The sequence below is a fragment of the Argopecten irradians genome, chromosome 10 (genome assembly GCF_041381155.1).
Source record: "Argopecten irradians isolate NY chromosome 10, Ai_NY, whole genome shotgun sequence".
NCBI classification, from domain to species: Eukaryota; Metazoa; Mollusca; class Bivalvia; order Pectinida; family Pectinidae; genus Argopecten; species Argopecten irradians.
The window spans coordinates 27742729-27883903 of NC_091143.1; the positions used below are offsets into that span (position 1 = coordinate 27742729).

Genomic DNA, 141175 nt, shown 5'->3' on the forward strand with positions numbered 1-141175 from the left:
TAAAACCCATCATACCACTACCCACTACCTTGCGTACCCTGTTAGAGAAATGGGACATCCCACTTCAGGTATTGCACAGGTGTTCACTCACCTGTGACAAATAATGGACTAACAATGTTGAGATGCATGCACAATCATTTAGTTTTACACCTTTGGAAGTACAACAGTGTTTTTCAACATGTCGGATAGTGATATATTCTTTACCCAGTCATTATTTAGGGATGTACCCAGTTGTGACAGATGATATAACGTTCTAACTGGAGTAATTGTTTGCCTGTTTGTTCGCACAAGGACAGGTGCATTGTCTAACTTTACATCAAATACATACAAGCAAGGTGAGTTTTCCCTACAATTTAAAATTTACTGTTTTTTTACTGTTTTTTAAACCGATCATGCGCATGTTATATATATGATAAAATAGCTATATTTGATTGATATGGTAGCATTGCACTGGTATACGGTTAAACCTGTCTAATCCAACACCACGTGGGAACAACTTGTTTGGTCAGATTATTCAGGGTGTAGGAAAGTCAGATATTGTTGTATACTATTGTTGCTAACGGAACAGTTACAGATAGGATGCAGGGAAACCAGGTGTCAGATTAGACAGGTTTCGCTCTAATATGATTATTATGTTATGTTTGGCCATAATTATCAGATTATATGTTATAAAGGTTGTGAGATATCTGAGCGAAAAGACTGCATATTATCCCACCTCGGTCAAGAATCTAGAATTCCTATTCCTCGTCAATTACAAGTTTTAAAAATATGTAACAAATAATAATGCAAGACTCTAATTATGTTTTTTTTTCAGAACAGTAACAGCTAGGAAGGGAAATAATAATTTCGATGGAGCAGTGAACATAATTGTAAAATTTTGGTTGGTCCAATAAACTTGTTTGGTTTTCCTTACAGCAGCGTTTTTTTCCTGTGTTCAAAATAGACTGTCCATTATTCTCCCGACTGTCCATTATTTTGGGGAATAATGGACAGTGACCCAAAAAAATGCAAGTTACATAATGGACTCCTAGGTGTCCATTATTTAATATAATGGTCATATACAACAAAGGAAACTTTGCAAGCTGGGTTTTAACGACGAATAACAGCCGATATACAGCTCATATAATAAGCATGTATTGAGTATATATTGCGTACGAATAGCGTATCTAACAATTTTCACAATCAAAATTTTGTTCAGTTCACAAATAATGGGAACGAAAAAACTTACTGCGGACGTGTGCAGATGTTGGTCGACCGATGCAAGTACGATTTACAAATATTGCGAACATTCGCAAATCTTCCTTAACGCCGGTGGTACCGGGTCTTAAAACTGATATTCATTTTGTGTTTAAAATTCAGATGGGTGTTTATCTTTTTTAATGTCATCTTTGATTGGCTAAGTCTTAACTTGTAAGACAGTCAGTCTTAATTAAGACCGCTTCATGATCTCAGAAGCGCACTAGTGTTTCATGTTGAATTTGCCTCTTTTCACTTGTCATTCATATCCTGGTATAGACCACTTAAAATGGGATCATATGATAGACCAGTAATAGTGTTGCTGCCATACTAGGATCAAATTGCAGCAAACTTTGCTCCAAGCATGCTGATTTTTTTTTTGCAGTGCCGTCACAGTATGATAGAATGATCCCATCATACTTTGCACAGTTGAAATCTCCTTAAATCATGATGCACAGTTAAAGAAATTACACATAGATGCGAGACCTGTTGAGGACCTTGCGGTAGATAAGCCTTTGGCTTAGCATGTTATCCTTTTCAAAAAAGACTCCACGCTATACAAATTTAGTAATAAATCAGTAGGGAACATTGCAGAACCCTATATAATGTACTCAATTCCCCTTGATGTCAAGGCTCTGTGTATCAACTTTTATCTTAATCTGTCAAATAGTTTAGGAGTTCGCGGAAGACAGACGGACACAGGAACGATTCCAATATACCCCCACATTAACTTCGTTGTGGGGGATATAATCTAGTTTTTCTCTCATACCTACACGTTACACGTGTAATACTGGCTGATCTAGAGCAATACACTCATGTCGCCTGAAGCAAAGTCTCGTGACGTCACAGCGTCAACAAGATACATTATTTTTCACAATCCAGGCTGAATTTGCTTTAAAAGATACAAACAAAGGATTATGCGTTGAAAATATCACGCAATTTTCATGAATGGAAAATTGACTTTCAGTCACGTTTTTTTTTTCTTTCTCGAACTTGATTTCAAAATGGCGGAAAATCCTAGTAGTAAAATTGCAATAAAACGTCGATGTAGGAGAGAAAAATACTCTTTTATACGTGGATATGAAGGATAGAGATATACTAACTTCTGGATCACAAAATCAAAATGTTGTATAACCACCGACAAAGCTTTGGGTTTTACAACATTTTGTAACCCTCGGTAGAATATCTCTATCCTCCATTTCCACATATGAAAAAGTCTTATATAACTATAATTAGAATTTTTGATACTTGTATGCCTAAGAAAGAATCAATGTATGTTGATATAAAAGAGAAGACAAAAATTTGAGAGCAGAAGGTTTATTGAAAGAAGGGTATAGGACAAGGTTAGAAGCAAAGTGATACAGGAAAGCAGTCTATGCACACAGTGTGCCACACTCTTAGGAACTACTAAAACACGAGTGTAAATAAAATCTGTTGTACGTGTTGGTAAAATTCCATTGATAGCCATGCTAATCACCCAAATAGACTTCTGGTTAAAAACCAGGCGTTGTTTCAAACCAAAAATAATCTACAAATCTTTTAACTTGAAAATTATCAAAATGTCACACATTTCATGGTGTATAATATTCAAAATACAATCTGAACTAATGAAAATCATAAACATGAAAGAATTTCTGGTACAAAATGTACATTTACTTCAACACAGCGGTGAATCTAGCATTGTAAATCATATCTTAATTCATATTAAAACGTCTAGCAGAAACTGCACAAATAGAATCATAGTTAAAGTGAGATAACTGACACGATTATCAAAAGGATGGAGTGAATATTGAACACATTCCTAAGTAAGTTCGCTCTTAGTTCTCTCTGCTGAGGTTCACTACCGGTTGCCTTTCTTTTTTGTACAGATTTGTACTTTATTGCTACATGAATTGTTCAAAAGTATAACTCAAAGATGTATTTTTAAGTATATCAATCGTTATTATTTCATGTTTACCATCTTTCTGGGATTTGATACAATAAGATTCATAATATATTCAATTCTTCTCAAAATATTGTAAACTCTTTGCTTTGGTAAAATAATGGTCTTGCATCCCTTTGTTTAAATTCCTCTAAAAAGCTAAACTAATAGAGCTAAAACAGCTTGTACATATAACCATGCCATGTTTTCTAAAAGCTTCATATATAGTTTTTTCAAAATAATTTAACAAAAATCCTTCTTTTTTTAGAAAGGAACAAAATGTAAACTGTTTTTTCACATTCCTGAAAGATGTTTTGTGAAGTGGAACTTAATGTTTAGATCGAAGATTTTGACATTTATTGGTTTATATGATAAAAAAAATACATTATGGAGAAGTGGACCAGCTGTTTATCATAAAAAATATTGGATTGTGTTCTTAATATCAAGACTGTTATGAAGGGCTACAATGACTTCATTTATTTATATTTTACTTCTTAGAACTAAAAGTTTACCAGGTAAAAAAAATTGTCATTTCGTTGCTCATATATCATAACAATTACAGACTGTATGGTTTGGTTTTTTCGAGGAAAACACAGGCATTGGTTAACAGTTAATTGGAGCCTTGTTTTTTAGGGTTAACTCGGAGAAATACAGACAATGCTTGTTAGATGGTTACTGAAATGATTTGGTAACATGATAATTACCATAATCTGTATAATTATTCACACATAATGAATCTGGCCAAGTAACAAAGCACTGAGTAAACAATGTTTAACTTTCACCCCTGATTCCTAGGGTGTCAATGACCCTTCACTTAACCCAAGCCCTTACCATTGAGGTACATCTAGTGTCCTCAACAGCTCATCTACATATCAAGAACATTCCATCAAAACGCCCCTTTAACACTGGCTATATATCAAAGATGGAAACAAAATTAATATAAAAAAAAATCACCATACAATGTAAACTGAAAGAAAAAGACTATACTTCAACACAAAGATAAAGATATAAGCTTGCTTTCTAATACTCGGATGGTACCAAACTCTTTTCCCCAACACAATATTTTTGTTTAAGTGTAGTTTTTTAATTCTACTCTTACATGAAACCAGGGCTACATTGGATCTCTGATTTATATCTTGTAGTGCTACCACACATCGGGTTCACTGAACCCCCCTAGTATGGCATCAAAACCACAGGCCCAGCAGTGTCTGTCGTCTGCTAGTATTGACCAAGCAGGTGGCATAAATCTGCCCATTCTTATCACCACCAACATGCCACGTTACCGCTGTAGATCCACATGATCGGTCATGTGAGCGGATGGCTGTGTCGGACCCCGTTGGCTGTCTCACTCAGCCCAGTGGGAGGGGACGTTTCCCTCAGGTGTGGCCGTGGGAAGCCGACGCCCGTGGTTGGTGGTAGTTCTACCTGGCAGGCCACTTTAGCAGACACTGCTCATTGTGTGCACATCGTACTGTCAGAGACATCGTGGTAGCTAAGATCTTGTGTGATCGATCACTTAGTTTTCATTTCATCTTTCTGCCGTAGGCTGATATTGTGAGTGGCGGTCCTAGTTGAAGGGACCTTGTGACAGCTGTGAGGCATAGAACATGCGGTCGCCCTGGTAGGTTGAGTCCTGGGACAACATACCATCAGCCTGCGACTTGAAATCGTCGGCAAGGAAACTGTCCTGCGAACAGAAACATTCAAGATTGTTTTTAAAAGACACCAATGCATGAGAGATATTTATTTTTAAAATTGAATTTCGTTAAAGTGAAAAGCAGAAAAAAAATTTTTTTAATGATACTGCGATGTATATTGATATAAGAGCTTATAGACAACACACTTCATCACAAACTCAAAGAACAGGAACTGCAAAACAATTTCTGCTAAGTTACAAAGGTTAAACAAGAGAGGTTAAACAAGAGGACAAAAACAAAAAACTTCAAATTAAACAGACTGATAAAAGGTTAAACAAGAGGACAAAAACAAAAAAACTTCAAATTAAACAGACTGATAAAAGGTTAAACAAGAAGAAAAAAACTACCAATTAAACAGACTCTGATAAAACCATCAACAAGGTAAGTACAAACCTGTGACAGCTCTGGTTGTGATAGGCCTGAAAGGCCAGGCTGACTCATCTGGAACGACTGACTCATGGACATCGGCCCTTGGGTCAAAGGACCCTGCGAAAATGGCTGGGAAATACCATCCTAAAAATATACATGGTGAATATTTCATGAAGGGCAAGAAAAGCTTTCTAAACAAGCTTTTATTGTAATCTAGTTTTTCAGAAATCAATTTCATCATTATTACTAGTTTGAGCAATCTGGCCAAATTTTTTAACAGAATTTATCAAACTCTCATGCATTAATGATGGTTTTTACAAACCTTCTGCATTCGTCTTGGAAGTATAGAGATATAATTTAGGTAGTAAGTAACATTATTTTGTTACGCGTGTTTGTGAGAGAAATAATTTTCTCACTTTACTAAACTGCTTTAATGTATCAATCAAAAGTTAAATAGGATTATTCCCTAGCCTGGCTATCCTTAAAGATGCTCCACCTCCAACAGAGCATAAATGATATTAAACACTTGAACAATAATTGGTGTTTAATCGTGTACATATATATGTCTAATTAACACAAAAATAATATAAAATAATTTATTTTGCCTTTGGTGCATGCGCAATCAGTACTTAATTCCATATAGGATATAGTGCCACAGATTTTTTTCGGGATGCAATTAATTATTTTTTGTAACTTTAACTTGAAGTGAAATTAAAAGCTCAAACTTTTCAATGGTGGTAATGGTGTAAAGTAAGTTACTTTTGTAACTGAAGAAAAATACTAAATCATCTGCTCATGTTTTTGATAGTAAAAAAAAAGGCCTTTGTCAGCGGTGGAGCATCGTCAATAACAGTACATTAATTTGGTGTGGTCTCACAGAAGTAAATCAAGAGTTACCTGACTAGCCTGACTCTGACTACCGTTCTGACTCATCTGTGAGCCCTGGGTAGTCTGAGTGTTACTGTATCGTGGAGGCTTCTGGCGGTAGTTGTAACCACGCTGGTTCTGTCGCGGATTATTCTTATTGTCTGAAATGCACAAAAGTGAAAATTACAAACTAGAAAAGTTTGATATTAAACAAAATTGATAGGGAAGAACAGATATATGGGTAACACTTTATTTTATTGAGGGGCATAAACAGTCTGAAATAATCATCGATCAAAATGAAATAGTAAAATTCTTCTCGAGACGGTAGACTTGTATGGACTTACTCATATGAACTGGCTGTTGAGCGTTGAAGGGCTGTGGTATTGGGGGTATGAACATGTTGACGGGCACTGGTAGGTTGAGGGCAGGGCCTGTGTAGGCACGCTCTGGGCCGATATAGCTCAGCTGGTCATGATGGCGGACCACGGCTGGCTCACGATATCCCTGGGCTGCAATAGAAATATTACTGTCAGTAATGATGATGATAAAAGATTTTTTTCTTCATAACAGACCCTTACAATTCTACCCTGAGTCACTACCTAATGTGAATTATTTCAGTCTGCGACTTTAAGCACTAGTCCAAAGCTTATGACTAGTAATTTTACGGCCGGACTAGTGCTTAATTGTAATGAACTAGTATGATTGGACTTTAAGTGGCTTCCTGCCCAATTAAAATCGTTAATTGTATCTACAATAGTAAATTGCATTTTCAACACATTTTGAGAGTATGCGATTATTTTAGTTCGGAAGCATCATTTTGTTAGAATTTGCGTTCACGAATGCATCCAGACTGTACTTTGGGTCAAAAATTGTAAACTGACGATGACCAAAGTGCTGAAGCAAAACGGCTGTATGTTTATTTTGGACTAGTGCTTAAATAGGCCAACTAGTAACATTTTGCAGTTTACTAGTCCAGAGGACTAGCAGTGAAAAAAAGTTAAGGTCACAGACTGTTAATTCATATGATACTTGATAAAGATTGTGCAAGACTTTTTTTCTATGCTAAAGGATGATATCCCACACTAACATCATTTCAGCAGGAAGACTACAAAGAGTTACGTTCCATCACCACAGGAGATAATAATACAGCACTAAAGTTATGGGGGTATAACATGGTACATGAATGAGTCCTATTGAAAACTTGATTTTGTAAGCATTTTCCTTTGAATAAGATATCTCAACCCAGTAAATTGATTCTAAGAGCATATTATATACTGTAAAGCAACTTTCTTCAACAGCTTTTAAATTTTGCGATTTCCATTTCAAAACAAATAACCGAACACACGTATTTAAAAAATTTCCGGAAATACCCATCAGAAAGAATGATGTAAATGTTAATTCGCAGAGATGGAATTTAACAAATTTACATGGGTCGCCATATTCAGGAAAGTAATTGGAATGCGAAAGAAAGTTCGATAACAGTATATTTATTGATAAATTTTGAAAAAGAGCAGGCAATATTGATAAAATTACAATCGCCATTTGAAAGTGAACTTACTTCTGTCATACACACTGCCAGGGATGAGCACTTCTCTCGCATCAAACATAATGTTACTCATGAATCTGCCGCCCTGTAAAAGGAAGCAGTCAAATAAGTCAGACTGGCAGACTAAGGTGAATTCTCATCACATTCAACATACCAATTCCAGAGTATTTTAATTTGTAAATAACAAAATCAAGCAACTTTTACAAAGTTTTCAATAATCACAAAAAAAAAACTAAAATAAAACAGTATATATTAATAAGAAAACTCAACTATCATCAGCTTTGATTGAATGGTAGATACCGAATATTGAGACTGTGGGTTAAGGAATAGTATGTTTTAGACATAAATATTTTAGTCTTATTATCTGTAAAACATTGCATTTCCATCTAGCTTAATAACCTATATGACATGGAAATTGAAAGTTTTGAAAACAGATACAGTTTCAATAAGACATTGGAGAAGTGTACTGTGCCATACCGGGTTGGCCGAGTTAACAAGTTTGCGTGGTTTGCTGAATTGTATGAGGCTCTCCTTTAGATTGTTCAGAGGTCCCTCCACAAGACATTTCTGCTCTTTGTAATATGTCAGTAAGTGGTTCCACAGGGGTTGCTAGTCAACACAAAAACAAAAAATCAAAATAGAGCACAACGAGCTAAAATAAACAAGAGCATCTAGGTCAAATGAGTATGTTTTTTGAATTAACAATTTAAAACTTTAAATTGTAGAAAGTCTACAAATTTGAAAAAGAGAAGTTTTGTACAATTAATTAATAGCAAGCCTCAAGAAGTTAAGCAAAAGCACAGTAATATTTGCATTCTGCCTTAATCATATTATGTCAATTTATCAGTAACAGTACACAATTATTTCAATATATATTGGCTCAAAATACTCCCAATGTACCTATGGATACTATTACAATCAAGTCTTTAATTTTTTTGCTAATTCACTTCAAATGTGGTTGCATTAATTGTTTGGATACTAACCTTCGATAGAACTTTTGGGTTACCAACAATGATGATGCCATACCTACAAAAAGCAAAACCATATTATCTACAATTTGTTTTGAAAATTATTCATTTACTCCTTTAATCATGTTGTTTCTCAAATTTATGACATTACTCTCATAATCAAACAACTTTACAAGCGATATCTATAAAGCAGAATACTCTGTCAAAAACAGAATCAATAAATGCATTTTGCCACAAAGTATTTAATTCACAAACTTACAGTATTTTTATACTTGTTTCTAGAATCTTTCAATACCTAGCAGTGGTACTTACTTGGCCCGAGTCAACGCTACATTCAGACGGCGTGGATCATTCAGAAATCCAATTCCCTGGTGTTCATTAGATCGGACACACGACAAGATGATAAAATCTTTCTCTCTCCCTTGAAAAGCATCTACACTTGCAACTTCAATTTCCTGTAAGTCATACAATATTTACATCATAAGTTCAAGATATTTATACAGCTACTTCATTAGCAAATACTAACACAAGGTATCGTGCTTTAATAATCGAGTATAAACGTATGTTTTACTTTATCATACACTAAATTTCATCGCTCTCTTTACAAATATTTATCAGTTGTGTTTTAATCAATAAATTTAAATGTATGTGAAGGTAAACTTACTACTTGATACGTCAGTCTTTTTTTGGCAAAGAGCATTCTTCATATTTGTGTAAGTGTTCACAGAGTAACACCAGTTACATCTAACAGACAAAAGGATATCATTTTCTCTGAGTAAAATCACTTCATGGTCCTAAGATAACATTCTTGTGCAAACCAGTGGAAATATTGTTTTTGCTCTTTTTTTTTTTGTTGTTGTTGACATTTTGGGCAGTGTGCGATACAGAAAATAATGCCATACCTGGTAGAGTTTCTTGTTCAGAGATCCACTGTACTGCATGTACTGAACAATGTATGCTCTTTGTCCCTCATATGGAGTGATGATTCCAATTTGTTCAGGCTTAATGCTAGATCGTAGGAAACGAGTTGCAATCTTCTCCACATTGACTGCCTCAGTTCTGGAAATCAAAATTTAACCAATATCAGTTTGATACACTTTATATTTATGTTATGTACATGAATCTAACATTTCCATTTGTATAGAAGGTTTGCTGGAAGTATGGCGAAAGTTTCATCACTATAAATTTTATCCATATATCATGTTTTCATTGCACAACGACTTTAGGTGATGTATGGTCCGACCAGAAATCTGAATATCATACAGCGTTAATGATTTTATTTATCACATCCGGACACTTTACCTGTTCAGATAGGAGGTACCAGAGCTAGAGATTTCCTCTTGACCAGATGTTGTATAGAAGAACATAGGCTTGTCGGCCTGAGGCCAAGGAATATCTAGGTTCTTCCTTGTACGGTCAGCTGTTAAAAGTATAAAATTAAAGCATTAGAAATTATATACATTATACAAGAGAAATCATTTCTCATAAAATCTGTCTGATTTAATAACAGAAGCTAGAATGAAAACAGGGTCAAAACAACCCTTAAAGCTTTTTGATTTTTCTTGATCCTTTTTCTAACAAAAGGACATGTTATAATTACTACATGTAAATCTAAAATGCAAAGAAAAGTATTGTCATATACCTGGGGCCACACCATTCTGCAGAGAACCTTCATAGAAGATGTTTGAAGGGAAAGCACTGAGTGCAGGATGCATTCTATACTGGACCTGGAGCCTAATAGGGCGAATACCCAGGACAACCAGACGCTCAAACAGGGACTGAGACAGACCAGCACGGGCGGCCTTCTTACACATCACCACAGGGCCAAGCTGACAGTGGTCTCCTACCAGGATTAGCTGAAGAGGATATAATTATCTGGTTAATATCGATCTTAAAACAGCATACAAAACAATTGCCAATTAACTTGCTTTCAAATGAAAATGAATTGAAAATAATCAGATTTAATTGAAAGAAAAAAGATAAATAGTAACATCTTTTGAAAACTTCAATCTATACTTTATCTCATTTTATGATGTTTTTTTATTAAGAATGACTGGAGTTAATCATGCAATAAAATCTATATTTTAAAATTTGCTATTATAATTGAATGATCTAGTGCATAGTCAAGAAATCTTTACAAAGATGCCATCCTCACACCAGTTTACCTGTCTGCATCCAAGAATTACAGGGATCATACACTCAGGTTCTGTGGCCTGGGTACTCTCATCAATGAGGACAGAGCGGAACTGCATCTTTCCAAGCCTTGGGTCTCCAGCTCCAACACATGTACAGCAGATCACATCTGCATGCTGTAAACAAATATCATCAACATGTTAAACATTATGACCCTCAGTTTATCACCAAACAACTTTTAGGTGAAATTTAGAAATATTGTACAATTCAGCTTATAACACAACACCATAAGATAAGTGGAAGGAAACCATGAGATCAATAAACTGTATACTTTTGAATAAACCCTATACGTGGAAATATACGTAAGGGGGAAATTTCACTCGATCACGAAAAATTCCCCCAAGCATAAGATTTTGTAAAGTTCACGATAAAATTTAATCATGAAGGCATATTAGTTACACCTTTCAATTTTAAAATATTTTGTTTCTTTATCAAGCACTTAATAATGACAGGAAGGAGCAAATTTTAATTTTCAAAGATTGATTTGTCGATTTGGCGTGTAAATGTTTTGATTTGTGAAATAATTTAATTGCTTTTGGACAATATTTACAGATCGTAGGAAAACATTCTGCATTAGAAAACAAACAACAGATATATATACGGATAATACCTTGAACCTTTCCAAACAATAGATAATTATACCTTTCCCGTCAAACCTAAACCTATACATGTAGTTAGAAAACAAAAGATTGCAGCACGGGTCAAATTGGACTGAAGGGACAATTAATGTTATGAACGGTGTGATGATATGTATTCAGATTTTATACACAAACAGTGCAGCGATAATAAGAATCTAAGGAAAAACAGGAATCAAGGGAGGCAACTAATGATATTTTCTTATTTGAGTGAATGTCATGTGATCGAAAAAATAACCCCCATGCATATAGTTTACTAAAGGAAATCAAGAAATTAACCACCTGCGAAAAATTTCCATGTTTACAGTATTTTTTCTTTTGTGTGTTGTGACATCCTCAATCAGTACTGCTATGATCTTAAGGTTTGGTACATACCTGCAGGAGTTCTTTTTCACACTGTTTCTTGAGGGAGCGGTATCTCTTCTCGTCAGCAGATGATAATTCACCAGTCTCATCTTTTAGCTGCTGTAGCTTTTGTAACTCTGGCACACTATAATTGAATAGTTTACTTAATATATGTGACAAAAGTAGGTGTCTGAGTTGATTGTCCAGTTATTTCTCGTGAATGTATTTTCTTTAATTAGACTTCACTTCAGAATAGTGAATTCAACAATTCTATTATCCAGTGTTGAGACCAAATCTTGATATTGTTGTATAGCCTCATTTTTTTTCTTCAAAAGTTTAGACTTTTGTAATCTTAACCAAATGAGAATAATTTGTTTTATAGATGCAGAAACAAGAGAAATGATATAACACATGTACTCACCTCTCAATGTTCCTGATCTGGTTGTGTAGGGACAGGAAGGACACTGGTGACTCAATGGCTTCACGACTCTTAGCACAGAGGCGCACCACCTAACAGACAGAAATGTTTTGATGAAATTCTTATGCAAATAATGAAATACTGACCAATGGCATTTTTCATTTTTAACTGAATCTCCATGTAAAAAGCTGAATATACAATTCACTTCAAAAGAATTTAATTTCTAGGACTATTTGTAAACTAAATTATTTACAATGGAAGTACTGACCTTGAGCCCAGTCCTGTGGATCTTCTCGGTGAGCTGGTCAACAGCAATGTTGGAGGGTGCACACACCAGTACCTGTCCTGAATTCTGTTTAGCCAGATGGTACACCACTGTGGCCGAGGTTACAGTTTTACCTGTTCCTGGTGGACCCTAAGAAGAACACAAACAATGATTACACTGATAACTTTTCTTGACTCATTTGTAGAAGTTATCTCCCCTGAACTAAAACGTTGAAGTAATTTTATTTAAGTCAATGTCATTTAATTTACCTTTATTTATCAAGATTCAGTTGAGTTGCTTAATGAGATGTTAGGTTTAGTTTTACCTGGATGAGACTGAGAGGGCGCTGCAGTACAGTCTTGACGGCGTACACCTGGGAGTGATTAAGCTCTGGCAAGTTGAGAGCACTGAAACGTTTTGGTAGTTGACACTTAATGACAACATCTTCAACCTCGTGTCCTAAAAGCTTGTGATAAATATAGCCCCAGACTGAAGTCTCATCAACAGCAAATGTCTTCAGTGCAGCCTGCATCCTGTAAATGGTAAAAAAAATGATCTCTGTACAAGTTGAATATAATGATTAACTAAAATAACTTGAAACCGATAGAGAAGCTTTCATTGCCAAAAAAACAGCTTTAGGTACCAGGTCCAGAGGTATATCCATGATGTTTTTCCTAATAGATAGGAATCATAAATTTATCTGTTACATTACGTTAGTGTATATACATATTACATAGTGCTATGGCTAATTTTATAACAAGATTTTGGAAAATGTAATATTTAGCATAAAGCTTACCTATCAAATGATGTTGATTTCCAGACAAAGTCTACCACAAAGTTGTGTGTACAGTCAGTCGGTACACCTGCGTTACTCTTCAGTTCTATGGCCACTTCATCACTATGATCTGTGAACTGTTAAAGAAAACATCCCCAAACATGAACTTCCTACCACCATATTTATCTTACCGACTTCCTTTTTACTGCTGGAGTATATATTGTATATTTCTTTGATATTTAGAAAATCCCTGATGTTCACTGTACAGGACTTCTCCCCTAAACTATGAATCTGTTTTAATACAGGGGTTTCGAGATCCCAAAATGACGTGAGTAAAGTACTATTTACCGTCGATTAGTCCCACCTTCCGGTGATTATGACGTCGTCATTTGACGTGAGTTTCGCAACGTCATAATCACTGGAAGGTGGGACTAATTGACGGTAAATTGTACTTTACCCACGTCGTTTTGGGATCTCAAAACCCCTGTATTGATGTTCCTCCAGCTGAGAATTTTCTTGATCTGGACTTATTTCAGATTTGTTGCTGTTGTCTTGAGAATCAAGTGTTAAAGGATACTATCTGGTATTTTGATGACATGTCCAACACCAGACCAGGGCTTGTGGAGCTCTCCCATGTAACGAATCCTCAACTCATCTCCGTGCATAAGCTTCATTTCTGAAATTAACCGTATGAAACCAGTGATATCTTTTGGGTGCATTTGGGAAATTATGAAACTGAATTTTTCAAAGAGCATAAAGTCGTTATTATTAATATTCATAATCGCTTAAATATTGTCGTTCAATATTAACAATTGAAATTAAACTAAATAAAAGCTGGAAATCAATGCTTAGCTACAGCCTTTGCATTCGATTGCAAAGTTTAAATACAAACCTTCATTGGCCTTGGGAAGGTGAAAATATGTGATACGTTTCTTGTTCAGACCAACATCCCAGCGGACCACTATATTGTCTTGGGTCTGTGACTCCTTCAGCTTCTTGTCATAGTCTGCCTCCAGCTTGACCAGGGGACCAAAGATGTTCTGGTACTGGTAAGCATCATCATATCTACAAACAAACATTCAATTTTTCACCCACACTAGATCATAAAATTTTATTAAAAATTCCCTGTTTATTAGATACCTATTCACAGCTATTGCCCAATTCAACAAATATCCCAGACAGAATTTTTTTAGTTATCTCTTAGTGATTATCATGATCTTTTGCGTCGTTTGTATTTAAATAATGCTCTAAATTTCTTATACTAGTTAATCAAGTAATACTTCATGATACTTGGCAATAGATGCTCTGTCACACGTTCTACTCAATAGTTCCTCAAGGATATTATTAATGAAATATTTTGTCCTCCTACCAAACATAAGGTTACCTGAGGAGAACTTGTTGTGGCTCTTCGTCTACACCAGGTTTTTCCAAGTCCTCTAGTGTGGCATCAGGATTGTCTTTCCACAACTCCTCCAGTTTGTTGATCTGCTGGGCGGAGATCTGTCGTCCTCTCATCTGTTCCTGGTCCGATGGCACCTTTACAAGCCAGGCTAAAAACTGTCGGTCCTGGATCAGTGGCTGCCACTGACTCGGATCCCTGTAAGTGTAACACACATTATAAAAGAACTTACTGCTATGTATAGATTTTTATTTGTATTCTGTTACTTTTCTCAATATAGCAAAACATGAAATCTCAAATGCATTTTTTGGCCTTAAGTTCTGTTTACAACAATATTTAAAGTATAAGAGACAATAGGTTATTGATTTTAAGTAAAACATATGTTGCAGTTTTTAATATATTTTAGTAACAATTCTATTTAGTATTTCATGACAAAACATATTATTGTAATAAAATATGCTGAGTTAAATATGTACCAATTCATATCCTTGAGGTTGGTGAGTGTGGCACATGGCTGTCTACAGAGTAGTACCACCACAGAGTCGGCCTTAGCTGGGATAAAGCCCAGCAGGAACACATTACGACAGCCACAGTTGTAACACTCGAGGACAGTTTCTCCTAATGGTCCGTCCTTGTGGAGGGTGACCTCTTTAGCCTTGGCTCTCACCAAATGGTTGATGATGTGGCTGAAAAAAGAATCAATGCATGCAAAAGTCAAATTACATCTAGTCCATCTGAAGATTTCAGGCATAAAATAAATCAGGACAATTTCTTATTAAGTTATATTTTTATTATTGCACAAGTTCTAGATTTGACATGCAAAAAAACAGCAATATAAGGATACCTTTGATGCAAAGAACAAATGAATTGTACTATATGCAGTGCAATCCTACCGTGTTGGTGGCAGCAATCAAATTACAGAAAGCTTAATGAAGAAAACAAAATTAAGTGGAATACTTTGTTTGTATGATTCAATTAACGTCCTATTAACAGTGGAGTACTACATCCTGCCATGCAAAGTTAAAATATTGATATCTTAGTTACCATATAGTTGTCTTACCTGCCCGAGGTGTTACCACGGCCATTACAGAACCACTTCTTGGTAGAGTTACACAGCACCACACATGCTGGATCATGAATTCCACAGTACCTGTTGGTGTTTAATAAAACCATTAATTCTGCATCATGTATACCAATTGTAACAATTAAGGATGCTCCATCGCTGTCAGAGCATACATATTTATCATCATTTGAACAATAGTTGGTGTTTAATTGTGTATATATGCCTAAGTAACACAAAAAATAATATAAAATAATCTATTTCGCCGTTGGTGCATGTGCAATCAATACTGCATTCCATATAGGATATAGTGCCAAGGATTTTTTTCAGGATGCAATTAATTATTTTTCATTTTTTGCAACTTGGAGTAAAATTAGAAGCTCAAACTTTTCAATGGTGGTAATGGTGTACAGTTAGGTACTTTTGCAACTGAAGAAAAATACTTAATAGTCTGCTCCTGTTTTTCATAGTGAAAAAATACCAGTGTCAGCAGTGAAGCATCTTTAAGCTGTCACCTTGAAATTAAATCTGAAATCTTTAACGGGGCTTTATTTGAATTAGTAGGATTTTTCAATTATATGTTTTCTCCAGAGTTTGTGTACATGAGCACAATATTGTTGAATAAAACAAGAAATGTTCAGGATTCAATTAATATTCCTAATAATGGCCTAGAGGAGATTGAACTGCTATAATATTTGTGATTATTACTTCATCTTAAAATATGTCCTCAAGACTTTTCATAAATCATGCATTGAATTACTGTACCTACAAAATAAATAAAACATGTAATCAATGAATTATAGCAACAGAAAATTTAAAGAAATATACAAGGGTTTCATATTATTTTTCAGGAGAGGCAGTACAATTGCAATTTCAGTGGGTACTTTTCTATACCATCTGTATGCTATCTACATGTAAGGCCAAAAAAAAAAAAAATGTCTGTTTAGGGTTACCCGACCAACCCAAATTTTTTACCCCCGACCCTAATTTTCCCCCCACTTTTTCTACCTCAAATTTTCAATTTCGATCTGACTCCGGTTCTGGCCATCATTTTAGAGTGAAAGACACTTATTTTTTTTTTTTTTAATCCTCCCAACCGACCGATTTTTTGCCAATGTAACCCTAAACAGACATATTGTTTTGTTGTCCTAATGTAAATTAACCCAAATCAGGTTCAACCGGCAAAAAGTACAAGGTACCGCCTGATGCTGAAACCCCTGAATATCTATATTTTTATCACATATTCTGCCAAGCTAATTCAGTGACTTTGCCTATACTTACGAGCAGGCATGCTTGGGGAGGTCCTTCATATAAAACTGTTCCTCTTCCTCCTCCTCAAAGTTGAGCTCTCCCACACCCTGTGTGATGACCCCAATGCCCTTGTCCAGTCCATTTTGTATTGGTATATCAACTCCATTCGGTTGCTGCATATAAAAATATATACAATCTAATGTAAATTGTGTTTCCCCTTTATGTTACTTCCTTTTGTCAGTGTCGATATGGCGGCGAAACAGGGATGCATCAAAGCTGAGTCCTATCAAACAATTGGTTAGCAATTAAGGAAAGTCCACCATATGACCATTTATATTATTATATGAATGAGTCCGGATACTTCTCACAAATTCAATGATCTGTGGCAAAAATAGATAGAGAAATCTCCCCGATGTGAAGTCATAATCACTTAAAATTTTGACATTGAGTTGTACCCAAATATAGCATAAAGGGACTTAAATTTCCAAAGTCCATGATGTTGGAGTATAATCTACTACTATTGGAAAAGAATCGGCTTCGCAACCAGTTATTTAATATAATCTGGGTCAATTTTAGTGATCTATCTTTGAAGTAGTTAGCATAATGTAAATGTCATATATAATGTTATTAACTTGTTTTCAGGTGGATACCATTAGTTATCAACCTTCCAAGTAATAAAACCCTCAGCCTCCGGTCTCGGGTTATATCACTTCCTCAGGTTGATAATTGTATCAATCTGAAAAAAGGTCAATAATTTTATAATATTGACCTATATGTATACATGTGCTTGAGTATCATCATGTAGAAACATGTATACATATGCGCTGAAAGGGACAATTCAATGAGGATAATTCTATTACATAACCAAGATGTAAAATATGACATAAATGTATTGTTCTACATTTCTTATGAAACATATAACAAGAAATTTTGACAAATTACGCAACATTGTTGAGTATTTTTATTGATACCGTTGAAATTCCAAATCGTTGATCAATATGATTAAGCAGGTATAACATGTACGCTGTACTCATAACTGAGCCAAAGTCACGCATGTTAAACAAATGCAATACATAACCACTGAGGAGTTGATGAAATTATTTTTAGACAAGAAGATGCATCTAATAAGGTAAGCACACTACTGTAAAAGCGATTTGAGTAGTTCTAGACAAAAAAATCTTTACTACACTGGCAAGGTTAGGGCCAGGGTTCGGCATACAAGATATCCGACAGCTATGTGTAATGGCGGACAGTAAGCGAATCTGAATATTTCACGTACATTTCACTACAGTGGGCTTTTCTGGTATATCGCAGTAAAACCAACTAATCTAATTTCTTTTAGAACTGGTTTGTTTCCAAAATATGTGCAAATTTTAATGTACTCTTAGACTGAATTGTCCCTTTAATTTTTTTAAGAATGTTTTTTTTCCTTGTATTTTCTTTTAATTTTGTCACAATCTTTTCTTTTTTTCTTTTCTTTGTTATTAAAATATATCTGTCGAAAGCTCTAGAACTTATCTAATACTGGCCTAAAATTCTAAGTACCTACCCAATTAATCTAGAATTTATTTTAGTGTGTCCACTATCAAATTTTACTATACCAACTGGTGTCAATAGATGTTTGGGGAAAGCCCCGCCACTATTACCACCAATTTCTATATCAATGCCAAATACTATATTTTAAAATATTAATTATGACATTATACCTCATGAGAAATCAAATTCTATATCCTTCGGCTCCACTTAGTATGCTATTCTAGCATTTTTAACTTGTATTATACGAACTGTAAATACTACGTTTTAATTGCACGCGCAGCCGGAACTCAATTTCTAGTCGGTGTAGGGAGGGGTTAAAAAAAAACCTATCAGCCACCGCAATCACGGAGCCCATCAATGCCTCTCCATAAGTCTCCTGACTTCCAATGAGGCCGAAAACCTGTGAATTACCTGCGAATAGTCTGGTTGGGTTCATATCTATTGGTTCAATGATATTAAAATCCTCACTCATGAATTAGAATATACTAAATTTTATGAAACTGCATGTCAATACATTTATATTCTTACAATGTCATGATGTTTGTACGTTAATCAGATCAATTAACACAGCAGTGAATTTCATTTTTCACTTCTTTTTCTACCAACAAAAGAATTCTTGTGACACAGTTGAAGTATGTTCATTTGAAATTGTCACTTACAAACTGTTACTTTATATCATTATAGGGCGTTCAGGCTGACGTCACATGTACACTGGTCAGAACAATATAGATTTGGCCATTGCCCATCGGTGGTCTATTGGCTTGGGTTTAGTAGAGACACATACCGTATTTTCTCTAATGAGGGCGCCGGGCGCGGGTAAATGGCCTAGGGGGGCGCCGTTATTTGACACCATTTTTAGATGTTTTTTTCTGAAACAGACTATAGTCATCTTGCTTTTAGTTTCGTATTTTTCTGAAACTTACTATAGCCAAATTACGTTTTGAAGTAAAGTAAGTATTGAAATTACATAATTATGAAGAAATGTTTGCACCAGAAGTATTAAACATTGGTTAAATATGTATGTTTCACGGAATTTTGGCATTTTATGCTAGCCTGTTTGTTTACCATGCGTACACAAAATGGCGGACGGTGCTTTCGATCGCTACTTTCGTTTTGTGGCAGATGGGAAATACCGACAAGAGCACACAATTAAATGCTTAAAAATGATAACATGCCTGTTATTTAGTAACCTTTATCATAGACATACAGTAAGTATTCATAAAACCTGTATAGACATCGCTAAAATGTTGTTGCCAGTTAGTCTTCATCCATACACGTGTGTGGGGCATTAAGTGACACGTTTTGTTTTGAACATGGCGTTCTCGCTGTTTCTATGTGTAAACACTTGGCAAAGATGTCCTAAGTTACCCAGTGCAATACATTTATAGCTGATCGGATATCTGTTAAGCATCAGATTGATGTGAAACAGTATTTTATTAGCGTCTGCAAAGACAAATCGTCACAATCTGGCACAAAAATTGTATGAAATTAGCTGATTTTTTTCAGCAAAAAACGTGGGGGCGCCCTTATTAGAGGAGGCGCTCTTAATAGGGAAAATACGGTATATATATAGTGAGAAAAATGCAGGTAAATTGATAACTAGTATTGACACAGAAACAATGCCAGTAAAAATGGGCCGACATCATTGGATAGGGAATAATCCCATCTCCACTTTGGTGAATGATATTTAAGAATCAATCGGAAAATAAGCGAGAAATCGTTTATTAAAAGAATTACACTTCAGAACATGTGCAGTAATACAAAGCCAAACCACCAAAGTTAGACCACCAGTAGGCGGAGCTTAACTGGCTATTGTGAAGTCACTAATTACTCTATGAATGGGCTTATAAATAGAAACATGCATGATGAAAAGTGCTTAATTACGATAAAATGATTTAAAAATGTAATTAACTTGAGCAAAACATAGTAAAATAACTAAAATTCTTAAATCATTTGAGATAATTTTAGTAAAAATTGAAGTACAGTATTGAGATCCAACCATTTGTCGTAATTCTACTGTGCATCTGATTTACGAATGTCTGGAGCTGCTGACGAATATTTCATGATGGGAATGTGGAAATAATGTGTTTTATGAGACTCAAACAATTAGAGGGTCCCAGTATATTACGCAAGTTGTGTTTTTTCCAAATCACAGGTTTTGTGAAGAAATTAACAATAAAATCAATTAAGTCATAAGTTGCACGAAATATATACATGACATTATGCTGGTATTGAACAACAGGTCTCAATATTAATAATAATATTACCATTTACATCGATGTTTTTACAATATTCAATTCAAATTTTCAAATGATATCAACTTATGCTGACATTGCTATAACTTGACATTCCACGTTTTGCCTTGTGTTGTTGTGTAACAATTATGAGATAAATCTTAATTTATCCAGATTACATGTAGCTTACATGGTAATAGCATGCATTCAAAATTATATTCTGGTAAGTATAACACGACGGTTTGACCTCCGTAAAAGATAAGATCGTGATCTCAACCACTCGAGTAAATATCAAGATGGCAGTTTATCATGTGGCCACATGTCCCATATCGCACATGGCATAGGTAGACAATCATCAAATAATAAAAGATATACATGTTATACCTGGCTTTGGCTCTGTCCAGGTTCTAGCTGAGAGGCTTGGGTCTGCGACTGTGTTTGTGATGGCAATGTAAAATCTGTGAAGTCGAAGTCTGTGCCTTGTGTGTCCGCTCCGAGGAGATCTTCCTCGGTGTCCAGGAACGTGAGTGTTTGAGAATTTGGGGCATACGCGTCAACACTCATCATGTCATGGCCGTTTCCTTAGAACTATGTAAAAGTAAGGCGAACTAAAACTGGTAGCACAAGAATAACTGTTCGAAACACGTTAAATTTTGAACTGAAAGTAGAAATGTTTTCCCGAATGTTTCACGCCATTTCGTTCTCTGGTAGTTGACGTCACGACTACACACAAATCGATGACGTATACAACAATGTGCACTTTTTACCTTGACGTTCTTCTCATTCACAGGCAGAAATTACTCAGTGAGAGCAGTGAGTTAGTGATGATATAAGATATTTTGTACATTTTCATAATATTATAAATATTGTGGTTATGTAAATATTATCTACAACATAACATGTAATTGTGATATTTATCCTCTTGCATGACAGAAAGGGGATCCGGATAATGACTGAAATTAATCGATGATGTCCCACCTACCTATGACATGTAGTATGTAACTGGACCATACTCCAACAATATTATAGGTATAGCACGACGAGACACTTTTGGAACATTACGTCGACAGTCAGCAAAGTAACGTCCGATAAAAAAACGGCTGACCAGTCGACTCTCATGTTATGGGAGTAACTGTACCAGTACATATAACGTGTTACTTCGTATCATCAAAGATTTATATGAGATAAATTCGAAATCCTTGGTATCACACATAGAAATATGTCAATGTATATATTGTATTGTTGGACCCAGATGTACATGTTTTGTTTTTTTTTACATACAGCTGTACATGCATGATTGTCTTATCAACTCTCATATACAAATGTATGACTGTCTGTTATCAACTCTCATATACAACAAGGACGTATATGAAAACGGGTCTCAATATTAATAATAATACTTATAAATCCTTGTATACAATATTAGCTTAGAATTTTGCATTTCATTTGTAAACATGTAAATTGCATTAATTTATTGCACAACTACATGTAGCATTGCTTAGCATTTACTGTACAGTACTAGTACTGTACAAATGTATATGTATTCTACGTTATCTATGCATTTGTATGTTATGTACATGTTTGTGCAGTAAAAGATGTTTATAATATAACTACAATAAATAATATACACACACATCAGACCTTCATCAATATAAATGTGAATGGTTGTATGTACATGCATACTAGCTGTAGCTGTAACATTAATTCAATTCCCTGCCAATTAATGTTCCTATTTATGTATGATAATAAAATGATATATTTTGTAATATGTGTAAGTTTTTATAATTGTTGCATTACATACCTGATAAAATAATAACTTTACGTAATGCTAACCATTTGATAAAAGAAAAGGAAAATTTATTTGCATTTTAATATGAAAAGGTTTCAAAATGAAATGAAATAAATCTAGAATCTCATCCGCAAAACAGTATTATGATTTTGTTACCACATGCAACCAGAACATGAATAATTCACTGTACATGTACCTGTAATTCATGTATCTCGATCAGCTACAATGCATTTTCGAATTTCATATTTGAATTTAAAGTTACTCCTTTCATTTTTCCAGATGAAGTATGCATGGACTGAAGAATGGAAGAAGGAGAATTTTCTAATATTGAAGATGAACTTGAAAATGTCAAGAAGGGAGACACCATTCTGCATCTTAATTACAAAGGACTGAAAAGTCTTCCACCATGTTTGCTGACAGATATTTGCTACAGAAATCTGAAGATTATTTATGCTAAGAGGAACCGTCTTATGTGTTTGGTAAAAAAATAAATAAATAAATGTGGTACATGTGCATGCATACAGTATATATGCCATATGTGCAATATATTTTGTTGTGAAAAGAAATGAAAATGTTATCATGACTTTATAGTGATAGAGATCGACTCTTTGGTCACAACGATAAATTGTACATGAAAGTTTTCCCCAACCAGGATCGGATCTATATATATCCCTTTATTCTCTTCACTAACTTAGGTATACATTTACATGCACAAAAAAATATCTTTAATTAAAGGAATTGCCTAAACAGAAACAGCTTTTAATTCTTAAATGGAAATGCAAAACATGCATGATTGATGTATAATATTGTAAAAGTTAATACTATACACTTAATTATCATCACCTTTTGAACAATCTGAATGAATCTTTATTATTACTAATAGTACATGTAACATACTAGATTACACAGTGAATCTTGCATTTGTTTGGTGTACGTTGTTTCCTCACTTTTATTGAGGAAATGTAGTGGTTCTTTCATAAATTAATGAATTAATTAAAACTTTATTTTAATTTACATGTTCTGATTATTCTTGAATCAGTCATGCTATTAACTGCCTGATTTTGTTAAAAAGATAGTCGCTATATGTACTGTATGTGTCATTATTCAATTATCTCCCCTTCGAATACCAATAATGTTTTATTTATTTAGAACTTTTAATAAAAGTTTGGTAAATAAAGTTCTCAGTCAATGCTTTAAAATGTTTTTGAATAAAATGTATTAATTTTTGTTGTCATACATATGTATCTATAAAAATATTTCAGATTAGGGTAGAAATGTGTATAAAACATTTTTGACATTCTACCCAATATTTACTTTCAGCCAGAATACTTGAATCAGCTTTTTAATTTGGTTGAGTTGTAAGTATATGCTTATATTTGAAAACATAACTATTAGTAAGCTTATATTGTGATATTTTTAAGGATATCTTTATTTTGATAACTACCAATGATATGCTTGAATATCAATTTGAAGAATAAAATTGAAAAAGCATCAGGTTATAATCTAACAAGGGCCATTTTTAACAAATAATTAATCTGAAATAACATTGTAAAATTAAAAAAGTCATTGTCTTTAAATAGGTTCAAATCTTTTTCTTATACATGTAACTTTGTTGTTTCAGATATTTGCCAAGCAACAATATCAAGACTATACCAGATGGTAAGAGTTATTCCATTTTGTTTAGATACAGTATAAGCATGGTATATTTATTAATTCTGTATGCTCAATGTACTACCACATTGTGGTACCGTATTCGACCCATTAAGTACCCCTGTCGATATATAAGCAACCTCTACTCCTTTTTGAGGTCTGAATTTCACTTAAAATACAAACTAAAACTATGAAAACTGTCTTTCTTTCTCTATTTGATTTCTTTTGTAAATTCATTAATTGGCTTACACTGTGCAGTATTGTTGTGAAAGATTAGCCCAAATCTAGTCTTATTTTATGCCCCCTCATTTTTCATTTTTAACTGCCTTGGATAATTATTGGATTAAATACATAATTCAAAATGAGTTTAAGAAATTTAAAGCACTTATAAATATTGAATTAAAAACTGAAAAGGGTACATACAATGTAGTAGTCACTGTTTTGCATCACTCTTGGAATTGATTTTGCAGGCAGTACATTTCAGATATATGTAACTTAAATTTTATCAGGAATGCTAATTGGTAAATGTATGTTTATATTAATACAAAAGAGTATTCGGTCTTTGTATATAACAAAGTTACCCCACTTGCAGGTATAGGTACCATTGTGACGTCATTGTTTTGTGAGCAAAAATTATGTCATTGAAAAGTGTGTTGTTAAGCTCACAAACACACGTCATCACTTGTAATCAGTACCTACATGTACCCACAAGGGATATGCAAAGACGGAATATCTAATTGATAATCTGCAAAAAAGAATGGTACACCTGTGGTCCAGTAGATACATATACTCCTTAACTATAATGATTCTCATATTCTTTTTTCTAGGGATCTGTGATTTAAGGAACCTAGAATCCTTAAACCTGTGTGATAATGAGTTGAATCATTTACCTGCTGTTATTGGCAAGTTAAAAAAACTACAGAAACTACAAGTCTCCGTAAATAAGCTTAAATGTCTACTGTCATGTAAGTAAATGAATTAAAAAATAGAAAGTCATGCTAGTTAATGGTCATTTCTCCTCAGTCTGCTAGTGTAACCATGTTTTTGGGCCTAATAATTTTTTATTTAAAATTATTGTACTTTTGTCTTTTTAAAAACAAGTAAACTGATTGAAAGTGTTGTTAGACTTTAAAGCAGTATCCTTATCTATTATATATATAGAGATGTATTAAATATTTAAATGTTTGTCTTCACAACGTCAAAATGTTAATAAAATTGATGTCATATAATTATAAAAGCAGGATTCATGAATATTTTTAAATCATTTCAAAGTTTATATTGAGAGATAGATGAAAATAAATTTGAATTATAAGTATTCTTTAGCTAATACAAAAATGTCTTTCAATATTTTCTTTCTTTAAACAAGGTATTGGAGATCTGTGTAATCTGAAGACATTAGAGCTGATGAGGAATGACCTGTCCACTTTACCGGTCAGTTTGTGTCAATGTGAGAGGCTAGAGACTCTAAACTTAGACTACAACAGATTGACCACTCTTCCTCGTCATTTCTGGAGATTGACAAGCTTGTCGGAACTCTCAGTCTGCGGAAACAACTTGATCAATTTACCACAAAGTAATATTCTAAAGCCAAGTCTGTACTAGGTATTGGGGGATAAGCTTTAGGGTGTCAATTTAAAAAAAAAACATTTTGAAAATGAAAATATAAGTTTGTAATGTATTTTCCCTGAACAATGAAAAGTAACAATTCAAATAATCTTTACCAAAACAATTGTTTGATTTAAGCCAATTGAGTATTAAAAAAGACTATTATGTAAAAACTATATTTAATAAGTTCTCAATCCCTGTCATCATTATAATTAATTACTGATCATGTAATTTATATTATAATCTAATACATGGACAGTATTTTGCATGAAATACTTTTAGGTGCCAGATTTACACTAAAACAGATATATTATATGCATGTAGTTTTTTTTTTCTGAAAAGTGAAAATATCATCTTTACATCTTATAAATAATTATTAGATAATCTCCTGACCATTAAAACACAATGACATGTGAATTGAAAGTTCTAAAAGTATTTGGTAAGTCCTCAGAATTCCTTATTGCAACCCATAGAATCACGTAATTAACACTAAAGATAGAAGAAAAATATTGAATTCTACTTATCTTGCAATATTCCAACACGATTCTATTGCTGTCAGACATTATAACATTATAATATACAGTGTATATAATCAATGACATGTTTCTTGTATAAATTTTATGTTATGAATTTCAACACTTTCCTGATGTCCAGGACTTTCACTAAAGTGCATATTTGCTAAACTTTGATGGTTTGTTGTACGTAGCTCTGTTGGTTTGTTACAGCCTGTTTTTTTTGTACAAGCTCTGTTAGTTTGTTACAGCCTGTTTGCTGTATAAGCTCTGTTGGTTTGTTACAGCCTGTTTGCTGTATAAGCTCCGTTGGTTTGTTACAGCCTGTTTGCTGTATAAGCTCTGTTGGTTTGTTACAGCCTGTTTGCTGTATAAGCTCTGTTGGTTTGTTACAGCCTGTTTGCTGCATAAGCTCTGTTGGTTTGTTACAACCTGTTTGCTGAATAAGCTCTGTTGGTTTGTTACAGCCTGTTTGCTGTATAAGCTCTGTTGGTTTGTTACAGCCTGTTTGCTGTATAAGCTCTGTTGGTTTGTTACAGCCTGTTTGCTGTATAAGCTCTGTTGGTTTGTTACAGCCTGTTTGCTGTATAAGCTCTGTTGGTTTGTTACAGCCTGTTTGCTGTATAAGCTCTGTTGGTTTGTTACAGCCTGTTTGCTGTATAAGCTCTGTTGGTTTGTTACAGCCTGTTTGCTGCATAAGCTCCGTTGATTTGTTACAGCCTGTTTGCTGCATAAGATCCGTTGGTTTGTTACAGCCTGTTTGCTTATAAGCTTTGTTGGTTTGTTACAGCATGTTTGCTGTATAAGCTCTGTTGGTTTGTTACAGCCTGTTTGCTGTATAAGCTCTGTATGTTTGTTACAGCCTGTTTGCTTATAAGCTCTGTGGGTTTGTTACAGCATGTTTGCTGTATAAGCTCTGTTATTTTGTTAAAGCCTGTTTGCTGTATAAGCTCTGTTGGTTTGTTATAGCTTGTTTGCTGTATAAGCTCTGTTGGTTTGTTACAGCCTGTTTGCTGTATAAGCTCTGTTAGTTTGTTACAGCCTGTTTACTGTATAAGCTCTCTTAATTTGTTACAGCCTGTTTCTGTAAAAGCTCTCTTAGTTTGTTACAGCCTGTTTGCTGAATAAGCTCTGTTGGTTTGTTACTGCCTGTTTGCTGTATAAGCTCTGTTGGTTTGTTACAGCCTGTTTGCTGCATAAGCTCCGTTGATTTGTTACAGCCTGTTTGCTGCATAAGATCCGTTGGTTTGTTACAGCCTGTTTGCTTATAAGCTTTGTTGGTTTGTTACAGCATGTTTGCTGTATAAGCTCTGTTGGTTTGTTACAGCCTGTTTGCTTATAAGCTTTGTTGGTTTGTTACAGCATGTTTGCTGTATAAGCTCTGTTGGTTTGTTACAGCCTGTTTGCTGTATAAGCTCTGTTGGTTTGTTACAGCCTGTTTGCTGTATAAGCTCTGTTGGTTTGTTACAGCCTGTTTGCTGCATAAGCTCCGTTTATTTGTTACAGCCTGTTTGCTTATAAGCTCTGTTGGTTTGTTACAGCATGTTTGCTGTATAAGCTCTGTTATTTTGTTAAAGCCTGTTTGCTTATAAGCTTTGTTGGTTTGTTACAGTATGTTTGCTGTATAAGCTCTGTTGGTTTGTTAAAGCCTGTTTGCTGTATAAGCTCTGTTGGTTTGTTACAGCCTGTTTGCTTATAAGCTCTGTGGGTTTGTTACAGCATGTTTGCTGTATAAGCTCTGTTGGTTTGTTACAGCCTGTTTGCTGTATAAGCTCTGTTGGTTTGTTACAGCCTGTTTGCTGTATAAGTAAGCTCTGTTGGTTTGTTACAGCCTGTTTGCTGCATAAGCTCCGTTGGCTTGTTACAGCATGTTTAATGCATAATCTCTGTTGGTTTGTTACAACCTGTTTGCTGAATAAGCTCTGTTGGTTTGTTACAGCTTGTTTGCTGTATAAGCTCTGTTGGTTTGTTACAGCATGTTTGCTGTATAATTTCTGTTGGTTTGTTTCAGCCTGTTTGCTATATAAGCTCTGTTAGTTTGTTATAGCTTGTTTGCTGTATAAGCTCTGTTGGTTTGTTACAGCCTGTTTGCTGTATAAGCTCTGTTGGTTTGTTACAGCCTGTTTGCTGTATAAGCTCTGTTGGTTTGTTACAGCCTGTTTGCTGTATAAGCTCTGTTGGTTTGTTACAGCCTGTTTGCTGCATAAGCTCCGTTGATTTGTTACAGCCTGTTTGCTGCATAAGATCCGTTGGTTTGTTACAGCCTGTTTGCTTATAAGCTTTGTTGGTTTGTTACATCATGTTTGCTGTATAAGCTCTGTTGGTTTGTTAAAGCCTGTTTGCTGTATAAGCTCTGTTGGTTTGTTACAGCCTGTTTGCTTATAAGCTCTGTGGGTTTGTTACAGCATGTTTGCTGTATAAGCTCTGTTATTTTGTTAAAGCCTGTTTGCTGTATAAGCTCTGTTGTTGTTTGTTATAGCTTGTTTGCTGTATAAGCTCTGTTGGTTTGTTACAGCCTGTTTGCTGTATAAGCTCTCTTAATTTGTTACAGCCTGTTTCTGTATAAGCTCTCTTAGTTTTGTTACAGCCTGTTTGCTGTATAAGCTCTGTTGGTTTGTTACAGCCTGTTTGCTGTATAAGCTCTGTTGGTTTGTTACAGCCTGTTTGCTGTATAAGCTCTCTTAGTTTGTTACAGCCTGTTTGCTGTATAAGCTCTGTTGGTGTGTAACAGCCTGTTTGCTGTATAAACTCTGTTTGTGTGTTACAGCCTTTGCCAGTAAAGGATCCTCCAGTAATCTGCGATGTCTGTTCGTGGACAAGAACCCAGCTCTTCATGTTCTTCCTTTGTCGCTGATACATGTAGATATTGGAAATTTTCAGAGGTAGGAGTTAAATGAAACCAGGGTCTGAATGATTTCTACTACAGTCAAATATATAAAGACCAATCAAAGAGACAAGACAAAGGGTTTTCATAACAAAATGGTCATTATTTATACATATGTATAGTAAATTGTGTTGAAATTAACTGTTTGGAGCCCTAAGAAAATTGTCTTAGTAGGCAGCTACTCTTTGAGGAAGCGGTTAATTGTTACTAAGGCAGGTTTCACTGTTAAAAACATATGCTGAAAATATAATATTATAATATTTTGTTACACTGCAAGAGTAAGGTTAATTGCTACAATAATATATTTGTTTGTTTGTTTGTTTGATTAATTAACGTCCTATCAACAGCTATGGTCATGTAAGGACAGCCTTCCATGCATGCAGTGTGTTGCGTGTTACTGTTGTACGAGGTGCGTGTTTTTTTGGAGATATTCATGTATATTCATGTTGTGTCTTCTTGTATAGTGGAACTGTTGCCCTTGTTATCTAACAATTAAAGGATTGTTATATTGCATTTATTGGAGATATAAATGCAATCTGGGTGGCAGATTAATAGAATAGCGCCCGTTAGGGCAAAATGGCAAAATGTAAATATAGTGCTATATCACTGAAGCATGCCGCCGAAGACACCAAGCAACACACCCACCTGGTCACATTATACTGACAACGGGCGAACCAGTCATCACACTCCCTGTATTCTGAGCGCTAAGCAAGAGCAGAAACTACCACTTTTATTGACTATTGTGTCTCGGCCAGGGGACAGAACCCAAAGCCTTCCTCACAGGGGCGAACACTCAACTCAAGGCCAAAAGTGAGGCATGCTAAGGGAGGCATAAGGAAAGATAAAGTCAGTTAGGAAGAAGAGAAAAGATAAGATCCTAAATTTAGTCGCCTTTTACGATCATGCAATAGGGGCAGCAGGTACAATTCAAACGCCCTACCTACAGGGCCAACAATAGTATACTTTTTGAATTGTGCTAATTATTGCCATAAATACAATGGTATACTTTTTGAATTTATGGCAATAATTAGCACCCTGATAACTCATATCTGTATCAGATTCTGTAATAATACAAAAATGATAAAATAAAAACTATCACCAAACTTTTAGTTTGTAAATTACATTATTGAATAATATATTATTTTACATGGAAGTATGTACATAATCATGTAATAGCACAAGAATGATAGAATTGAAAGTGCCGGTGTAGCATGGTATTTTGAATCATGGTAAATACCATACTACACCGGTAATAGTTGGAGTCATGTAATCACTGACTCACTACTAAAATCAAATGAAGTAGATAAGTTATATGATAGAGTTCATGTGATAACAAAAGTCTCAGCCAACAATTACTAGATTATCTCCCCCTTGCTTGAAACTTGCATGCACATTCAGAAAGTGTGTAGAAACTAAAACCATACACCAAGTCATATGTTTTTAATTTTACTATAGTTCTATCAATATAAATTAATTTCATATGTTACATTCATTCCTATTGGTTAAAGCTTTTAGGTTATTTTTCCATAGAATGAAAGAATTGCACAGTCATTGGACAAACTGAACTAATAGATAACAAATCAAAGCGCCACGATCAGGTTTGTAATATCGTAAATGTAAGGAAAAGAACAGGAATTTATGCCTTTTGGTACCTCATTGAATCATTCAAATTTAATTATAAGCATTGTTCTCTCTAATGGACATCCTTGGGTCTATGAAGAATGTCCTTCCCTTTTTTTGTCTATGACTTCATAAACCCAAAACATATTGAGAATAATGCTTAAATAGATTGCAGATAGCAAGTTTGTTCCGATTCTTTTAAGTGGCGTTTCTATTTTCAGTTGTCGTAGGAATGACCCTCTTGGAGTGTTGCCAGGTGCAGTTGAGCTTGTGGTGCCTTATAAGGAGATATTGGTTCCCATAGTAATGCCTCCAGAAGTCAGGAATATCACTACCCCATGGAAAAGTGTCCCATCCTTACAGGAGCTTGGTCTTAGAGCAACTGGGGCATTAAGGTCAAAGTTCATGGGTAAGTTCATTTCTGTGACATGTGATGATAAGGTGTTGAATATATATCATTGATGATGTTTTCAAAATATATACAGAGGAATATCTTTATTTCCGAAAAAGTTACACCAACCCTGTCTTTGAATGTTTTAATCTAATTAAAAAAGATAATACTTTTATGGTATAAATATAAAAAAAATCTGTATTTTATTCTTTATAATAAGTCTTCTTATGCTTTAAATATGTATTTGCAGCAACTATTCGTCTAAAATCTCTTTTGTAACTGAAATTGGGACTTTCAGATAAAAAATTTCACTTATCCACTTAACAATTTAACAATAACAAAATATCATACATTAATATTTGAAGTGTATTTATTTCCACTTTTTAAAAAGTAAGTATGATTTTTTTTCTCTTTTTTGTATTGACTTGTTATTTTTGTTATGCGTATAATTATTATTATTCATTTTGAATACTTTTACAATTGCTATTCATAATGCAAAAATTCTTGTTTATAGTTGCAAATGCAGAGCATGTACTAAGGTGAATTTTAAAATTTGCTGTTTCAGATTTTAAAGATTTTGATGAAATGCTGGATTCTCTACCATGTAACCTGAAATCCCTTTTACTTGATCCGACGGCTTTTTGTCAGTCATGTCTCCAAGAAGTGTATGTGTCAGCCCTGCCAGAAGTAGTTCTGGACCAATCCATATTTTATTTAGGGTTTTGCTGTTCTGTTAAGTGTGCTGTACAGATTAGCTTGATGTACTCCACAAACTTTGGAATTAACATTGTGTATCCTTTATGCATGCCTGTCATCTAGTCCAATCAAAATAAGGGGAAAAGAATCAACAAATGCTTCATATTTGGAAGAATATAGAGATTAGTCATTATGAAATCAAAAAGGCCAAATATATAGGATATATATTATTGGCATATAGGGCCTTTTTTGTAATACGAATAATATATACCCTAGCTCAGGAGACACGAGTGTATTGCATTAGACCAGCCAGTATCACACATGTAGATATGAAAGAAATAGTGTTATACAGTCGTTTTCCATCCTGTCCGATACCGTCCAGTTATAATAGGATGGAGACAATCTGTGTAAGAATTGTATCCAGCAGGGTTGCCACCCTCCAGACATTATTTCCAGGTATACAGATCTAGTTTTTAGATAGTTATTGCTACAGTATTTATATTTCTTTATTATTATAAATACTAACATCTCCATTGTGGTTCTTTTCTTTAATGTACATATGTGTATTAATATTTTCACTGAGTATTTTAAAATAAACTTTTTTGTCTGATCTAGACTTTACAATGTATCTATTCATTCATTGTAGAAAAGTTATCGTGTCAGAGTGTACATACAGTACTATGATTTATCACGGGCATTTGCAGACTTAAACATTAATTTGACAGAATATCTCGGTTATATACATGTACATGCACATTACTATGGACTTCAGAGGATACTACGAAGACATCTTTTATAATACAATATTTATTAATACAAAAATGTGTGCCTGTGTTCTTTACATATATTGCATATTAAATTAAATGATTTAGTAACAAGATATTTTACAATAAAGATTAGAATATATTATTATATTTATTTGATATGTATCATGCACTTTAAATCTGATTATATTGCCCAACTATAATTCCCATGTATTTTTATTTCGTTATTTATAACTTGTTATAATTTTCATGACATATGAGAATATATATTGTTCATGGTGCTTTCAATTCTCAATTATTTCACAATGCTGCAAATATATTATTTTTGTAATCTATTGTGAAATGTAACGGTTTTCTAATTTATTATAATAAAATGTACATGCATTGAACAATGTTGAACTGTATTTCTTTAGTCTTTGATTGGTTTCATTATGCCCACAACACCCCACACACCCATCGATTTTAAACAGATAATTCATTGTTTGGTTCTGTTTATTATAATTACGTCCTATTAGGGTCATTTAAGTACGACCTCCTTTGTGTGTGGCATCGTGTTTGTAGAAGTGCGAGATCCGTGTTCTGGGAAACTGGTACATGTATATTCGTTTTTGTGTCTTCATGTACGGTGGGACTTTTCATAGTGCATGATGTTGTCTATTTATTTAACAATTAAAGGATTGTTAGATTGCATTTATTGGAGATAAAAATGCAATCTGGGTGGCAGATAAATATTCATAGCGCCCTAACTGGCGCTATTATATTTATCTGCCACCCAGATTGCATTTTTATCTCCAATAAATGCAATCTAACAATCCTTTAATTCTTATATTTACATTTTACTTTCTAGTTCAAAGTAAAAACATAATTTAGATGCGGCGAACATTTGAATTTCCCGCTTCAGCTATTTAACCTCAACAGCCAAGTTCAATATAATAAAAAATAGTCCCTATGAAAAATTGAAAAGATAACAAAATTTCAATGTTTTCAATATTTTTTCACTTTACTTTCAATTATCCAGACATTTAAAAATATTTTTTTATAAGTTTCATAACCAAAATGGTTCATTCAACTATAATGTCAATTATCCCGCACGGACTAACCACATGTGTTCGTTTCTAATATAAATATAAGTATAATACTGGGTCAGTATTATACTTATATTAGAAACGAACACCTGTGGACTAACTTGGTGTCAGTAAACAAGACTCGCATTCATTTATGTAAATATTAGTACACCAAGTCTCGGCTGCAATTATTGGCTCATAATGCAGATCACGATTAACATTAGAGTAATTGGAGTTGCAGTGGCAAAATATAAATATAAATGAATAATAGATACGCTTTGAATTTCCATTATTCCAACTGTCTAATTCACGGTCTTATGAGGTTTAGACTTCTATATATCCATTTGAAGAAACCCGAGTCAAAAATCCTTGAGTAAGTTACAATGCAACATGGCCCATAATGAACAAAAATTGTTAGTTTAGTCTAAACATATGTACAATAGGATTGGGCACACGTTTTCCAACTTATATTAAGCCATTTCCATACAATAAAAAATTGTTATTGCCTAAATTTTGAGTTCTTCAGGGTGCCTTCCTATGGCTATTAGTCTTCTTGTAATTGACATGCACATAAGATAAGTATTTTGACAATTGTCAAAGAAACAGATCTAATATGAAAATTGACGGCATACATACATGAGATTTATACCTAACATGTACTATAGATACTCGTGTAATTTGCGCACTTTTTTATGGTTACGCAAATTACGTTGGTAGAGGTTTCAAAAAAATTACGGGAGAAACGTTTATGTCGAGGTACCGCTCTGTTTAAATGGTAGCCTTTTATATAGTGAACGCACTGGAAATAACTTATTCCTATTGCAATTGAGTATCCCTATATATATAGCACCAAAGATCCACGAAAAACAGCCACTTAAGCTGGATACAACTTCCTTTCCCAGGGGTTCCGATCACTTACGATCTCTACACACCCCTGGACTATCTCATAGTAAAACTGGAGGCAACAGAATAGAACAGGTAATTTAGTCATTTGATGTACATCAAAAGAGCCGTATAACGGTACACTGTGGTTGACTGTGTGGCTTAGATGTTAGGCGTCGCTCTCTCTGTAGTCTTCAAAGGAAATCTTTGCTAGCCTGTGATTGGTCAAATGTTTTCCGCTGAGCTGCCTTCAATTTCACTATGAGATAGTCCAGGGGTGTAGAGATCGTAAAGTGATCGGAAGCCCTGGAAAAACAGCCACTTAAGCTGGATACAACTTCCTTTCCATTCAGTTATGATTCGTAAGACATATTTCACGTACATATACAGTAACAAATAACAATATGTCATGTGTAATCGTTTCTTTTTATCCATAAGATATTTTAAGACGGGTTTAACGTTTTGATTACTTTCCTGATTTATAAACGAAAGTCCAAAAAGGCGATTTAGTGAAAAACAAATGTACATGTACATATACATGTAATATTTCGAAAAAGGCGAAAAAATGTCATGTAAATATCCAAGCAGAAAATTGATTGGATAAAACAGTTCAGAATCGCAATGCAAAATGCACCAATGCGAAAATACGAGACCTGACAGAGCTATTTTGATATTGTGTTGGAGTGTTTGAAGAAACGGGGAGATTTATAACACAAATAACACTTGCTACAGTTACATGGAAATGTCCAGGGTACGGTGCATTCATTGTCTTATTGAGATTGTCGTTATTGGTGATACAGCATACCATTTTCTACATTGAAGCGAACAATTTTTCTCCATTTAAATTGCAACGGCAACCATGTATGTGACGTAGTTTCTCCCCCGTGTAATGACCATAATGTAAAAGCCACTGAATTTCAAAGCTTATTTATATAAAATCGATTAATTTCTTTCCCGGCGGGCAACACACACATAGACCACTTTTAGACACGATTGGACACTCTGTCTTGACGGGAAGGTTTCGTCCCTTGGTCAAGGCACACACTAGTCTATCAAAGTGGTTGTTTCAGCTCCTAATTCAATAGCGTTCAACATGAACGGAAAGGAGACGACTGGTTTGTCAATAGCCAGTTAGCTGCGATGACGTAGCTCTGAACGAAAGACGGAAGATTTCTGACAGATGGTCGTTGCCGGGAACAGCGTGGGAACATAGTGGAGGCAGGGTATGATTATTCGTTCTAGTAGCCATGTATATATGTGACCGGATGGGGCATATTGTTAAGTGTATTTGGGAGTACACTTCTGATAACACTATACAATCGACCATATTTATAACCTTTAAAAGACGACAAAACTAACTAACATAAGACTTCCAAAACACAGACTTGACACACACAATGGCAACCTATCGTATACGCCGGAGACCGTGTGTAAATAATGATATTAGCTGTTATTAATAAGTTTTAGGTTTTTTGATCGCTAAGCATGATCAACCAACCAATCAGAGAACCAGTCGAACATTTGAATAATCTAAAGAAACCATATTAAATACAACGTGGACAAATTTTTCGATATCAGGGTGACATGTGGGATATCATAACTCTCAAAAGTACAAACCACATCGTTCTTTTCTCATTTAATTACCTTTGGTGTTCTTAATCACATTAAAAACCAATTTCCAAGTGATTTCAAAGTATGTAGTGCACCGTGGTGACGTGTATGTATGTCTAGCTATAATGACATGTATGTGGCCTTGACCTCAAAGCAGACGTCCAAACATTTACACAATACTACCTTTTATGGTTCCAGTTAAACTGTTTAATGTATCGGCGACTGCCTATTGAGTTATAAATGGGTAGACATATCGGTGTAATATTTGTTTTATGCCACACAGATACTCCAACAGAGTCTGAACAGGGCTGAGGAGGAGGGGGGTTGTTTACAAAATATTGAGGGCACCTTTCTCCCCCCTACCCCATCGCGTTTTATCTTCCTACGCCACTAATGAAGATAATAAGATGAAAATAAATTTGGAGCATTACGTTGTGTAACGTATATATATCCGAGAGATAGAATGATACCTCTTCAATTTAAGCCCAGGAGTTTTCAGACTTCTGTTCCTATTCTATCAGAGTTTTAGAGTGTAGATAGTATACATGTAGTATTGATTATTAGGGAATTATCATAAGATGATGGACTATTCAAAGCCTATGGTCCGTGATGAAAGTCTTACTCCATTTAATGTATACAACAAACACATATTTATAATTAGTTAGATTATTGCTCTTATTTCGGCCATTTATTATCTGTTAAATGGCATCATTCACTTCAAGAATTTTTTGAGTTTCCCCTTTACACAAACAGATCGCATCCATGTTTTTTATGAAGCAAAGCTAACATATTATACATAGTCTTGGTAAATAAAATGTGTTCCCGAAGCCCTTCAGTTTTTCTATATATTTTTCAATATTGTTCAATAACACATTGAAACTTTGAATCTATTCAAGTGTAGTAAATCATACTACTTACTTTTAATGTAAAGTTGCTTAGAGGACTTTCTAAAAACATCAGAGGTCAAAGTTTAACAGCGAATAATATTCATATTTAAAAGCAATGTCGCTGATAATATAAGGTGTAATTTATTTCAACAGATCTTTGCCTAAGTATGTGGACTTAAATATCGCTGGCTTGGCTTCATTTGTTTGTTTGTTTGACAAATTAACGTACTATTAATAGCCAGGGTCATGTAAAAACGGCCTCTCATGTATGCGATGTGTATTGTGTATGTAGTGCAAGTTGGATGTTTTGGGAGACTGCGGTATATTCGTGTTGTGTCTTCTTGTTTAGTGGAACTGTTGCCAATTTTATAATGCTATATCACTGAAGCATGCTGCTGAAGACACCAAGCAACACACCTCACCCGGTCATATTAGACTGACAAGGGGCGAACTAATCGTTTTCCTGGCTCTTGGGTCTCACATGACCCTGGCTGTTAAATGACGTTAATTTAAAAAAAAAACAAAGTAATATGTTGTGATGCGTTCTCGGTCTTTTTATAAAAGTGGTAGATATCCTCCTTTTGTTCATAAAATCATCAAAATGTGATGTTTAATTAAATATTCCTTCTTTCTATGATTACTTAATGCTATTCAAATCGATTTTCGTCCGTGGTCCGTCCTACCGTTCGCCCATTAAAAATTCAAGTAATCACCATATCTCTGAAAGTACTTAAGGGATTATTCTCAAATTTCATATGTAGGTTCCCCTTGGGTCTTTGTTGTGCATATTGCGTTTTGGGATCGATCGGTCAACAAGATGGCCGCCAAGCAGCCTTCTTGGAAACTGATAGTTAAAGTTTGTTATCGCTATTTCTCAGAAAGTACTGAAGAGATCACCCTCCAATTTCATATGTAGGTTCCCCTAGGGCCTTAGTTGTGCATATTGCGTTGCGGGATCGATCGGTCAACAAGATGGCCGCCAGGCAGCCATTTTGGATTTTGATAGTTAAAAATTGTTATCGCTATTGCACAGAAAGTATTGAAGGGGTCGTTCTTAAATTTAATATGTATGTCCCCTATAGGGCCCTAGTTGTGGATATTGTGTTTTGAGACCGATCAGTCAACAAGATTGCCCCCATGCCGACATCTTGGATTTTGATATTTAAAGAATGATATCGCTATTTCTCAGAAAGTATTGATGGGATCATTCTCAAATTTCATACATATGTTTCCCTAAGGCCTTAGTTGTGCATAATGCATTTTCGGACCAATCGGTCAACACGATGGCCGCCAGGCCGCCATCTTGGATTTTAGTAGTTGAAGTTTGAAAAGTAGAAAGGGATCGATCTGTCGATCTGTCACTATTTGGTTGGCGCCAAGATTCCTCTGTGATCTCTTGTTATAGTTATAAAATATCCTATGGGATCGTTTTTTACGATTTCACTTAAAAAACACAATTATCATGAATAAACATTGTACTTAAACAGTAAACCACTCCTGTTTCCATGATTTATTGTAGTAATAGCACGGTGAAATGACTAGATTGCACCATGGATGTAACGGGATATATTTTCGACATAAAAGAAAAACTCTTCATCAATACACTTGATATGGTTATGACTTTATTTATTACATTCAGTAGTGTCAGTAGATTGCGTTCCAGTTGCCGAAAATACATATAGTCGACTTTTATTGATTGATTAAGACTTTTATTGATTGATTATGATTAAAGTGTCGGCATTGCTAAGAGGTGGGTAAATGTTTACACAGATTTAAACAAAACCAACGCAAAAGTGTAGAGAACTACTTTCTTCCAAAAGTCATGACCTAAAGTCTGAATTCGAACACGTGTACTATATAAAACCATTGCTATTTTGGCGTGATCATATCTTTAAAATTGATTTTTAATAAATTACGCAATGATGAATTAGCAAACATTTATAATAACTCATAATAACGAAATTATACTAGAAGGATATTAATTTTGAACAAAACATCCTTGCAAATTAGGGGACTTAATGTAACATCTGATCTTAACTACATTGTACCTGCCACATTTGACATGGGAGGTTCTGGGTTCTACATGATAAAAACTATTTTCTGTTCCTGCTTAGTGTTCAGAGTAATAAGGCGAGTATTGTTAGTATTATGTAATCGAATGGTGTGTGTTGTTTAGTGTCATTTGGAAATATGCTTCAGTAAAATAGCACGATTGGTAGGCTCTGGGTTATGTCTTCTGGTCGAGACGCACCTAATTCAATAAAAGTTCTCAGCATACCGGGAGTGGGACGACTGGTTTGCCCTTTGTCAGTATACTGTGACCAGTTGGGATGTGTTTCTTGGTGTCTTCGGCGGCATACTTCAGTGATAGTGTGCAATAGTTCCACTATAGAAGAAGACACCACAATCTCCCAGGACACACATCACGCAATGTATACACACTACACACCGCATACATGACCCTGGCGGTTAATAGGACGTTAATTAAGAGAAAAAATATTAAATGAACAACGCTTTTCATTATAACAAATGATACAGAACAGATATTGCAGTCTTCCAAAGGACACAAGCACGCACTATTAGTAATATCAGGTCGTGTTATTGGCACTGTTACATATTTTTCTGATTTTGAAATCGCAGGGATTGCCGCATATATACGTTAAAAGTGCATATACATATAGGTGGTTTAGGTATGCTTCAGTTGGATTTATTTATTCCAAGAAAACACAACAAGAACATACCGCAGTCTCCCAAAATACGAACTTCACCAACCGTAACACACCGCATACATGGGAGGCCGTCCTTAAATGGCCCTAGCTATTAATGTAATGTTAATTCGATGATAATAATTAACTTACATTATATATAATAATAATAATAAAAATACTGTAAGAGGTATCTTCATAATTCCAATTGTTCTGAAATCAGAACGATTTTTTAAGTGTTCCAGCAAAATTAATGTAGTGTAACTTACTTACTTTTGGAGAAAATCGACTTTTTGTGTCCCTATTTCCCTGATGCAAATAGTCACTGTTGCCATACTTGGAAGGTCTTTATCACTACGGTGTTTATTCCCGTTGAAAACAAGCGTTCTGACGCCCTTCGCGGGTTAAGTTAATTTTACGAATTTAAAGACAACAAAAGAAGCGGAAAAATATCAAGAAACAATGCATTTTCAGCGTTAATATCGACATTAGTCGGGCACAAAACTCGATACCGGACAATAAGAATTTCCTGTAATAGTTGCAAGAGGAAAATATTCCGATGTCAGTAAATAAATATTTAATTTCTTTCGTTTGATTAAATTTCTAAATTTGATGACTTGATCCCGAACATTCCAGTGACGTCACTTTTAGTAGGAGTGAATGAAACGGCAGTCAGACCCGCCAAACAGTGACGTCACAATCACCGGAATGACGTCGCTTACATATTTCCCACGGTAGTCAAAAGGAGTACACACTCATTCTGTTTAGGGAATGCATTCTTTTCTTGATCATCAAAGAAGAGTTTCGCTTTGAGCGAAATCTTGTGAATAACAGGCAATTTGCTTACAATACAAGGTCTATTTTGGTGTCGACAGGGAAAACCAAGATGACTCGGCAAAACCTCTGTCCAATGTTGGAAATATTACAAGCACATTCATTATTTACATACACCAGTAATTAGAATAATCATTTATTTCATCTAGACTAAACAATTTGCAAATCCCATACATCGCTTGCAAGGCGACGTCCTTGGCCTTTCGCTACCCACGATGCTCTCGACCGTGGACTAATATCATGTAACTTTTCATGGGATATTAAATCTAGATATATCTGTTTGCTACAGTTAAATTTCTATGAACATGTGTAAAACAAGCAGTATCATCTGCTATTCCGAGACCGTTAAATGCAATCTTGTTCACCTCAGCCAAAACACAGGGGCACGCAAATAATGACAGAAACGTTTACTAGTAAATTGATACGTATGTCATTTAAAAGTATTGGAGACCTTTTGATATGCACGTGTATACTATATCATGACGTTTCAAGTGGCTGATCGTATCATTTTTTGTGAAAAATGAATTATGTATATGTTTTAAAATTCGGTTAGCTTTTTTATTGTCATTATTGTTATATTCACTGTATGTGATATTTAAACGAAAACACATATTTTACCTAAGAAGCCAATGATATATATAATGTAATGATAATTAATAATAATAATAATAAACACATTTTATACATGCATACTGCTTTGTACATTCTATAAAACATTTTTAACCTATATTCCTTCGTGGATGTTTTAAAAACATGAGAGAGACTTTGCATTAGAAAATTATTATATAATATCATGTTTCGCCCTTTCTAAAACAGTTAGCTCGCCATCTTGGTGCCCATATATTCAGTTTTATAGATAAAGTCTTGGTCAAAGTAAACATGGTCCATTGAAGACCCTAGCTTTGATGAATACGATTTACGAGTTCATTGACCATTTCACCTTTAGTTAATTTGCCGTAGTTCATGGCTGCTATTAAGTGCTAAAATCGGTTCGCGGTTTTGTGAGAACTTAGGGATATAATAACGAGGTTGGATATCAGTATGTTCTGGAAATACCAGAATAGAAAACAGGACTTAAACTTTAAGTTGTTAATCGTCTCGGATATAGGTACGAAAGTATCGCAGACCAAGTAGTATGTATAGGGATTACAAAGATTAGCGGTCACGTCCCCCGAATGTCTGCAATATTTCCATTTCATAAGAGAAATTCAATTATGAAACTACATATATTCAATTGATTTTGATTAAATAACTGCATTTTTACGCTGAAATTTGTGAATACCTTTATTGGGCCAGGTTAAAAAAACAACAGAAAAAATAAAAATAAAAACGCGAACAATGAAAACAGCAACCAAAAACGAAAGTCAGCATGCTTCAATGATATAGCACTCCATAGAGAGTGCAACCAACAGTTCCATAATACAAGAAGACACAACTAGTAAAAGTTATACTTAATTGGTTAAAAGTGAAGTTAACCATAGTCATAGACTAATTAATACAACACATAAAATAAAGAATAGTGAAAATAACACTGATTCATGTTATAACCTTATATGCCATCCAAGCCTTGCTATAAAACAAAAAAATAAATAAATAAATAAAACCGTTAAATAAATCAAAATGTTAAATAGAAGTAGAGTATATACTTATAATATGAAACATATTTGAAAACTAATTTGAACGCTTGCATCTGTGAGGAATGCTACGCGCTTTATCCCCTTGGCGAGGCGTAGTCTTAAAAGTGGTAGTGTATGACTTTTGGGACGACTAGTTCTCCAGTTGTCAGTATAATGTGACCGAGTAAGGTGTGTTACTTTGTGTCTTCTGCATACTTCAGTGTGATAGTACTATAAAAAGGGCAAAAGATTCACTATTGCAAATAAGACAACACGAAAATATCGCAGCTATGTAATACATGTAGACATCCAAACACGGCACATCACATTAATGATCTTAGCTACGTTGTCAGTATAATGTGACCGGGTGGGGTGTGTGGCTTGGTGTTTTTGGCGGCATGCTTCAGTGTTATAGCACTATAAAAAGGACAACAGTTTATTATACAAGAAGACACAACATGAATATACCACAGTCTCACACAACACGCACCTCGCACAACATACACGCAACACACCGCATACATGGGAAGCCGTCCTTACATGACCATAGCTGTTAATAGGACGTTAATTAATCAAACAAACAAACAAAGGACGTTTTGTCAAAAAGCCTACCAGCCATATAATAAGTTTGTTTCTAGATATCGGGGCAAGATCTTCTCTTTTCTCCTATCACGATAAGCATGTAGAAATACATATCATTAATTATTTATTGAGCTTTAGATGTATTTTTAAAAAAATTATTTTTATTTTATTTCACTTGGAATTGTGGGTCTGAAAACGGACGTACCTGGTAGTGCTTACCAATATAACTGGCTAGGTAAACACTTATATACCACAGGGTTGTCGGTTCGGAGTCCTCAAATAACTTCTGTCGGAAACTTCAAACGTTTTTCTTAGTAATAAAAACAATCTCAAATGGCCACAAAGAACTTCATTACTTTATATGCTTCATTGCAATTCACAGCCACGCGTAATTTTTGGTTTTAATGCTTTTTGAAACCCTCGACAAACTTACCCACTCAGTTGGCATAGACATTTTACAATAAATCATGGCTAGATGTAAATTGGTTCACCTCAAACTGTATAAAAGTAGGGAGTCTCCATCTGCCTATTTATCATCCACCTTAACTGTCCGAGTCGAGACGAGAAATCATGGCTTGGCTGACACCGTTCCTGCTGCTTTGTTGCTTAAGTCTATCGGGTAAGATACTTTTCCATAAAGTTTATACACATATAAGTACATAATATAATATATTGAAATACTGAACAGCATTTGTCTTAATCAATGATAAAATGTTATGGTTTGTATAGCTTGCATTTTTTTTACATTTTCTGTTTCAATCTCGAATTGATACTTTGAATATAAAAAAAAAACAAAAAAAAACCAAATGACATAAAACCAAAAAGTGATACAAGCTACGGCGAAATTAAATTCATGTGTTATATGGATATCTGCTGATCGTAAGTTTTTACATTCAATTTATCGCTCTTTAATCCAGATTTTTAGAAATGACGTATTACGGAGATTACGCATGTGCCTACCGATGTTGCTGAATTAGTCAGGATTTAAACAGTAGCAATTAAAATAAATAAGTAAACATGAAGTGTTAATTTGATGACATTTTTTATAGATAAGATGCAGATGAATATCTATGTTGATAATTTTATTTCAGAATTATTCAAATGTTCATGAAATAATGTAGAATTGATTTATGTCTAATATTGTTCTGTTCTTTTATTAGTGTATGGTAGACCGACACGTAACTGTAGAAATGATTTCCGAGTGGTGTGTGGCACTGACGGGAAGACATATAGGAACAAGTGCTTCGCACAAAACGCGTGAGTAAAACGGTATACCACAGTCTCCCAAAACACGTTGAGGGAATTTCCTTTTATCTCAGTCGGTAGAGCGGCAGACCAGTAAGTCCGCCGTCGCGGGATCGATCCCGGCTGACGACACTCTATTCTCGCCCTGTTTCGTGACCATGACTGTTAATAGGACGTAAATTTAATCAAACAAGCAAACAAACCTTGGGTCTTAAGATACTTTATAGTTGCTAATATCTTTTAATTTCGCGATTCTTTTTACCACGGAGACATAGTTTTGCATACTATTATTATATTTATCACACTCTGTTACGTAATTAACGGGAGAAGACGGATTATAAGTTTACAACTTGATTCTAATCACATTTGTATAGAATGTGCAAATAAGATACGTTTAAATCAAATTAACGATTAAGGAGTTACATTGTGCAAATTTATGGTGTGTACATGAGTTTATGATTTGATTCTCCTTTATGCCAGGACAGATAAAACATGTATATTACACCCATACCCGAGCCAAAGTCACCTACGTTAATCAAATGCAATACATAACCACTGAAGTGCAGTATTTAGACAAGAGCATGCGCCTATTAACGTAAACACACTACAATAGCGCTTTGAGTATAGTTCTAGACAAAAACAAATCTTCACTACAACGGCAACGTTTGTCTGTCTGTAGTCATAACTTTGTCCGGAGACCTCTTCCTGAATTACTGGACAGAGTTTGATTAAATTTGGTACACAGAATCCTGACATAAAGGGGAGCTGCGTGAACTATATAGGGTTCTACAAGGCCCCCTATTAACGGAGTTATTACCAGATTTATGCAGCGGGGGTATTAGGTAATGCGAAAATTACAACATGCTTTATACAAAGATCAGAAAGACATGCATTCAGGTTTAGAAGATTTTCTAAAAGAATAATGGGCTCCGGTGAGATGGCGTGACCGTGTGTTAATCTTTTCCTTTGATCAAATTTCCCTGGTGAATAAATTGAAGCGGAAGGACGCATCTCGCCCTTGATAATAATAAGTCCTTTGTAATAAGTTATTCTATATTCTTTTTTCACATTTAGCCTTAGTTATTAATTTTCATAAATGTTTAACAAAATATGTCAAATAAAACAACTGAGTAATATTAGAGTGGACATAATATCATACATATTACAAATCATATTGGTCGAGTTTTATTTGCACAAACAGTATGTTTATAACTGTAGTATATACTGAGTGTAACTGTATAACAACCTGTGTATGTTTTGGGGTTTACGTCAACACATATATATCATAAAGGTAAAATGAGATAGGGTAGCCGTTCACCTAGATAACAGCCTTGATGAAGACTAAACAAATCTGACTTGTCCATTGTTAAGAAACTATTTCCTGAATTATTTTATTACAAATTATTAAGGATTCCCCAAAATTCATTTGGCAGACTGGTTTAATTTATGTATAATGATTAAAGATACTCCACCGCCGACAGAGCATAAATGATATTAATCACTTGAACAATAAATGGTGTTTAATCGTATATATATATATATGTCTAATTAACACAAAAATGTTATAAAATAATTTATTTTGCCTTTGGTAAATGCGCAATCAGTACTTCATTCCATATAGGATATAGTGCCATTGTATTTTTTCGGGATGCAATTAATTATTTTTTTCATTTTTCTAACTTGAAGTAAAATTAGAAGCTTAAACTTTTCAATGGTGGTAATGGTGTAAAGTAAGTAACTTTTGCAACTGAAGAAAAATACTAAATCGTCTGCTCCTGTTTTTGATAGTGAAAAAATTATCATTTGTCAGCGGTGGAGCATCTTTAATATTTAATTTGAAATCCTTTAAATCTTTAATTTCTTATTTCTTCGGATAAATAACTTAACGGGAGTGGTTTCCGAAATAGATTTTGAAATTTCGAATTCATTTATACATTATGATTATAACCTCGATCGTCTTTGAAATAGTTAAAGGGACAATACGCCGATTCCGGGATACAAGAAACTCTTCTGGATAGGAGGTAGAAAACGTTGATTTGGTCGGTGACGTTTATAGGCAGAGAATACCAATGTCCGAGTAAAGGTCATTATCGGTAATACTTGTTCGATAACGGAACTAAGATAAATTGTTATGATTTGTGTTTATTATTTGTTATTGATTTTTGGAAAGAAAATAACGAGGTACATATGTAAGCTTGAAATATTTGTAAATGAGACGTCAGATACCGTTGATTTCCAACTGCTATGCGAAAGCTCCATTTGATGCTGTAATTTACATGTCATTTCCTTGTAAAGTGTCTAAATTCAACTTCCGGGCATATCTAGATTATATTTGATACAATGTGTTTTGATAATTAATTCTAAGTGTTCTGTCATAATATGTAATTTTCCACCCGTGTTCAATCATTACATATGCCGCCATTTTGTTTCAAATGTACCCTAAATAAAGTCACGTGGTGATAAAAGTCACATGACTTTGTTTGTTTGTTTGATTTATTAACGTCCTATTAACAGCTATGGTCACATGACTAAACTGACTGAATGTTGTATTCCGGAAATGGCGTATTCAATGAGGCTAATTCTATTACATAACCACGAACCAAAATATGACATAAATGTGTTGTTCTATATTCGTTATAAAACATATAAAAAGAAATATTGTAAATTCCACGACATTGTCAAGTATTTTGATTGATACTGTTGAAATTCCAAATCGCTGATCTATACGATTAAACATGTATAACATGTATGTTGTACCCGAGCCAAAGTCACCTACGTTAATCAGATGCAATTAATAACCACTGATGAGTAGTATTTAGACAAGAACATGCGCCTATTAACGTAAACACACTAGCTCTAGACAAAAAATCTTCACTACAAGGGCAAGGGTTCGGCATACAAGACGTCCAACCATAATGTGTAATGGCAGACAGCAAGCATTTCACATAATTTCAATACAGGGGTCGTTTCTGACATACCACCGTAAAATCATCTAATCTTATTTCCATTAGAACTGGTTTGTTTCCGATATATATGCAAATTTTAATGTACTATTAGACCGAATTGTCCCTTTAATTTTTATTGTGAAAATGAAACTTCAGATTTCAGAAATAAGTTTATTGTTTTTATGCTTTCTTTATGAACATACTATCTATTTTGTTTTTAGTGATGTTGAAATAAAACACACCGGTTCCTGCAAACTTCCTACAAAACCGGCATGTTACAACAGACTTCGCCCTGTTTGTGGAACAAATGGCAAGACGTACAGAAATGCATGTCTAATGAAGATTGCGTGAGTTAAGCATTATTAATCTAATTTACCTGAAAGGGTCAATTGGTTAAGGTATTGATATAAGCCCTCAATTTCGAAACACAAGTCTGGCAGTTGGTAAGAAGTGACTGCAGGACGGGGATTTTTCTCCGATTAATCCAACTGTATTTTACCTTCTAATTCTGGGATGCCTTCAATGATTCTGTCTGTTAATATGATGTTAAACTAATCAAACCAGACAAAACTATAAAGCTTCTGAAATTGCTGCTTTGTTAAGAAACTGTCATTATGATACACCTCTCTTAACCGAATTTGTTTTCTTGATCGTCTCTCTTTTTTCTAATATTAATTTTCTTCCAATTGCAACGATTATGGAAATCTTGATTCAACGACAGTGTATCATCTTTGACCCATGTTTAACCAACAGCTGTTGCAACCTAACGTTAATTTGATTTTTCATAAAGTAGCCAGAAAATGTTTTGCTTCGTTTGAAATATCAGTGGTGTAGAGAAAGCATCCGACGGAAAGTGTCCTCAACAGCCGTGCATCTGTACCATGGAGTATCAACCAGTATGTGGCAAGGACGGCAAAACGTATGGCAACATTTGCATGATGAGATGTTCGTAAGTATGCTAATTATCTGCGATGGTATCAAAATGAATAATTTACTTTGAAAATAATAAATGTGGGTTTTATATTTCATGATGTTTTACAAACAATAGGGTCGTCTTTAGCCCATAACGCATCTTCTCTTCAATAAGTTTTTTTTTCGAAATGTCTGCATCATATGAAAGAGACTATGCCACATTTTAATATTTCAAATTTAGAACGTATGTCATTATTATTATCCTCAGTATTAATTAATTAAGATACAAACTAGTATGATAATATCACAGAAAATCAATAAAGGTATCGACTTGACTATATGCAATTTACAGCCTCCCAAAATATACATTCACTTGATCCCCAAAACATACAGACAACTATATAGCTACCCAACACATTACACACATAGGAGGCTTTCTTAAAAACCTAATAAAGCAACCCAATACGATTTGTACAGCTATGACTTTTTATATGGCCCATGGCCCTTACTTTCCTGTACCCTGAGTGATCGAAACGAAATCGCAGTATTCGATTGAAACCTACTTGAAATGATTTTATCTGTGGTTGAATATTGTGATTGTATATTCCATAATAACAGTAACGTGAAGAAAGCATCAGACGGGGAGTGTCCCCCAAAGCCATGTATTTGTAGCCTGATATTCAGCCCAGTGTGTGGCAAGGATGGCAAAACGTATGACAACAGATGCAACATGGAGTGTGCGTAAGTAGACCACTTTGATAGTATGGAAATGAAGTATAGTTGATTTGCATAATAACTTTTGGATTCTAATTTAATGTAAGGATTGAGAAAAATAAGTATTGAAGTATACAAGAAAGTGTATAATAGATTGCAAATTTATTTGTAAAATGAAGACATTCAACCTTTCTTTTAGCTACTTCTTTGGCCACTTATATATGTATTGCGTTGTTCCATGGATGGATATATTTTTCCATGGCTAAGACCATCAGATACGTTGATGATATTTTATTAGACGCAGATGATCTATATATTTGTTTTTTTTTCATTAATTAAGAATTTCGGTCATCAATAAAACTTAATCAGACAATTATTAATAACATTTTGATATTAATCACAATGCCATTCAAATGAGAGCAGGATTTAGCAAATCCAAATATCAATATCAGAATAGGTGAGAATAAGTCGAAAATGATAGTAATCATGCTTTAACGGTTTTTGATTCTGTTGATTAAGTGATGTGGAACTCGCATCTAATGGTACGTGTCCGACCCAACCGCCAGTATGTGCTTGCGGCTTTATCTATCTGCCAGTTTGCGGAAAGGACGGGAAAACTTATGACAACGAGTGCACGATGGAGTGTGCGTAAGTAAACATTATCACAATTTAAAATCTTGTTGAGACTAGCATCATTTTAATGGATATTTAAAAACATTTCTGTATAATTGCGAACTTAAGACTCATATTACTAAACCAAAATTCATAGACAACAGTAGTCCTTAGTATTTTTTTTAATATAAATTGAAATAGTTTCTGAATCGTTTATGCACGTATTCATCATATCCTGGAATAAAGATCACACTTTAAATGTACAAGAGTTATTAAAGGAGATACAGTTAGAAAACATCGCAGTCAGACAATCACACAGAACTATACATTGCACACATAGAAGACCGACCTTAAAGATACTCCATCGTCGAAAATATAAATGCTATTCATCTTTTGAACAATAATTGGTGTTTAATCGTGTGTATACGATGAACAAAAAAAAATAATGAACAAAAAACTACTTTGCCTTTTGTGCATGCGCAATCAGTACTTCATTCCATATCGGATATAGTGAATCGGAATGCAATTAATTATTTTTCATATTTTTAACTTGGAGTAAAATTAGAAGCTCAAACTTTTCAATGGTGGTAATGGTGTAAAATAAGTAACTTTTGTAACTGAAGAAAAATACTAAATCGTCTATTTCTGTTTTTGATAGTGAAAAAATACCGCTTGTCAGCGGTGGAGCATCTTTAGGTGGTTGTTAATCAATAGGACGTTAAATCTAATAAAACATAACCAAACCAAGCCTTACTACATGTAATTTAATTATGATTTCATTTCATTTTTCCCATTTGTTATATTGTCCTCTATTTTCGGGACCTACAAGTAAAGTCAACATCATGCACATTTAAGACACAATAGGATGGAGATTGTGCCACATCCTTATATTTGTACTTTTGTGCCTGTATGTGTTGCTTTTAACTAAATACTTCATTTTATTGATGTTGTTTCAATTATAAACTTTTTTCTGTCATCAATATAAAGTGGCGTAAGTAAATCATCAGACGGAGAATGTCCCCCAACACCGTGTATTTGTACCCTGGAGTATGCCCCAGTCTGTGGTGTAGATGGCATAACGTATCCTAATTTGTGCAGTATGAATTGTGCGTAAGTACGATACTAAAACTCAATATATTTCCATATCCGACATTTCATTGCAATGGAATTGCTTGATAATACCATTATTGAAAAGTCCAGTGTATAAGTATCCTAATTATATATATATGGGACAAGGAAGTAATTCCAACCACAAAAACACGATTACATGATATGATACTAACAGTATTGTATATAAATACACAGTAATATACTAATTCTATTCGTCAAAGCTTATTACATATTCACATGCCAGATATTTCTAATTAATATATCAGTATGGAATAGTCCTGTGTATGTGTATCGTTTATTTTCGCAGTATACAAACTCGTATCCTTATTACTAGATTAAATTCAATTTTTGTAATCATACTACGTACTGAATACACATATAATAGACATATCTGAGTGATGTTCATATAAATTGAAAATATAAAATATATTAGTAATACGGTATTTTAAAAGCCATTCTGACTGAAAATCAAATGGCTTATTAAATTCGTGTTCATGTTACAGTAAATATTTTTAGTGTTGTTCCAATTTTTCATGTGAAAAGGATATTTTTGGGAAATATTATAGCCAAACTCTACTACAGTGTATGAAAAAGGTAATTCATGAATCAAAAATTTGTGATACGCTCCAATGCACTTTGAATTTAGACCGAATAAGACGAAATTATTGAGTGTCCTCTCGCATAATCACCATACCTTAATTTAGAATCTTATTTTTGCAATGCATGTCAGGCTTTTATCGCGAAATTAAGCTCTCGCAAGGAGTTGACGATGTATCTATTCTAGAACGAGCAGTTTTGTAAAAAGCAATCTGATCTATCAATACATTTGTAAATACATTTATTGACCAATCGTATTGGTCCTTGCAAAACTGCTCGCTTGAAAGGTCAGCTTCCATTCCAGAGTTTATGCATCATAGTGACCTACATGACTGCACTATTGACTAAAATAGCAAACTTGTATTTTACTTTCCCTTTCCACCAGAAACCTGTATTGTTTCCGTTTAAAACACAATTCCTAAAAGTGATAAGAGTATACGTACAGCATAAACAAAATGCACAAGGTTTACCTTAATATGTACGTGGAAAAGAGATATAACTACCCTAGTAACCTTGTCTTACAAGCAACATTCTGTAAATAAAACGAATAAATAATTTATCAACCAAATGAAAACACTTTGTAATTGTAAAGTCATTGATAATAAAAAAAAGATACCTGATATGACGAACAGTATGTCTTTGTTCAATGATTATTGTATAAGATTCTGAAAACCATTTTAGAGTAAAACTACTTGGTTATATGTAAACAACTTCGCTAGCCAAATGCAAGGTTAATCATTCCAATACTCTCCCTAAATCCCTTGGCGGATTTCGCGTCAAACCTGCAGTTTCTGCTTTCAAATTCTGATTGGGTGCGGCTAGGTTCAGGCGACCAATGAAAACGCGGCATTGATAAGTTAATAAAACTGAACTGACTGTACATTTGTATATTGGGAATACATATATTTATATAGAATACGTTGCTTTTCAAAGAGATAGGAAAGGAAATACGTGTGTGGATTCTGTTTCACAAAGTCAAACAAATTATTCATAGATAAACTGCGATCTCATGACAAAATTGGACACCGATGTATGAAACACAAAAACTGGTATCCCAACGAATTAATAAATGACTCACAAACATGTTTATGTTACAAATTGCGCTACCAGTTTGACAACAATATGATGATACAACAGTGATAAAAGATGTTTAATTTGTTGGTTATTGCATAAATGAAAGGGGCGCAACTTCGGCGATCCAGAAAGTGGTGCAGTGCGGGAACTTCAGTTTGTACGCGAAATCCACCACAGGTTGAAGGGGAAGTATCTGACCGAATAGCCTTGGCTAGTGAAGTCGATATATAAATAATATAATAAGTTATATCTGTAAATGTAGGAAAATAACTCAAGTAGATTAGAATACTGCACAGCTTTTTACTTGTACATTATTCAGTAATACATTGCAATGAAAACAGTGGTATTTTTTAATTCTTCAGCAGTCTTTTTGCATGTGAGAGTCATACTGACATAATCAATGTTATCAGTTTTCTTAATACCTGTTTTGTATTGTTTTGTATAGTAATGTAGACCTTGACTATGAAGGCGAGTGTTCCCCAAAGCCGTGCATTTGTACGTTTGACTATAACCCAGTGTGTGGAACAGACGGTACAACATATGGAAACAAATGCAACATGGAATGCGCGTAAGTTGGACTTTTTTTTTTACTAATATTCATTAAGCACCATTGACTCACGATACCACTCCTATACAATATGCTACTATGACAGAAATTGTAAAAGTTAAAAGGTGTATCATAAAATAAGCGAACCGTGTAGGTTGTATATTCCATGATATATGGGACATTGTTTTGTTTTTCTACCGGCTTATTCTCTGTCCACATAGCATTTTCAGTATTAATTCGTTTATTTATGTACAAAAATGAGTAATTTTTGAACGAAAAATCCTGATTTATTTTCATGATTGATGAATTATTATCCTTTATTCTCACTGTTATGAATTACTGATCTTTCTTAGTTGAGAAAACATATCCATGAAATGGTTGGTATTAACTGTAAATTTTGCATGCCTGAATTGTAAATATCCGTCCAATCTGATTCAAATAGGATCCTTATAACCACTCCCATAGAGGATATCAGACAAGAACGTGTCATGTTTGGATGACCTTTATACCACATGTACTCCACATGAAATGCATTTTCGATACCTTGCTACATTAAAGGAACGCCCATTTCGTCCCACTGTAATATACATTTAGTTTGCTCTGCTCTTTGGGCGAGACTACAACGTACACGAAAATTTTGATATTTGCATATTGAGAATACATATTTATATATAGAATACGTTGCTCTCCAAAGAGATATGAAAGGAAATACATGTGTGGTTTAGTTTATATTCGACAAAGTTAAACAAATTATTCAAAGATAAACTGCGATCTCGTAACAAAATTGGACACCGATGCATGAAACACAAAAATTGGTATCCTAACTAATTAAAAAACAGACTTACAAACATGTTAATGATTTAAAGGGCGCTGCCAGTTTGAGAACAATACGATAATACAACAATGATAAAAGTTTTTTAATTGGTTGGTTATTACGTAAATGGAAGGGGCGCAACTTCGGTGATCCAGAAGGTGGTACAGTGCGGGAATTTCAGTTTTTACGCGAAATCCGCCACAATTTCCAGAGGAAGTATTTGACTGAATACCCTTGGCTAGCGAAGTAAATATATGAATTACTTGGTTATATCTGTAAATGTAGGAAAATAACTCGGATAGATCAGAACACTGCACAGATTTTTCTTGTACATTATTCAGTAATAAATTACATAGAAAACAGCGGTACTTTTTAATTCTTCAGCAAAGTCTTTTTGGAAGTGAGAGCAATACTGACATAATCAATGTTATCAGTTTTCTTAATACCTGTTTTGTGTTGTTTTGTATAGTAATGTAGACCTTGACTATGAAGGCGAGTGTTCCCCAAAGCCGTGCATTTGTACGTTTGACTATAACCCAGTGTGTGGAACAGACGGTACAACATATGACAACAAATGCAACATGGAATGCGCGTAAGTTGGACTTTTTACTAATATTCATTAAGCACCATTGACTCACGATACCACTCCTATACAATATGCTACTATGACAGAAATTGTAAAAGTTAAAAGGTGTATCATAAAGTAAGAGTAGGTTGTATATTTCATGATATATGAGACAATGGTTTTTTCCACCGGCTTATTATCTTGCCACATAGCGTTGTCTGTAGTAATTCGTTTATCCATGTACGAAATGAGTAAAATTCGAACGAAAATGCCTGATTGATTTTCATGTTTAATTAATTATTATTCTCTATATTCATTGCTGTAAATTACTGATGTTTCATAGATGAGAAAACATATCCATGAATTTGTTGATATTAACTGCAAATTTTGCATGCCTGAATTGTAAATATCCGTCCAATCTGATTCAAATAGGATCCTTATAACCACTCCCATAGAGGATATCAGACAAGAACGTGTCATGTTTGGATGACCTTTATACCACATGTACTCCACATGAAATGCATTTTCGATACCTTGCTACATTAAATGAACGCCCATTTCGTCCCACTATAATATACATTTAGTTTGCTCTTCTTTTTGGGCGAGATTACAACGTACACGAAAAATTGTATATTTGCATATTGAGAATACATATTTATATATAGAATACGTTGCTCTCCAAAGAGATATGAAAGGAAATACGTGTGTGGTTTAGTTTATATTCGACAAAGTTAAACAAATTGTTCAAAGATAAACTGCGATCTCGTAACAAAATTGGACGCCGATGCATGAAACACAAAAATAGGTATCCTAACTAATTAAAAAACAGACTTACAAACATGTTAATGATTTAAAGGGCGCTGCCAGTTTGAGAACAATACGATAATACAACAATGATAAAAGTTTTTTAATTGGTTGGTTATTACGTAAATGGAAGGGGCGCAACTTCGGTGATCCAGAAGGTGGTACAGTGCGGGAAATTCAGTTTTTACGCGAAATCCGCCACAATTTCCAATGGAAGTATTTGACTGTATACCCTTGGCTAGCGAAGTAAATATATGAATTACTTGGTTATATCTGTAAATGTAGGAAAATAACTCAGATAGATCAGAACACTGCACAGCTTTTTACTTCTACATTATTCAGTAATACATTGCAATGAAAACAGCGGTACTTTTAAATTCTTCAGCAAAGTCTTTTTGGAAGTGAGAGTAATACTGACATAATTAATGGTATCAGTTTTCTTATTACCTGTTTTATGTTGTTTTGTATAGTAATGTAGACCTTGACTATGAAGGCGAGTGTTCCCCAAAGCCTTGCATTTGTACGTTTGACTATAACCCAGTGTGTGGAACAGACGGTACAACATATGACAACAAATGCAACATGGAATGCGCGTAAGTTGGACTTTTTACTAATATTCATTAAGCACCATTGACTCACGATACCACTCCTATACAATATGCTACTATGACAGAAATTGTAAAAGTTAAAAGGTGTATCATAAAGTAAGAGTAGGTTGTATATTTCATGATATACGAGACAATGGGTTTTTTTCCACCGGCTTATTATCTTGCCACATAGCGTTGTCTGTAGTAATTCGTTTATCCATGTACGAAATGAGTAAAATTCGAACGAAAATGCCTGATTGATTTTCATGTTTAATTAATTATTATTCTCTATATTCATTGCTGTAAATTACTGATGTTTCATAGATGAGAAAACATATCCATGAATTTGTTTATATTAACTGCAAATTTTGCATGCCTGAATTGTAAATATCCGTCCAATCTGATTCAAATAGGATCCTTATAACCACTCCCATAGAGGATATCAGACAAGAACGTGTCATGTTTGGATGACCTTTATACCACATGTACTCCACATGAAATGCATTTTCGATACCTTGCTACATTAAAGGAACGCCCATTTCGTCCCACTGTAATATACATTTAGTTTGCTCTGCTCTTTGGGCGAGACTACAACGTACACGAAAATTTTGATATTTGCATATTGAGAATACATATCTATATATAGAATACGTTGCTCTCCAAAGAGATATGAAAGGAAATACATGTGTGGTTTAGTTGATGTTCGACAAAGTTAAGCAAATTATGCAAAAATCAACTGCGATCTCCTGACAAAATTGGACACCGATGCATGAAACACAAAAACTAGTATCTTTACTAATTAAAATTTAAAAGGCGCTGCCAGTTCGAAAAAAATACGATAATACAACAATGATAAAAGTTTTTTAATTGGTTGGTTATTACATAAATGGAAGGGGCGCAACTTCGGTGATCCAGAAGGTGGTACAGTGCGGGAAATTCAGTTTTGACGCGAAATCCGCCACAATTTCCAAGGGAAGTATTTGACTGTATACCCTTGGCTAGCGAAGTAAATATATGAATTACTTGGTTATATCTGTAAATGTAGGAAAATAACTCGGATAGATCAGAACACTGCACAGATTTTTACTTCTACAATTATTCAGTAATACATTGCAATGAAAACAGCGGGACTTTTAAATTCTTCATCAAAGTCTTTTTGGAAATGAGAGTCATACCGATATAATTGATGGAATCAGCTTTCTTAATACCTGTTTTTTGTTGTTTTGTATAGTAATGTAGACCTTGACTATGAAGGCGAGTGTTCCCCAAAGCCGTGCATTTGTACGTTTGACTATAACCCAGTGTGTGGAACAGACGGTACAACATATGACAACAAATGCAACATGGAATGCGCGTAAGTTGGATTTTTTTTACTAATATTCATTAAGCACCATTGACTCACGATACCACTCCTATACAATATGCTACTATGACAGAATTGTAAAAGTTAAAAGGTGTATCATAAAATAAGCGAATCGTGTAGGTTGTATATTTCATGATATATGGGACATTGTTTTGTTTTTCTACCGGCTTATTCTCTGTCCACATAGCATTTTCAGTAATAATTCGTTTATTTATGTACAAAAATGAGTAATTTTCGAACGAAAAATGCGGATTTATTTTCATGTTTGATGAATTATTATCCTTTATTTTCACTATTATGAATTACTGATCTTTCTTAGTTGAGAAAACATATCCATGAAATGTTTGGTATTAACTGTAAATTTTGCATGCCTGAATTGTAAATATCGGTCCAATCTGATTCAAATAGGATCCTTATAGCATTTTACATGTTTTTCAAATTTACCATTTTTGGAAAGCTACATGTCCTTAAGGTCTGATTCCAAAATGGGAGTTTGCTCACTGCATGGGTTGGTCTGGTACTGCAAGCTATGTACTCGTATCGACGATGGGAATTCCTGTAAGAAAAATTATGAGAATTGAAACAGTTTAGAAAGAAAATTTTTTAATATTTCAATGAAATTTGAACCTAGACTTTTGACTTTTACTTATAACTATAGTATAGTTAGTGAACTACAGGATAATATGAACAACTGAATTAAACTTGAAGATCAGGGGGAGATAACTCATATTTTTTACCCTCACCCCCATTTTTGGAATATCTAGCAAAAAATATCCAGAACTGAAAATTTAAGCAAAGCAAAGTTCCAAAACTGGCCCAATACTATAAATATAGAACTTAGTAATCAAAACAATATCATAAAGAAATGATTATAACATATTATGTCATAATCTATCTGATATAACATAGAGAAATGATGGTGCAGCTTATAAAATATGGATACAAAACAGCCCCAAAAATTTCAAATTTGCCCTGATTTTCTGAATGAGATGATTCTAAAATTACAAATGTATACCAATTGATGTGAAAAAGGAATTATTAACCTCTGAAAGATTCCAAGGACAGATAAAATCAAATCTAGAGCAACGTTTGAACCCGAAAGACTGGTCAGAACTTAAGAATCGTGGCTATTAGAAAGAAAATAATTTTGAAAAATAGAATAAAGCTTATCCTTCACTCACATCTTGATGTAAACTAGTCAGTTACAAGATCTGGAAGTAAAAGAATTACACAATTCACCTCTAAAATTGCACCAGGCTGGCTGCTTATGACTCCTTTTACCAGAGACCTACAGACAATGGAAGGTAGATAACTCGAATTTCACTGGACTATCCATCTCGAAGAAATTAAGAACACTGATAATTGAACCAAAGAGGTATATAAGATAAAATATATAGAGAAAAAAGACAAATTATACTCACAAATAAATACTCAGGTCATTTATGGAACGGTAAATCTGTCTAGTATTTTCGTGAAATGAGTTAACTCCCCTTGGCGCTATCTTCAAGTCAGGAATAAGTTGTTAAACTTGTCCGTCCAAAAGGTATCATGTTCAAAGCTCGGCTGAAACAGAAGAAATGAATAAATGAATAAATAAATGATGAAATAACTAAAATGAATGAGTGAAAGTAGCTGATTAATGAACACACAAAAACAGGAAATGTTTTATATAGATCGATTAGGTTTCATGGCCATTTAAGGATGTGTCAATTGTACTTGGAGGAACCCAGAGTACCTAAATGAAAACCACCGACCTACAGTCTGAATCTATTACCTATTCCTGACCAGTCTTAAACACTTAATAGTGAAAAAGAAGACTATACTGTATATTTTACAGAACCAAACAACACTATATATCCATATGATGAATAAATACATAAGATATTTGAGTTACATGTACAGATAAATAGATTAGTGATTATGATAAATAGATAAATAGAGGGAAAGAGATAATGCCTAAAGCCTAATATTATGCCTGAATAACTCCTAATCACAATGTATCACGCGCAATCATAGAAGTTTACTAAATATCATTGAAATACACATCATATTCTAAGTCAGCTGACTTCTTACATGTACCCCCCCCCAGCCAGGACCCTAGACCCTGTGTCATACTGCCCCAAACCCCTGTGTCATAATCGTGACATAAACATCTTCTGTATAATCACTTTCTAAGATATTGGTTCATGTGCTAAGCTATATTAACAACATATGTGTAATGTGTGATTTTTTTTTAACAAAATACTCCAATTTACAGTGTTGTTATCAAGACAGGAAGGCCTCCGTATTAAAAATAACTACCAAATATGTATAAAGTACAAGCAAAATACCTTCAACATTCGATTTCCAGTCAAAAACATGCAGATTGGGTTCAGTCAAATGGTGTCCAGGGACGCTGAATGATGAAAACGTCATATCCGGTTGTCATCCTATAGAGACCGCAGAACCAAATGATTTCGCTATATACGATATATTAACGTTTGCCACTGTCCAGGTTAAATGGAGTTTTCAAGTCTGGTCACCTGTCACTAATTTTGAAGAATGGCATCTGGCATACCTGTGAATAAAAAGAAATAAAGATCTACCATCTTGCTAAACTTTTATGTGGGGGGGGTTCCATCTTATGTTGAATTCCGCACCAAAAATTGACCAAAATATTCATGAAATTCCAATATTGATTACCTCCCCCTGTCAGACACACACTTGACAGAATTTTAAAATTTCTTTACATATTTGACATCTACATGTATTGCCCAACCCACACATTAAACATTTGAAACTGATGCGCCCTGAATACCCAATCAGCAGGCTCCGAAACATTCACCTCTCTATGAAATCTTGTGCCCAAAAGGGGATTTCCAGGAATCTATTTTTGGTTTGATTCTGCGGTCCCTATAACCACTCCCAAAGAGGGTATCAGACAAGAACGTGTCATGTTTGGATGACCTTTATACCACATGTACTCCACATGAAATGCATTTTCGATACCTTGCTACATTAAAGGAACGCCCATTTCGTCCCACTATAATATACATTTAGTTTGCTCTGCTCTTTAGGCGAGATTACAACGTACACGAAAAATTATATATTTGCATATTGAGAATACATATCTATAGATATGAAAGGAAATACGTGTGTGGTTTAGTTTATGTTTGACAAAGTTAAACAAATTATTCAAAAATCAACTGCGATCTCGTAACAATATTGGACACTGATACATGAAACACAAAAAATGGTATCCTAACTAATTAAAAAACAGACTTACAAACATGTTAATGATTTAAAGGGCGCTGCCAGTTTGACAACAATACGATAATACAACAATGATAAAAGTTTTTTAATTGGTTGGTTATTACGTAAATGGAAGGGGCGCAACTTCGGTGATCCAGAAGGTGGTACAGTGCGGGAAATTCAGTTTTTACGCGAAATCCGCCACAATTTCCAGGGGAAGTATTTGACTGAATACCCTTGGCTAGCGAAGTAAATATATGAATTACTTGGTTATATCTGTAAATGTAGGAAAATAACTCGGATAGATCAGAACACTGCACAGATTTTTACTTCTACATTATTCAGTAATACATTGCAATGAAAACAGCGGTACTTTTAAATTCTTCAGCAAAGTCTTTTTGGAAGTGAGAGTCATACTGACATAATTGATGGTATCAGCTTTCTTAATACCTGTTTTGTGTTGTTTTGTATAGTAATGTAGACCTTGACTATGAAGGCGAGTGTTCCCCAAAGCCGTGCATTTGTACGTTTGACTATAACCCAGTGTGTGGAACAGACGGTACAACATATGACAACAAATGCAACATGGAATGCGCGTAAGTTGGACTTTTTACTAATATTCATTAAGCACCATTGACTCACGATACCACTCCTATACAATATCCTTCTATGACAGAAATTGTAAATGTTAAAAGCTGTATCATAAAGTAAGAGTGGGTTGTATATTTCATGATATATGAGACAATGGTTTTTTCCACTAGCTTATTATCTTGGCACATAGCGTCGTCTGTAGTAATTCGTTTATCCATGTACAAAATGAGAAAAATTCGAACGAAAATGCCTGATTTATTTTCATGTTTAATGAATTATTATTCTCTATATTCACTGCTGTAAATTACTGATGTTTCATAGATGAGAAAACATATCAATGAATTTGTTGGTATTCACTGTAAATTTTGCATGCCTGAATTGCAACTATCCGTCCAATCTGATTCAAATAGGATCCTTAAAACCACTCCCATAGAGGATCAGACAAGAGCGTGTCATGTTTGGATGACCTTTATACCACATGTACTTCACATGAAATGCATTTTCGACACTTTGCTACATTCAATGAACGCGCCATTTCGTCCCACTATAATATACATAATGTACATATCGCTGTGCTCTTTGCGCGAGATTACTACGTACACGAAAATTTGTATGTTTGCATTTTGAGAATATATATAGAATAATTTGCTCTCAAGAGCGATATGAAAGGAAATACGTGTGTGGTTTCTGTTCGACAAAGTTAAGCAAATTATTCAAAGATAAACTGCGATCTCGTGACAAAATTGGACACTGATCCATGAAACACAAAAATTGGTATCCTAACTAATGAAAAATGACTCACAAACATGTTAATGATTTAAAGGGGAAGGTTTTTTTTGGAAGTGAGAGCCAACCTGACATAATTAATGTTATCAGTTTTCTTAATACCTGTTTTGTGTTGTTTTGTATAGTAATGTAGACCTTGACTATGAAGGCGAGTGTGCCCCAAAGCCGTGCATTTGTACGTTTGACTATAACCCAGTGTGTGGAACAGACGGTATAACATATGACAACAAATGCAACATGGAATGCGCGTAAGTTAACTTTTTTTTTTTACTAATATTCATTAAGCACCATTGCCTCACGATACCACTCCTATACAATATGCTACTATGACAGAATTGTAAAAGTTAAAAGGTGTATCATAAAATAAGCGAACCGTGTAGGTTGTATATTCCATGATATATGGGACATTGTTTTGTTTTTCTACCGGCTTATTCTCTGTCCACATAGCATTTTCAGTATTAATTCGTTTATTTATGTACAAAAATGAGTAATTTTTGAACGAAAAATCCTGATTTATTTTCATGATTGTTGAATTATTATCCTTTATTTTCACTGTTATGAATTACTGATCTTTCTTAGTTGAGAAAACATATCCATGAAATGGTTGGTATTAACTGTAAATTTTGCATGCCTGAATTGTAAATATCCGTCCAATCTGATTCAAATAGGATCTTTATAACCACTCCCATAGAGGATCAGACAAGAACGTGTCATGTTTGGATGACCTTTATACCACATGTACTCCACATGAAATGCATTTTCGACACTTTGCTACATTCAATGCACGCCCATTTCGTCCCACTGTAATATACATTTAGTTTGCTCTTCTTTTTGGGCGAGATTACAACGTACACGAAAATTTGTATATTTGCATATTGAGAATACATATCTATATATAGAATACTTTGCTCTCCAAAGAGATATGAAAGGAAATACGTGTGTGGTTTAGTTTATATTCGACAAAGTTAAACAAATTATTCAAAGATAAACTGCGATCTCGTAACAAAATTGGACACCGATGCATGAAACACAAAAATTGGTATCCTAACTAATTAAAAAACAGACTTACAAACATGTTAATGATTTAAAGGGCGCTGCCAGTTTGAGAACAATACGATAATACAACAATGATAAAAGTTTTTTAATTGGTTGGTTATTACGTAAATGGAAGGGGCGCAACTTCGGTGATCCAGAAGGTGGTACAGTGCGGCAAATTCAGTTTTTACGCGAAATCCGCCACAATTTCCAGGGGAAGTATTTGACTGAATACCCTTGGCTAGCGAAGTAAATATATGAATTACTTAGTTATATCTGTAAATGTAGGAAATAACTCAGATAGATCAGAACACTGCACAGCTTTTTACTTCTACATTATTCAGTAATACATTGCAATGAAAACAGCGGTACTTTTAAATTCTTCAGCAAAGTCTTTTTGGAAGTGAGAGTCATACTGACATAATTGATGGTATCAGCTTTCTTAATACCTGTTTTGTGTTGTTTTGTATAGTAATGTAGACCTTGACTATGAAGGCGAGTGTGCCCCAAAGCCGTGCATTTGTACGTTTGACTATAACCCAGTGTGTGGAACAGACGGTACAACATATGACAACAAATGCAACATGGAATGCGCGTAAGTTGGACTTTTTACTAATATTCATTAAGCACCATTGACTCACGATACCACTCCTATACAATATCCTACTATGACAAAAATTGTAAATGTTTAAAGGTGTATCATAAAGTAAGAGTGGGTTGTATATTTCATGATATCTGAGACAATGGTTTTTTCCACCGGCTTATTATCTTGCCACATAGCGTCGTCTGTAGTAATTCGTTAATCCATGTACAAAATGAGTAAAATTCGAACGAAAATGCCCGATTTATTTTCATGTTTAATGAATTATTATTCTCTATATTCAGTGCTGTAAATTACTGATGTTTCATAGATGAGAAAACATATCCATGAATTTGTTGGTATTACCTGCAAATTTTGCATGCCTGAATTGTAAATATCCGTCCAATCTGATTCAAATAGGATCCTTATAACCACTCCCATAGAGGATCAGACAAGAACGTGTCATGTTTGGATGACCTTTATACCACATGTACTTCACATGAAATGCATTTTCGACACTTTGCTACATTCAATGAACGCGCCATTTCGTCCCACTATAATATACATATTATACATATTGCTAGGCTCTTTGCGCGAGATTTCTACATACATGAAAATTTGTATATTTGCTAATTGAGAATATTTATATATATAGAATACGTTGCTCTCCAAAGAGATATGAAAGGAAATACGTGTGTGGTTTAAGTTCGACAAAGTTAAGCAAATTATTCAAAGATAAACTGCGATCTCGTGACAAAATTGGACACTGATGCATGAAACACAAAAATTGGTATCCTAACTAATGAAAAATGACTCACAAACATGTTAATGTTTTAAAGGGCGAAGTTTTTTCCGAAGTGAGAGCCATACTGACATAATCAATGTTGTCAGTTTTCTTAATACCTGTTTTATGTTGTTTTGTATAGTAATGTAGACCTTGACTATGAAGGCGAGTGTTCCCCAAAGCCGTGCATTTGTACGTTTGACTATAACCCAGTGTGTGGAACAGACGGTACAACATATGACAACAAATGCAACATGGAATGCGCGTAAGTTGACTTTTTTACTAATATTCATTAAGCACCATTGACTCACGATACCACTCCTATACAATATGCTACTATGACAGAATTGTAAAAGTTAAAAGGTGTATCATAAAATAAGCGAACCGTGTAGGTTGTATATTCCATGATATATGGGACATTGTTTTGTTTTTCTACCGGCTTATTCTCTGTCCACATAGCATTTTCAGTATTAATTCGTTTATTTATGTACAAAAATGAGTAATTTTCGAACGAAAAATCCTGATTTATTTTCATGTTTGATGAATTATTATCCTTTATTTTCACTGCTATGAATTTCTGATTTTTCTTAGTTGAGAAAACATATCCATGAAATGGTTGGTATTAACTGCAAGTTTTGCATGCCTGAATTGTAAATATCCGTCCAATCTGATTCAAATAGGATCCTTATAACCACTCCCATAGAGGATTATTCGACAATACCGTGTGATGTTTCGATGACCTTTAAACCGTCAGTATTTCACATGAAATGCATTTTCGACACCTTGCTTCATTGATTGAAAGCGCCATTTCGTCCCACTCTAATACATATATACATTTAGCTTGTTGTGCTCTTTGGTCGAGATTACTATGTACACTAAAATAAATCGCACAGGTTTTTCATTTATTTCGTCTCATTTACTTTCATGATTTTTGTAGCAGCAAATCGATTGACCATTTCCAAAAGTCATCACAAAGGCCAACATGACCCCAACTGGGATGTTATGAGATCCTCTTATTAATCGTACTGATAATAAGGATATGTATTTTAATCAGATTGATGTAGGTCTGAACTCAGTAGATATTGATAGAATTGAAATGTATTTGGATTCTGTAAATAACAAAGAAGCAGAAAAAAAATTCGGAAACGAAGTAAGAATAAGGATTATCATACTTATCACACTCAGTCTTACACAGTCTTTTGTTCCATTGTCTCTTCACTGGTTACGTTATGGATTGATATCCACAGGATAATCTGTTGCATTTGATCTTTTATTCTGGTATTCGAAAAAATACTGTACAAAGCAGGGAAATGTAATCAACTGTTTTGTTTTGATAATAATTAATCGGTACAACAAAACACAGTCTCCCAAAACACGCACCTCGCACAACATACCCGCAACACACCGCATACATGGGAGGCCGTCCTTACATGACCCTGGTTGTTAATAGGACGTTAATTAATCAAACAAACAAACATTGTTTTGGGAGAAGGTGGTATGTTCGTTTCGTGTCTTCTTGTATAGTGGAACTGTTGCCCTTTTTATAGTGCTATATCACTGAAGCATGCCGCCGAAGACACCCAGCAACACACCCCACCCAGTCACATTATACTGACAACGGGCGAACCAGTCGTCCCACTCCCTGTATGCTGAGCGCTAACCGGGAGCAGAAACTACCATTTTTAGAGACTTTGGTGTGTCTCGGCCAGGGGACAGAACCCAGAGCCTTCCTCACAGGGACGAGCGCTCAACTCAATGCCAAAAATGAGGCGGTGCCATTTGGAAAGATTAAAGTCAGTTTGGAAGAAGAGAAAAAATAAGATCCTAAATTAGTGACGTTTTATGTTTTGGATTTAACATGGTTTAGGGTCATTGTGTTAGGATTGAAAGGTTAGTGTAAGCATAACTATATCATTCTTGAGATTTTGAATTTATATCGAGCCTATTTTTGCGACATGTGAACCCTGTCTTGAATGTTAGAGTTTAGACACGACGTAATGATCGAAGTATCTCGTCGTGCTATACTTCTATAATCTATAAACATGAAATTCGTAAACGCATCAACATAGCGTTTGGCTGCATTGTTTCTCTACTTACTTTGCGTTGAAGGTAGAAACAATAACACTAACATATCAATTCCATTCACTTATTTAATCAAGCGGGGTAGAACTTGCATCTGACGGAGCATGCCCGACAGAACCGCCATTGTGTATTTGTAACCGTATCCTGATGCCAGTTTGCGGTAAAGATGGAAAAACATACAACAACCAGTGCTTGATGGAATGTGTGTAAGTTAACGTCAGATTTTTTGAATCATTCAAACAATAAACATCTGGTCTAATTAAAGATTTTAATATGTCTCTACAAAGGCAAATAATGTACGCAAGATCAATAAATTAAAAGGATGGGCAAAGACATGGAATGAAATTATGTCTAAAAAATAAGAGTTGACGTGAATAAAGATGAAAAAAATAAGACTACACACGTAAAGAATGTGTACTTTATAAGGTTATCATTTTCCTTCTATTATTATCTCTTTTGTAACTGACCCATATGAACTGTATATTTGAAGTTGTTTTCGCTTACCATAGTCATATTTTTATCTAGTGGGGTAGAACTTGCATCTGACGGAGCATGCCCGACAGAACCGCCATTGTGTATTTGTAACCGTATCATGAAGCCAGTTTGCGGTAAAGATGGAAAAACATACAACAACCAGTGCTTGATGGAATGTGTGTAAGTTAACGTCAGATTTTTTGAATCATTCAAACAATAAACATCTGGTCTAATTAAAGATTTTAATATGTCTCTACAAAGGCAAATAATGTACGCAAGATGAATAAATTAAAAGGATGGGCAAAGACATGGAATGAAATTATGTCTAAAAAATAAAAGTTGACGTGAATAAAGATGAAAAAAATAAGACTACACACGTAAAGAATGTGTACTTTATAAGGCTATCATTTTCCTTCTGGTATTATTATATCTTTTGTAACTGACCCATATGAACTGTATATTTGAAGTTGTTTTCGCTTACCATAGTCATATTTTTATCTAGTGGGGTAGAACTTGCATCTGACGGAGCATGCCCGACAGAACCGCCATTGTGTATTTGTAATCGTATCCTGATGCCAGTTTGCGGTAAAGACGGAAAGACTTATAACAACAAGTGCCTAATGGAATGTGTGTAAGTAAACCTCTTTAATGTTTGTGCAATTAGAACATTTAATGATGCTCCATCGACGACAGAGCATAGCTTATATTTATTATTTGGGCAATAATCGATGTTTTAACGTGTATATATGTGATGTTTTAATGAATATAAAAATACATATAAAACCATTTGTTTTGCTTTGTTGTCTGCACAAGCAGTACTTCATTCCAAATAGGGCATAGTGCCATGTATTTTTGCGATATGCGATTAATTATTTAAATATTATTTTTAATACTTTTATATCGAAGTAATATAAACATGCGTTTAACTTTTATAAACTGCCACAACTTCACATTGCTAAAAATAGTATAAAGTAAGTAACTTCTGTTACCTAAATACTACTCCATCTGTTTCTGTTTGATATTAACAAACATTATCAAATATGAATAAAAGATAATCCAGATTTCTGTTATAGTACAAGAAAATTCAGCGTGATTTGCATATACCTAGATAGAACGTTTGTTATCAAGAAAAACAAATGTTTAACAAGGCTATATTTTGGTCAAAGAGTTATCTCTCATCGTGTTATTTATTTATTTTATATTTCACTAATGTTGAGGTGCATTTGTAACAATCACCCATTTATTCGACGCTGTTCTATTATAATAACAATGAGTGAGCATAGTTGTTTGTTACTATTATCGGGTCATCTTTTGAAGCAATTTCTTTAGAATTTTGATGATAGCAATGCAAATGTTTATATAACATATATATGGTAAATATGAGTTTTCATCTTTAACAATATAATGAACGACAAGAAAGAGCTACATGCTGTAAAAGACTTGAAATAAAAGGTAGTGGTCGTTTAGGCTTCATAGCTCACCTGGCCCGAAGGACCGGCAGGCTTAAGTCATGGCGCGGCGCCCGTCCGTCCGTCCGTCAACATTTCCTTTAAAGAGTTCTGCTTGGAATGTAACCAAATTTGACCACGAATATCCTTTAAGAAAGGGAAACAGAAATAAATTTTGGCTATGACCGCCAGAGGCCAGCAGGGCGGGGCCCAATAGGGGAAACAGAGGTAAATTCTTTAAATTGCTAATAATACTAGAGTTCTAAATGGATTGTAACCAAATTTGGTCAGAATCATTTGGACAAGGAGAACAGAGTTTGTATTAATTTTGGCTCTGACCCCGCGGGGGCATGAGAGGCGGGACCCAATAGGAAAAATAGAGGGAAATCCTTTAAATCGCTACTATTCATAGAGCTCTACATGGGATATAACCCAATTTGGCCACGCATCCTTTAAGGAAGGATAACAGAGCTTGTATAAATTTTGGCTCTGACCCCGCGGGGGCAGGAGAGGCGGGACCCAATAGGGGAAATAGAGGGAAATACTTTAAATCGATACTTGTCATAGAATTCCACTTAGAATTTAACCGAATTTGGAAACAAATATCCTTTAAGGAAGGGAAACAGTTTGTATAAATTTTGGCTCTTACCCCATTTGGTCGCCAGCTTTTGGATCAATTGTGTTCAACCTTGGCAATTGTTGTAACCTAAAAGTGTTTATATTTAATATGAACACATGCTTAACTAACGGTTATCAAGAAAAATAGATTTATTGTATGAGTTAGCAGAATTATGTGACTGAATCTCACTAGAATTGGTCTGTAGTCCTACTGACCACAGTTTAGGGCTGAGCAAGGTAACTAGGTTAGTATTGTTGGTTGACAGACTTTGTTGAAGTTTCATCGATCATAGAAAAATGTATTGGAGGTAAGGAACAAGGACATCCCAGGAGTTTTAATCCCTACGTAGGTTATTGTTTTCGTATAATCCTTATCATTTCAGTTGTACCTGAAGTGGTGTAGAGATAGCGTCAGAAGGAAAGCGTCCCACAACACCGTGTATCTGATTTCAGAGAAAAAGCATCTTTCTCATTTTTTACTTGTCTTATGTAAAAACGTCATGATTACGACTCGGTAATATTAATGTTTCCTTTAATTTTATTTTTAATATTTCATAAATAGGGGCATTTCAATATAGAGTAGGTATAACAAAAATGGAACAAATCAAATTTTAAAGTAATTTCGTTGTGGTGAAAACTTTCGTTGTGATGCTTTGAAGTAAAGTCATTATATTATCGAGCGGGACAAGGATAAGGTGTGAATTCGTGAATAAGCAAATAAACAAAAAAAATCGACTCTGTTACTTATATAAAAATTACTTTTAACATTGCATAATTAATGGTTACTGAAACATCTGGCTGCGTCCTTCAAATCCTTGCCTTCAGTCATATTATAATCTGACCAATCCTTTACACACATTTGAATTACTTTACCTACATGTTTAATAAGAAGATCCGGTGATTAAAGCCAATGTTACTGAAGAACTGTCAAATCCAGCAAATGTGTCCTCTTTACATTTGTTATACGCGCATTTAAATGTCATTAAACTGTTTATCTTTTTTTATAAAGTGGGGTAGAAATTTCATCTGACGGCGCATGTCCAACACAACCGCCAACATGTCCCTGTTCTCGTATACTTAAGCCAGTTTGCGGCAAGGACGGTGTGACCTACAACAATGAATGTCTAATGGATTGTGCGTAAGTAAACTTTTTATATTGCTCTATACGTCAATAGGCTGGCGCGGTTGACGAGTGCTAAAGATATTTCCCACATATTACCACATGCCTTCCACCTCCCGGTTGCCAGTTCGAGTGCCATGAAGGACAGTTGCCAAATACAGATCACTTGCCGATAGTTTTTTCTCCGGGTAATCCGGGTTTCCTTCACTAACAAACTTGGCACGTCCTTATATAAACTTCGGTGTTAATAGACGTTAAACTAATAAAATCAAAACCATTTTTATAAATTCTTGAAGGGTCCTACTCGCGTGACCATCAATTTCTATCTACATAATTTATATTTCGGCAAACCCATTTGCTGTTAGAAGGGACCTGATAGAAAATGTAGCAATAATATCAAAAATACTAAATGAATTAGGGCGACTTACCCTTGACAACGTATTGTTGCACATTTAGCACATTTATTTCAGTATTGAAGGAATGTGATTAAAAACATCATTATGAATGTGTAATTGAATTTGTACGTATCTACTGTTACCATTATAAAGTGGGGTAGACGTGGCATCGGACGAAGAGTGTCCCACCGTTCCGTGTATATGTACTCGTGATTATGGCCCAGTGTGTGGCCAGGACGGTACAACGTATGACAACGAATGCGAGGCGGGTTGTGCTTAAGTACAGCTCTATGATTCTAGTTGTTCCTCAGTTCAAATGGTAATTAATTTTGAAACTTGGCAACAATGTTATGGATTGGCTGCACGTTTCATTCGCCCATATTTACGCTGCCATAGTAAGAAAGTCACAATATAATGGTTTTCTAAAATGAACACTAATTTGCTAGGGTTTGGATCAAGCTTATTTATGCTGTACGATTACCATAGGAAAATATTTAACATTCGCTCACCCTGTCTTGGGTTAATAGGGAGAACTGTTTTCGTTGCTAGTTGTACAAACAACATTTAAACTACTGGATCTATTTCAATGACCTGGCAACAATGTTGAATATTGCATGCAGGTTTTCATTTGCTAAAATTGTGGTTGCCATGGTAACATTAGAGGTTTGATAAAATTGTCATTTAGTCGCCAGCTTTTGGGACAATTGTGTTCAACCTTGGCAATTGTTGTAACCTAAAAGTGTTTATATTTAATATGAACACATGCTTAACTAACGGTTATCAAGAAAAATAGATTTATTGTATGAGTTAGCAGAATTATGTGACTGAATCTCACTAGAATTGGTCTGTAGTCCTACTGACCACAGTTTAGGGCTGAGCAAGGTAACTAGGTTAGTATTGTTGGTTGACAGACTTTGTTGAAGTTTCATCGATCATAGAAAAATGTATTGGAGGTAAGGAACAAGGACATCCCAGGAGTTTTAATCCCTACGTAGGTTATTGTTTTCGTATAATCCTGATCATTTCAGTTGTACCTGAAGTGGTGTAAAGATAGCGTCAGAAGGAAAGTGTCCCACAACACCGTGTATCTGAATTCAGGGAAAATCCATCTTTCGCATTTTTTACTTGTCTAATGTAAATACGTTATGATTACGACTCAGTAATATTAATGTTTCCTTTAATTTCATTTTTACTATTTCATAAATAGGGGCATTTCAATATAAAGTAGGTATTACAAAAATGGAACAAATCAAAAGTAATTTCGTTGTGGTAAAAACTTTCGTTGTGATGCTTTGAACTAAAGTCATTAAATTATCGAGCGGGACAAGGATAAGGTGCGAATTCGTGAATAAGCAATTAAACAAAAAAATGACTCTGTTCATTATATGAAAAGTACTTTTAACATTGCATAATTAACGGTTACTGAAACATCTGGCTGCGTCCTTAACATTCTTGCCTTAACAGTCATATTATAATCTGACCAATCCTTTACACACATTTGAATTACTTTACCTACATGTTTAATAAGAAGATCCGGTGATTAAAGCCAATGTTACTGAAGAACTGTCAAATCCAGCAAATGTGTCCTCTTTACATTTGTTATACGCGCATTTAAATGTCATTAAACTGTTTATCTTTTTTTATAAAGTGGGGTAGAAATTTCATCTGACGGCGCATGTCCAACACAACCGCCAACATGTCCCTGTTCTCGTATACTTAAGCCAGTTTGCGGCAAGGACGGTGTGACCTACAACAATGAATGTCTAATGGATTGTGCGTAAGTAATTTTTTTATATTGCTCTATACGTCAATAGGCTGGCGCGGTTGACGAGTGCTAAAGATATTTCCCACATATTACCACATGCCTTCCACCTCCCGGTTGCCAGTTCGAGTGCCATGAAGGACAGTTGCCAAATACAGATCATATGCCGATAGTTTTTTTCTCCGGGTAATCCGGGTTTCCTCCACCAACAAATTTGGCACGTCCTTATATAAACTTCGGTGTTAATAGACGTTAAACTAATAAAATCAAAACCATTTTATAAATTCTTGAAGGGTCCTACTCGTGTGACCATCAATTACTATCTACAAAATTTATATTTCGGCAAACCCATTTGGTGTTAGAAGGGACCTGATAGAAAACGTAGCAATAATATCAAAAATACTAAATGAATTAGGGCGACTTACCCTTGACAACGTATTGTTGCACATTTAGCACATTTATTTCAGTATTGAAGGAATGTGATTAAAAACATCATTATGAATGTGTAATTGAATTTGTACGTATCTACTGTTACCATTATAAAGTGGGGTAGACGTGGCATCGGACGAAGAGTGTCCCACCGTTCCGTGTATATGTACTCGTGATTATGGCCCAGTGTGTGGCCAGGACGGTACAACGTATGACAACGAATGCGAGGCGGGTTGTGCTTAAGTACAGCTCTATGATTCTAGTTGTTCCTCAGTTCAAATGGTAATTAATTTTGAAACTTGGCAACAATGTTATGGATTGGCTGCACGTTTCATTCGCCCATATTTACGCTGCCATAGTAAGAAAGTCACAATATAATGGTTTTCTAAAATGAACACTAATTTGCTAGGGTTTGGATCAAGCTTATTTATGCTGTACAATTACCATAGGAAAATATTTAACATTCGCTCACCCTGTCTTCGGTTAATAGGGAGAACTGTTTTCGTTGCTAGTTGTACAAACAACCTTTAAACTACTGGATCTATTTCAATGACCTGGCAACAATGTTGAATATTGCATGCAGGTTTTCATTTGCTAAAATTGTGGTTGCCATGGTAACATTAGAGGTTTGATAAAATTGTCATTTAGTCGCCAGCTTTTGGGACAATTGTGTTCAACCTTGGCAATTGTTGTAACCTAAAAGTGTTTATATTTAATATGAACACATGCTTAACTAACGGTTATCAAGAAAAATAGATTTATTGTATGAGTTAGCAGAATTATGTGACTGAATCTCACTAGAATTGGTCTGTAGTCCTACTGACCACAGTTTAGGGCTGAGCAAGGTAACTAGGTTAGTATTGTTGGTTGACAAACTTTATTGAAGTTTCATCGATCATAGAAAAATGTATTGGAGGTAAGGAACAAGGACATCCCAAGAGTTTTAATCCCTACGTAGGTTATTGTTTTCGTATAATCCTTATCATTTCAGTTGTATCTGAAGTGGTGTAGAGATAGCGTCAGAAGGAAAGCGTCCCACAACACCGTGTATCTGATTTCAGAGAAAAAGCATCTTTCGCATTTTTTACTTGTCTTATGTAAATACGTTATGATTACGACTCAGTAATATTAATGTTTCCTTTAATTTTATTTTTACTATTTCATAAATAGGGGCATTTCAATATAAAGTAGGTATTACAAAAATGGAACAAATCAAATTTTAAAGTAATTTCGTTGTGGTGAAAACTTTCGTTGTGATGCTTTGAACTAAAGTCATTATATTATCGAGCGGGACAAGGATAAGGTGTGAATTCGTGAATAAGCAATTAAACAAAAAAATGACTGTTCATTATATGAAAAGTACTTTTAACATTGCATAATTAACGGTTACTGAAACATCTGGCTGCGTCCTTAACATTCTTGCCTTCAGTCATATTATAATCTGACCAATCCTTTACACACATTTGAATTACTTTACCTACATGTTTAATAAGAAGATCCGGTGATTAAAGCCAATGTTACTGAAGAACTGTCAAATCCAGCAAATGTGTCCTCTTTACATTTGTTATACGCGCATTTAAATGTCATTAAACTGCTTATCTTTTTTTATAAAGTGGGGTAGAAATTTCATCTGACGGCGCATGTCCAACACAACCGCCAACATGTCCCTGTTCTCGTATACTTAAGCCAGTTTGCGGCAAGGACGGTGTGACCTACAACAATGAATGTCTAATGGATTGTGCGTAAGTAAACTTTTTATATTGCTCTATACGTCAATAGGCTGGCGCGGTTGACGAGTGCTAAAGATATTTCCCACATATTACCACATGCCTTCCACCTCCCGGTTGCCAGTTCGAGTGCCATGAAGGACAGTTGCCAAATACAGATCACTTGCCGATAGTTTTTTCTCCGGGTAATCCGGGTTTCCTTCACTAACAAACTTGGCACGTCCTTATATAAACTTCGGTGTTAATAGACGTTAAACTAATAAAATCAAAACCATTTTTATAAATTCTTGAAGGGTCCTACTCGCGTGACCATCAATTTCTATCTACATAATTTATATTTCGGCAAACCCATTTGCTGTTAGAAGGGACCTGATAGAAAATGTAGCAATAATATCAAAAATACTAAATGAATTAGGGCGACTTACCCTTGACAACGTATTGTTGCACATTTAGCACATTTATTTCAGTATTGAAGGAATGTGATTAAAAACATCATTATGAATGTGTAATTGAATTTGTACGTATCTACTGTTACCATTATAAAGTGGGGTAGACGTGGCATCGGACGAAGAGTGTCCCACCGTTCCGTGTATATGTACTCGTGATTATGGCCCAGTGTGTGGCCAGGACGGTACAACGTATGACAACGAATGCGAGGCGGGTTGTGCTTAAGTACAGCTCTATGATTCTAGTTGTTCCTCAGTTCAAATGGTAATTAATTTTGAAACTTGGCAACAATGTTATGGATTGGCTGCACGTTTCATTCGCCCATATTTACGCTGCCATAGTAAGAAAGTCACAATATAATGGTTTTCTAAAATGAACACTAATTTGCTAGGGTTTGGATCAAGCTTATTTATGCTGTACAATTACCATAGGAAAATATTTAACATTCGCTCACCCTGTCTTCGGTTAATAGGGAGAACTGTTTTCGTTGCTAGTTGTACAAACAACCTTTAAACTACTGGATCTATTTCAATGACCTGGCAACAATGTTGAATATTGCATGCAGGTTTTCATTTGCTAAAATTGTGGTTGCCATGGTAACATTAGAGGTTTGATAAAATTGTCATTTAGTCGCCAGCTTTTGGGACAATTGTGTTCAACCTTGGCAATTGTTGTAACCTAAAAGTGTTTATATTTAATATGAACACATGCTTAACTAACGGTTATCAAGAAAAATAGATTTATTGTATGAGTTAGCAGAATTATGTGACTGAATCTCACTAGAATTGGTCTGTAGTCCTACTGACCACAGTTTAGGGCTGAGCAAGGTAACTAGGTTAGTATTGTTGGTTGACAGACTTTGTTGAAGTTTCATCGATCATAGAAAAATGTATTGGAGGTAAGGAACAAGGACATCCCAAGAGTTTTAATCCCTACGTAGGTTATTGTTTTCGTATAATCCTTATCATTTCAGTTGTACCTGAAGTGGTGTAAAGATAGCGTCAGAAGGAAAGTGTCCCATTACACCGTGTATCTGAATTCAGGGAAAATCCATCTTTCGCATTTTTTACTTGTCTTATGTAAATACGTTATGATTACGACTCAGTAATATTAATGTTTCCTTTAATTTTATTTTTAATATTTCATAAATAGGGGCATTTCAATATAAAGTAGGTATTACAAAAATGGAACAAATCAAAAGTAATTTCGTTGTGGTAAAAACTTTCGTTGTGATGCTTTGAACTAAAGTCATTAAATTATCGAGCGGGACAAGGATAAGGTGTGAATTCGTGAATAAGCAAATAAACAAAAAATTGACTCTGTTCGTTATATGAAAATTACTTTTAACATTGCATAATTAATGGTTACTGAAACATCTGGCTGCGTCCTTCAAATCCTTGCCTTCAGTCATATTATAATCTGACCAATCCTTTACACACATTTGAATTACTTTACCTACATGTTTAATAAGAAGATCCGGTGATTAAAGCCAATGTTACTGAAGAACTGTCAAATCCAGCAAATGTGTCCTCTTTACATTTGTTATACGCGCATTTAAATGTCATTAAACTGTTTATCTTTTTTTATAAAGTGGGGTAGAAATTTCATCTGACGGCGCATGTCCAACACAACCGCCAACATGTCCCTGTTCTCGTATACTTAAGCCAGTTTGCGGCGAGGACGGTGTGACCTACAACAATGAATGTCTAATGGATTGTGCGTAAGTAAACTTTTTTTATTGCTCTATACGTCAATAGGCTGGCGCGGTTGACGAGTGCTAAAGATATTTCCCACATATTACCACATGCCTTCCACCTCCCGGTTGCCAGTTCGAGTGCCATGAAGGACAGTTGCCAAATACAGATCACTTGCTGATAGTTTTTTCTCCGGGTAATCCGGGTTTCCTCCACTAACAAACTTGGCACGTCCTTATATAAACTTCGGTGTTAATAGGACGTTAAACTAATAAAATCAAACCCATTTTATAAATTCTTGAAGAGTCCTACTCGTGTGACCATCAATTTCTATCTACAAAATTTATATTTCGGCACACCCATTTGCTGTTAAAAGGGACCTGATAGAAGATGTGGCAATAATATCAAAAATACTAAATGAATTAGGGCGATTTACTCTTGACAACGTATTGTTGCCTAAAACAGATGGTCTAAATCTATATTTCATCAGGAACATTTTATTGATGTGTTAAGTTATATAATGTATTTATATATTTACAGTGGCGTGGCAAAGGTCAATGATGGCTCCTGCTGACTGAAACACAAACATCTTTGTCTGGATATGGATAGTGAATCAAGATAAACTTTACCTCCATAAGCTTGCTAGATAAACTCGCTGAATATGACCTAATATTGATCGGATATATTGCTGATTTTTTCGTTGCACTCTACAAATGACTCGTACCCAGATGATAACAATATTCTATGGAATGTATAGATACTTTCTATGGCATGATTGCCGTGGTGATTCTCTAACACCTGTTATGGACGCTAATGATAAATAATTCTTTAGATGTACCTATGTACCTTATTTCTTATCAATAAACTATCTCAAGCATTTTATTGGTGTATTCGTGGTTGTGTTCTCTGCTAATAGTTAGAGTCGAAAATTAATGGATAATATTCATATACACAAGATAAAATTCACCTCAGAATCAACAATAAATAAAAAGTAACGTTTATGTTATTCACCACTTAAAGTGACCAACATTTTGAGAATTACAATACTTTAAATTAACGTAGACCGTCCCTTCTGTGACGTCATACGTTTGTAACGTCGCTATCCGGATCCCGGCAAACGTATTTTATTTCTCCGTACCCATCTATTACAACTCGCTTCTAAAATCGGCATTCGAGCAAGTATTTCGTCTAGAACTTTTCCGAGTGTTTACGATGTGTTTACTTGAAGTGTATCGATCTAAAAGTGTGGCAATCGGTAAATATAGTATAAGTTTGAAAATCCATGCATGAAGTAAAGAATAATAATAGTCGCTAAACAATCAGATGGAATACACATGGATTTACGGGGACCAAAAACGAAAAACTTCACGTCAGTAGTAACAAAGGAATGACCGTTATCATCATAATTTATATACCTATCTTTTTGCGGAATAGAAATAAATTTACACAGTATTTGGATGCCGAAGGAAGTTAGTGGTGTTTTATATGGAATCATTTGAGTTTCGAGCTTCAATAGGCACTCTTCGGAAGATACTGTTATACTAATGTTCGTCCGAAAACGGACAAACAAAATACGGAAATAGAATGGCTGGAAAATACTTTCATTTTATTTTTTGTTCAAATCTTTACTTATAATTTGAAAGATGCTATAATGGAATATAATCCATTTTAATACAGTATCACACAGAGCAAAATATTTGTCTCAGAAAAAGCCGATATATTTCCTGCTGAATTATACTCTTTTTGAAAGTTTGAGGTCAGGCCTACATATACATGTAGCTTGCAAACTGGTTTGTAATATTTTAAATAACAGATAAATGGAATCATTAAGATATGTAATTATTGTGTTAACTTGTATGCTTCAATAATATAATAAAAAATATAGAAAACTAACGAGGGTAAACGAATAACATAAAACGTTGAAAAGTGCTACAGATTCGCCTATTTTTAACATCTTGAGGCCAAAATGTAAGGGTATTAGGAAGCAAATCGGTCATATTTTGAAAAATAATGCGGTGAGGTGTACTTTTTATCGGCTTTTATTATTGCAAATAAGCCAATCTTCATGGAAATTCTAAAAAATCGTTTTTTCTTCAGATCATTTTTTTCAAAAAAAAAAAAAGAAAACATGACTATTTTGTTGCAATTTTTCACTAAAATTGAGTCCGGATTTAATTGTAAAATAACGATATTTCGTTTTATTGTGGAAAACCAAGCTTATTGGATATAGTTATGAATTCTATATATATAACCTAATGAACCTATGAACATGTCACAGGCATATTATATGTTACCGGGAGGAAATATTATCTATTTAAAAATCCTTTATCCCTGCAGGTAGGGCGTTAGAATTAAACCTGCTGCCCCTATTGCACGATCGTAAAAGGCGACTAAATTTAGGATCTTATCTTTTCTCTTCTTCCTAACTGACTTTATCATTCTTAATGTCTCCCTTGGCACAGGCTCAGTTTTGACCTTGAGTTTAGCGTTTGCCCCTGTGAGGAAGGCTCTGGGTTCTGTCCCCTGACCGAGACACACCAAAGTCTATAAAAGTGGTAGTTTCCGCTCCTGCTTAGCGCTCAGCAGACAATGAGTGGGACGACTGGTTCACCCGTTGCCAGTATAATGTGACCGGGTGGAGTGTGTTGCTTGGTGTCTTCGGCGGGATGTTTCAGTGATATAGCACTTTCAAAAGGGCAACAGTTCCACTATACAAGAAGACACAACATGAATATACCACAGTCTTCTAAAAACACGCACTCAGCACAACATACACGCAACACACTGCATACATGGGAGGCCGTCCTTACATGACGATACATGTAGCTGTTAAAGATGCTCCACCGCTGACAAATGGTATTTTTTCATTATCAAAAACAGGAGCAGACGATTTAGTATTTTTCTTCAGTTACAAAAGTTACTTACTTTACACCATTATCACCGTTGAAAAGTTTGAGCTTCTATTTTTACTTCAAGTTAAAAATATGAAAAATAATTAATTGCATCCCGAAAAAAATCCGCGGCACTATATCCTATATGGAATGATGTACTGATTGCGCATATACCAAAGGAAAATAATTTTTTTTATTATTATTATTTTTTGTGTTAATAAGACATATATAAACACTATTAAACACCAATTATTGTTCAAATGATGAATGTCATTTATGGTCTGTCGGCGATGGAGCATCTTTAATAGGACGTTAATTAATCAAACAAACAAACAAATAAATATTCTTAAAATCCAGAATAAAATGTCATTAGTACATATCTTTAAGTAACCTTGGAAGAAAAATTAACCCGGTGACATATGATTTTATGTGGTTTTTGTGATCCGGGTATACCTAAAATCAAAATATCAGAAAATGAACGAAATCTATGAGAGGAAACCAGAAGGGACGGTCTACCTTAATAGGTTTTAATTTTACAAGTACAAATAAGAGCTGAAAAGGGTACTGCCAAAAATCAATATATTGATATTTACAGTGCAGTGAAATGATTGTATATGGTAAAATCATGAAGCCAAATTGTTGTCTTTAATTTCATTTTATGGTATTATTTATTGTTTTAAAGTGATTCCATATGTTTAAACCATCTGAAACATGGTAATGTATAATAGTAGCTTGTCCCTCTAACACGGATTTGAAGGATTCGTTAAAGATGCTCCATCGCTGACAAATGGTATTTTTTCACTATCAAAAACATGAGCAGACGATTTAGTATTTTTCTTCAGTTACAAAAGTTACTTACTTTACACCATCACCACCATTGAAAAGTTTAAGCTTCTAAATTTACTTGAAGTTAAAAATATGAAAAATAATTAATTGCATCCCGAAAAAATTCCGTGTCACTATATCCTATATGGAATGAAGTACTGATTGCGCATGCACCAAAGGCAAAATAAATTAATTCAATTATTTTTTGTCTTAATTAGACATATATATATACGATTAAACGCCAATTATTGTTCAAATGATGAATACCATTTATGCTCTGTCGGCGGTGGAGCATCTTTAAACTAATGATGTATAGATTATAGGGATTTATATATGCAACGCTCAGCATACAGGGAGTCAGACGACTGGTTCGCCCGTTGTCAGTATAACGTGACCGGGTAGGGTGTATTCTTAGGTGTCGTCGACAGCATGTTTCAGTGATAGAGCACTGTAACAAGATGCCCATTGGCCTTAGCGGTCACTTGAGGTCGTATTCAGAATGGAAAAACATAAACACTATATATTGGCCTATCAGGTCATTGAAATCAGTAAGTGATTTTATAAATTTGATATTTTAATCTATGAAGAGTATATGGTTCCATCAATTCTGTGAATTCAAAAGATTTTTTGTTTTGTTTAAAATTATAGTTATTTTGACCGCGTTTTGCCCCGCCCCACTGGTCCCGGGGGGTCAGCTAGGACGTATATGGATATGTTGAAATGCTATATTTCAGAGTAATGATTCTAACCAAGTTTGACTCATTTCCTATGAAAATTGAGCAAATAATGCTCCAAAAAGTGTTTTTCCTTTATAAAATGTAGTAAATTTGATCCCCTCCCCAGGGGAAAATCTGAGATCCCAGGGCTATTAAATTCACCATGGGACAATATAATTCACAATATTGGTTGACCTTTGGCCATGGAAGGTTTCTGCAAAATTTCAACATATTTGGTTCAGCGGTTTTGTAGAAGTCGAAAATGTAAATTGTTTATCGCCATACGACGCATGGCTAACTACGCACGACGGACGACGACGGTCAAATGGCGATAATAGGTCACTTGAGACTTCGTTCCAGGTGACCTAAAAAGGGCAGTAGTTCCACTATACAAGAAAACGCAACACGAATATACTGCAGTATCCCAAAACGCTCACCTCACTCTATACACATGGGATGCTTTCCTCGCAGGACACTGGCTGTTTATGTCAGAATAATTAATCAAACAAAAACATGCAAATTCTTTGCTGAAAAAAATCATATATGTATATTTAACCAATTTTTGTATGTAATCCTCAAACATGTAAATGACTTCGAGACAATGCCATACTGCTCTATTATAACAACGTACCTAGTAACCTTTTTAACAAGCTTACGTGTCAAATGATTTCCTTGAATATAATAAATAGAGGTTACACAACGAGCAGCTATTGGATATTGAATTTATTTCACTCGAGTGAATTATTTTTTAAAAGTTACAAAAGACACGAGCTTTAGCGAGTGTCTTTTGTAACTTTTAAAAAATAATTCACGAGAGGGAAATTAATTCAATATCCAATAGTTGCGAGTGGTGTGACCTGTTTCTACCACAATGTTTTTCGTGACAATAGGCCCACGTTTTTTTTACTAGAGTTCCGTATGCAAATTAGGCGTAGTGATATAACCTGTATGATACAGAAACTAATTAATATGCAAAACATTCAATTTCGTAATTATTTTTTATTACTTTAATAATTGATAATACACAAATATTTCTATAAAATAATGATAATTAAATGTATTTGATATCCGAAACCCAGTCATTTCATTCTCTTTAAATCATATTGACCGGGGACTATATGCGCGCAAATTTAACAGTTGTGTGGCCTTGGCATGTGACGTAATTTTCCCGCGCGGATTGTTCAACCCACTCTAGTCCGTGTCACTGTCGGAGTAAAGCACCCTTGGCCTTTGGCGTTTCCTACAAGTACACACGGACTTGTTGTTGATGTTTATTGTGAAAGATCCACCATTAATGGGTCCCGAAAACAATGACGGGAGCGTGTTTGGTAATGGTGGTCTGTTTGATACGTTTTGAAGTTGAACATCACCGTTTGATGACACTAGTGATGATGGCCGGGGCCGGATGATGGATTGTTTGCTGGCTGACCGATCTGCTCTGAGTGCGCGTTCGACAATGTTCTTGAGATCGTCCTATGTTGGTTTGAGTTTATTGTCGAATAGTTGTTAATACTCTGGATGTTCTTGTGTCCGGAAATCTGAAAGGATAAAAAAAATGCAAAAATATGCAAGTGATTCGTAAAAAAGTTACAGTAGCCCTACTGTACCGAAATATTTGTGATGGGATGTATTTTCTTAAATAAAGGTAAGTCTGCATTAAAAACATACATTTTGTTATTATTTAACGTACAAGAATATTTATTAATACCTGCATAATCTGATTGGGAGGCAACCCGTTATCATTCAACTTCTGTACAAGATACTTTCTTGCGCTATGGTTCGTGAGGCGCTTTCCATTTCCCCCTGTTTTGCTCGTCAAGCCTAAAACATTTTTATTGCAAATATTGAAAAATCCTGTATCACGGGTCATAATTCAGTAATCATTTAGTATTAAAGTGCAAATAACCAGGACAATCGACCTTGACCTGTTGTGTGAAATTTTGAAATGCAACATGACATCGTGTACTGTTTCAGTACACACTGTAATACATTGTATAGCCTGTGTACAATCTGAAAGGGGGCGGGGCTTAGTTTTTGTTACTTTGTTGACAGCAGCTGTTTATTATAATGGAAGTTTAGGATGAATTCATAAAATATTACCTGCATTTTCTGCCATTGTAGTCATGAATCTTCCCAGTTTATTTACGCCGACAGGCTGGCACTTAAACCACCTGCTAGATTTGTCCATGTTTGTATTAGTGGCGATATAATAGGGTGCATCATCATGGCAGTATGTTGGCGGGACGGCGAGATTGGTAGACCTTATAAGTGGCGACAGGGCAGCGTGATGGGGTTTTAGGGGTAGCCCAGGCGCGCGGGGGGGACGGCCCTTACATTCTTAGGATTTGATCCAGGCCTTGTTTTAGTTTGCCGTTCACGAAATTCAATGTACTCATTATTTTCTGAATCTTTACATAGCTTAATATCCCCCCAACACATATCCCTGTGTTCAGTAACACCTCGCATGCCAAAATGCACAGTATTTAGAAACCAAACTGTTCTTAACAAACTGTCAGGGTTGTGTGAACCAAGTTGACCTACGTCATACAATTTATCTATGTCTTTGTCTGAAACAGCATCAGCCCTCTTTTCTAAATTTCCCTTTCCCTCTCGTTTTAGCTTTTTTTGCTTAGATTTGATAACCTCCATTACCTTAGAAAACTCTACACTTGTTGTTAGTTGTTTGCCGTAATCTTTCGATTTCAAATACCGATCAATGCTACATGCCATGTTTCTAATGGTAGCAGGTTCATATTCCTTTCCATGATTGTTTCTAACATTCATAAAAAAGATACAAAGTAACTTGTTCAGCTGAACTGGCGGAATCGATTCTAATGGCCTGTTTTCCTTGAGAACACACTGAAAAAAATCTCGTACTTTTTTCATATCTAAATCAGTTTTTTTCTTAGTGTTTTTGTTGACCTCTGAAGCAATGAATCTGTCAACATCAAAATCTTCTAATGAATCTTTGTCTGACAAATATGGATCATGGGGGCTTATCAACTGGGGGTGTTAATGTACTCTGAATGGTTTCCGAATTTTTGTATGTAATCCTCAAACATGTAAATGACTTCGAGACAATGCCATACTGCTCTATTATAACAACGTACCTAGTAACCTTTTTTAACAAGCTTACGTGTAAATTGTTTTCCTTGAATTTAATAAACGAGTGTAATCTTTGATTTAAATTCATATTATATAAAAAGGAATTATGAATGTATAGATAGTAGCAATTACAAATAATTGTGTTTTAGAAACTCTTTGCTGATTAAGGAAACATGTTGCATAATTTCTGTATATACATAAAACTGGATTTGTCATTAAATAAACATGAAAAGGCATACAATTGTTGTACATATCGTTCGATGATAATACTTTTTAATATACAACAACAATGTCACTTTTAGAAGAATGGCCTATGCAGCTGATCGTTTCACTTTTACATCGGAGATCAAGGCGTGTTACATAACTCTGGCTGTTAATAGGAATCAAAAAAAACATAGGTGACTGTTTAGAATGTTGATAATTTCCATTTGCTGGACGATATAGTAGGACAAGGTTTGTTGATTGATTTTGCTGATACGACTTATAAACAGCTAGGATCGTGTAGTCCTAGTACAGTAAAGGGAGATAAAGGCCGGCCTCATTTTGTACAATGGGTTGTGGTGTGTTCATAATGGAGGTACTTGTACTTTCTATATTGCTATCACACTGAATCATGCCGCCAAAGACACTCGAAACCCCATTTCCTTCTGGTCACATAATACTGATAACATGCAAACCAGTCGTCCCACTCACATTATGTTCAGCGCCATATAGGAGCAGATACTTCCACGTTATTAGACATCGGTGTGTCTCGACCAGGGGACAGAAGTTTTCCTTACTTGGGCGAACGCTTAACTTAAGGTCAAATTTGAAGTGGCGGGAGACGTTAAAGGAAAATGAGAAAAAGAAAAAAGATAGCATATTTAGCCACCTTTTACAATTGTGCTATTAATGTTTTGGCAGATAAGAAATCACGAACATTAATCGAAGATGGCAGGTTTAATAGAACTTTGAGTTTTATCGGGAAAATAAATCGCTGTGAAATTCATGTGTGATGCAATCGCTACAATTTGTCCCCCTACACCGCGAAAATAAACTGGTATACATTAGGTTACATCTATATGCAGTACAAGAGGACATGATATACGAATAAGGTCTGTGCGTTAAATTGACATTCCTTATCCAAACGCAATACAACAATACCTTACTACTGTAATTTCATTATAACATAAATGTTCCAGTGACATATCCATACATGTAATATGCCATGTCATGCTGATGTATCGTCGGCAGTAAAATACGCATATTTATTCTTTTAAAGAAGAAAATATAAACATATATTTGATAGATCAATTTACGTTAAATTATTCCCTTTTAACCTTTATTAATTATACTACACACGTACCATATTATGTTAGAAATCCATATTTACCTTGATGATCGATTTTGTGCTTTTATTTTTATGACGTGAGATTATCAAATATGAAACGAATGCCGAACAGATTTGCATCTTGATAAAAACTACTGTATACCTATGTTTAAATTAGTACATTCCCATGTCGGTAGGGTTGATCTGTTATGGATTCAATTGTCTCTGTGTAATATCTTTACACACGGAAGAGGTTATTTCAGTTCACATTCTTACAGCGTTATGTGTTCATGGAAATGGCCTTGTATTTAGATCGGATAGGCAAATAACTCTGTATAATATCAAAGAGTGTGGAATTACCAAAAAGTACACTTGAAACCAGAAAGGCTATCATTTCATTTTAAAATACTAAAATAGCAGACTCCCGAAATGAAACTGCACAAAGCATATACCTAACAAGGTGAATAAGGCGTCATTCACATAGTACCAGTGTTTTATTTCTTATGGCAAACTGGTCATCTCGTCGAATTATTATTTCTTTTGAACATATGTGTAGATTGGTACCTATCTATAAATTTTCAGACCGGTTCAAAAACAATATGATTGACTGGCAGATATATTAATTTTAAAATAAACAATTATAGATTGTTATCGCTATCGATATACGTAGTATCTATTATTTAATGCCATCAATGGTGCATCCGGAATTGGCTGTGTATTATCATAATCCATCTCTGTTTTTTTATGTTGATTGTTATTTTCTGTTGTCCAGAAGAATAAATCTGAAGTTGAAGAGAGAAGTTAATTGGATTTGTTCATAATATATCTCACTTTAATTGAACAAGTTATCATACTATTATCACAAACATTGAAATAAGTACACCCTAAGTTATAACTTTGCTTGTAGAAAGCTATGTTCACAGTTTCTGCTTAATTCACTTTCAATTTTTCATGGTCCTGACATCTTACATTTTCCTGTAGGGATGAATTGGGTCATCAACAGTTTATATAAATGTATATGGAAAACGTGTTTTGGAGCTTACTTTGTTGAATTGCAAATGAAATCAGTCAAACCTGTTAAATAAAATTTCTGTGGTTTGAGCTGCGCGAAGCAGACAAATTATTTTAGGGTAGATGCACGTGTAGTTGCTTGTGTTAGGTACATAGAGATGACACAATAAAAAGCCACAAATTCCTCTATTATAAGTAAAATCAATACTATTATACCGCAGCCTCCCAAAACATACAAACATTCACACACCACAACAGTAAGCACACATGGGAGACCGTTCTTAAATATTGTGACCAATATCGCCAAATCAGTTATGAATCTAAAATAATAAAAAAAAAAATGAAACCGATGCCCCATTGGTAATAAATGAGGAGTTAAAATTATATCCTATTAATAAAGCCGAATCCATTAACGATTATTTTCTCTACTATTAATATCACTGAACAAGTCAATAAAAATAAAGACCAGTTACATCTTATCACGTCTAATAAACCAGCTGGCCCGAATACTATTCCTCCCAAACTTATTAAAAATGTTTCCACTGCACATCATATTTAACAAGGCTATTTCTACCCAGGCAGAATGTGCTCTCTTGGAGTCAATCCAGCTTGAAGTAATACGTATAATTACAGGTTTAAGAAAGGGGATTAGTCATAAATATTATATAATGAAATTGGTATTGTACCTCTCAGTAAGAGAAAAAATATTTATTAAAATATTACTTTTTATAATATTTTCAACAATAACTGTTCAAACCATATAAAAGACCGACTACGACCATTTATTTACACCAGTAATGCCTATAACTTTTGCCATACTAGATTGTTTAATATTCCAGCCCCCAGAACTCATTTATACAACACTAGTTTTTCCGGCTTTAATGTCATAATGGAACTCTCCGTCCTGGGCCCAGTTTCATGAATATTCCTTTACTTTATGAAATTCATTAACTTAAAATTCACCATAGAAAAGCATTACGGAAGTTAAGGAAAACCCCTTAAGTTAAGGAGCCTCCTTAAATCTGTAATGCTTTCCAATAGAGAATTTTAAGTTAAGGAATTCCTTAAAGTTAAGGAATGTTCATGAAACTGGGCCCTGTCCGTTTCCGTCTGTGTCATCCTTACGTGCAATCAAAAAGGAATGCTTACAATCTGGTATAACCAATAATTTTCCAGTATGTTCGGAAGCATTTAAATATTCTGGCGAGAGGCAAGCGAATATTACATTACGCCACTTAAGATATTACGCTAGTAATGTAAACTCTGTTTTATTTAACTCTCATTTAAGGGATAGTCCTGCCTGCCTGTGTGGTTTTCCAATTAAGATTCCTATCAATATTTCCTTTATTGCCCACTCTATAACAATCAAAGAACTCACCTATGTAATTCTATTATTGCACTAGATATCAACATTCCTCATTCTATCGACACTTACCTCTATGGATATAATGGCCACTATTTTAATTTAAATGATAGATTATTGAGAAATGTACATGAATATATTAGAGATAGCCGACGTTTTGTATGAGATGTCATTGACACTGAAATCACTCTAATTCTATTCATTAAGATATTGTGAACATTTATTAAATATGCTTCTTTACCAACGAATAGTATTTTCTCTCCATGTTTTCTAAAAAAAGTCTGACCTTCTAATTTACTTCAAAATAAAAATATAAAATAATTCATTAATCCCGAAAAATGTCCAAGCCACTGTGCCCTATATGGAACGCAATCACCAACTGTATATTAAATTACTTTACATTTTGAAAGATAAGAAAAGTGGTTTAGAACTTCTGTCGTCTTTATCGGAGGGATATATTTTAAAATAATAGTATATTAGGAGGTGAAACTATCACCTTGAGGAGCATACTGGTTATGAAATAGCTCTCTCCCTCCCCAATCTCTCTTTCTCGCTCTTCCCTCACTCTCTCCCTCTCTTTGTCTCAAATACAACTTTATATATTATGTATATCTTATCTTGTAAATGCCATCTTGTCTATGTAATTTGAATGTGGATTTCTTTTGGGAACGGACTTTATATAAGCTGTACAACTTGTGCCCTATCCCATTTCACATTTTGCAATAAAATATGTTTAAATCAAATTACTTTACATCTTTTTTTGTCTTCATTAGAAATATATTTACATATGTTAACGCTAATATTGGCATAGTCTGTTACCCAATCCCAATGGCAATACTACAATAAAAATATTCTGAAATGAAAACTTATAAACCAAACCCAGCCTTTCGTGGTCATGCGCGTATACATCTATAACAAGAGGAGAAAATGTAGCGGCCAGACCGTGTTTGGATTCGAATCCGGGACCCTCAGAGCTCTAGCCGAGTGCTCAACCGACTGAGCTACCTGATAATCGATGATCGCCCCATTCCAGTCCCGCTACACTCCTCCCTCCTTTCTCGAAGTCTTCGACCTCGAAGATATACGAGACCCTTCCAAACACAACCACCATTGGTTATTAGTTGGGCGCCAATTTTGTAACAGGAGAGGAGAACATGTTGCGGCTAGACCGGAATTCGAACCCAGGACCTTCAGAACAGTAGCCGAGTGTTCTACCGACTGAGCTACCTGGTCACCGATGAGGGATCCAGTCCAATCCCGCTACACGTCTTCAATCATCTGTAGCAATTACGCGAGGGTTTTTCGGTTTGACATATCGTTTTCTATATCGTCCGTCCGCCTGGATGTTAATAGAAGGTAAATAAAACAATCAACCTACTAATCTCTCGTCACTGTATCGGGAATTATTTCATTAATACACATTCTACATAACCATTATTAAAGACTTAAAATAAAATTCAAGCATGGAGATTCTGTCAGACCTAAAGCCAAGGTACATGTATCAAAGACATAGAATGATATACAACGTTTGAGTAATAAATTATTTGCGTTGGTTCGTTGAACTATTTTGCTTAATGTAAAACAGCAAAAAAAAAAAAAAAAAAACCCACAAAAACCCAGCTATAAACAGCTAGTCATTTAAGCACGGTCGACCTGTTCTGTATGTTATATTTTCGTTCTCCCAACGTGTGTACATATATCACTAATAAACATCAAATAACTTCGTTTCGAGCACTTAATAATTTTTGTATTAAATTAGAAAGCTGTAACAAATTGCAATCCAAAACAAATTTCAATGTTAACCAAGTGTTTCATGTCAACCCAGCAACGCAATTAGATATATGATATAGAGTCACTTCTGATTAGAACGCATGCTTGTAATAGACGAACAACTATGCAGTTAAGCTGTCACATTAATAATTGACATGTCAAAATGAAAGGAATAAACTTAGCTATATACACGTGGCCTTAGAGCAAATAAGCGCCCTACTTCAGTAATGGTGTATCATAGCTCAAAATGCTGATATACTCAAGATAATATGTAACGGTTTTCGCAGCTTTTTGAAAATAATCTCATACAATTTTAGTAGAATCCAATCATTAAAGCGCATCTGACTTCGTTGAACAATTATAAACCTTATATGTCTATGTTAAGCAATCACTATTTCGTACAACTTATTCCATTGCAAAAAATAGTCAGGGGGTTACCATCACTGACGTTATATCCAGTCTCTGTGATTAATAGGTTTTTCTCCTGCATTGTTTTTATTTTACTATGAAATAGTCCATGGTTGGATATAACGTCAGTGAAAGTAACTCCTGGAGTATCGAGGATACGCGATGTCACGGTAACGCTTTCTTAATGATGTTTACTGATGAATATACCGGGTACACACATCAACTTTATATATGAATAGGACGCCACTCGTAAGAACGTAACGGACCAGACTAGACTTTACACCTGAATATGGTTATTGCTTCGTTGACCTTTCTTATTGGTAACGGCATATACAAGATGAAGAATGTCTGGTATAACTATTAGACATAAAATAAATATAATGATGACACAACCAGACGACCCTATTATGACACTGCTAGGACGAGCGTCATACACACTTATCAGTTTACGTCGACTCATTGACGTGTTTGATTTTAAAACGGTTAGTTTCTTCTTCATCGCAGCGATGGCGGTTTGTAATTCTTCCGGTTTGAACTGTATTTCCTTAGCTTTTCGACAACAACATTGCATGGTATCAGTTTGTGTATTATTGTAAGTTATGTAATCACTGCTGATGGAAGTTGTAGCATCATTTACTTCAGTTGTACGTAGGTTATCATCCACTGAAAAGTTTGTGGAAGTTGTGTCATATTTGTGAGTTAAGTCGTATGGTGTACTTGTTGTTCCACTGTCAGTTGAGCTTGGTCCGGTTAAGGATGCACTTTCAGTCGAAAAAAACCCAGTTGTTGTAATGTGGTTGTTGGTGGTGAAATCTTTGTCATTGGAGGTAACTTCTTCATTTGAAACTGTTGTATCAGTATCATCATCCACTGGGGAGGTTGTGGCATCAGAAAATAAGTCTGACATTCGATGTGTTGTAATGGTTGTTTGTTTGTCTGCAGTGGATGGCTCATTTGTGGGGGTTACACTTTCAGTTGATGAAGGAATCTCTGTTGTATCTATTAAAACAAAGAGAAAAGTGAATAAGAGAAGATAAGATATTTGTAAAACTGTTTAATGTTAAAAAAAACATTTAATTTTAAATTATTGGTATTTATATTCTGCTTATTTTGAAATTTATTGCAAAAACACAAACACACAAAAGTGACAGCAAAAGTAACAAACAAGAAGAATATTTATCACATAACTGGCCCGTCCAGCAATGTCATACGGCCATGTCATAAATATCGTAAGACACATGTGTAATAACCCTATTATGACGTCACATGTAGTTTTGACGTCAATATCTATAAATATTACTTATATTTTTATTTATACAAGTTATGTAGTAAATAAAATCGTACACTCAATATTATGTGATGTGAAATTAATCAAACGAGTTCAATTATTTGATATGCCACGAGCTTCTCATGTACATATAAAATATAAGATCTTCTATTTCTCCAGCGTTGCATTATATTGGAGAAATATGAAGAAATGATTTAATAAATAGAAACAATTTTCACATATATACTTCAGATAGTTTTCTTTACTAACTTTATTTTGAAATTGTGTAGGGATTTTGCTCAATTTATTGCGATATATACAAGTCGTAAATATTGTATCATGAAGTTTTGATTTAAAACGTCTTCCAATAAAAATGATTTTGCTATTTCTGAGAGCCGTAAAAAATTGCAAAAACATATCATGCATAAAGTATACATTTGCTTGATTTGGCATCATAGTGATGTGATTAAATGCATCTGATAACATCCATGTATAATTATATAAGGACATAATGTGTTACGCTACTTTTGAATCAGAATAAGTGATTAAGATACAACACAAATCATCTTTTTCAGTGATCTTTGTAGCATCACTGCATATCATTATGGATATATTCAAGTTATTATTTTCCATCAATGCGACCTGATTTCTCAATTTTTAGTGATTCTCTCAAAATTGACTTAGTTGTAAATAAGAGACGACGATACAATGACGACTTGTGTAGTTGAATTTGAGATATGATATGACTACACAACTTACTTAGCAATATAATTGTTTATAAATTAATCTATAACTAACTTTTACATACCGTTTTCACACAAGGCAATCCAACTATTAAAACATCTGGCAGTCCGCATTTTAAGGTATTTCAATTTAACACATTGTCTTTTCTCACAATAGTTTGGTTGGCCAACATCCCAATTAGTCCATGTGTTAGGAATACCGCCCAACCATGTGTAGTTTCGACAGTGATGACTTGTAGTGTTCATACCTATCCATGAATCGTTTATACTTCTAAAATATGAAGATAACAGCATTACAATATCTAAAATGCATCAATTTTCCCATCTGATTGAACTCAATTCCAAGGAAATTATCATTTTAAGTTTAATAACCTATGATTTCAGAGAGGAGATATAAACTCATTAATTTTCAATTATTATTCGGTCCGTGCTTCTATTGTGTATAATATGAAAACATAATAATTTGAATGTGTTAACGATACTGAACTCAATAATATTTATTGTGTTGTTTTTCTCTTACATTCGGCCATCATAGTTGACATCGTTTTCGGTTGAGAATCTATTCCATTTGTCTAGACTGTCCAATACGATAAGGCTGCCATTGTTTTCCCGACAATACTGTATAGAGGAACTCCACGGCATTCGAGAAGTACTGACGAACATACTTAAAGCAAACGCCTCTACTATAAAGAAATGAAAGTTTTGGATTAAAATTTACCATTAAAATTCACAAAACTGGAAGAAATTGAACATTTGAAAAATGTCCTGTAAAGCTCAAATATTCGAGTAACTCGAACTCGACTTTATTGTCAATCTAATATTCACCATTCTAATATTCATAAATGCCTATTATAGTCTTGCTCTGTTTATCTTTCATACCTTATATTAAAATATATTCATAGCTGACTATGGGAGGTAAAATAGAATTCAACTAAAATTAAACCTAAGTTGAGTTTATAAATTGATCACTATATAAACCAATGTTTACTTACCAAACAAATAAGCTGACAAAATTCCTATTACAGTCCAGGTCACAAACACTGAATTACGATAGGATAAATACATAATGTATCAACACAATCTAAAAATGATGTTATACCTATAAAAGTATATATTGTACAGAAATCCGCACTTTTAAAATCAGATCTCTATTTACGTAGTCATTTAAATGCATACACCTGTTTGATGGATACTTCTGTTTGGATCTCCTAGTTCGCTGCCCTAGACGTATTAACTCTCTTTATCACATATGATTCGGTATTATTCCAGGGATTTCTCTATCAAAACAAAGTTATTTATTGTTGTCAAATCAACTATATGATTAACTGTGAAACATATCCACATCCTTTGGAACCAATCAAACCAATGTCATGCATGTGATCAATGGAACATCAGTTGTTTTCATAGCAACAACAATTTACTTCAAACATGCAGCACTTCTACAGTGTAGATATGTATATATACACTACAGATATGAGGCCCGTGTACTTGAGATGCATCAGTAAATCAATGAGAGCTTATGCTGCCGTTTAGTAAAGTTCTGGAGCACAATTTACAGGTGTAATACTGGCTGGTCTAGTACAATACACTTATGTCGCCTGAGGCTGTATTGCATGGCTACCCATGTAAAAAAAAAACCTCGTGACGTTACAACGTTAACAAAATAACTATTTCTATTTACAATTTTAACAAAATAATTTCAGAAACTAGGCTTAATTTACTTTAAAATATACAACAAACAGACAGATAAACGGAGACAGACAGATATGTAGACAGACAGTCAAACATGCAGACAGACAGACAGACAGACAGAGAGGTGGGGTGTAAATGTTAGACATTAAGTATTCAACATTGCAAAGAAAAGCAAGATTTGATTGATTGTGGAAATAACATGCAAGGTCAAGAAGTTAAATATACACGTGCAGTGTAAAAAAATGAGCAAATAATGTATAAATTTACAACACGACCAGTTTTTCCCACTTTTTTTCAAATTCTTATCAAACCTTTCTTTAGCAGCATTACCTTTACTAGAAGCTGGATATTTTTGTATCCTATAGTGTTCCTTGATAGTGTTAAGTAAACAATTAACATTTAAGTAGTTATGAAGACATCTCTTCTTGCATATAAAATGTTTAATTAAAATGAAAATTTCATTATCTTTTCCATTATTTTCCAGATTCTGTGAAAGAAGACCGAATATATATGATTCTTTATTAAAACCGAAGCGAATAAAGAGTGCATCCAAAATATTTTCAAATTATAAAGAAGGTTCTGGTTCTATACTGAAACCATTGAAGCTTTGTGTTTTAATGATTGTGAAGGGAAGTTTGAAAATTTTATTGCAAGTAGGAATATCTTAATCAAAAGACCTATTCGATTTTCTGCATGTTGGAATTACATTGTTTTTTTTAATAAGAAAGTTGTTAAAGTGTTTAGATCCTTTGGACATCAATAGAAATAATTCCAGGTTGATTGGAATGTAGGGGTATACAACATTAGCATATGGGAGAGCTAAATTGGAGTGATATTTCTTGACTGTGGATAAAACACTTATATGATGTAGAAAATTACTGTGAATTTGATATTTTTGAGTTTCCCGCCATTTTTCACAAAAATCCTTGAAAAATCATACTTTTTGAGTGGTTTTCTCTAAAAGTTAATGTGGCCGCCTTCGTGGAGCAGAAAGATTTTCACACATTGTGTATCGTGTATTTACGCATATCCATGCAAAATGTAAAGTTGCTCCAAGGTGGCGGCCAAATCCATTTCAAGCCTTTTCTAACCTAATGATGATGAATTTCTAGCAAAATTTGGCGAGAAGAGGAAAATAATCAATTTGATGACGTCATAGGTGGGACACATCGTGTACATGGTTATAATAAATTATGTTTTGATGAATGGCAAGTATGAGAGCATTTATTGGTATGAAATTAATGGGGATCAGAATTAATTTTTTTCGGCCTGAAAAATTAAGGCCAAATACTGATCCTATCATATCTACTCCTTTGATATTTTTGAGTAAATTCATCCAAGGAAAAAAGTACCAGTGATTTTATCCTTCACTAGATTATTTCTTTCCTAAAGTTATTTCATTATTGTACAATAGGGGTTTTCATATAAAAACTATGTTTGTTAACATTCTTCCTGTGACTAGAATGCAGATGCAAGTATGCTTTAAATACATCAACCCAAAAACTTTTCTTACATTTATTCTGACACAACCAATATATACTAAAACTTTATGGAACATTTGACTTGATTTAACACCCATAATTTTGATTTTGATAATCATGATATTAATAAACTAATAGCTTTACCAATTGATAACACTATATTTCAAGTATCAATCCTCTGTTACGTGCATCAAGGTTTCGTGGTAGTATAGGTGTCGTGCATTTTGTCGGTCGATTGGCTTACATATCCTATAACAGCTAGGACGGTCTCCAAAGTTAGTATGCAACGTGTACTGCAATAAGAGAGCTAACTCTAACATATATTGTATGTGCGGCAAATGCATTTATTGGCATAAAATTATTTTTATAAAACTTTTCTATTAGGTGGATATGAAGGAACATAATTTCTCCTATCCCGGACAGTGATATCCGCACTTTTACAGGTGTGAGATTTTCTACCTTATATCAGGGTAAAGGCAAGCTACACGAGCCTCGTCTTAAACAAGTTAAATATTTCACGGTCGTGTTGAGATTCTCCTGTCTCATCTCAAAGGAGGTGAAAGGTTCTGTTAATTCTACCAGAATGCCAGTATACCAAGGGTTATACAACTTTTCTGACCAGAAGGTTAAATATCCACATTGTATATCTCTCATAACTGGACGTTATTATTATAACGTACATTTTCAATAACAGATCATTAAACCATTTTGAAAATTCTACAATAAATTCCACGAAAAATGTGGCTGGAAATGTATTCTTGATTCCTTGCGTCTGGATACGAAATTGCCATTTTATCACCAAAAGCATACACACTGTACACCGCATACATGGGAGTCCGTTCTTACATGACCCTGGTTGTTAATAGGACATTAATTGGAATCAAACAAACACACAAAATTCCGTGTTCAGTATATATTTCAAATTCCGTCATTATGTTAAGTCAATTCTTCGTTTAAAGGTATCAATTGTCAGCCCCGTTGTTGAGGTCTTACACCGAAATATCTGGTAGTAGAAATGGGATCGCTAAATTTCAGTTTAGCCTATAAAAACGTTCGTGCTGGTTTAATACTGCACTTTGTATTTATGTGAACATATAAAATTGCTGATATGCTGAAAAGCTTAAGGTTATTAAAAACTATAAACTACCAGGGTTAAACAATGTGATGCAATGTCAGAAGTTATTCCGTGTCGAATATATGTTAATTACCATCTCAGCTTTAGCGATTTTCTGGTATTAATTCCATTTTTGCATATTACACTTAGTGTCATTCAAAACGAACGCCACCATTTCTTTGAAAATGCAATTGAACTATGGATATACATTGTATTATCATGTTTAGTACATATTATTTGTAGCATTACAATAAACATACACTATACACATCGCACACATAGAAGGACGCCCTTACATGACTCTGACTGTTAATTGGAAGTGAATTAATAAACATACCATTAGTGACTGTTAGGATGTTGATAATTTTCTATGTTTGTTGGTTGATTTTGTTGATACGGCTTATATAGAGCCAGGGTCATGTACTAAAGTACATGTAACACATATTTGGTTGGTTGAGTGGGTTGAAAGTTCTAGTAGTAACAGTAAAAGGACATGAAGGCCGGCCTCACTTTATATAATGGGTTGCGGTGTAAATGTTTGTTTGATTTGAGAGGCTACAGTACACTTCAGTTGTTTCTCGCTTAGATAATGGAGGTGTTGTTCTTTCTATATTGCTATCACACTAAAGTATGCCGCCAAAGACACTCAAGAAATAATTCCCTTTCCGGTCACATTAAAGTGACAACATGCAAACCAGTCGTCCCACTCACATTATGTTGAGTTCCATGCAGGAACTCGGCCAGGCTTTTGGCTCTATAGACATTTGCTCTCTATATATAAGTAATACTATGTCAAGGTATATTACTCGGGCGGCTACACTACCCAATTTCAGAAAAAAAGTATGATTATTAACAAAAGGTATGTTACAATGTATGTACAATGGGGATACTCTTAATCAACAGATAATTTATCTTTACTTTGGTATATGATTAAATATAAAGCACACTGTATAAATGCCACCAGGAAAATAGCTCGATTTCAATTTATTCGACACTGTGGTGGCCTACAAAAAAAACCGCCAGGTCTCGTATGCATATCAACACTTCAGCTTCATAAGAATGAAAGTTAGGCAGAAAAAAACTTACCGTTTATTTAGTTTATGTCTAAATACCATGTAAAGTTATACGACAAACTAACCATATCATGATAGAAATATACATTTTCCTAGATAATCGACTTCGTGCTTTTATGTTTATGACGTGAGATTATTAAATATGGAAAGAATGCCGAACATCTTGATTAAAACGCTATTGTATACTTATGTTTTTAAAGTATATTCCTTGTCACACAGAAGAGGTCATTTTCACATCCTTAAAGCCTAACAGCGTTACATGTATGTATTCATCGAATTATTATTTCTTTGAATCAGTATAAGACTAGAAACAGGAGCCTATTTTAGCACACATTCACCTCAATATGTGTTTAAGGTTAAATAGATGGCGTTTTAAATCGGATTTTTTCCTTAGTCTCATCAACTGTATGTTTTCGTAAATAATTCTTCTTATATCGCGACTTCTCAGAAAGTACTGAACAGTTCTGAAGATTGGTACCTACCTATTACATTTTCAGACCGATTGAAAAATAATGTGGTTGACAGGCAGATAGATTGATTTCGAAATTGAACAATTGTAAGTTGTTAACGCTATCGATATACGTGGTATATATTATACAATTATGACCCTCTGTGTCGGGATACATCTAGAATTGTCTCCCTGGAAAGAGTTATTTTTCTCGAGCCGTCTATGGGCTGTGTGTGGTCAATTTTCCCTAGGCCTTTCCTCTTCAAATCCACACTCACGGCCTGGGATATTTCATTGGCTTTGCGAAATTCAGCATATTTGATAATTTCAATGTCAAGTTCTGCTATGAAACACCCTGAGAGCCCGAATCGCATAGCTTTCAATGCCGAAAGTTTGTATTGCGAAGAGTCTTTCTTCCTTGCATCCATGTAGAAACTCGCCAATAGTCCTGCTAACACCGTCGGATTGCAGTCATTTAGATTGATATCTCGCCCCGACTCCATAATATATGCCGTTAGTGATTGCATGGCACATTTCGTAGCCTTTTTAGTGTTTCCAGCATCTTTGTCAGAAAGAATTTTCACAACATCGTCGTTTGTTGACTTCCCAAACCGAGTCGAATTGTTTGGATATTTCACTTCCGATCACGCGCGGGGCTCAGCAGGGGCTATTTCCCCGGGGTTATTTACCTCAGGGGTTATTTTCTTGGGGGGTTATTTCCCTCGCCTTCCAATTCCGAGGAGATATCTATTTATCTAGTTATTAAATGTCATGTGATAAAGTTTAATCCAAACAGAACATTCTAAATGAAAGTGAGGTATAATAATACTTAATACCATCTATGGGACAATCTGATTGAAATACAGATCCTTATAACCACTTCGTTCAATATAGGATCTGACAATATCCCATATGGGGTCATGTTCGGATGACCTTTTACCACGTGTACTCCAGATAAAATACATGTTCTCCACATTTCTACGTAAATTGTTACCACCATTCCGTCCCAGTAAGCATACACATTGAGCACTGTTTTGCACTTTGGGCGAGATGACTACGTACATGAAAATAATTCGGACAGCTGTTTCAAACTAGTTCGTCCCCAGTCAAGATTCTAGCATTCCCAATTTGATTGGCCGTTTCCAAAGGTCATCCTGACGTGACCCCTAATGGGATATTGTCAGATCCTCATATCAAACGTAGTGATAATAAGGATCTGTATTTTAATCAGATTAGTGATAATAAGGATCTGTATTTTAATCAGATTGTCTATGGGATATCCGGATTTGGCTGTGTATTATCGTATTCCGTCTCTGTAGCTTACGTTGTCGAGAAGAATAAGAAGTTGAAGAGAGAAGTTTTTTTTGGATTTAATTGTGGACTATTGTACCTCGTGAATGAGAGTTTGAGTTTGAAAATTTGTAAAATGCGTCGACGTTACCTATCGCTAGCTATCAATTGATATAAATAAATTCATTGACACAGTTATAATTTTTCCTATGAGAAGTGATGCAGTAGCTAAAAGAGAACTATTTCTACGAGATAGCAATTTAACCTTCATCCAAATTGGTCCTCGCTGATATTTGTGGGCGGGACCAATGAGCTAACATTAAAAAAGAAATCTTTTCTGATCACAGTTGTGAATCCAGTTCTCATCATAAAAATAACATTCAAATCGACACTATGTGAAAGTTTCACATTTTTTATTATTTTTATATCAAATGCAACAGGATTCCTTTCCATATGACAGAAGATAAAAATGAACATTGGTTCCGTTACAGAAAGGCATTCAAAAATACCATATAAACTCATAACTAAAATGATAAATAAAACGCCGAGTGACACATGCAACCTTTGTAATGAACAGATAGAATCTATTTAACATATGTTTTGAACTGGCAGACAGTTGAGTTAATATAGGATCATTATATTTTACATCTGAGATATTCTGTGTTGGAACTCAGATGACCGTTGATAGCCCCTGGGTTTTTGGTTTTACGTTTGTAGTTGAGTAGGCGTGGCCTCCGCCGTCAGTCTAAATGAAGACCCCGTTGCTAGAGTGACTAGTATATGTGTGAAAATGAATGAATGACAAGTCACGGTTAACAAAATTTAATAATTCATTAACACAGAATATGAACATTATTTACTGGTACATAAATAAGTGTAATAGACCATGGCTAAGGGCTGTCATCGGGAAAAACCCAAATATTCAACATATTAATGAAATAGCCGAAGCTTCTATAGGACACCACAAGTACAAGAAACAGACGAAGAAATACGTCACATACCCACGTATCTATAGAGCCAGAAAGAGAATTATGCACAGCAGGAGAGCTTCTACCTATCTGATGTATACACTACCAGGACGGACCAATCACATACGGCAAAAGAAGAGAGTGCCGTCAGCCAGTCAGCTTCTATCTTTCTTCCAGAACATGGCAAGTGAAGTGGAAAAGCAGACGACAGTGAATAAACACATTAACGATGAAGTAACGAACGTGCAGCAAATCCTTACATATATTTTAGTAACGATAACAAGTATATGTAAACTAATGTTCATTACAACATAACCAACATACAGTCCGCTCGCGCCGTCAACCTCCATTCAACAGACAACACTAGACACTGGTCAGATTCCATATACACTCAAAATTACATTTACCACTCTAAGATACCTAGACAGTCACATACCATACGAGCAATTTGATTTATTAATACTGCCACATGAAAGTCGTACCCTACAGTACACCCCATACATAATTTCTACCATACGGTTCAAAGCAATTATTAGAACAGAGTTGAACTGATATAGCTGGTGTTGCGTTAAGGACATTTTTTAAAAAGTCACAAATTCCTCTATTACACGTAAAATCAACACTATCATACCACAGCCTACCACAAAAGTTCCACTATACAAGTAGACACAACACGAACACACCGCAGTCTCCCAAAACACGGACCTCGCACTTCATACACGCTACACACTGCATACATGGGAGGCCGTCCTTACATGACCCAGACTGTTAATAGGACGTTAAAATAATCAAACAAACACACAAAACAAACAAACCAAAACATACAAACATTCACACACCCCCAACAGTAGCACAAATGGGGGACAGTCCTTATATGATTCTGGCCGTTAATATAACGATAAACTTATAAACCAAACCGTACTCGGTCATGCGCGTATATATCTTCCGTCATCTGTAACACTTTTGCGTTTGATATATCATTAGCTGTATCATCCGTCCGCCTGGATGTTAATAGAAGGTAAATAAAACAATCGACCTACCAATCTCTCGACACTGTATCGGGAATTATTTTATTCATACACATTCTACATAACCATTATTAAAGATGTTAATATAATGCAAGCATGGAAATTGTATCTAGCACTTAATTGCTGAATGTACAATGGCGTAATAAATTATTTGCATTGATTCACCGAACTATTTTGCTTACTGTATTGATATTAAGCCACATCATGGTTAGAACGTCTGGTTGTTATATGATGCGTACGCTGACACAGTTGATGTAAAAGAGAATAGATCATATGCATCTGATTTAGATGCAAATGCCAAATAAGCACTAACTTATTCGTACGTTAATATCAGCTATTCATCTGTTATGACCATATTATAATTGGTTGGATGATAAAGCCTAACGTCCTATAAACAGCGAAGGTCACTTAAGGACGGTCGACCTGTTCAGCATGCTATGTTCTCTTTCTCCCCAGTGTGTGTACATGTAACACTAATAAACATCCAATAACTTCGTTTCGAGCACTTAAAGTGAATAGTAGGGCACATTAAGGCTGCAGTCGGTAAAAATGGTGTTCATGTATCCAGTAAAATCTATTAATTAATATCATAGGAATCATAAAGCGTCCACCCGGTTGGTTATGTCCGTGTGGACATTTCCACGCAGCCTCACTTTCAAAGAGTAACGAGAATTTATTTTAGCACTTTTTTTTACCCGGAGCTTTCCTATAATTTCAATTGCCTTTACTGAATAACGTGAGCAGAACTTAACCATCGTTTTGATATATAAGGACTTTTTGGAAGACAAATGAACACATGAAGACTGGTTTTCTCTTCCCCACTATTCACTTTAATTATTTTGGTAATAAAATTGACAAATTGCAATCCAAAACATAATGTTAACCGATTGCACTTTGTCAACCCTGCAACGCAATTAGAGGCATAATAGTGTTACTTCTGATCCCAATCTGATTAAAATACAGATCCTTATTATCACTACGTTTGATAAGAGGATCTGAGAACATCCCATTAGGGGTCACGTCAAGATGACCTTTTGTTCTGATCCAAACGCATGATTGGAAAATATGAACAAACTTTTTTTTATTACTTTTGCTTTCAATACTTTTGTTACCAACATCTCCCTTGACGTTACATCACTATGGAAACAGTAAACAGTGGTAGTATGTACCACTGCTTACGTACTCAAAACAGTAATGAATGCTTTTTGCAGCTTTTTTAAAAAATACCTTCATGTAATTCATGTAGAACTCAATCATTAGACTTCGATAAATTATTACACACCCTATATGTTCATGTTAACCAATCAATATGAGGTATTAATTATTCCAATGACACAGCAAAGGTTAAATGTGATGTGACATCAATATAGGCATACTTATTGTACATTTGAACGATGGAGAAAAGTACAGACTGTGAATAATAAAATAAATAATTAAGAATATGAAGAGGTAACTTGTTTCTGTTTGCACTAAATGACCAATTCAACACTACACTGCAATACTCAATCTTTTCTGGTTAACTGACTACAGTTATAGTGTATCTTACCTGATGAGCTTACTACAATTTGGGTATACCTAACCTGGTTTACTAACTACAGTTAGGGTTAACCTAACCTGGTAAACTGACTACAGTCAAGGAAAACTAAACTGTCTCCATAGTATAAGAAACATCTAAACTAAACATGTTTTCTCTTCATTATAATTGGTTTTCATTTTCCTATGTTTTCTTTAAAATCAGTATGTAAGCCTTTGATATAGATAGTTTTTTTATGAACTGTAGCTTATCTACTGCTAAACATAATAACTGTAATATTGCTACGATGCGTATGTGTTATGGGATTACTGATGTGTGTGAGAGAATGTTAGTCGAAGTATTTAGAGATAATATATACACCGAATAAAATTGTCTAACATATAATTTGAAACATTTGTGTCTACAGTTAATGGAGCAATTTACGTACAAAACCTGATTACTGTATACATGTGTAATTGAAACGCTGAAGCGGTGTCCATTATCGATACTCCAGGGGGTACTTTCATTGACACTACATTCAGTTTTACAATGAAATAGTCCAGGGGTGAATAAACGCCAGTGAAAGTAACCCCTGGAGTATCGAGGATGCGCGATGTCACGATAGTGCTATTTGAATAAAGTTAACTTAAGGATTGAATCTTGCTTTGATGGATTGCATGGGGTGATTAATTGAGTTCCTTTTGAAACAAATTAAATGAATTGCGAGGCAGTTCATGTAACATTTATTTCAAGGGGAACTCAATTTATCGCCCCATGAAAACCACGAAAGCGAAATTCAGTCCTTCTATGTCAATTCATTCGTTTTTAATTATGTTTATTTATATCAACTAACAAGAGGCCCATGGGCCTTAACGGTCACCTGAAAATTTAAGCCATTTGAACCCCACTGGGCTCCACCCCTCAGCCTTTGGGGATGAGACAGGGTCAAAATGACATAATAGCAAAATGTCCTCTTGTCGTTATAATGTGAATCAAAAGTTTGAACAATTTCCAGTAGAAAATAAACAAAATATACCCAAGAAGTATTCAATATAAACTATAGCAAACTTAGCCTCCTCCCCAGGGGCAAACAAAGAGGCCAAAGGTTATTAAATTCTCAATTCTGATAAAGCACCACAATATATTTAGAACACAAGGTCCAATAATAGCATTATTACAAAGGACATGAACTTTATAATATAGTTACCGTCGAAAAATTCCCTTTTTCAAACTCATCCTAGATCTTGTTGATATAAGGCTACATACAGAGTTTCATCAAAATCAGTTCACATTTACCAAAGTTATCTTGTTCACAAGCACAACGATAAAATTAGAACAAAGGGCAGTAACTTGTACGTTACTGTCGAATAATTCCCATTTTTGATCTCGTACGAAATCTGGTTGATATAAGGTTACATACAAAGTTTCATCAACCTCGGTCAACATTTACTCAAATCATCATGTTCACAAAGTAAAGTTAACGCACGATGGACAATAGGCTATTGCAGTAGGTCACTATGACGTATGGTCAGGTGATCTAAAAATAGTAACAGTGACCTTGACCTGGCAATCCTGAAACTGTATCTTGTCGGAAATATTATGGTCCTTTAAATTTGTGTGAAGTTTGATCAAAATCACTCAAGGAATGAAGCCGCTAGAGCACTGAAAAGGATTTTCTAAAAATAGTAACGGTGACCTTGACCTTGACCCTGCTACCTTGAAACTCAAACTTTTTCATTCCTTTGTATTTGTGTGCAGTTTGATCAAAATCACTCAAGGAATGAGTCCACAAGAGTGCTGACAAAGAAATTATCTAAAAATAGTAACAGTGACCTTGACCTCAGTCTGGCAATCTTCACATTCAAACTTGTCCGAGTTATTATGATCCTTTGTCTATGTGTGAAGTGTGATCAAAACCACTCAAGAAATGAAGCCGCTAGAGTGCTGATAGGGATTTTCTAAAAATAGTAGCAGTGATCTTGAACCTGACCCAGCAACCCTGAAACTCAAACTCGTCCGAGATCTTGTTAATATTAAGCTACATACAAAGTTTCATCAATCTCGGTTCACATTTAATCAAGTTATCGTGTTCACATTAAAAAGGTTAACGCATAACGGACGACGACGGACAAAAGGCTATCGCAATAGGTCACCGTGACCTTTAGTCAGGTGACCTAATTAAAAAGTCTCTGTACTCGTGCAAGTCTACAAGGAAAGACATAAGAAAGCAGTCCGTAATTAGAATACAACCAATTAAAATATAAAGTGCAAATATTACAATTTCTCACACATTTATTTATAAACAATTATCTTATCAGTGTAATCCAGATGAAAATAAAACATTGAAAAAGATTTAGAAATGATTGCAAAAATCATCCGCCAAAGCTGCGGAAGGATAATGTCTAGACTGTGTGATACGGTGTGTATCCCGCTTCGATTCAAAATGGAGAGTCACCGTAACGTAATGAGACCGGCCTTGTTCTAGTGTTTTATTTACCATTTAGCCTTAATACAAGTTAAACACATGATTAAAGGTAAATCAACATTCATTGACTTCCATATAGCTTTTCTCATCGTCGTTTTGCCTTCGTCACTTGCATGTTACAAAGACGATCAAAGTTTTAACACACGTCACACAGCGATATGGCACATTCTATTTTTCTTTGGTACTGCAATATTGCTCGACTCGAATGATAAACATGGGGCAGTAAAACGATAAAAGGAACAGAAATAGATCCGATAGACCCAATCAAATTATAACTAGGTCTAATCCCTAAATTGTGTAAATAACGTTACATGTTTCGCACTCCTTTCTGAAAACGTGAACAAAACTAAATAAATGCTAAAACTACAAAATGAGAGTTCATAAAAATGTTCTAAAATTGAAATTGTATGCACGTAAGTATCACGAATAAATAATATTAACACTTTTAGTAAAAGTTTTTTTCGTTATGGCCTTTATAATAGCATAACATAATCAACTATTATTATTTCATTCTTGGCTACATTTCAATATTTCATTTTCAAAATAATTTCGCGAAAATTAACTTTCGTCGATTTAAAAGATTGGAAATCGATATCCGATAAAAAAGACCACAAAACAAAACCAGATTGATTTCCGTAGACGATAGTGTAAATGCCCAGGTTGAATGGCGTTTTCGAGCCTAGTCTTTTTTCGGGGATCATCTCATACACATGTGAATTATTTTTTTTTAAAGATTAACCATTTCGCTAAACTTTTATGTGGAAGCTGCCATCATTTATTACATTGCACACCAAATATTAACCGAATGGGCTCTGCTGTTTGTTAAGTTTAGCAACATGCTTTAGTGGGATTGCTCTACATCATTGCGTTTCAAATATTGTAAATAGATACAACAATATTTCTCAGTCTTTCAATACATATAGAGACAAATAAACACGTAACTCATTGCACACAGGGGATGTCGTCCTTAAATTACCACAGCTATTAATAGAATGCCACGCCTAATTACCAAACGGACCAAACTAGATTTTACACCTGGACGCGGTTATTGCTTCGTTGACCTTTCTTACTGGTAACGGCACATACAAGATGAAGAATGTCTGGTACGACTATTAGACATAAAATAAATATAATGATGACACAACCAGACGATCCTATCATGACGCTGCTAGGACGAGCGTCATACACACTTATCAGTTTACGGCGACTCATTGACGTGTTTGATTTTAAAACGGTAAGTGTCTTCTTCATCGCAGCGATGGCGGTTTGTAATTCTTCCGGTGTGAACTGTATATCCTTAGCTTTTCGACAACAACATTGCATGGTATCAGTTTGTGTATTATTGTAAGTTATGTAATTGCTGATGGAAGTTGTAGCATCATTTCCTTCAGTTGTACGTGGCTTAGTATCCAGTGAAAAGTTTGTGGAAGTTGTGTAATATTTGTGAGTTAAGTCGTATGGTGTACTTGTTGTTCCACTGTCAGTTGAGCTTGGTCCGGATGAGGATGCACTTTCAGTTGAAGATAAATCAGTTGTTGTAATGTGGTTGTTGGTGGTAAAATCTTTGTCATTGGAGGTAACTTCTTCATTTGAAACTGTTGTATCAGTATTACCATCCACTGGAGAGGTTGTGGCATAAGAAAAGGAGTCTAACATTCGATGTGTTCTAATGGTTGATTGCCTGTCTGCAGTGGTAGGTGCATTTGTGGGGGTTACACTTTCAGTTGACGAAGGAATATCTGTTGTATCTATTGAAACAAGAGTAACGTGAATCAGAGAATATAATTTATTTCTAAAACTGACTAATATTAAAGATCACTTAAATTTCAATAATTGGTTTTCATATACCGTTTATTTCGGCACTTAAAACAACACAAAAAAGACAACAAAAGTAACAAACACAATACAATATATCTCTAGCGTTATATGACATTGATGAAATAAGAAGAAACGCTGTAATATATGGAAACTAGTTTCATATATGCATTTCCGCCATTTTTCTGTACTCAAACTTTATTTTAAAATTTTGTATGGCGTTTGCTCAATTTATTGCGATATATACAAGTCGTAGATAATGTATCATTAAGCCTGAAGTTTGCATTCAAAACGTCTTCGTGTATCTTTCAGCCTGAAGTTTTGATTTAAAACGTCTTCCAGTAATAATGATTTTATTATTTCTGGGTCCCGTCGAAAAAACATAAAAAACATATCATGCATAAAGAATAAATTTGCTTGATATGGCATCATAATGATTACATACATCTGATATATGAGGACATCATGAATTACGCTGCTTTTGATATTGTGACTTGTATCGTAGTAAGTTTTTAGTAATTTACATACAACAAAACTCATCTTGTCCAGTGATCTTTGCAGCATAATTGCATTACATTTTGATATATTCAAGTTATTTTTGTCCGTCAAAGCGATCTTATACTGCGAATTTCTCAATTGGTAGTGATTCTCTCAAAATTGACTTCGTTGTAAATAAAAGACGACGTTACGATGAGGACTTGTGGTTTTGGATTTGAGATATGAGATGACTACATAACTTACATGGCAATAGAATTGTTTATTAATTAATCTATAAGTAACCTTTACATACCGTTTTCACACAGGGCAAGCCAACTGTTAAGGCATTCGGCAGTCCGCATTTTGAGGTCTCTCAATTTCACACATTGTCTCGAACCACAATTAGCTGGTTGGCCAGCCTCCCATTCAGCCCAAGTGTAAGGAATACCGCCCAACCATGTGTAGTTTTCACAGTGATGACTCGCAGTGTTCATGGCTATCCAGGAATGGTATACGCCTCTAAAATATGAAGAAAACATAAGTATTTTTAATAATGTAACAATGTAATGTAACATCTTATTGAGTTCAATTTAAATCAATTGTCATTTTAAACTGAATAACTTATGAATTCATAGACGAGCGAAACATAAACTCATTATTTTTGCAATTCTTATTTGGTTCGTGCTACTTTTTATATAAAATAGCATTATTATGTAATGTTTTAACGATTCTGGACTTGACATTTTTTTCACTTTGCTTTACTCTTACATTTCGCCGCCATGGTTGAGATCGTTTTCTGATGTGAATCTGTGCCATTTGTCTAGACTGTCCAATACGATAAGGCTGCCATTGTTTTCCCGACAATACTGTATAGAGGAACTCCACGACATTTCAAAAGAACTGACGAATAGACTTAAAGCAAACGCACCTGCTATTAAGAAAAATGAAAGTTTCATATTAAAAACTACGATTAAGGTTCATGTAACTCGAATATCCGGGTAAGTCGACTTGAACGTCAATTTGATATCTACCAAACTGCGTACCTAATACATGTATATATTCTGCATAATGATCAATGGAAGGAAAATATAATATCATTTTAAATAAGAGTATAAAAATAAACAAGAGGCCCAGATGACTATCTGGACTACCTTGGCAACAGCCGTATGGGAAACTAATAAGATATGGTGTCATGGTGGCGATTTGATATCAACCTGAGATGTAACAATTCTTTTAGAAAACGTCAGGATCATTGAGGCAAGTTTCTGTTTGAAAAGTAGTTTAAAATGTGTTTTCAATATGGCGGCTTCGGCGGACATCTTGGATATCGGAGGGATCCGAAAGATAACCACACATGGACATGACCATGTCAGGATCAATTCAGGCAAATTTCAGTTTAATCACACTTGTAGAACTTTAGAAGAAGTTTAAAATGTGCTTTATAAATGGCGGCTGTGGCGGCCATCTTGGATTACGGATTGGTCCGAAAAATACCAACATTTGTTCAGGATCATTTCAGGCAAGTTTCAGTTAAATCACATTTCCAGAACTTGAGGAGAAGTTAAAAATGTGTTTTCAAGCTGGTGGCGTGGCGGCCATCTTGAATTTCCAATCGACCCGAAAAATAACAATACTTTGTCGGCGGGAACATATCAGCATCATTTCAGGGAAGTTTCACCCAAATCGTATCAGTAAAACTTGAGAAGTTCAAAATGTGTCTTCAAACTAGCAACTGTGTCGGCCACCTGGGATTTTTGATTGACCAGAATAACAACACTTTGCCGGTACCATATCAGGTTCATTTCAGGCAAGTTTCAGCCAATTCGCACAGGTAGAACATGAGAAGGTTTCAAATTGTGTTTTCCAGATGACGGCTGTGGCGGCCATCTTAGATTTCGGATCGACCTGGAAAATAACAACACATGGTCGGGACCATATCAGGAAAGTTTCAGCCAAATCGCATCGGTGGAACTTCAAGAAGAAGTTCAAAATGTGGCTACTATGTTGGATTTTGCTTGGACCCGAAAAATAACAACACTTGGTCAGGACCATGTCTGGATCATTTCATGCAAGTCCCAGCTAAATGGCATTGGTAGAACTTGAGAAGAAGTTCAAAATGTGTAAATTTTATGCATAGAGTCGGCGCATGGCGGCCGACAACTGACGAAACTATAGACTCCGGGTCAGATGACCTAAAAAGCGACATCATCTGAAAACAAACTCTTAACTGCGATTTGGAGACTAATTCTGCGGACCTTTGTCCGCTGGCTTGCTTTGCTTCTCTTTCATGTGGTATATTGAGAACTAAAAGATATCATGGAAGATTATAGGAGGTTGATTAAAATCAAACATATGTTTCCTTTATAAACTGATCGCTTATTTCACCATACAAACCAATGTTTACTTACCAAAGATATAAGCTGACAAAATCCCTATTACAGTCCAGGTCACAAACACTAAATTATGATAGGATGATAGATCCATTTTGTATCAACACAACCTAAAAAATGATTTAATACCTAGAAAAAGTATATACTGCTCTAGGCGTATTTACTCTATATCACATATGATTCGGTATTATTCTAGGGATTTATCTATTAAACAGTTATGTACTGTTGTCAAATCAACTATATGATTAACTGTGAAACATACCCACATCCCTTGGGACCAATCATAGCTAATGGCATGCATGTGATCATTGAACCATCAGTTTCATAGCAACAATTAACTTAAAACATGCACCACTTCGACAGTGTAGATATGTATATATACACTACAGATATGAGGCCCGTGTACTTGAGATGCATCAGTAAATCAATGAGAGCTTATGCTACATTGTAGTAATGTTCCCGAGCATCATTTCATTAATTAATAAACTCGCACTTGTTTGCACTAAGTGCTTCTACCTATTTTACACTAATCAATTATACTGACATTAAAGTAATGTTTTCAGTAAAAATAATAAAATACTCAGGTCACCTCAAAATACCATAGACTTAAATTTGGCCATTGATAATTATAAACCATTTTCATACAAAATTTTTACCTTCATTACAATTAACCTTTCAGTATACGGTATTGATTGACATATTTACTCGTACTCAATATTTACCTGATCATAATATAGAGAAATATCTTAATATCATAAAAAGTTCAATGATCAACAAACAGGAAATTTCTCAATAATGTTCTTTATTCCTGAACAAGTGCTCGATACTATGCATGATCAAATACATACTTGAGTATTTATTTAGGCTAATTTTTATGAAGGTCCAAAGAATCATCTGTTGGTAGAGATCTTTTATTAAGATGTACATTGAAATGTATGTCGTGTTATATTCCCAATATGCTGTGTTCCGATTGTAAAATATCCATCAATGGAATGGATTCCAAAATTTTCCTGGCACAATGGACGTAATTAAATACTAATATTTGTTTTTGATATATGTCAAATATTAGCTTTAACAATTGATAACGATATATTTCATGTATCAATCCTCTATCACGTGATTCTTTAAGTCTACTGCAGTTGTCGGTCGACCGACTAGGCTTACATATCCTATAACAGCTAGGACGGTCCCCAATATCAGTATGCAAGGTGAACTGCCATAAGAGAACTAACCCTAACCTATATAGCATGCACGGCAAATGCATTTATTGGCATAACATTGATATCAAGTGAAATTTCATCATTTTTTCTTTTAAGTATGGAAGAAAAAGAATCAAACTGGGGTCTGTGAAGTGGACAGGTTGACCGGCCAAAACATTCACTCGGGTTGAGATATCCCTGTCCCCATCACATATCCATGTAAGATTCTATTATTACTTTGGGGTGAGATTTTCCTGCCTCACCCCAAAGTAAGTGAAAATGTTAATTTTAACAGAATGATAATAAGATGTACTGATAGCCGAGAGTATGCCAAGGGTTGTATAACTTTTCTGACCAGAAAGATAAATATCCACGCACAAATTATGTTTCTTTCATATCTTTCGTTATTATTAGAATGTATATTTTCAATAACAGATCATCAAACCATTTTGAAAAATTCTACAATAAGTTCCAAGACCACCGCGACTTGAAATGTAGTCCCCAGTCGTGGATATTGTGCAATATCTTAACGTAAAATCATACTGCTTGACGTGTTCTTTAGCATTACATCAAACTGGTGTCTGAATATGACATTAATATGTTACCACAAAGACATCCATTTGTTGACGTCGTGACCTCTGTTGAGCACTCGCCTCTGTGAGGAAGGCTCTTGGTTCTGTCTCCTTGTCGAGACACATCATTGTCTATAAAAGAGGTAGTTTCTGCTTCTGCTTAATACTCAGCATACAGTGAGTAGGATGACTTGTTCGCCTGTTTTCAGTATAATATGACCGGATGGGGTGTGTTGATTGGTGTCTTCGGCTGCATGTTTAGTGATATAACACTATAAAGAGGGCAAGTGTTCTACTATACAAGAAGACACAACACGAATATACCACAATCTCCCAGATCACGCACTACACACTATATACACGCTGTACATCGTATGCATGGGAGACCGTTCTTACTTGACCCTGGATGTTTGTTTGATTTAATATCCGTCGTTTTAACAGCCAGGGTCATGTAAGGACGGCCTTCCATCTATGTGGTGTGTACCGTGTGTGAAGTGCGAGGTGCATGTTTTGGAACACTAAAGTATATTTGTGTTGTGACCTCTTGATGTTAATAGGACGTAAATTGAATCAACGAATAAAAAAAATATTCCGTTTTCAGTGTAAATTCAAACTCAGTCATATTAAGTCAATATTTCGTTTGAAGGAATAAGTTGTGTGTACCATTGTTGAGGTCTTATATCGAAACGTCACATATGGTAATTGAAATAGGGTTGCAAAATTTCAGTTTTACCGATAAAAATATTCGTGTTAGTTTAATACTTAAGGATTGATTGTCAATTTTGCTTGCATTGACTGATGAAGTAAGTTATTCTCGTGCAAATGATTTGTTGCTTGCATTGACTGATAGAATAAGTTAATATCGTGCAAATGAAGTGAACTGTGAACCATTTGCACGAGATTAACTTTCTTCATCAGTCAATACAAGCAACAAAATTGATAATCAATCGATTCGATATAACATTATTAAATAAATTTGCAAAATTGTATCAATTATCGTACATTTATGCACAGCCACAGAACAGTCGCCAGTTCCGAAAATAACTTCATTTTTGGATCTTGTTAGATAAAAAACGGCGAAATTGAAATATTATTTTCATGTACACAAATTTTTCACACAACTTTTTATCACATAAACATTATTATGCCTCTTCAAATAGAAAACTTGCTGCGCAGTACTAACAGTGCAGAAAATGTGTGATCTGGTTGCTCGATATAGCAGGGGTCCGGTGTCAAAGAAAATGACGATTGGTGAAAATGCCGATGTGTCTGCCCTGTGTCTACGGTATGCGATGCAGTTCAATAACATCAGATCATTGGAAGATCTCTGTGTCATTCTTAAAATGTGATAACTTCGTTGTCAACCGGAGTTTTAGGATTAACATTCTGAGTGAAGTAAGTAGCGAAACATAGATTTGAAATGTTGGCGGTTTCCAACGATTCTCCGTTGTTGCGGCTTTTGAGACTGACGGAATCGTTTCGTTATAACAGGCGTTAGGTCTAACGCAAATGAAATCAATCTGCTTATAAGTTACGCGAATTTTCATGGAATCTATCGTTTCAATATGTATGTCACCATACATTATTATTGTAACGATTGGCGTTCGATTATGCCTAAATGCTTGATAAACCTTAAGTGTTTGGTACTGTTGGCTAGGCCTATTTCCGCTTTTTCCGGCGGCTTGAGCCAAAGTCAGCGTTTCATCAAAAGTAGACGTGCATATTACTGATAATTCCTTATATAAATTCATGAAGTGTTTCTGTCTTTGTTTCTAAATGTACAACGCTATTACTATAGACCTCGGCGCAGAAGGTTCATACAAACCTGAAGTGGCATAAAACTAGATCACAATGTAAACAATTTCAAAATATATGCTCACGCCGGTCAGAGGTCATCGCGTGACCAAGCATCTTAATGAGAGATGTGCGGATCGGAGTTAACCAGTTTCATTAAGGCGGAGTGAAGTGAAAATGGATATATTGCATTTTGTATTGTATGAAAAAAACGATAACCATATGTTATTTAAGAGGTGTTATATAGAGATACATGCCAATGTTTATGGGTCGTCTATTAATCGGTTTAAGTTCTAGGTGGTTTAGCTCAAACGCGCTAGAATGTCTAAAGAAGATAACTCCAGATTTGGACGCTCAGTAGATGCCACTGACGAGGAAATGTTTAAGACAATTCTGGATCAGGTATACTTTGATGAGCAAATCCAGTTTGAAGACAAAAAGCAATCATCATGCATCACGCATAGTAGTGCTTCTACAATCTTACATCATCGTATATTTATACCAACCATAACAGCCCATATGTTGGGTCTCCAATTTCCTTAGCGTTCATCAGATGGAAAATAATCCATCATTATGCAGCGTCTCTTTGAAGCGTATGTTTGATTAAATTAACGTCTTATTTTACGTCTATTTGATTATATTGTAATATGTTATATAACACATTGTAATTTTACAACGGGCGAACCAGTCGTCCTACTCCCTGTATGCTGAACGCTAAGCAGGAGTAGAAACTACGTCAGCAAAAGCCAAAAAGTCAAGCGGTGTCGTCCCACATTATGCTGGGCGCTAAGGAGGAGTAGAAACTACCACTTTCATAGACTTCTGTGTGTCTCGTCCAGGGGACAGAACCCACAGCCTTCCTCTCAGGGGCGAGTGTCCAACCACAGGCGTTTGGTTCTATAGACATTTTTATGTGTCCAGAAAAATAGGAAAACAGACAGATTTCAACTGGTCGGAAACTGGTTTCCTCCGATAAACGTGCCAGGGCTCTAAGGGGTAGCACAAAAACCACTGCATGTCAACACTTCAGCTTTTTAAGAATGAATGTTTGGTGTAAAACAAACTTACCGGTTAGTAAGTTAATGTCTAAATACCATCCATTTGCCCAACGTAGCCCTTTTGAATTTCCCATTTGAAAAATTGTGTTCCAAGCCGCCATGCTATATAATTACACGTAGTATGTGTATAGTTCATTTGTTTTCTCGGCGTTGATTGGCTCTCGAAAATTAATTGACCAATCACCGCCGAGAAAACAAATTTACTACACACATACTAACATGGTGGCTAGAGACACAATTTTTTCCATCGGATATTTGAAAGGGCTGTATTGAGCAAATGGATGGTATATATGGGACAAGGAAGTAATTCCAACCTGTGAACAAAACAAAATTGTCAATTTTTCGAGGCGATCTGCCCCTTTATCAAGACATACAAAACGAACACGATTACACAATAGGATACGAACAGTATCGTATATAGATACACACTTACATACATTTTAATAAAAGCCTAAGTTAAGTTTATTATCACTACAGGATAATGAGATCCTCTACACTGGAATCAAGTATAAAACTCGGTAATGGTACGGAAAATAGTTATTGTGACCACAGTTCCAAATCTAAAATAAGTTCTTGATCCACCCAGTATTAGTTCAATTGTCATTAAATGACTTTACTGTGGTTGCCGATTATCTTGACCATTCGCAATGCGAAAAAAAACTTTTTCCGGATGTCCATTTTATACTATGATGTGCATAAAGCTTGTTTGAGTGACCTCTTGTTACTTGACCAGAAATGTGTTTGCTCCAGAGTTTGCCTCCCTGTGGTACATACTACTTGATAATTTGAAAACCTCCATCATGTCGCCCCAGTTTCATCTGAATTCACGAGTTGGTAATTTTAGCCTTTTATTCTGCCTGCATTACATAAGTCCTGAATTTCAGGTAACTGCCTCTATCATATCAATTTGTTTATTTTTACATGGACACTATACTGTATTAGCCTACTCAAGATGTACTCCATATTCTAACTGCTTTTATATGATAAAGGAAAATTTGTTTCTCAAAAGGAGTGAAAAGTTCGACGTATCATTGCAAATATAAAATTTGTCTTTTTAACTATACTGTACGTTCATCAAAATCTAAAAACTGGTCTCTGATTACGCGTATATAAATATGTTTTTCCTACTTTCTGAAGTTCTTCACCATCGTCTCCTTATTTGCATATATTTTCTGTTGGTGGAATTTGAGTAACTATTTTTCACCCCAAGCTGTCAGTTTATTCAAATGTCCATATATACTCATCTTTATACGTATTAAAATCCTTAATTATCATCGACGCAAAGATAGACTTTAATTGTATTGCATCCTGTAAGGCATTTATATGTAATGAACTGTGTCGGCCCTTAAACACATCCCTGTCGAACTCCCGATGAAACCTCACTCGAAGCAGAATATTGGTCTTTCAGTGTGACTCTTAGTTTCCTATTCATTATAAAACTTTCTGTCCATTTCATTAGTTCGTTACTTATTCCATATGACGACATTTTGCTTCCATTACAGTCTTTTATGTCGAACTTATCAAACGCTTTCTCGGAGCTTAATAATGCATTAGTATGAAAAAAATGATCAATGAGAAAGCAACGAAAGCAACACAATAAAACGATTTTGTTTTAATATGAAACCATTTCTTAACATCAGTACAATCAATACTTGAAAACTCCGATAACGTACATGTTTCATACAAATAAACACGTTTGTTATTCTAGCTGTATACGTCAAAACAGGTTACATTTTAATACTATATTGTAACATATAACTTTACTTTGACCAGGTAACGTAAAGTAAGACAGAAATGCATTATTTCTGAAAACAAATAAATAAAAAATAAATAACTGTCTGTCGCTAAACTTTTCCTTATTTTGCTATATAATACAGTTAACTAATTTCACCAATGTAACTATTACGTGTCACAACAAACTAATCAACGACTTCCAGTCAACAGCCATGTAACAGTTATGTGTTACAACAAACTAATTAACGACTTCCAGTCAACAGCCATGTAACAGTTATGTGTTACAACAAACTAATTAACGAATTCCAGTCAACAGCCATGTAACAGTTCAACAGCCATGTAACAGTTATGTGTTACAACAAACTAATCAACGACTTCCAGTCAACAGCCATGTAACAGTTATGTGTTACAACAAACTAATTAACGACTTCCAGTCAACAGCCATGTAACAGTTATGTGTTACAACAAACTAATTAACGAATTCCAGTCAACAGCCATGTAACAGTTATGTGTTACAACAAACTAATTAACGAATTCCAGTCAACAGCCATGTAACAGTTATGTGTTACAACAAACTAATTAACGACTTCCAGTCAACAGCCATGTAACAGTTATGTGTTACAACAAACTAATTAACGAATTCCAGTCAACAGTCTGTTTCTCCGACACGAGCTGACCTCTAGGATCCTTTGTATTTGGCGGCAGCATTGCCAGGTAAAGTGGTGTTTCTGCTCCTGTAAAATATTTATTCTTGAATGAACAAAAAATTATATGACTAAAACCGTAAATAATCAGGCTTGTAATTTAGACGGGGAAAATACCTGAGAAACCAAGCGCTAGTGTGGCACACTCTGTATATATCCATATAATCTCAACACTATACTATCATATAATTCACTTGTAATTGTCTCTGTATTTAAATAGTAAACGATCTTAATGATAATTCTACTCAATTCTTTGGGAAACCATCTATCAATAACAAATGATGCTGACGTATGTCAGTCTACCAATACATTAATCTGATTTGTCTATCAACCAAACTCTTTAAGCAAAGGTATTTGTCATAGATTTTTGTTGTCATGGTGCAATGTAGAGTAGACATTCGCCTGTTTGAGAAATTTAAGCTTGCGAAGTAGTAATTTCTTATAGAAATTATTTAGAGAAGTTTAAGGTAACAAGCAAATTCGTGGAATTTCCATCTCGCGCTTTCAGGACATATTGTAGGTAAAAATTATTGAGGTTAGGTTTAACCTTGGTTGAAACAGGAAAAAATAAACTGAAGTCTTATTAGGAAATAAGATGTGTAAACTAATGTCCGCTAAAAGTGACTATTAAATTTGACTGAGACCTTAAGGCTTTTAACTTCGATACTAATTTTTAAGAAAATCGGTTTACATTTGTTACAATTATGGCACAGGGAATAGCAGAAAATGACGTTTTTAGTATATCAAAGAACATTAACTCCACTACATAATGTCGGCCAAAAGTGGCAATCGATCTTGGCTAAGCCCTTAAAGCATTTGACCTTGTTACCAAGTTTGAAGAAAATTGGTTAATATTTATTAGAGTAATTGCAGGGAAATTGCAGAAAATGACTTTTAAAAAAAAATAATTTAAAGAACCATAACTCTGCTAAATAAGGTCCGTCGCAAGTGGCGATCGGACTTGGCCGAGCCCTAAGACATTTAACTTGTTACCAAGTTTGAAGAAAATCGGTTAATATTTATTGCAGTTTTTTACGGAAGTGGCAGAAAATTACTTTTTTTATAAAATCAAAGGGCCAAAACTCTGCTAATTAAGATCTGCCAAAAGTGACGATCGAACTTGGCTAAGCCCTTAAGGCATTTACCTTTTTACCAAGTTTTAACAATATTAGTTTTAACATTTGTTAGTTATTACACAGAAACTGCCGAAAAATGTAAAGTAAATTAAAGGGTCATAACTCTGATAAATAACATCCGCTGAAAGGATTGATCGAACCTGGCTGGGCACTTAAGGCATTTAACCTTTTTACCAAGTTTGAAGAAAATCGGTTAATATTTATTACAGTTATTGTACTAAAGCGGCAGAAACTGACTTTTTTATTTAAGTAAAGGGTCATAACTCCGCTAAATAAAGTGCGTTGAAAGTCCTAATCAAACCTGACAGGAGTCCTTGAGGCATTTAAATCGGTTTACATTTGTTACACTTATTGCACAGAAATGGCAGAAAATGACGTTTTTAGTAATTCAAAGGGCAATAACTCCAATAAATAAGGTCCATCGGAAGTCGCGATCAAACTTGGCTGAGCCCTTCAGGCATTTAACCTTGTCACCAAGTTTCAAGAAAATTGGTTTACATTTGTTACAGTTATTGCACGGAAACGAAGTGTGACAGACAGACAGACGGACAAACCCAAATCAATATCCCTCATTTCGGAGAAAGCGGGTGATAATATATAGATTGAGATACCAAGGTCTGATTTAGAGAAGTTTAAGGATGATATATGGATTGAGATACCTAGGTCTGATTTAGAGAAGTTTAAGGATGATATATGGATTGAGATACCTAGGTCTGATTTAGAGAAGTTTAAGGATGATATATGGATTGAGATACCTAGGTCTGATTTAGAGAAGTTTAAGGATACCTAGGTCTGATTTAGAGAAGTTTAAGGAGAATATATGGATTGAGATACCTAGGTCTGATTTAGAGAAGTTTAAGGATAATATATGGATTGAGATACCTAGGTCTGATTTAGAGAAGTTTAAGGAGAATATATGGATTGAGATACCTAGGTCTGATTTAGAGAAGTTTAAGGATGATACATGGATTGGTATACCAAGGTCTGATTTAGAGAAATTTATCGATGATATATTGATTGATATACAATGTACCTAGGTCTGATTTAGGGAAGTTTAGGAGTGATATATGGATTGAGATACCTAGGTCTGATTTAGAGAAGTTTGAGGATGATATATGGATTAAGATACCTAGGTCTGATTTAGAGAAGTTTAAGGATGATATATGGATTGATATACCTAGGTCTGATTTAGAGAAGTTTACGGATGATATATGGATTGTGATACCTAGGTCTGATTTAGAGAGATTTAAGGATAATAAATGGATTGATATACTCAGGTCTGATTTAGAGATGTTTATGGACGATATATGGATTGAGATACCCAGATCTGATTTAGAGAAGTTAAAGGATGATATATAGATTGAGATACCTAGGTTTGATTTAGAGAAGTTTAAGGATGATATATGGATTGAGATACCTAGGTCTGATTTAGAGAAGTTTAAGGATGATATATGGATTGAGATACCTAGGTCTGATTTAGAAAAGTTTAAGGATAATATATAGATTCAGATACCTAGTTCTAATATAGAGAAGTTTAAGGATAATATATGGATCGATATACCTAGGTCTGCTTTAGAAAAGTTTAAGGATAATATATGGATTGAGATACCCATGTCTGATCTAGAGAACTTCAAGGATAATATATGGATCGATATACCTAGGTCTGATTTAGAGAAGTTTAAGGATGATATATGGATTGATATACCTAGGTTTGATTAAGAGAAGTTTAAGAATGTTATATGGATTGAAATACCTAGGTCTTGTTTTTGATTAAAAGGTGTTTAATAATGATGCATATGTTAAGATTACATAGGTCGGCAGTTTTTGATTTAGAGAATAATAACAATGATATACTATTAAAATACCTTGGTCGGTAGTTTTTGTACCATTCTGCCCAGTAAGATCCGTCATCACATACCCAGGGCAACACTGAAATACATACAAGGGCAATCAGGTTAAACTGTGTAGAGCAGTATGAAATCAACTAATAAATATCTGTCATTATTTCCAAGTGTGTATTGCGTTGTGTCAATAATTTACATTTGGTCCTATTAGTGAATTCGGCAGGATTAGAAATACTCTAATATTGTTGTCATGACGTCATACAACTGTTCTGTGCGTGCATTCAGTCTTGGTCCGAGTGGAGTGAGATTAAGATTTCTCTTAACTTGGACCAATATATCCATACTTCACAGGGATAAATCCCGTGATTACTAGGGAGAGCACAAGTTACACATTATGGTGTAGGAAACCTCACACGTGCTAGACAATTACGCAACGTCAATATTATATGCAGCATAATATAGCGTACATTGTCAATTACGTACTTAATGGCGAAGCGTAACGACGATGTTACTTTGATGACAGCGCGATGAAATGTTTTAAAACAACTAAAAATCCCTATGGCTTCTTTGGTATGAAAGGTAAATAATCAAACATGGGTGTGGCAAGTCGACAGGACTATCTTAACCCTCGCGTACAGTAGGGTATTCATATTTCAAATGCCACATGATCTTCATTCTTGCTCTTTTAGGATTTTGCGTATATCCACGTTCTCAATGGGCAAGAAAGAAAATATAAAAAATAGTGAAACGTGTGTGTCAAAAAATGGACAGGATTACATTGTGTAAGGTTCCTCATGTCAAAACTCAACAAGTCTCGTATGTATGTGGTTTTTTTTTAATCGGCTTGATATAACCTTGTCCTATTAGTACACCTATAACCGAATCTATTAGACCGTCCTTACCGCATTGACCACTATGTCCGGCCTGGGATCTCCCTGTAAGTCCCTTTGCTGTATAAATGACATGACCGACACTCCTATCTTAGACACACCATAACCAGCTGTCAGTTTTCCAGTAGGCCAGCCGTGGTCACCATGGATACCCAATTTGATGCAGCTTCAAAAAGAAGGACACTTATAATCGGATGATGCATTTCTTAATTCTGTCTTGACACCATGATGAGCTATTAGCTAATTACGGTGTATTTATGTTGTCTACACTTACAACCTGTGGTCACGGAGCGTCACAAAAAAACTAGGATACAAATATAAAAATACATAGCGATATTATGGCTGCTGAACTACATAGCGTAATGATAAAGTTATAGGGGTAAGCTGAACCGTGTACATATAAAACCATAAATGATGTGCAGAGAAATATTGACATTTTCAGTGCCATTCATTATCGTTCTTCCAGAGCTTTGCGTATAGCCAAGCTCTATCAATTTCATGAATAAACACGATTAATTATATCTTCATTTAAAAAAAAAGGATGACTGAATATTTTTTGCATTAAAATAAAATAGACATGGTATATACGTACTCAACAAATTGCTGCATTAGCATCTTTAGTTCTTCTGCACTAATGCTCTTATCTTTGAATCTTCTCTGTAATTCGCTACTGCATTTTTGTAATGCCACAACTGATAACATACTTGATATATTAACTACCCTGGAAAACATATTGATAAAAAAATTGTTGTATTATTTCCACTAAAAAATATCATTATGAAACTGATAACTACATACAAAACCGTATTCCAACCTTATGTTAGAGATTGGCACAGCCTAGCAATGTACAAATTCTTAAAGGTAGGTTTCGCCCAACCATATAAATATGTTTTGTAAAATCCGATAAACGGAAGAAAAGATGAAAAAAAATACCTCAATATTTAATTTCTTTATGCGTTTGAGATTGAACAAATGTGTCTTGAATAAAAAATTGAAGGAAATCCTTGATTTATTACGGTGTTTGTCAGACAATATAGTATGCAAATGAATCGAAGCTGCGATAGATTGTATTGTCGAAGTTTCGCGCATGCGCATTGTTGCGCACTAAACGTGAATGAGATAAAAATAATTCATCCGAATCGGCAACAAAGTGGAGGAAATTATAATGGAATCGGTAGCACTCTATAATATCTATAGGGAATTTAATTCAGAAATGGAATGTAGCAATTGAAGAAACAGAAGCCCCATCTCAAGCAGAACTTGCCCGGATCTGTTTGGACTCGTGTAACGGCGTTGCACGTGGTGAGTAATGTTTGGTGTACTAAGCTAGCGAGCGTATGTAAGCAACATCAAGTGTTTTATATTATATGATATGTATAAACAGTCCATCGCACTTCGATTTGTTGTTATTGTTTTTTTAACTAAACATGCCGTGGCAAACTGTCACTGCCATCTGACTTTTTGTTGCACGCTTCCGTTTGTTGCTGCGACTTCGTTTTGGAAAAATATACGTCATGTTCTATATAGCTTGACTTCGCTCTATTTTAGAGGAATATTTTCCTGGTCAAGCTAGGCAACTGACCACCCATATTGTTCGCTGTATGTATTGAAAATGATCTGAAGATTATATCTATGTACTGGATAAATTTCAATTTCGTAGTCTTTTTATTTCATTGGGCGAAACCTACCTTTAAATATAAATCCATCGCCCTACTAATTTTAACAGCAGCTACTTTTCCCAAATATGCATTTGTGAGTTTAGATGAGTCATTTACCATTTAATGTTCAGCTCAGTTAATAAAATACAGCATACAAAATATTAAGTATCAGATTTATTTTCGCGGGTAAAACATTATACAGTTGTTGACTGGGGTTGATGGCAACAGATGATTTGTTGAACCCGAATACAAACTTGCCAGAGGCCGAAGTTCAAGGGCAACAGTTTGTGTGAGGGTCCAACAAATCATATGTTGCCCGAAAACCCAGTCGATGAGTGTTTTGTTTTACCCATTGACTTAAAACAATACATTGACGTCACGAAATATATGTGTGACGTCACCCCGGTCCAACAGCACATTTTAACAGTTCTTTGGACCGCTTAACGGAATAGTTCATTTATTGTCATTTTTGTCAATAGAGTTTATATACTAGAAACAATTTCATTGGGGTATAACAATTACCCATTTTAAGTTCAATAATGGAGATTAATCTGATCAAGAGTTAAAAATAGTAAACACTAAAATATATCCTCTTTTTTAGTACCTTTTCCCCAATGTTTAATTTGCATCAACGCTTTATATTGTAAATAATATCTCAGTGAAAACTACCGACCGAATTAAAAATTACTTCACACAAACCTAGCATGCGGCCGTAATAGCGGGAAGAGGGCCTCCGAAACATCACATAAGCCAGTAAAATTTGTCCTCACAATAGTTTCTGCGTCATCACCAGTATTTCCAGTTGCAGAAATCTAATAAACATAAACAGTGAAAAACCAATGATTTTTCCCTGTCTTTCTGTGATCATTGAAAAGCGTTATGTAATATGATGGAGAAGAATACTCGATTTCTTCTAGTATACATAATTTGCGCTTATTGAACACAATAATAACTCAACATAGGCACCTAAAAGCTACTTACTTAAATAAGCTAAACAAAGTGGTTACAATAACAAAAATTACGTTAACACGGTTGCATGTGGTCGCTCTGAATAGCCATCTGATAGATATGCTGCATGTGCGAAAATGATAACCTTCTAAAATGAAAAAAAATATTTCGGAAGAAAAATATACAATAGGCCAAGAGAGCCTGTATCGCTCACCCGTTTATTTTTTTAGTAATTATCACAAAGACTCTTACACTAAGAAAAATTAACAAAATTAACTTCACAAGTTTAATTTTGAATCACAACCATATAATGATGCTATTGATACCATAAAAATATGCTATCCAATACATAGCTTCAGAGAAGAAGTAATTTATTTGAGAATAGTGGCCTAATTGACCTTTTTGGTCCCGCGTCTATTGCCGTCTGAGGCCCCGGTGGGTCAGTCCTATCATTTTTGCAATTTCAGACCCCAACCCTATAAGGAGGCTACCATTGCATTATGAGTGCTCTTCCATGCTTAGTTGCAGAGAGGTCGTTTATATAGAAATAGCTAAATTGACCCCTTTTGACCCCACCCTTCAGACCCCCGGGGATCATTTGCACAATTTTGAATCCCAACCCTATAATGATGTTACCATTGCATTATGAGCGTAATCCCATGTTTAGTTGCAGAGAAGAAGTCGTTTATACAGAATTAGCCAAATTGACCCCCTTTGACTCTGCCCCTCATGCCCCCGGGGGTTAAGCCCCATCATTTGTAGTTTTAAATCCCCAACCTATAACGAGGCTACCATTGCATATGAGTCTTATCTCACGATTAGTTTTAGAGTAGAAGTCGTTTATATGGAAATAGCCAAATTGAACCCTTTCGACCCCGCCCCTCAGGCCTCCGAGGGGTCAGCTCCATCATTTGTACAATTCTGAATCCCCATCCTATAAGGATGCTGCCATTGCATTATGAGTCTTATCCCATGCATAGTTTCAGAGAAAAAGTCACTTATATGGAAATAGCCAAATTTACCCCTTTGGACCCCGCCTCTCAGGCCCCCGGGGTAAGCCCCATCATTTGTACAATTTTGAATACTCACCCTTTAAGGATACTACCATAGCATTATGGGTGCTATTCGATGCTTGGTTTCGGGGAATAAGTCGTTTATATGGAAATAGCCAAATTGACTCCTTTTGACCATGCCCCTCAGGCTCCCGGGGATTAAGTCACATCATTTGTACAGTTTTGAATCCCCACCCTATAACGATGCTACCATTGCATTATGAGTCTTATCTCAAGCTTAGTTTCAGAGAAGAAGTCGTTTATATGGAAATAACCAAATTGAACCCTTTCGACCCCGCCCCTCAGGCCCGCGGGGGTTAGCTCCATCATTTGTACAATTTTGAATCCCCACCCTATAAGGATGCTACCATTATGGGTGCTATCCGATGCTTGGTTTCAGGGAGGAAGTCGTTTATATGACAATAGCCAAATTGACCCCTTTTGAACCTGCACCTCATGACCCCGGGGGTTAAGCCTCATCCTTTGTACAGTTTTGAATCGCCACTCTATAACGATGCTACAATTGCATTATGGGTCTTATTTCATGCTTAGTTTCAGAGAAGAAGTCGTTTATATGGAAATAGCCAAATTGACCCCTTTCGACCCCGCCCGTCAAGCCCCCTTTGTTTGTTTGTTTGATTAATTAACGTCCTATTAACAGCTATGGTCATGTAAGGACGGCCTCCCATGTATGCGGTGTGTTGCGTGTATGTTGTGCGAGGTGAGTATACTGGGAGACTGCGGTATGTTCGTGTTGTGTCTTCTTGTATAGTGGAACTGTTGCCCTTTTTATAGTGCTATATCACTGAAGCATGCCGCCGAAGACACCAAGCAACACACCCCACCAGGTCACAATATACTGACAACGGGCGAACCAGTCGTCCCACTCCCTGTATGCTGAACGCTAAGCAGGAGCAGAAAATACCACTTTTATAGACTTTGGTGTGTCTCGGCCAGGGGACAGAACCCAGAGCCTTCCTCACAGGGGCGAACGCTCAACTCAAACCCCCGGGGGGTCAGCTCCATCATTTGTACAATTTCGAATCCCCACCTATCAGGATGCTGCCATTGCATTATGAGTGCTATATCATGCTTAGATTCAGAGAAAAAGTCGCTTATATGGAAATAGCCAAATTGACTCCTTTCGACCCCGCCCCGCAGGCCCCCGGCAGGTTAGCCTCATCATTTGTACAATTTTGAATCCCAGCCCTATAAGGATGCTGCCATTGCATTATGGGTGCTATCCCATGCTTGGTTTCAGAGAAGAAGTCGTTTATATGTAAATAGCCAAATCGACCCCTTTTGGTCCCGCCCCTCAGGTCCAGAGGGGGTCAGTCCCATCATTTGTACAATTTTCAGTTAGTAGCCCATAAGAATCCGACCAGGGTAATGAAGAAGAAGTCGATTGTCGGACGACGGACGCTGCATTATCCAAAAAGCTCACCTCGGTCCTTTGGACCAGGTGAGCTAATAAACTAAAGGCAAGTTTTTGCCAAGACAGTGGAGCATAAATCAAAATTATAAGACATATTTTGACAATTCAGGAATAATGGTCTTATGATCAGTAACACACAGCACACTTCTTATCATTATAAACCGAATTGTCGTATAATATGGAATTGCATGGTTTTTTTCGAAAGATAGGAATATTTCAATATAGGGATACAGCATAATAAAATCAGTTTACATATCAAAATAAAATTACCGTGAAAAATATGTACTTGTAATGCGGAAAACCCGCAAAGATGAATAGCCGTGGAATTAATAAGGTATAATAATGTACTACGGCAAGCAATGTCTCTATATGCATACACTGTATCTCCAAACTGACTCAAATATATACACAGTATGTAGGAGCGGGATAAGGGAGTTTGATTTTATTGTCATGATGCATCGTCCGTCGTCATTCGCCGTGCATAAACGTTTCATTTAAACGACTTCTTCTCAATAACCGAATGCGCAGGGTACTAATATTTGGCCTGTAGCATGCTGGGATGAAGGGCTACCAAGTTTGCTCAATGAATGACCTTGGCCTTCGTTCAATGTCACAGGGGTAAAAAAGGCAAAATTCTTGAAACGACCTCTTCTGACGAAACAAAAGGCCCAGGGTAATCATATTGGGCCTGCTGCATGCTGGGATGAAGGGCTACCAAGTTTTTTCAAATGAATAACCTTGATCGTTATTCAAGGTCAAACCGTTCAAATAAGATAACATCTTTAAGGTTCATCATACCACCTGAGCAGGACCATAATATGATGTGCGATATTTATTAAAATTTCATTTATATAGACTGGAGATCTAAAAGATGAATGTTATCATGGTTGAATAATGCCTGAAGCTATACATTGACACTGTTTATATACTGGAAAGGATTTGGCATATTTAGTAACTTTGTCATAAAAATGTAAACATAGAAAAATCCAGAGCAGTATACTAAAAAAACTTAGAACACTAAATATGAATTTCAACATTTTAAAAACTAAATATTTTCCCATGCCTCTTAAATTTCTTTAGGTCATACAAGGGCAAAAATTCAAATTATGATACAGTGAAAGTAGAAATTCCACAATCATTTCAAGGGATGTTCATATCATGGAGGCAGCCATGATGGAAACCACATGTGTCTGATAAAATCTGTGTTTACCATAAAACCGTTAAATTTACATTCATGCCATCACTGGTTAAGGAATTTCCAACCTCGATCTATTACACAGACCACAATATGTTGAGATCGGGTCAATTTCTGTCTAGAATTTCTTCCAACAAAATCTACATCACGAGAAGTTTGTTGACGTCTTCCTAGGGACTATGCTAATATTACTACGCCAAAACATAAAAAACAAAGTTATGCGTCATTTCAATATCAATATGTTAAAGCTTAATTCGAAACATTTATTACATATATGTATAACATTCTGCTGATGTCTAGTGTAAAATAATCATTATATTAATAACGTGTTACTGTTGGACTACTTCCTGTGCAGCTGTTTCCGGTTCCTGTAAGTACAGACGGTAATTTGGCCAAAGTGAAAGTAACCAGAGTGGAAGCTCGAAAAATAGCAAATTAAACACGGATTTTGGCTATTTACACAGCGGCAAGGTAAGTAAATTAGTTGAATTACTTAATAATGACACATATGTCAACGATCTTTATTATGATTTGTTGTCATCTTCCCTTGTAAATGTCACCAGCCAGCTTGTCAGCCGTGATTCGACACACGATTTGCAAACTTCACAATAACATTATTTTTTAGTTTTAGCTTTTTTTCATGTATGTATTTGATATAAACAACCAATAAAGCCAACTTCATCATTTTTTCTTGTTGTTGTTATTGTCCCAAATGACGTGTTTACTATATGAAAAATACGACAGCCCACAAGTGGATATAATTCCTCGGAAGATGATACATAGGTAGAAAACGAAATTAATTCACCATGGGAACTTCCAAAAAGCGTCAGAAAAGGTTTGGTTTGGCTTCTGGTTGGTACCGAAATTACCGTAGAAACAAACACCATGTCGGAGGTAGAAGGAAATATAAATATTCAAGCACTCTAGTTGATAGTAAAGACACTAATCGCATAGTACTAAAGATATCACGAAACACAATAAAAAACAAGACTGGCAAATTGTTTCGTGTGGCCTCAACTAGAGCCACCAGTTGTGATGCATATGGTGTGAAATATACAACAACCAATAGGCAGGTGCCAAAAGTATCAAACAAGACCGGTGATGGATATCGTTTCATAAACATGTCATGTCTACAAAATAAAATTAGCAAAATAACTGTACATTCGGCTTTGTGTGATGGTGCACGACAAATTGCATTGAAAGGGGGCAGTCCAATCACAATAGCATCGGAATGCCAGACTTATGGATTAGCGTCAATCCTTCATGTACAGTGTAATGGATGTAAGAAATCATTCCAATTTGAAACTAGTTCTACATTGGAAAGCAGCGAAAAAAGTAGGCATTTTGACATTAATGTAAGAGCAGTGTGGGGTTCACTTGTCACTGGAAATGGCCTGGCTCATTTAAACGAGTTCTTAGCATGCACTGACTCACCAGGCATGAGCGAAAAAACCTTTTCCAACATTGAGAAGAATATAAATACATGGTGGGCAGATGTGTTGGAGGCCGAGTTGAGAGAGGCTATTGAGGCAGAAAAGGAAATTGCTATTTCTAAAGGCAAATATCATGAAGGTAAGGTTAAAACTATTTCCAACTGATATATTAAAATCTTGCTTATCACGAACCAATGAAAAAACTGAAGCCAGTAATTCCTACATAATTTATGTATGATGAAAAAAGTGTTAAGGCCCTCAATTAGGTTTAATGAAATGGGGATCACAGTATATTGTGGAGAATTAGATCTATGAAGTAATTATTATAAACATTATTCTGTTATATATCTGGTCGAATTATGAACAAAATTGAAATCTATCATATTGATTTTGCTTATGATAAAATAGATTAAATTGTTAAAGAACAAAAGCTGTAAATCTTATCTTATTCATATGTGATATATTAAACTGAATGCAGGTTGTTGTATTGATTGTAGGAGTTCCTGCCATCGATGTTATTTGTGATGGTGGCTGGAGCAAGCGCTCTCATAAACACACTTATGATGCGCTAGGGGGAGCAGCTGTCATTATTGGAGCAGCAACAAAAAAAGTGTTACACCTTGGCATCCGCAATAAACACTGCTACATTTGTAGTACAAGTACCTCTGATACTCCAAAGCCCCACAAGTGTTTTAAAAACTGGACAAAGTCAAGCCAGGCCATGGAGTCAGACATTATTCTCGAAGGTTTTCACAACGCTGACAAGCTTGGAATCAGATATATGAACATTATTGGTGATGGAGATTCATCCGTATTTGCCCGTATACGCGAAGATGGACCAATATGGGGGAAGCAAGTACAGAAATTGGAATGCTCCAATCATGTGTGCAAGTGCATACGTTCACACTTGGAAGCTCTTGTTGATGAAAATCCATCCTACAAAGGGAAAGGCAATTTATGTAAAAGCACACGTATTCGGCTAACCAGTTCCATCAGATGCGCGATACGTATGAGATCATCATTACCAGATAAAAAGAAGGCCGCCAAATTACTTGAGCATGATATCAGAAACAGTATTTTCCACATATATGGTCAGCATGACAAATGTAGTTTAGATTTTTGCAAAGCAAGGTCACTGTCCTCCAACAGATCTGTGAACTCATTAAATGAGGAGAATACTACAGATGATGTTTTTGAACTACAGTCCAAACTTTGGTCTGAAGGGTCTTCCATTGAGGCACAGGAAGAATCACGTTTGGATACAGCCGTAACTATGGATCCCTTAAGGTCTGATATTCTGAAAGACGTGGCATTAATTCTTGATAGGGTGGCATGCAAGAGTGCAAGATTAATTGGAAATAACACAACAAATTTGGCTGAGTGCTGGATGCACATTCGAACAAAATTTGATGGAGGGAAGAACACCAATTTGTGCAACAGGGGATCTTGGCATACTAGGTGCTATGCGGGCGCTTTAAGATATAATTTAGGCCCCACTTGGTCTCCTCAGGTCTGGGAAAAATGTACAAAAACAAGAGCTGGTGACAACTTTACAGCCCTATATGAGAAAAGACACCGATGTCTTCAAAGCAGCGTCAAGTCAAAGTTAAAGCCAGAAGCAAGAGCAAGGCGTTGGAAAAGGAAGTTGGCCATGTCCAAGACATCATCATCCAAAAAGGCCAGGCAAGAGTATGGTAAGGAGGCTACAGATGTTACCGAAGACATATCTCCCTCTGACCTAAAGAAAGTAGGACAGGAGTTCATGGACTCTCACTTTAACCAGTCAACTGGAGACATTGAGAAAATCGAAATTGAATCACGTAATCAGTCATCATCTGCCGTCTGGAAATCAGAGAGAAAAATAAGATTGACCTCCTCTAATTTCGCCTCAGTATTTAAGCGTAACCCATCACTTAAAGTGGCACCTATTGTAAGAACTCTACTCTACTCCTCTTTTAAAGGTACAGCTGCTATGAGGAAAGGTATAGCATTAGAACGCGTTACCAGACAAGAATACACCAATATAGCTGCAAAGGAGGGGAAGAATGTCAGAGTTGTTGAGAGCGGACTAGTCATTGATCCACAACATCAGTTTCTGGCATGTAGTCCAGATGGAAAAGTAGTAGAGAATCATCACATTACAGGGCTTATTGAAATAAAAAATTTACTCCATGGTAAACCAATTAATCTAACCCAGGCAGCAAAATTAAAATGCATGAAAAACTTTTGTTTGGAACAACAGAATGGAAAACTTTCTTTGAAAAGAACACACGATTATTATTACCAGTGTCAGGGACTACTTAATGTTACTCAACTTCCTTGGATTGACTTTATAGTTCGAACAGAAAAAACCATATGAAATCCATGTAGAAAGAATATACAAAGACTCAGACCTGTGGAATTTCCGAATGCTACCAAAACTCTCTAGCTTTTATAAGAAAGCCATGTTACCAGAAATTGCTGTACCAAGCAATGGGAAAAGTCCTGGAATTAGGGAACCAGGTTTATGGGTATGCATTGTGTTAGGATAATTTTATATTATTGAAGGCAATTAGAATCAAAGCTGGCTGGTGATTAAACTTCTGTTATTCATATTTTGAAATTGTTTCAGATGTAGATGCTGTACTTGTACTATTGTTTAAACAAAATATTTGTTTTGTATGTGTTCTGTAGTTTGAAGATATTGGAGTGGGGAGAAGGAACGAAGACAAAACAGCACAGCCCAAGCCAGCCTCACATAGACCCAACAGGTACTGTTATCACATGAATAATGTGAATGAGACAAATTACAATTTACTGTAATGCTATGATAATCAAACTTTGGATTTATAATACTTCTAACAAACCAGTCATGATATTGCACTTTAGTTTGATGTTTGATATTGATGAGTCATTAAAACTGAATATATTCTATGCATGTTTACTTTATTTCAGGAAGAAAAGACCTAGTTTTGTGGGAAGAACCATATCACATCAATGGATCACTGAGGGAAACAATCCAGAGTGGTACAATGGCACTGTTCTCTCACTTGTGAGAGGTGTAGCTGGAACCAGAAGTGCAGTGTATGAAATAGAGTATGAGGACGGCATTTATGAAATTGACCATTTGGTAGAAGACTTTGAGATGGCACACGTCAAATTTATTGATGATTAGAGGTAATTCATAGCGTTACCATCAGAAGTTTTATTGATACCCCTCCTACAAAAAAAAAAAAATGGAAAACGAAAAATATATCAAAGTATAATAAAAATCAAAGAATTCGATATCAAATATCTTTGAATGGGAGGTAAATGGTAAGTAATCACCATATAAATAAAATCACCAGTAAAATGTAGCATTGAGTTTGTGCATTGTTTTATGGCAGAAACAGTATTCAGTATTTATTTATTTTTCAGATTTCCGTGAAGTGTTGGATTGAGGGCATTGCTATATATGGTGGAAATTGAGTCAGTTAGTGTAAAAGCAGATTTCGGCATTGATAAGTTGTTGAGAATACAGATTTTTGCATTGATAACATGGTGAGTTAAAAATATATTTCAGAGTTTGGTTGTGTCACAGTTCTTCAAATCTACTTTAGGGAATGACGTATGCATAGACAAAAATATGTGCTAGCTAGGATAAACTTAATGAACAGAAATATTGAAAATGTGACAATAACTAAGTATTATATTAAAAAGATTATTCAATATCGGTTATCAGTGAATTTAAAATGTTCTTTTTTTTTATGCAGTTTCATGGTGCCAATACTTTACAAAGAAGGATAAAGACAAAGATACCTTTTTCTGGATAACTCAAAGTGGTAGAGTGTAAACGTCCCAGAAACAAGCTCAGAGAATTCTTGGTGAGTGAAAAATATATTGAAATTGATGGTTGTATCTTGAGCCATTTTTTCCTGTTGCTATTACAGCTGTAACACTTTTATCACTTATGGGCCTCAATACTTCACTGAAAAGTAGTACCAATATGGCTGTATTCCAAATTTCTCCATTATATACCCTGGTATATTTTAAACATTTCTCGACTTCAAGCATAATCTTTATGAAAAAATAAACCTGGGGTGTAATTTTAGGAACAATAAGGTATCCTAACTTATTCTTATTTTGTTTTTGAAGGGGCAAGGGAAATAACTCTAAGTTTTGAAAAAAATGATATTAAAATCTTATTTAAAATTGTTATAGTGGTAATTTGCTAGCTTCTGTAAACTTCTAACATAAATAATCAGTTAGTCTAGTGAATAGTGAACAGAATGATATACAATAATTTGCAGTTTTAAGTAAGTAAAATGAAAGAAAACTACACCCTAAAATGATAGCTCAAAGTGGTATGATGAACCTTAAAAGACTTCTTGTTAATAACTAAGAGGCGTATATATATACATTTAGCTTTCTTGTGCCCTTTGGGCGAGATGACTACGTATACGAAAATAATTCGAACAGCGTTTTCAAACTATGTCGTCCCTAGTCAAGATTCTAGCAGTGCAACTTTGTTTGGCCATTTCCAAAGGTCTTCTGAACGTGATTCCTAACGGGATGTTGTCAGATCCTCTTATCAAACGTAGTGATAATAAGGATATGTATTTTAATCAGATTGATAAAAGATTGACATGTAAATTACTTTGATTTTTTCTAAAGAACTTGCAGTGCTCTTTTTTGACTAACATATTCACAGTTATTACAAAGTTAATTCCCTTCGCCGCAAGATGCATCCTACTTCAAATAGGTAAAATCTAAAAAAAATGCTTCTGTCTATGTAAAATAAATACAATAACGTCTTGCAGCAAAAGCTGAAGCGGAAGTAAAAAGCGATCTTTATCTACGACTTATCCCTTACAAAAGAAGCAATTCCTGCGTTGTTGATCAGAACATCTAGTCCACCATACGTTTCCTTGAGAAAAGCCTTCAGCTTAAGGATCGTCTCTGCTTTAGTAACATCTAACAGGTGAAATTTAGGGCAGAGTCCTTCCTTCTCTAGGTCCTGAACCGCTTTGAGTCCTAGACTTTGATTTCGGGCTGTCGAAAAAGAACGATGCTTAATAGAATCTAACATCGTAACCCAAGTGGGAAACTTTGATTGGTTAACACAAAGCATGTCGAGTGTTGACAGCCGCCCTGCAGGTAGGAGAATGGTCGTCGATAATATGCACTACACTTATTGATGAGAGTTTTATTATGTTAGTTACAGTTTGTCATATTTCGTACTTCTAGTCAGTTTGTCACATTTCGTACTTCTAGTTAGTTCTGCAGGGAAAGATTAGAATATGATTACATGTATTTAAAAATGGAGTTGTTACGTCACACTTTTGTCACACTTGACCTAGATATATTTATTGCTTGAATAGTAATGTGTTGCTCTGATGTATTTTAGAAGGGCAAATATGCATTGTAAAACTATAAATTTGTCATTTTATATGCAACTGATTAGTAAGTGTGAGAGAATTTTGTCAAATGTTGTCATGAATGTTACAAATTCGTCGTTTGGGGCCGAGAGGATATGATGTTGACATATTACCACAAGCCCTCCATCTTCGAGTCGTGAGTTCGAATTCCAAATGGGGCAGTTACTGACAGCTGGTCGGTGGTTTTTCTCCGGACACTACGGCTTTCATCCACCAATAAACCTAGAACGTCCTTAAATGACCCTGACTTAATAGGACGTTAAAGTAATAAAACCATACAAATGCGTCGTCATATTTTTGAAATTTGGTTATAGTGTACCTGGCTGTAACAAATAAGATAGCAATTACAACTAATGCTGTTCTCACCACTTTAGAGTTTACGAATATCAGTAACGGTCAGAACATAATTACTCATTAAAATCAGTGAATCAAGTAAATGAACCATTTCAGATATGAAACGAACCAGTTAGAAGCACATCCCCGTCAAACTCCTTACACAGGCCTCGAACAATGGCCAGACCAATGCCCTTGTTAGATCCAGTCACCTATGGACAGACATAAAAGAAAATGGCATACAGTGTACATGCTCCGATTTGAGGGATGTTGAAATGACCGTCGTCTCTACCTCACCCCACTTCTCTGACGAATTGACTATAAACTATGAACATTTTTTTTTTATTTTACATTGATTACATTTTTTTTATTTTACATTTCATTACACGTTATGAAACGTATATGTTATTGCCTATGAAATCAACTATCACAACACCACACGATCACCCACGAATGTTCAAATGTTTAGATATGTTTCAGATATACAAACATTGCTATACAGCTTTGTATGATTGCACACTGAACAAATCGCGTGTAATACCATTTCAAGGCGTTATGCAAGTTGATATGTAATGAAAACCCACAAACAAATACGATAAGATAATGTAGACATATTTTAAAATAACGCTTATAAGTCTTTTAACACAACATTGGCTTGTATCTTACCACGGCCACCCGTTTATGTCAACTCATAGTCGCTGATAAAACGTCCTGTCTTCCGACCCCGTTCTTCGGTTATCATTTGACCCGATGTGTAGTTATCTTCACCTTTTCATTTTGTTCAACTAGGAATAAACATTATTGTTAACGTATACCATAAATGTAAGCAGCAGTACATAAGAGAACAAAAATGTTAATTCTAGTATTTTTCCTATATTCAGGATAATATATAACTGTTATTTGTATGTGTGCACCTTTAATTCATTCGTCCCCTATGTAACTAATCACGCTTTTTAAATGTCGAGCCTGAAATTACCGTTATGAATTACAGGGGTCTGAGAATTAGTACAGTGTAAATCCATTTGGGCCTAACAGAGTTCCCATATATTATTTTAGACGTGATATGGATCTAGATAAAAATCGGCAAAATTGTACATGTACACTGTACTCGTACGTATAATATACTACGAAGAGAATGAATTTTATCTAGACTGCTACATATCTATAAAGGATGTGTGGACACTCTGGTGTGTCTAGATATATATATGTAGTAGCTATATCTCAGATCCCTGTGTTATGCATTGGACGCTTCAATATACTCTTTTTGTTCCCAGTCTTTCTATAGAGTTTAACACGTTTCTAATTTTCAACTTAGGGCACTCCGGTTTATTTTCTTCTCCAAGGCCACTTACATTCGGAAAATAGAAATTAATCAAAATTACGTTGAATTGAATAAATGTTTAAGTAAGTATATTTTATGTTCATTAACTAGCAAACTACATCGTTAGGTTGCACCAGATATGCAGTCACAAGGACATTTACCAGCATGCATCGCGCGCGTGTGAGGTATTTATTCTAGATATCTTATGATGCAAGTGAAATGATTGTGTATAGAAGAAACATGTACTGGTATGACAACGCATATGTCTTCTACAAATTTAACAATCTGGCTTCAAATATTAAGTATTATTTTTTTATGAAAACCGGTTTTAGCTAGACCTAGATGTAATTTGACATGCTTTAAACTGACGTTACGTAACGCGCCGTCCTTACATCGTTTTATAAGTGGACAATTTACGGAATTTTCAAAATACTTAATTATTTTTTATTATTGATCGCACAATCAAAATAAAAGGTGTTATACAATTTTCAGTTAGGATACATTGCGAATATGATTTTTATATCTAGATTAAATATTTCCTAATATGCTGAAATTGCTATATTTACAAAAAGTAATAGAAAATCACTTGGTGGACAAATTACGGATTTTTTTAATTTTCTCTGTTTTAAGTGAAAGCGTCCTTACAACTAGGCTATATCATAAGTATGATAAATTCAATAATAACACATTTCGTACATTATTTCAAATACTTGAAATACATGTAACTTACAGTTTTCTCTCAATATTACTTTGAAATTGAACATCGTTTTCTCTGAGTTAAGCGTTACATTTTGGCAAAGGCGAATAATGACGGTTTTACCACATCGTACATCATCTAACACATTTGAAAGTTTATGAATGCCATTTGACATATCATACCGCATCTTTGAATCAAGTTCATTTATTTTTGCGCATGTCTAGTGCAATTTAAGAACATTTTTAGAAACGAACACTCCGGTAAATGTTACGCGTTACATACCGTTATCTTGGTATTTTGGAGAAACTAAACGCGATTAAAATGTCTTTATCATTCGCTTTTCCGCCTATATTACCCATAACATCAACGTACATTAAAAACCGTTCTCAATGATATATAATATGATGCAGGTATATGAAAAACAATGAAAACCACAACGCTTTATGTAAAGGATATGTGTATTTTGAGACGACGTCACCAATATCGCGCGCTACGTCAGTATTCCTCATCACCTTTATATTCGTTTGAATTGCCTTCTACTATATTTGTTTCTTAGTGAAAAATAGTGTTTTATTTTGTTTTATTTTTAACTGTAATTGATTTAATTTGTTCAAATAATTTTAATTCAAACTTGTTTAATTTCAATTTTGGAATTGTAATAAGAATGCATATATGTATATACTAGTGTAAATTCATTACCTATAGCTTGCCTTAGGTAGAAACATGATAGAAACTTCCGGATTAATGTGTCAGAAAATATGAACAAAGGACAAGTTTCAGAGTTGTAATATGAATTACTTAAAAACCCTAATTTAAGAGCTTAAGTGTTGACAGCGCCGGATATTATTACCTAACCAGATTGTTGTCGGTAAATCAGACACTGCTATAAAGTCTTTTTCAATGTTTACGCCAAGGTCATTAGAAACAACGTGGCTCTGACCACTCGAGTCCGCAGGTTATGATCTAACAATCACTGCGCATGTGCACCTGTCGAGATGCTGATTTCGGTTAACTGGTCTGGTCACTCTTGACCAAGACCAATAAAGAGGAAACATCTAAAGAAACAGCTCTCTCTATCACATTTACAGGTAAGCACAGACTTTAATATTTTGTATCTTGTATAGTGTATAACTTGTATATGATATAGGTTAACTCTATATATGAATCAATTTAGTCTGTTTAAAAAAACAAATATGTAGTAACAGTTACCTCCCTTGTTATATTTAAAATCAATGTTTCTGATAGGATTCATGTTTAAATGTTTATCATAATTACCAAAAGTTCTTTGATTGAAATAGATGTATTATAATTGTATCATAATTGATCAATGAATATAACATTGATTGTTCTTTATCCTAAATAAGCAGAAATTAAGCTAAGTATATAAAGTAACTAGAATTACTCATTTTGGAGAATTTATAGGTGCGAATGGATTATCTGCTTAATATCTTATTGTATTTTTGTTCGAAGAACTATTCTCTCATAGAATTACAAGATATTCTATAAATTAAGCATAGTGTGTAACTATTCGTTGGTTCATGATCAGTTTGATCATTTTAGGTCATCTGACCCGAAGGGTCAGGATGACCTATATTCGTCATGTTTCGCCTGCCGTTGTCCGCCGTGCGCTGTGCGCCGTACGCTGTGCGTTAACTTTTCACATTTTGAACTTCTCAAGTTCTACCGGTGCGATTTGGCTGAAACCTTTTTTTGGGAAAAGATTTTCTACTTATAAGAGGGAAAGTAAAAGCAAGAAAACTTGAAACTTCATAATACTGCATTTGTAATCTCAGGCCATTTTTAATTGAGGCATTTTAAGCTGTAAAGTTTCAGATGGTCTGAGATAGAGTTCATGGTAAAGAAATGTTAATTTTTGGACTATAATGGAACTAACTATCATTCAAAAAGGTTTGTATAAATATGAAATGACTACTTGAACCCTGTTTTAAGAAGCACATGAATACATGTATGTTTGTTTGTACAGTATAGTTGTGTAGAACAAACACATGGACACACAATTTTACCTCTCAACTACAGTTAGATTCCAGACAATGTATATATTGGCTGACGAGGGTGCCTCACCTAAACTATTGCTTTCCTCTTCCAGTAGTGAGAGGTAATTATATATAATTTATAAAGTAAAAGTATCATTTCTTACTCATTTAATTACATTTCTTTGGGTGAATAATAGAGTATTGAGAGGAAAGAGAGAGAGAGAGGGAAAAAAGAAAAAAAAAGTGGGGTGTGGAAGGGGAGCTTGAGGGATATAGATCTGGAAGGAGTAGGAAGGAAGAAAGAGGATGGTACTATCAATGTTAATTTATACAAATTTAACTTGATGATATATTAGTTTATTTAAAACATCTGCTTATTTTTAAAAGATGGATCAGCAACACTGAGGTAGCATTTGAGAGTGGTTTTAGGAGAGACGAATATCTACCAAAGTTTAGAAAATTTTCCCCATGTTTCCCATTCTTTTTCAATTTTTTTTCCTTTTCCAAATCACCTTTACAGTTTGCAACATATTTTTGCAAATTGTAGAATTGTTTCAAAGCACAAATCAGCCCATTTATGGTAAGTGACTTGTGAAAACACCGCTTTTTATAGATATATTCTTTTATAAAGAAGAATTTCATTTTCAGCTTTACAGTTGTCGAGGCTTTCAGATATCGGACCAAAAATAAAGGATTGCTTATTGAAAGAAAAAGGGATAGAAAGAGCATCTTATAAAATTCTAAGGCTTTTAAGTAAATTTTTTACTTCACCACATTCCCACAGAACATGTTGAATAGTTTCAATCTCCGAATTACAAAGAGTACATAAAGGCGATATAACTAAATGTGATTTGAAGAGAAAAGGAGTTAGTAGTTATATCATTAGGATATGATGATTAATTCTGTATTGAAGCCACTGCAGCTTGGTATTTTTAGTAACAGTGAAAGGAGCTTTGTATATCATAGCCCATGCTGCGTCATCCAAATCAAAAAGTTCATTCCACTTCTTTTAACCAGTTAGCCCAGTATTACTCTTGATGAAAATATAATAAAAGTCTTTAGCACCATTTCGATTTCTCAAGAATATTTCAATGTTTATCGGTATGTATGGATATGGTACTTTACTTTTAGTGATTTCATTGGATGATATGAACTTTTAAACTGCTAACACAATGCTGTGGTACTGAAGGAAATTAGATTTTACTTTATATACGAATGATTTCCTGAAAATTGTAAAAACGTCCAGTATTATGGTTTGATATTAAGTCGTTATAATCAGAATTATCAATAGGACTATTTTTTTTTCAATTAAAGAATTCAAATGGAACAGGCTTTAAAAACATCTACCCAGAGAGGATTACTGCAATTTTTAAGACATTTCTGCACATAATCATTGCCGCAATTAAGAAGTTAAGCAATATTCACAGTTTTTCAAAAATAAGTTGCCATTTAGATGCGGTCTGAAGAAGCCTTCGAATCCAAGACAACTTTAATGAGTCTATAAATGCTTTTAAATTGATCATTTTTAAGCCACCATTTAAATAGTCTTGGATGAAAACTTCTCTTTAAACTTTATCTGTTTTACTGTTCCAAAGGAATTCAAAAAGAATAGAATTTACTGTTGAAAGAAATTGTTCATCCGGATTCAGAAGTGCAATAAAAAGATGATTAAACTGTGAAATAAGAAGAGATTTGATAATATGAATTCTGCCAATAGGAGTTAAAACTCCTTCTTTTCCAGGTCTTTATCAATGACTTTAATTTTATTAGTTTTTTATCAAAATTCAATTTGGTTATTTCATGTAAATTTACATGGAAGTCTATCCCTAAAAGTGTGAATTTATGCTTACCCCATTGTAAATTTAAATCTGGAAGGAAGGTGTCTCCACTAAATTTGTTGCTACCAATACAGACTACCTGTGTTTTGGTAACATTAATTTTAAGACCAGAAATTTAAGCATATTAGCTAAGTTCGTTTACTGATTCTTTTAGTGATCTTTCAGAACCATCTAAAGCTAAAGAGGTATCATCCGCGTATTGTGATAGTAAGATTAGTAAACTATTTACTTCAATACCTTTTACATTTTAATTGTTTCGCAATTTAATAGCCAAAATTTCAGCGCAGAGGATAAAAATATATGGGGTGATAGGGTCGCCCTGACGGCAGCCTCGTTCTACATTGAAGAATGATGATAGGTTCCCACCTTGAATGATTGCAGCACTGGCATTTTTATGAAACACACTTATCCATTTTCGAATATCAAATCCAAATCCAAAGTATTTTAAACACTTTCGATGAAATTCCAAGAAACTGAATCAAAGACTTTTTGAAAATCTATCAATAATAGCAAACTTGGTATATCATTTTCTTCGGTATACTTCATTAAATCATAAATTAAACGTGTATTTTCCCCGATATAACGACCTGCAAGAAAACCTGTTTGATCCCTATCAATAATTTTGTCTAAGACAGCTCCTATTCTCCGAGTAATAGTTCCTGAAGCAATTTTATATATAACAGTAAGAAGAGTGATTGGTCTCCAATTTTTTATGAAATGCCTAGGTTTATCACCCTTCTGTATACAAGTTATAATCCCACGACGTTGATAAACTGACAGCTCACCTTTTTCAAAGCCAAAATTAATACATCTTACCACTAAAATTCCCAAAAATTTCCAAAAGCATTTAAAAAATTCAGCTGTGAAGCCATCAATACTAGGACTTTTATTGTTTTTCATGCTATTTAAAGTTTTGCCTGCTTCTTCTAATGTAATAGGACCTTCTAATTTATCAGCGTCTTGTATATCTATTTTACAAATATCATAATCTTTTAATAAATCATGCAAATTTACATTTTCAACTTCACTCTCATTGCTATAAAGTTTTTCATAAAAAATACGAACTTCATTTAAGACATCTTCTTGTTTTGAAATTACACTTCCATCGTCTAGGTCAAGTTTTCGAATTATTTTTGAGGTAAAGTTTCTGTTTTCTAAGTTTAAAAAATACCTAGTCGGTTCCTCACCTTCTTCGACCCATTTGGCTCTTGATCTGATTATGCTACCTTTTATTTTATGCTCTCTGATTTTTTCTAATTCTTTCTTTTTAGAGTCCAATAAAGCTAGATCAATATTTTGTTGTGACTCAAGTTCTTGAATTTCTATTTTTAAATTATTTTCAGTCTGGTTTTGCTGTTTCTTAACATAAGTGGAGTATGAGATTGTTTTGCCTCTAATGTAGAGTTTCTAAGAAAAGTGAATCATGTAAGGTTCTTTTAAGGTCCAAGATACATTCCTTAAAGGGACTAAATCGTTAAAAATCATGTAATGAAAGATAAAACGAATTATAGAACTGAAAATAATGGTAAAAGTTGTGTACTTTGTGTTAATAACAAAATTTAAAAGTTTGTACAACCATTTTGCTTACCTTCTAGGGAATAAAACTGAACCACATAAAATATCAAATTCTCATCGAGGCATTATTTTTTATATAACACATATGAAGGTCTTTCTGTAAGAAATTTATACGGCAAGTTCACAAATTGTGAATTTGACGTCTTGTGAGCGGTACAGTAGATATTAAGAATGGTAGTTATGTTTGTTTTGGACTAAAATCATATGTAAATGCATGTAAACGCATAAAATATTTGAAAACGTACAAAAAAGTAAAGAAAACGATGCTCGAGTGATTTTCGGAGGCAG

The 141175-nt window shown here is 34.8% G+C and overlaps 5 protein-coding genes and 1 long non-coding RNA gene across 11 annotated transcripts; 2 read left to right on the plus strand and 4 right to left on the minus strand.

The window, feature by feature from the left end:
- Positions 1 to 2537: 2537 nt before the first annotated feature.
- Positions 2538 to 21451, minus strand: LOC138333544 (regulator of nonsense transcripts 1-like). Its single transcript, XM_069281988.1, has 24 exons — positions 21100 to 21451; positions 16976 to 17118; positions 15695 to 15784; positions 15111 to 15320; positions 14620 to 14832; positions 14128 to 14300; positions 13813 to 13911; positions 13257 to 13365; positions 12786 to 12993; positions 12464 to 12610; positions 12199 to 12287; positions 11808 to 11922; positions 10770 to 10913; positions 10247 to 10460; positions 9907 to 10024; positions 9507 to 9663; positions 8917 to 9059; positions 8620 to 8662; positions 8114 to 8245; positions 7649 to 7721; positions 6435 to 6599; positions 6121 to 6251; positions 5248 to 5367; positions 2538 to 4844 (listed from the first exon to the last, which is right to left on the minus strand). Exons 1-24 carry the CDS (start codon positions 21280 to 21282, stop codon positions 4725 to 4727), a joined length of 3339 nt encoding a protein of 1112 aa, XP_069138089.1. The 5' UTR covers positions 21283 to 21451; the 3' UTR covers positions 2538 to 4724.
- Positions 21452 to 21457: 6 nt separating this feature from the next.
- Positions 21458 to 33017, plus strand: LOC138333545 (leucine-rich repeat-containing protein 28-like). Of its 5 annotated transcripts, none has more exons than XM_069281991.1 (9): positions 21458 to 21532; positions 22784 to 22983; positions 23825 to 23862; positions 24126 to 24163; positions 24982 to 25119; positions 25521 to 25727; positions 29039 to 29153; positions 30997 to 31184; positions 31732 to 33017. In XM_069281991.1, the coding sequence occupies exons 2-9, from the start codon at positions 22807 to 22809 to the stop codon at positions 31983 to 31985; spliced, it is 1155 nt and encodes a 384-aa protein (XP_069138092.1). In that variant the 5' UTR covers positions 21458 to 21532; positions 22784 to 22806; the 3' UTR covers positions 31986 to 33017. The 5 variants fall into 5 exon arrangements, with proteins under 5 accessions (XP_069138092.1, XP_069138093.1, XP_069138090.1 ...); XM_069281992.1 differs by having other exon boundaries at positions 21470 to 21528; XM_069281989.1 differs by having other exon boundaries at positions 21479 to 21744.
- A 10282-nt stretch (positions 33018 to 43299) lies between these two features.
- On the plus strand, positions 43300 to 76779 carry LOC138333546 (agrin-like). Of its 2 annotated transcripts, XM_069281994.1 has the most exons (23): positions 43300 to 43426; positions 43968 to 44064; positions 47219 to 47344; positions 47824 to 47946; positions 48528 to 48650; positions 49143 to 49271; positions 50223 to 50345; positions 52462 to 52584; positions 53847 to 53969; positions 55217 to 55339; positions 56565 to 56687; positions 60401 to 60523; positions 61430 to 61552; positions 62812 to 62934; positions 63846 to 63968; positions 65863 to 65991; positions 66311 to 66439; positions 66762 to 66890; positions 69335 to 69463; positions 71489 to 71617; positions 73645 to 73773; positions 75797 to 75925; positions 76440 to 76779. In XM_069281994.1, the coding sequence occupies exons 1-23, from the start codon at positions 43378 to 43380 to the stop codon at positions 76471 to 76473; spliced, it is 2691 nt and encodes an 896-aa protein (XP_069138095.1). In that variant the 5' UTR covers positions 43300 to 43377; the 3' UTR covers positions 76474 to 76779. The 2 variants fall into 2 exon arrangements, with proteins under 2 accessions (XP_069138095.1, XP_069138096.1); XM_069281995.1 differs by lacking the exon at positions 65863 to 65991.
- Positions 76780 to 81315: 4536 nt separating this feature from the next.
- On the minus strand, positions 81316 to 82598 carry LOC138333547 (uncharacterized). The gene is made up of 2 exons (XR_011209994.1): positions 82040 to 82598; positions 81316 to 81869 (listed from the first exon to the last, which is right to left on the minus strand). It is a non-coding gene; the product is annotated as an uncharacterized lncRNA (long non-coding RNA).
- Positions 82599 to 89574: 6976 nt separating this feature from the next.
- Positions 89575 to 107581, minus strand: LOC138332640 (uncharacterized). The gene is made up of 4 exons (XM_069280642.1): positions 107460 to 107581; positions 107005 to 107210; positions 105470 to 106147; positions 89575 to 90296 (listed from the first exon to the last, which is right to left on the minus strand). Exons 1-4 carry the CDS (start codon positions 107579 to 107581, stop codon positions 89575 to 89577), a joined length of 1728 nt encoding a protein of 575 aa, XP_069136743.1.
- An 8191-nt stretch (positions 107582 to 115772) lies between these two features.
- LOC138332641 (carbonyl reductase [NADPH] 1-like) lies at positions 115773 to 134143 on the minus strand (the record flags this gene model as incomplete). The annotated part of the gene is made up of 7 exons (XM_069280643.1): positions 115773 to 116172; positions 119144 to 119207; positions 120025 to 120178; positions 122370 to 122482; positions 132565 to 132743; positions 133593 to 133674; positions 134129 to 134143. Coding segments are annotated over 7 exons (723 nt in total), but the record flags the coding sequence as incomplete, so codon positions are not given.
- Between the last annotated feature and the right edge of the window lie 7032 nt (positions 134144 to 141175).

Coding starts and splice junctions, on each gene's coding strand:
- LOC138332640 (XM_069280642.1), bottom strand. CDS start 107,581: ATGTCGTGGAGTTCCTCTATACAGTATTGTCGGGAAAACAATGGCAGC. Junction 107,211..107,459: donor CTCAACCATGGCGGCGAAAT/GTAAGAGTAAAG, acceptor TTCATATTTTAG/AGGCGTATACCATTCCTGGA. Junction 90,297..105,469: donor TCTTGTATGTGCCGTTACCA/GTAAGAAAGGTC, acceptor TTGTTTTAATAG/ATACAACAGAGATTCCTTCA.
- LOC138333545 (XM_069281991.1), top strand. CDS start 22,807: ATGGAAGAAGGAGAATTTTCTAATATTGAAGATGAACTTGAAAATGTC. Junction 29,154..30,996: donor GATATTGGAAATTTTCAGAG/GTAGGAGTTAAA, acceptor TTCTATTTTCAG/TTGTCGTAGGAATGACCCTC. Junction 31,185..31,731: donor ATTAAGGTCAAAGTTCATGG/GTAAGTTCATTT, acceptor TTGCTGTTTCAG/ATTTTAAAGATTTTGATGAA.
- LOC138333544 (XM_069281988.1), bottom strand. CDS start 21,282: ATGATGAGTGTTGACGCGTATGCCCCAAATTCTCAAACACTCACGTTC. Junction 8,246..8,619: donor ACCCAAAAGTTCTATCGAAG/GTTAGTATCCAA, acceptor TGTGTTGACTAG/CAACCCCTGTGGAACCACTT. Junction 6,600..7,648: donor TGGCAGTGTGTATGACAGAA/GTAAGTTCACTT, acceptor TTTCTATTGCAG/CCCAGGGATATCGTGAGCCA.
- LOC138333546 (XM_069281994.1), top strand. CDS start 43,378: ATGGCTTGGCTGACACCGTTCCTGCTGCTTTGTTGCTTAAGTCTATCG. Junction 66,440..66,761: donor CAGTGCTTGATGGAATGTGT/GTAAGTTAACGT, acceptor ATTTTTATCTAG/TGGGGTAGAACTTGCATCTG. Junction 66,891..69,334: donor AAGTGCCTAATGGAATGTGT/GTAAGTAAACCT, acceptor TTTTTTATAAAG/TGGGGTAGAAATTTCATCTG.